The sequence below is a fragment of the Chlamydotis macqueenii genome, chromosome Z, assembly GCF_036417535.1.
Source record: "Chlamydotis macqueenii isolate bChlMac1 chromosome Z, bChlMac1.mat, whole genome shotgun sequence".
Taxonomy (NCBI): Eukaryota; Metazoa; Chordata; class Aves; order Otidiformes; family Otididae; genus Chlamydotis; species Chlamydotis macqueenii.
In genome coordinates, this window is record NC_141593.1 from 65,736,189 (window position 1) to 65,858,084 (window position 121,896).

A 121,896-nucleotide genomic window follows, 5' to 3' on the forward strand; every position below is an offset into this window, starting at 1 on the left:
AATAAGGCTTTTTTCCTTATGGATTTGCTTCCTTTGGCCCTTAATACATCAGTAAGTCCCATTGCTGTTCTCCATCCTTTCTCTTGTAGGGACTCATAGACGATCCTGTGACTAGCAAGCTACCTATCTGTTGGTTGTCCAGTCAGTGCCTTTGTGATGCAGAGCAAATTACACGGTCAGATGGCTGCTCCCAAAGAATCTATATAGTGGTTGTGTTTTGTCCAAGTGTCTTCTGGGACGCTAATTCGAGGCTCTCTCTTCTGCCTTTCTGTTGATGTTTCATAAAACTTGTAGGAACTTTTAACTGAGAATTCTTTCAACTTTGGCTGAAACTGGACAACAGACTTAGATTTTTCAGTATGAATGTCAGTGTGATCCCACAGGACATGTTCGCACAAGAAACCAAAGCATCATCATTTTATTAATTCACTTGCAAGTCACCTTACTGTTGCACTTCCTCAGTCACCTAAAGTGTGTATCAGGGATATCATTGCTTACAAACGAGAAGGATAAGTTTACTCACATTTCTTTAATTTGTACTTTTATATTTCTAACTGTGACATTCATCCTTTTGTTTGGACATTTCTTAAACTATATTCTGAAACCAATGTAGTCACATTTGGTTCATATTCACTTGAAATGCTGTTGGAAAATTCATTTATGTTGCTGGATTTTTTGACACAGGCATGCCTCTTCACCTGTCCTTTTACTAGCCATTTAATCTCTTTATTGAAATGTGAACTGTATCTTTTCTTTTAAAAACCTTCTTCAGTTCTCTCTACCCTGCCAATTTTCTCATTCATTGAAAACTCCTCGTAATATCAACATCTTGTGAAATCTAAAGAGATGTTTATGTCTTTTATATTCCATTCTGCTTGAGAGGAGCTCCCCTCAAACTTTCACAGACCTGCAGTGTTGTCAATCTCCGAATTTGTTTCTTCTTCTCCATGGTGTTTTTGCAAAATTTGATAGCAGCGTGCTACTACAAGGGCAGTCAGGCTTACCAGCTTTACTTCCCTTGTTTCCTTGTGCTGTTCCATGTATTCTATGTCCGTATGCTATCTTCGTCTTTTACTTAATCTGTAAGATACTTGTGTCAGAGACCATCTTTTCTCTTTCTGTGTAACATCTGTCCTGATGATTTCACAGTCTCTGCCAAGGGAACTTGGGTATTGCAGCAAGGTTAATATTTTTGTAAATGAGTGACTATTGGGAAGCTTAAAATGCACATAAACCTACAATATATTGCAGCGAAGCTCTATGAATAAAAGAGCTTTCCATAAGGTTCAATTACGATTTCCTAGAAAATTCCAGTTCACACCTTATCCGGTATTCATTCATTCTGGTCTCTGCTCTGTTGCTTTTGCTAGGATGTATCTTCAACTGGAGTCAGTATTTGTGGGATCAGAAATGTTGCATCAGTTACAACAAAGTGGCAAAACTGGCCTCAGTCTCCACATGTGTACCACAAAACACCTATAAAAAGGTATTTTTTTAAAAAAGTTGCTTTGTTGTGTTGGGTTTTTTTTGGTTTTTTTTGGTTTTTTTTGGTTTTTTTAAATGATTAGCAGTAGCACTGCCTTGACTGTGGCTGGGTGTGTCGTAGTTCAGCCCCGATCGGGACCACACTACGCAGTCTCTGTCTCACTCCCCCCACCCTCCAAGAGAATAGAGGGAGATAATATAAGAAAAAATGGCTTGAGGTTTGAGATAAGGACAGAGAGAAAATCCTTAAAGTTACCGTCAGGGGCAAAACAGGCTCGACTTGGGGAAAAGTATTCATTTATTACTGTCGTGGTTTTGTTAGTGGGGGGGGCCTAAGGTGGTAGCTTCTGTAGGAAACTGCTAGAAGTCGCTCCCCTTTGTTCAGTGGACTCAGCCGGGCCTAGGGCAGACCTGCTGCTGTCAAGACCGAGCCGATTGGTAGCAGAATGTCCCGTGATAACGCCTCTGCAATAACGTATTTAAGAAAAGGAAAACAGAAAAAAAAAGAGAGAGAAGAGAAGATGTGAAGAAGCTGAGCGGGGGCAGAGGTGCAGAGAAGGAGGCGCAGGCCTCATGGGCCTTGCAGGCCTCACCCTCTGGCCTCTCGCCAGGCAGCCGACTGGGCCCGACTCGGCCCGGCCCGGCTGCAAGAACTGGAGAGGAGATGAGAAGTGAATAAGATGTAAAAAAAGATCCTGAGAGACATCTACCAGCCTGTTGTGAGGAGCGGCTGCAGACGCCAAGGTCAGTGAAGAAGGAGGGGGAGGAGTAATGCGGCTCCTGGCCAAGATTCCCCTGCAACCTGTGGTGACGACCATGGTGGAGCAGGTTGTGCCCCTGCAGCCCATGGAGGTCCACGGAGGAGCAGAGATCCACTTGGAGCCCGTGAAGGACCCCACACCGGGGGAGGTGGATGCCTGAAGGCAGCTGTGGCCCATGGAGGGCCCACTGGGACAGCTGTTCTGGAGGGACTGCACCCGTGGAAGAGATGACCCACGCCGGAGCAGTTCCACGAAGGACTGTGGCCTGTGGGAGGGACCCCACGCTGGAGCAGGGGAGGAATGTGAGGAGTTCTTCCCCCCGACCATGAAGCAGCGGCGTGAAACAATGTATGATGAACTGACTGCAACCCCCATTCCCTCTTCCCCCCTGTACCGCTTGGGAGGGAAAGGTAGTAGAGATAATGTTAAGCTTGGGAAGAGGGAGGGGTGGAGGGAGGTTATCTTGTTCTCTGTCTCATTATCCTGCTGTTTGTAGTAATAAACGAATAGTTTTCCCCAAGTCGAGTCTGTTTTGCCCGTGACGGTAACTTTAAGGATTTCTCCCTGTCCTTATCTCAAACCTCGAGCCATTTTTCCTTATATTTTCTCTCCCTGTTCTCTCGGAAGGTGGGGGGAGTCAGAGAGAGACTGCGTAGTCTGGTCCTGATCGGGCCTGAACTACGACAATTACTAAAAACAGCAGGAGTCAGTTCATCACGCGTTGTTTTACGCTGCTGCTTCATGACTGGGGGAAGAACTCCTCACATTCCTCCCCTGCTCCATTGTGGGGTCCCACCCCTACGCCACAGTCCTTCATGAAACTGCTCTGGCATGGGTCATCTCTTCCATGGAGTGCAGTCTCTCCAGAACGGCTGTCCCAGCGGGCCCTCCACGGTCCACAGCCACCTTCAGGCATCCACCTCCCCCAATGTGGGCTCCTTCATGGACTGCAGGTGGATCTCTGCTCCTCTGTGGGCCTCCATGGGCTGCAGGGGGACAACCTGCTCCACCATGGTCGTCACCACAGGTTGCAGGGGAATCTTGGCCAGGAGCTGCATTACTCTTCCTCCTCCTTCTTCACTGACCTTGGCGTCTGCAGCCATTCCTCTCACAAGAAAAGTTCTTCACAACAGGCAGGCAGACACCTTTCAGAATCTCTTCACATCATCCATCTCATCTCCTCTCCACTTCTTGCAGCCGGGCCGGGCCGAGTCGGGCCCAGTCGGCTGCCTGGCGAGAGCCCAGAGGGTGAGGCCTGCAAGGCCCATGAGGCCTGTGCCTCCCCCTCTGCGCCTCTGTCCCCGCTCATCTTCTTCACATCTTCTCTTCTCTCTTTTTTTTTTCTGTTTTCCCCATCTTAAATACATTATCGCAGAGGCATTATCACGGAACATTCTGCTACCAATCGGCTCGGCCTTGGCCAGCAGCAGATCCGCCCTAGGCCCGGCTGAGTCCACTGAACAAAGGGGAGCGACTTCCAGCAGTTTCCTACAGAAGCTACCGCCTTAGGCCCCCCCTCACTAAACAAAACCTCAACAGGGTGTTATGTAGACTAGTTCCTTAAAACTGTTCCAGTTCTCAGCCACCAACGATTGTGCCAGTAAAGCTGGGAAACATAAGAGGCACCACGAGGACACCCAAGTCCGGATTTCCTTTATCCTGGCCCCATACTTACCTGCTTTGGTAGTCTCCCAATAACTGTTATCAGCATAGTGCAAAAGAGTTGCACCAAACTCATGGACCTGGCCTACTGTTAGATGATAGATTTTTTTTGGTAGGAAACAAACAACACTTGTAAGTAAGCAGATTCTTAAGCAGAAACAAGTGACTCCTTTAATTTCTTCCTTCTTAGTATTTTGAGTGCCTAAGGATATCTTTGATTATAAGATACACTTGAAATGTGTATTTCCTTACACGAACCATTGCAAGAGGTAAGATTTGATTGCTTGCTTGTCTCACTTTTTCTTATTCTAAAAATCCGAAGTGTCTGTATGCTATAGTCATAAAATTAGTCTACAGATGCCTAACACATCCCCAGCTATACAAGTTCCTCAGGAAGATCCATTAATAGGAGGGGGTTTGACTGCTACCATAAACTGTGAGAACAAAGCTAGTAAGAGATTGCTCATGTCACTAGACACAAAAATATCTTAATTATTCATATATACTTTGCAGAATTTTATTTCTTATAATACTCTGAAAGCTACTGTAAGCTAAACTGTAGTATAAAGAGATTAGTTTTACTTTAGTTTTCTGAAATTGCTAAATGACCGCACTACTGCTGAAAACTGCAATAACAGGCTTTGACATGAAAAATTAAGTACTGTCATTAACATAAGTCACTAGACCCAGCACTTCACTCTCTACACACATTTAAAGGTTCTGTGAGTTTTATTTAATGCTTCATGTTACAGGATTCTGACTTCATCACAGAGATCCAAATGGCCACAGGCTTCCATGGCTTTTAGATCCACAGGCTTTTAGTTTGCTAGACGTAAATAAAATAGTAGCAGAAGAGCTTGTCAAGCCCTTCAAGAAGCTGAAGTGCATCCTGAAGTGCATAGAGGTGCACACTAAGATTTATCTGTCGTCTATCCCTAAAGTAGCTAAAAATCCTTATGGGACTGTGGACTTGTATTTGCCATATTTGCCTAAAAACAGCCCCCTCAGACACACGTGCTCCCCAAAGATCACTGCAAGACATACAGCATTTCCCAATGTAACCAGACATAACTCTCAACAATTGCTGTTTCATTTAAAATGCACTCGTTCTATGTGTACTCTTTGGATTTTCCCTTTAACTTTGGGCCAGATGGTGCCAGCGGGAGCTCGTAACGTGGAGGTGTTCTCACAAACAAGGAACTTTTGAAGACATTGCCCCTCAGTGAACTGCTGTAATATCAAAGGCTAGTGACACTTTTTTTTTTTTTTTTTTTTTAACAGAGGCAGGGGTGGTATTGCATGGGGTGAGAACACAGATTTCCTCTTTTTTTCCAGGTCTGAACATAAAGATGGTACTGATTATCACCAGCCTCTGCACAGAACGTCACAGCAGCACAAGGCTTATTGTATATGACACAGACCCCCATGAGTATTGACACCATTTCATTTAACTTCTCTCTATTTAAGCTGGGTTTTACCCATTGGAAGCCTCAATGGGTAAAATTGGTAGTACAAAAGCATGTAATTTCAGCAGATAAATGGAATTCAGCTTTTTTTGTCTGCTTTCTTCTATTCTAGCCATTCTGACCTGCATAGTTACACTAGCAAAGGAAGCTGGTATTTGAAACTAGGGAAATGAATGGTTGTTTTCAATAGGTGCAGTAGTTACTGCTTCAGACAAATATCGTAATTAAAGCTATGTTCCAGCATCCTTACACAGTGAACAAAAGCTGCTTCACACACACTGTGGTACATAGTGAGGAAACTAGAACTATGGCAGTTACTCCAAAGGAAGAATTCTCAGTGATCAAATCCAACAAACTTAATAAGTTTCATTTTATCTTAAGTCAATGATACCCTATCTTGTAGAACTGAAAATAAGATTTTAGGTCTGTGAGACATCTGATATTTGGTGTTTTGTTTTCTTTCACAAGGAAAATTGAAGTTGCAAAACTTTCCAGAGAACAAACATTTTCAGGAAAGGTCGGTTCACCAGTGAAGGCGTTTTTCATTTTGAATGAGCTCAGACTTATTTTGCATCCACGTAAGCCAGTATTGTGGCTTACAGGAAAAGCAACACAGCTGTCTCATGCTTTAAAAATTGGACTTCTAAACTGCCAGGGAAATTTACTTTAGCTGGGAGTATTCCTCTGTGGATAAACCTGCTGTGATATATCACAAGAAATACAGTCTAGCCAAGCTGAAGGAGTGTGAAGTACCTATACTGTACTGCTTTAATGGGGCTCTAAAGCTGCTTAGGAAAAAGCAAAATGCATTCAAAGAATCCAGACTGAAATTTGTTGAGGTGGATAAACTTAATTAGAAAAAAAAATAAGTTTCACAACAGAAAGCAATTTCACAATATACTTTCCCAGAGACTTCTTGATTTGCAAAATCTGATTTGTTTATTTTTTTTTTAAAGTCTTTGTTAAATACAGGGAGCTTAATCAAGGTCATATATTAAATAGCGATAAATATGAGCCAGGTCCACTCATGGACCAATTTTCCAATCTTTACTTATGTTCAGTAACTCCCAAATTGCATGCAGTCCTGTTGATCTCACTTGTTTTATGATATAAAGTTACACTTTCCACATGGACGAGCATTGAAGAATTGAGTCCTAATGTATTCTGCAACATAGTTAACATTGAACACAATGCTTAGATACTTAAGATATCCTGTAAAACAATACAAACATTAGCTAAATATTTTACTTAGTTTTGAATGTTTTCAGCTGTATCTACTGGCAGAAAATATTTTCCTTGAAGTACAGCCATTTTCTTCCTTGTGTGTTGCCTCTGTTTCTTAAGACTAGTGGTTATAGAGAAGTAATCTATGGTTATTACTAAAATTTACTCTTTCCTAAATTTCAGGTTCTTTGGAGGCTTCCCACTTCTTTTATTTTCAGTATTTGAAAAGCATGGAGTTTGGGGGAAGCTGGGTAGCAAATAACACAACAGATGTAGAGTATTTGTCTATTCCTTCTGATTTTCCGTGTGTATGTGTTATCAGTGTCTTTTATTAACACCTTTATTGATTTCTGTGTTTAAAATTACCTGTCTTTCCCATGAACTGATGGAATAATTACCAAAGTTCTTTCAATCTTTATGCTTTTCGCTGAATTAAAGAATGAGTAAGGCTTAGAAAGTCCAGGAACATGTCTATTTTAAAATACAATACACCCTCATCTACACAATGAGCCAAAACCTTTTTAAAATTACAATGTTGGAAATCATATTTGTGGTCGGTTTTAATGCATCTGTAGCTCAGAGTGCTATTTAATCTTATCTCAATCCTGACTGCATTTTAATTCAAATTCCTAGAGAGGTAGGAGAATATTACCATTATTGAACAAACAGTGGCAACATTTGGAAGAGGAAGTGATAGTGCAGTGGTCTAACTAGCAAGCTATTCTTTCTCCACATGGTTTTCTCACTTATTTAAAGGCTCAAATTCACCGTGTCTCAGGCCCTATTTCTATGTGGTAACTGAGAATAGATCACAAAACCTAGCTGTATCAGGGCTTGCATTCTTTGGTTACCAAAGTTTATTGCTGTAGAAAATTTTCTTCTTTTTATTAAAACTATAATGGAAGCTGCACATGGATAACTATATTTAGAGACAAGACATAATATTACAAAATATTTCAGATTTAGTGTGGGATGTATAAAATTTTATATTTCCTCTCTCAAGTTCCCACTCAAATCTAGAAAATTTCCCTTGTAGTCTTCCCAGTCTTTTTTCACTTAAGTATTTATTTTGCATTCTGCTTGAGAAAGAACATTAGTATAAACATTAGTATAGTTTTTCTAGTTAATATGCATGAATTTAATTCAAACTGGCTAATAACAAACAATGCCTGAATCTTAGTATGACTGACATTTAATTAAATATATATTTTTTTTCTCTTTAGGAGCTTGAAAATCTCTCTGCTGCTTAGCTAACCAAATTTCTTTTCCACACCTATGTCTCTTAACAAACCGATAAAAAAAAGGAGGAAGGGGTAGGTGGTTTGTGATACCTGTAGCATATTTCTGTTTCATGTCTTTTCTTTGTCTCAAACTTTCGATATATTTTCCCTTATAGTTCTTAATTCTTTCCTGAGGAGACACATAAGAAACTCCTTTAGTGCTGGCCCAGCAGCAGTCTCACACTGTGACAGACACTTCATTCAATCATTGCTGGGTCATTTTGACCAGACCGGTACAGCTGTGGAATAGAACTTTCCAGTTAAGTGTGTAATTATGTTGAAGAAGAATTTGTGATGTCTGGACACAGGCAGAACAATTAATGTATTCCATATAGTTTTGCAATATCGTAACAATCTAAAAATTGATTCATTGGTAAAGAATCTCTTACTGATGAAGTAATTTGTTTTCCTTAAACCAATAAATAATTAAACAAGAACAGTTCCATAAGGTACTTGGAAGTAAATTTATTTTTCTCTTTTGTGCTCACCTTACATACTACTAATTTATATATTTTTGTGCATAATCATTTTAACTGAGTAGTGAGTGCCTCAAAGTATACCCTAGTTTCTCTGATGCATTTTGTTGAATAACATAATAGGTCACACCTATTTTCCATATAACCTCAAACGATACAAACAAATTCCCGACAGCAGCACAGCAATTATTCTGAAAGAATGATTACATTCTTCCTGATTGCTTTTAAGTTCTGGGATATGCGAAAGTTGACTATCAAAAAACCATCAAATTTTGTTACAAATTGCAGGTTCAGTAGAATGTGTCTATAATTTTGAATGTATTAAGAGTACACCACACAATAAAGTGCTAGCAGCAGTAGAAAAAATGTTTTGCGTTGCGTAAGTTTATTAAGATGATGGTCATTTTCACCATGTCTAAATAGCTGGCTTCTGCCATTTAAGATTACTTGTTTTCTTATACCATTTCACGCCTTGTGTACACGTGCATGTGCACAAAATATCATTCCTTTTCACATTATGTCCACTTTGGCAAAGTTGTTAGAAAGAAGAGCCAGACTGAAGCAAGTTTTTGGGTTTTTAAGCATCCTTTCATTCCTAGTTGCTGTTCCTCCTATCCTAGCTTCAAGAAGCTCATTACCATTTTATCTTTTTTTTACATTAAAGCCATGTTCAATAAATAGTTTGGAGAAGTTTCAGATTCTTATTGTGGAATAAGGAAGAAGGAATTATTTACCATTTTAAGGCTGGTTCAGAATGCCATTAAAAAGCAATTGCTAAAGTTCAGTGTTTTAAATCAGTACATCCTTACTAATTTGCATCCTTGAATTTTTTAAAAAGTTAGCCAAGTATCTCCCTGGATTGTTAATTTTAGTTTTAAAAAACTCTTGCAGAAAATTGAGAATTCTAAAGGACTGGAGAAATGCTATTATATCAATAACTTAAAGTAAATGAGATTACCTGGATAATTACTGGCCTGTCATTATGACATTGATCTAGGCAAAATAATGGAATTACTTAGACCGGATTCAGTTAATAAAGAATTACATACGTAATTAATTCCAGTGAACAATGACTATGGAAATTGTGCCTTTCAAGGAATCTTGACATTTCTTTTGTTGGCTTGTATTTAGCTGACTGTTAAAGACAGCAGTACTGTTAGAATGTTCTGTAAAATAAGGTTTTCTTCTTAGCATCATGTTATCTTACATTTTCATCAGCAATGTGGAATAAAATACTATGACTAATCCAGTTTCCAGAAGAAAAGGTATAGAGAAGAGTAAGTAAAGAGTACCTTGTATACAATGACCTGAATTATCTTTTTAAATTACAAGTTGGCCATGTTTCTGCATGAGCAAGAGTAAAGACATCTAAGAGGCAAATCTGTAGATCTTACTTAAAGGATTTTGGTTTGAGATTCTGAAAAAAAACCTTGTGACTCTGGTAGTCTTGAGCTCCTAATGGGTAGCACAGTTGATTGACAATTTGAGAATGCAGAAACAGTAGGGTTTTGAATAATAGGAGTATTATCTATATTAGTTTTGCTATGTCTTTCTACATAAACTATATATTTCTAGAGTAATAGAGAATTCCTTGATGTTTCGACTCAGGAAGGATGTGGAAAAAATGTAAGTGGATTCTGAGTGATGAAAATAATTAAAGGATTGGACAGTATACCTTATGATAGAAGACTCCTTCAGCTGAAACTGAAAGTTACAAGGAAATGGCTTGTTTGTAATCTAGAACATTAATGTTAATGTTGTATAGGAAAGAGGAACTTCAGAACAGAGGCTTTTCAATAAAGCAGACAAGGAGAAAATAGCATTCACTGGCTAAAAGCTAAAGCTAGGCAACATCAGCTCCAAATGGAAAGCACACTTTCAACAGTGGCTCTAAACTGAACTTTCTCATAGCAATAGTGAAATTTCTATCAGTGGAAAATAGAAATGAAGATTGACAGCTTTTCTAAAAGACGACTTCTGCTTCAAAAAGGCGTTAGTTCAGTAGAATCCAGATATGTAGGAGAGCAGGCCAGAAAAGATGGTCACAGTGATCCCATTTAGCTTTATTATCCACACATCTGTTAAGAGCATGCATCTTTAATACTGCTATAAGAATGCCATCTCTACACATGCACATTTCTCTTGTTTCGACTAAAGGAAAAAAAATGGTGGCATCTCTGTTCCTGGATACCAGTAGTTGGAAGCTTTGTGTGTCCTCCTCCCAAACCGAGTATTATACTCCCTATGCACTTTCCCTTTCCTAGTCAAGAACACTCAATTTACCTTAAATTAGATTGATATTCTATATAATACACTGAGAATGATATAATTTATAGGAATGTAGGTTTTCGCCTATGTTACCGTACAATCCTTTGTAAATTAGCTTCCTTAACGCCCCTGTCCTGATTGTCCACTCACTAACTCAATATCTGGAATTTGTCAGTAGAAAACTTGTAGCTTTTTTGCCAGGCTGTTTGTGTGCAGGAATCACTCACTATGAGACATTAAGTTGCCATAGCTACTTAGTTTACTGCTTACTCCTCAGTGTTAGTGCTGAGCGACTTTAACCCATGTAACAGTGTGATCCTTGAAGCATTAATGATGACCAATAGCTCCTTTCAGCAATAACTGTAAGACATTTCCAACGTGAAGGAAGGGTTTAAAATTCCCTGGGTTTAGTAGCAGTAGAGGCGAGTGCTTGAGGCAGCTCCTTGACAGCCTGTGTCTGTCTTTCAGGAAAAGGGAGGAGGGGGAAAGGCCTGATACTGAACAAAGCCATCAGAGCACCTCTGTGAAGACTTGAGAGCTTGGGGGAGCTTAATTAGGGCCGTGATGCATTAGGCAGCACTGTGCTGGGAAGGCTGTACCATGGTGGTTTGTTTGTACTCTAACAGCCCTGGAAGAGGCAAATGTAAGCAAGCTCAGCTGGTGGGTGTAATTTCTTACAGGACTGTCTGTTACAGAAAGCCTGTGGTGTATTTCAGGGCAAATTCCATTATTCCTTACCCCTCCCCGCTGCAATTGATGCCTTGAGTGCCAGCAAGAACCCCGTAAGGAATATGTGGGAGTGCCTGGCTTTTACAGTTGTATCCCAGCAAGCAGAGTACCCGTACAATCAGGCTGAGGAAGCTATGCTGTGGGGAAGCCTTGCCCAGCACGCCTTGAATTTGAGAGCAAATTTTTCTTAGAGCCAGTGGCATTGCCACTCCCTCCTGCTACTCTCTCGCCTGTCCCTCTGCAGCACAGGCAAGGCTCGCAGTTTCTCACTTGCTGTATGGTGTTGCCAGTTTGTGTACTGGCAGTCTGCAGACCACTGCTGTGGAGATGTGTTTTGTGCTGGCACCCACCCACTCCTGTGCTTGATGATAGTTCTTGGACAGTCATATCCTGTTCCAAGACCAGTGAGTAGGTGAGCTTTGTGAGCACGTGCAATGTTTTTCTCATCTTGTTGGCCACAGTGATCTTTAACTAAGCCAAGGACAGCCCTTTTAATATAAGGGAGACTGAGGTATTTCTCCCTCTGTTCAAAGTGGTCCAGGGGGCCTCTGAGCGTTCCTCATAAGGAGGTTCCTTTGCTGATTGTGACCATGTCCACTGTAGTGAAAGGAAAGCAAGAAATATCTTTTCTTATATGGGATGCAGAAGGCATCTGTACTTTTTAACTCCGTCTTTATGGGGTTCATCACAATGGCCATTATGAAGCAAGTGGGAGACCCCTTACCTGGCCTATCTGAAGACAACAGTGTTGTCTCAGCCAGTGGGTTGCCGTTATTTGCTGTGTACACATCAACTGAAAGGTATTTTGTTCATTCCTGGCTTCCAAAGATTCAGGCTGTTGCACACCTAGCCTGTGTTTGACACCTATGCAAGACCTGTGAGGCCTTAGAGAAAGAGAAATAGCATTCCTTCTAGGCATAGCTATTGCCCTTCCTTCAGTGGACAACATGTGGCAATGTTTCCTCTGAGGGCCTGGGACACCTCCCTGGTCTGGGACATACATGTTTGCTGGAGGTGATCAAAGTAATCCAACATGCTGGTCACTCGTGGAAGCTCTGTTAGAGTGTTCTGCTGCAGTGTGACAAGGGCTTTGAGGAGTGTTACCCTTGTTATATGCCCTGATGGGCAGGCGGAGGAAGCAACTGAAGAAAGTCTCAGCTGTAGAGGTGTCTTAATCTTTATAGGGTCACAAAGTAAAACAGCCATTGCTCAGAAATTATTCCTTGGGATTCATTCACTTAACTGAATACACTGAAAGTTAAACTTCAGTCTGACAAGCTCTGCTGAGCCCATGCTGTTCCTGGGAGGGATGACAGTGGTAGGCAACGAAAGCAGTCCAGTGGCCATGGCAGGAGAGTGGGATGATGTGGATCTGGATCCATATAGAAAGCTGCCATTTTTTTAGTGGAGCTCATCTGGAAAAAAAGTTGGAGAGCCTTCCCAAAACGGCACCCTGCATTTGGGCTGGTTAAACTGCCTGACAGCCCAGTTAGTGCTTGAGAGATTTGTTAGGTTAAGGTGTTAGCTTTGCCTGTGCCTGCTATGCAGCGTGAGCCATACTTAACTCAGGTTTAAAAGGATCCTTCATAAGTCCCCCCTATCCAAACAGCTGGCAATTCACGTTTAATGTTATGATCTGTTTTAATTGAGGCAGAAAAGCCATATAAATAGTTACAATTGAATGTGAGTGTAAGAACAGACCAGCAGCATTGAGAAGCCAAACAAATTTATTCATTCAGCAAGTATGGATTTTTAGAGGTGTTCAGTGCTCCTGTGTTGTCCTGAAATGCCTCTCAGCTTTAGAAAGAGGTCATTTTATTTTAAAGGTGGTAATTCCTTCCATTATTTACTTTTGTCCATCCATTCTCAAAACAGAGACAGAAAATCTGTCCTTCCTGCACGCCTAGGCCTTATTTGTTTAAGTATATAAGGCTGATGCTTGTCTGTAACTTCTGTGTGGTACCATACCTCGTATTTTCAGATGCAGTTATCCATTACATTCAAATTTTGTGGCCACTAAGAACATTCTCACTGTATATTCATTATATCGCTACAGGTCTTATAAAGCTCCTGAACAATTAAGCAGTAGTCACCTGCACTCCCTCCAGGATCGTACATTTTCGTGACTGGTGTGGCTTTGCGTCCTCCGCAAAAGAAGGCAGGTTGCAAGACTTTTTCTTGAGAATTAGCAAGCTGAAAAAGCTGTTATTAGAAAAGATGAGATCATTACCCACTCCGGAGACCAATATTTCTTGCCACTTGTCCAGGAAACCTGATGTGGGCCAACAGCTCGCACAGACTTCCACAAGACAGCAAGTATATGGCTCTGAGCCACCTTCAGATAACAGTAGTTTTGAAAGTATCACTGCACAAAAGGAAGTATAGATTTATTGAAACACTTATTATCAAAATTCTTTCTCTTTCTTTCTTTCTGTCTTTTATTGCTATTTATTGAGAAAGTTCATTCTAACAGCTGCTCCTGCTGACTTGGAAAACGCTGAGGCAGAGAGTGTATAGTCATTACACACATTGTGTATGATGGCAAACTGTATCCAAATCTCCTGGACCAGTGCTGACGCTGTGAGAGAAGAGAGAATGTAGAAGATGTAGTGTTAAAAGATCAAGTGCAGCAACTTCCTACCTCATATTCAGATGCGCTTTCATCACCTGAGAATTCATTTTGGACCCAAAGTTGTTTGAAATGAATAAAAACGTTGTGTGATTGTATCTAGTAAATTTATGAGGGAATAATTTCCTTAACTGAGCTAAAATATTAACTAGATTTAATGGTAATAACGGAAGTCTTATGACCCTCAGTTCATGTCCTCTACATATGCTGAGATTTACAACTGTAGTACTCCAATGAACCAGTGTTATTTATTCTTAAATAGAATTAATATAGGCCATCTGATCTCCTTTAATTTTTCAGTTAACCTACCACTTAGTAGGTTCACTAGTTTTTAAGTCCACAAATATTGATATCAGTGAATACCATTTTTATATGAAGGTCTTTTGAAAATTAGAATCATAGAATCTTTTAAGTTGGAAAAGACTTTTATGATCATCAAGTCCAACTATTAAACTAACACTAGTAAGTCCACCGCTAAACCATTATAGTGCAGTATTTCCAGTCCTACAAATATGTTTGCAGTGAACTAACTGATGAGTTATTACTTCATTTCTTGTGGGCTCAGACAAGTATTTTATAGTCGTTCCTATCATGCTGATTAAATGTCCTTTATTTTAAAATACTCGTATATTCATATATTTATTTTCTTGAACTTGCAAAATCAATGTTTTTATAGTGATGTCTTCTCAAATAATAGACTTTTAATAACATATTTTCCAAGTCTATGTCTTTAAAGATACTAAATTAAAGGGCAGTATGTGAATATGCATCTTATTCTAAATGAACTTTCTTTAAATACAAATACAAAGATTGACTGCAATTTCTTTTAAGAAATAAGTGGAGTTTTTAAAATTACTCTACAACAAAATCTATTACAACAGAAATGAATGCTTTACAAAACATTTAAACATCTATAGGATTACTGTAAATATTATGAGGTAATAATCCTGCAGAAGTCTTATATAGCTTCATCTTTATCAGTATAAGCTAACAAGAAGGAGAAAACTACAAAAAAAAGTTAGCAGTCAGTCTGCCTGAGGGACTTATGAGCTGATAAAATGATATCACCAAGTGCATCCAGAATTACTTCATAAAAACCTATCAAAATTCATAAAGACTTCTAAATATTAGCTGATCAGACCAGAGGATTCTTATTTCATGATGCTTAACATATCTCAGATTATAACTAATTACAGTTAAAATAAGCAGCATAGTGGCTCCAGACATTTCTCTAGTAGTTCTACTACTGATCTTTTCACATAGAAGGGCTTGAGTTCAAATTCCTCAGCTTTCAGAAAGCTCAAAAATGCATACAATGCTATCTAGAGTATTGTAGCTCAACCATGATGATTTTGTGAACAGAAACTCAAGTCAGAAGCTAAGATGGATGATAAAGCAAGTCCAGCTTCTCTCCCACTGTAGTAGTATAAGAGTGCCAAAAAGGAAAGTACTAGTTGTCCTATGGAAAAAGTATTGTCTCTTTCATGGTGTTTGCATGTAAGCCCGAACATTTGGAAACATCATTGGTTTACTATTCTGATCCAGATGTGCTTTGGGTGTTCTTCAGAATGTTGGGTAGAAAATTGATATGTAGACCAGAGGAACTGGGACTTTTAGTGAACTGTGGAAAGGGGCTTGCTGAAGGGTATTGTGGTCCAGCCTAAATGACAGTTCTTCTACAATTTCTTATGGAAATACTTATTTATATTTTGATATTAATGAATGGGTCTTTGAAAAGATAAGAGTTGTATAGGATAAGTTATTACAAAATCTGCAATGGGTTTCACATCGTGCAGCCAAATCCTCATGTAACCTGAAACTCCCACAGTTCTGAAAGTCTTCAGATAGATTAGATCTCTAATTAGACAAACCCAAACTTAATTTGCTATTGAGAGCAAACATATAATTTTAAAGAAAGCAGTAAATATTTCATCTGTTTTAAGTTTATGGTGTAACGGCTTACTAATATGTCACTGCATACTGCACGTCTGTAATGCAAAATGGGATATTAAAGGTATGCTCCATTTATAGTAGCTATCTTGGAATGGCATTGGTTAGCCAAAATGAGGAAAAAATGAAGACTGTAAATTAAATATATGATGGAGAAACTATAGCTGTAGTATTTCCAAGGGAAAAGGCAGGAGGTGTTACTCTGAATATAATTACATAATTAAAAATAAATTAATAGGAAAAAAAAAACATTTAGTTCATTGGAAATCTGGAAGTTAAATTTAGGCACTTTATACCAATGCAGCAACATAGTCAAACAGTACAAAATTCAGTCTGTCATGAAAATGTTTGTTTCGATACCTCAAATGTCAAGCTTGTCCAAGCTTGCTACAACCAGATTGACCAAGTAGTATATATCGATGCAGTGTGGGGAAGAACAACTGGTTTGGGAACAGTTAGATAGAATAAAATCCTTTTATTCTATCAGGATTTGTATTTCCATCTGTTGGGAATTGGTTCAAATCTATTTGGCTCTGTAAACATGTAGCTGATAATAGTTCATGCTGGAATCTGAATTTATAGGAAGTACTAAAATTGTTAATTATGAGATGGAGAAATTAAGGCTGCAGCAGAAGCAGGAAGTTTATACTGTTTTCTGGTCTTACCAACAAACACAGAAGCAGACATTTCATTTCAGCAGTTTGGTTATAGAAATCATACAGAGCAAACACTCTTGTTTTATCAGGCAGCACTGTGCTCTTCCTCTGGCTGGCAATAGGATACAGCTTGTGAACAGTAGTTGTGAATGAAATATTTAGTATGGGTAACCAGGAAATGCTATCAGTCAGCTTCCTAACTCTTTGCTAGGAATTGTCTTGTGGAATCTGGAAGCAGAAAGGAACTCTGCCAAGACTTATTTAGCAAAGTTCCTGCATCATCAATGGCTTATTCTGAGCAGTGAGAAATAATTGAGAGACCTGATCAAAAAGCTAGTTCTTGAGTAATCCTTGAGAACTACTTGATTATTGGGCTTCTGCTTCATGATACAGGAGGCTTTGGTAAGTCCTAGAGGAGCTGCCTATACTTTCTTTATCTGGATAGCTATTTTCACAAATTTAACTAGCAAATTTGGGGACTCATAACCTAGGACATCCAGATGGTGAGTAAGTATTTCAGAAGGCAGTTGCTTGAATAATCCTTTCTCTTCAGACTTGGAAAACAAAATCAGTCTCTCAGCTTCATTCTGTTAGTCTAATAACTGTCCTCAAAGAGTTTTAAATTATTACAAAAATCAGACCCAACAAAGCTTTGACTTAATCCCTGAGAACATGCTTGACACCTCTTAGGGATTTTCTGAGGACTCAGCTATTGTTTCTGAGTTTAAAAATTGTGGTAGTCAGACAAGGAAGATAATTAGTCTCTGTTGTTTTTATTTACAGTATACAATGTACTGTTTAGCTGCAGCATAGCTGTGAAGAGGTGAATCAGCTGCAGGACTGCAGACAAGGATAAATCACTATACCATACCATGAGAGCAAATTGTGGTAAAACCACACATGCTTATGCTACCTGACATGTTGATGAATCCAAATTATCCTAAGCAGCCCTGAATAGTATCATGGTCAGTATCACATCCGTCAACTCGGGTGTTGACAGCTTTGGTGCAGTTCAGTGCTGTAGCAAGTAGAACCAGTATGGGAATCATAGAATCATGGAATGGTTAGAGTTGGAAGGGACCTTCAAAGGTCATCTAGTCCAACCCCCCTGCAAGGCGCAGGGACATCCCCAACTAGATCAGGTTACTCAGAGCCTCATCCAGCCTGGCCTTGAACGTTTCCAGGGATGGGGCCTCCACCACCTCTCTGGGCAACCTGTTCCAGTGTTCTATAACTCGCATCGTAAAAAATTTTTTTGTAATATCCAACCTAAATTTACCTCCCTCTATTTCAAAACCATTACCCCTCGTCCTATTGCAACAGGCCCTACTGAATAGCCTTTCCCCATCTTTCTTGTAGGCCCCCTTGAGGTACTGGAAGACCGCTATCAGGTCTCCCCGGAGCCTCCTCTTCTCCAGGCTGAACAGCCCCAACTCTCTCAGCCTGTCTTCATAGGAAAGGTGCTCCAGCCCTCCATCATCTTTGTGGCCCTCCTCTGGACCTTCTCCAACTGGTCCATGTCCTTCTTGTGTTAGGGGCTCCAGAACTGGACACAGTACTCCAGGTGGGGTCTCACCAGGGCAGAGTAGAGGGGGAGAATCACCTCCCTCGACCTGCTGGCCACGCTCCTCTTGATGCAGCCCAGGATGCGGTTGGCCTTCTGGGCTGCAAGGGCACATTGCCAGCTCATGTTGAGCTTCTCATCCACCAGCACTCCCAAGTCCTTCTCCTCAGGGCTGCTCTCGATCCATTCCCCGCCCAGCCTGTATTTGTGTCTGAGGAAGTGAGCCTCACCTTGCTCAAGAGCAAGTCTTCTTAGCTTTCTAAGAGAGAACCTACCTGGGCATTGTGGTAGAAAATATCAGAAAAGGCATGAACAAAAGCAGTGTGAAACATGAAGGTATCTCACTGCACTCCTGAAAAAGGGTAGAAAAGAGGGGCCTTGTAGTCTTGCACGGAGGAAGTTCAATTTCTATTACATCCATCTACATTTGCATTTAATTTCCATTGCTTCAAAAAGAATAAGAGTTTGAAAGTCAGTAGTAGAAAAGGATGACATTCTTTATTAATATTTCAATACACACACACTAGATCTAAAACACTGAAAAGAAAGAACTTGTTAATTAATTTTGTTCAGCAGAAGTGAATTCAGTATTCCAATTGCTTAACCAAACGTAAATCCATATGGAGGTTGATCAAATATTCTTTGTAATGTACATAATTAATATTAATTTAAATTATTTCCTGACAGAGTTTTTTTCTATGAGAGTAAAACGGCATATTTGGGAGTGTTACTATCAAAAAAAAAGCAGGGGAAGGATTATGAATTCAACCTAATGCTTATAGAAGCAATGCTGTATATTTGTAACAGGAATATGATCACTTTGATTTAGTCAAACTATGAACAAACATTTATCTAAATATTCTGTTGCCACAGATGCAACAGAAAGCTAGTACTGACTTGTTTTACAGGCAGATGAAAGGCATCACAGCAGCTACAACAATTTCGGAAAACCTATGTGGCCATGTAATTAAAATCTGACTCGGATGTAAGGTGAGAAAGCATTATGGTAACAAAAAATGTTACATTTCTAAAAAAATCAATCCCTTTATGAGTTTGGAAGGACCAAGTGTGGCTTGTTTCTGCTACTAAATAAATTGTTGTGGCTTTTAAAAATATTAAGGTCCCCTGCTTTTAAGGGAGCCTGAGGCTCTGTCTCTGATTTTGTTCAAGTCTTAGTCAGGCAGATGCCTGTAACTTAGAGAACGATTGAGAAGATGAAAATTAAGAAAAGACTTCAAGATTTTGTCAATTTGATGAGGAATGTCAAACACTGAGAGTGACATTTTTGTGATAGCATTTTCTAAAATACTGGTTATACTCAGGTAAGATCTGATTACAGTAAAGCATTTTTTTAAATACTTCCTGATCAGCTTTACTGGTTTTGTTGGCACAAGCAATTATTGTTTTGTGGAAAGTGCATTCAAAAATTTAGAGAATCTGAAATATTTTGTTATCACAAGGATTTCTTTTTAAATTTAGATAGTTTTAAAATTTTTATTTCCTTTGCCAGCCTAGCTTTTGGATTAAAACTTTGAATGCTTAGACACTGTTCTGGTTTTGTTAGTGAGGGGGGGGCTAAGGGACATTCTGCTACCAATCGGCTCGGCCTTGGCCAGCAGCAGGTCCGCCCTAGGCCCGGCCGAGTCCACTAAACAAAGGGGAGCGACTTCTAGCAGTTTCCTACAGAAGCTACCACCTTAAGTCCCCCCTCACTAACAAAACCAGAACAAACGCTTAAGGCCTTTTATTGATTTTGCCTTAACAGAAGGTTTTAAGTTTCAGATCAAATGAAATGTTGTGTTTGAACCTTTGCCCCTTGGCCTTCCAAAATATTATTTTGCTTTCCAAAGAAACTGGTGTTTTATCGTTTGGATACAACTTATCTTCTCAGTGAAGCAAGAAATTATCATTTACACAGCCCTTTTAGTGTCTTCCTCCTTTAATTTCTCTGATGATAGCCTCCTCTTTCGTGCTGGAGATGATCCGAAATTTTGGCTATACTTAACGTTTTGGACCTGCATTTAAGTTAAATCTGATTCCTACCAAACTGGAAACTTTTTCCAGTGGACTTTGTATCCTTTGGGAATTAACAGATCAAGACACAGCAGTTCTGATTCAAATTCCCTGACAGGTACCCAGGAATCATAGTAGTCAGTTTTGGAAAATAAAACAGTCCGGTCACTTCTAGACACCACTAGGCTTCTAATTACACTAGATAAAAGTTAAATGATATACCAGTCGGAAAACTAAGCATTATTTGTCTATAAATGTCAGTCACCAAACTTGCCCTTTTTTGTAGTGGTAGCAAAAGTTTAATTCCTTCAGAAACTTTGGAAAATGCTGATCAGAATTAACACTGTATTTCTGTATTGCTATGTTTAATCTTGCTATTTCGCTTATTTCATGTACTCTGTAACTTCTCCTCTATTTTTTCTGTTTGGCTGTAAGTGGTAGCAGAGATTTTGCCTCCTAGTTACACTTTTCTTTTCATTATTAGGACCAGTGGTACCCATTGAGACTTCATTCAGACTGTCACTTTCTTTAGCTCTAAATAAACACTGTTCTAGTGACAGACTGTCAATTTAAAAAAAGAAAAATTGAATCCAAAGTTTCAGGTAGTCTAGAATGTTTGGAAACATCCTTTGCGTATCTTTTGTTAATTTATATCATAAAATTCTGCTTAGCAAAAAAGCACACTTAGAACAAAATACTGGAACTACTTGAAATGGTTTAGTTATGGATAATTGTCTAAGCACTTGCTGTATTGCCTAAAGAGTCATCACATTTTATGTGATAGTCAACAATTTCTAAATATTACACACCTGATCTCCTAAAATGCAAAAAAAATTATTTGCCTATAAGTAAGAGAAACATTTGTGGTTTTGTGCCATTTCTTCATTTTTTTACATGTAAGACTTTTACATGCTTTAGCTTAGTATGCATCTATCCCATCATGAAGCATCATTTACTAAATCATACTAATGATATTTGTTGCATCAATGTTTTGGATTTCTTAAAGCATGCTTGCTATCTATACATAATCTATGAATTTCAAATCATATAAATATGGAAAAGAGCATGAAGATATTTTCTATATTTTGCTCCACTTTATGGAAGGAATATTCTCTAACACATTTAGGCAATGCATGGCCACTTGCTACTCTGTTCAAGTATGCACATATACCCAAGTGTATTTCTCTGAGTGATTTAAAAAGCTTTTCTAACATTCAAATATGACAAGGAAAAATTATGCTACATGTTGTCACTCATTTAGATTAACAAACCGATGTTAGTGAGCTATTCTAGAAGTTTAATGCCATCTGATTATCCTTTAGGTTCTGTATAGAAATTCACTGTGACAAAGCAGTCCAAGGCAGGTTTAATTCCTCATTGCCAAATTTCTTTACTAAAATTGTCTGGATTGTTTAGGCATGGAATATTGTGTAATAACCACTGAAATCAGTTTCTCAATATATACGCATGCAGAGTTTCAGCTGAAATCAATAAAACTTCTTTGTCCTAAAGTCTTAAAGTACAAAGACATTTTGCTGAAAACAAAGTTTTTCTCTATAAATAATATTTTGCTTTGTATTGTTTATTCTGCTCTGATGAGACCTCACCTGGAGTATGTGTCCAGCTCTGGAGCCCCCAACATAAGAAGGATGTGCACTTGTTGGAGTGGGTCCAGAGGAGGGCCAGAAAGATGATCGGAGGGCTGGAGCACCTCTCCTGTGAGGACAGGCTGAGAGAGTTGGGGCTGTTCAGCCTGGGGAAGAGAAGGCTCTGGGTGAGACCTTATCGCAGTCTTCCAGTACCTCAAGACGGCCTAGAAGAAAAGCACTTTTGAAAAAGGCATGTAGTGATAGGTCAAGGGGTAATGACCTTAAACTGGAAGAGGGTAGATTTAGATTAGATATAAGGAATAAATTCTTTACTGTGGGGGTGTTGAGGCACTAGAACAAGTTGCCCAGAGAAGCTGTGAATGCCTGTTGTAGTTTAGTCCCGCTCAGGACCAAGCTACACAGTCTCTCACTCACTCCTCCCACCCTCTGAGGGAATAAGGAGAGATACCATAACAAAAAAAAAGCCTTGAGGTTTGAGATAAGGACAGTGATTAACATCACCGTTATGGGTGAAACAGACTTGACTTGGGGAAAACTATTTTTTTTTATTATTACTAATAAAACCAAAGCAGGATGAGAAAGAAAACAAGGTAATTTCTCCCCACCCCTCCATTTTCCTGTGCTTAACTTCATTTTCAAATGAATTTTTTTGAGTAAGCTCAATTCTTGATCCCTTCAGTGCCTCTTTGTTTTGCTTCATTAAGCAGATAAAGTAAAATGAGTAGCTGTATCTACTTCTGGTTTACAATGCTTTGAACACTAGTTCCTTGCAGACGCTGTGCCTTGCCTCTGGGATTTTGGCAGGGTGTAGATGAAGGCAGAGGGCTGCCATTTCTCGACGAGTACCTCGGAGCTCCTCAGCTGCAGTTAGATATCAGGCCTATGGTGTTTTATAGCCAGTGATATGCCTCCTTACCGAGTTGCATTTGCTGACACAGCTCACAAATCCCCCCTGAAAGAGAGGGCCTGTTATTATATGAGACAGTAAAACAGTATTTATCGTCACCACTGCTTGGATAGGCTTGATCCTAGCTTGAGGGTCTCGCTTTAGACTAAAATAAATAATCTGTGCATCACGTTTCCATGGTCTGCTGAACCATCATGTAGAAATAGCAGAATTGCTTTGACGAGAGCTAGTGAATAGCGTCTGTTTAGATAGACTTAGCCTGGTTTTAGCAATTTAAAAATACTACTAACAGTTCAAAGCTGTCTTTAGAAGGTACTTACAGGGGGTTCAGGACAACCCTTGTGGGCATAAATTGGCTTTCTGCATCCTGAAGCTGAGACTGGAGCTGCATCAGCTTGTTTGCAGTACCAGTTCACCATCCAGAGCTGGGCTCTAGCCTCAGGTGCTGGATGACAGGACAGCCCAAACCTAGGAAAGTGTATTTCGGTGTTAAAAGAACCTCATGCACAAATCAATAAGTTGGGCACTGTAATAAAGCCTATTAGGCAGGAGAAAAGATGATTGAAGTTGAGGCTTCTACGTACCAGTGTTATATGCAGTTATTATGTACAGTTTTAATGACATAAAGGCATTGTTCAACATACTTTTTTAACAGATAAGATGAATAAAGTTCAGTACTATTCTCAGAACTATTAATAGGAATTTCTGTTAACAAACGAGAGGAAATAATTTACAAATATTACTTTAATAATGACAAATAATGAAAGATAATAGTATCTGCTGTGGTTAGTCTTCTTTTATTCACCAAGCTCAATCCACAGAATAAAACTGAAGGCAGTGAAATTCCACAAAAGTAATGAGACACCTCAGTATCAGCTGTTCAAATTCTGCCTGGAAGTCATGCTGTTGCTGTTCAGCTTTGGGAAATTATAGCCAAAGTCATTGGAAGGAAACAGATGAACTCCCTCTTGGGATAGAAGCCAAGCTGAATGTTTTTCTGAATAAGTTATTATGTTGTGTCAGGGGAACATTTTCACCCACCCTTCCTTTTTGGTGCATAAGATTACAAACATACAGGGTTTCATCATGTTTCGTTTTTCTGCCTTTCTGGTTGAAAAGCTGAAAAGTTTTGCAAGGATGTCTTAGAAACCAGCATAAGGGCAGGCATCAATTAACGGAGATGGAAGCATGTAAAGTGATTTGAAGCAAAACTAGTGGAAAAAGAAAGCCTATCCTCACTGGAATGTCCCAGTAGTGTGAAAGGCGGTATTGCTGGAACAAGTTTCTTAAAGTTGCAAAGGGACATAAGTATAAGCTCAGACAAAGTTTGTCCTGTAGTTTTGAAGGTCTAACATTTTGTTGACACAGCTATGAAAATCTGTAGCCACCAATGTGTTTAGTGCTTAAAGAAGTTCTTGTGTGGGCATATGTACCATCCAATAAAATACTTTTGTAAATATACTTTAAATCAGTTTGCTTAATGGAGTAAGCTGTAAGTGTAAAGTGTATAAGTGACTATAAGACCAGCTAAAATAGCAACTAAAAGCTGCTTCTCCAGTAGGGTTTTTTGTTATTTTGTTGTTTGTTTGGTTTTTTTTTAATTTAACTCTGTCAGTCTATGTGTATCAGCGAACTGTTTAAAGAACACACTTTTTCTGTGGGTAAGTGTTGTACTGCACAACACCCAGGGAACAGTTGGCGTGGTTCCCTCTACTACAGAAATAGGAGGGCAGAGTATCTGTGCTATTTTCTGTATGCCTCCCACCTAAGTGTTGACTGGAATAAACACTAGGCAAAAAATCCTCACTCTTCTCTGTGTTTATATAATCAACATGAAAAATATGCAGAAGGACAACAAAGATTTTACAGTTCTTGAAGAATGCCATAAGATGACAGAACATAAAACTTTATAGCCTGGAAAAGAGAAGTCTTATGGTGAGGGAAGCCGGGGGATGAGGGACGGTGTGATGATAGCTTATTAAATATCTTCAAAGTAGTTGTACAAATAAAAGAAAATTTCTTAGGCCCAAACAAAGAAGAGCAAGCAATTCAAGTTTGGACTCCAAGTATTCAAGCAAGGCAATTGAGCAACAAAGAGGACTGGCAGAGGGGTGGATGAGGAACTAGAAATTCTAAGGAAAATTATAAGGCTGTTGGGACCTGCTGGTGGTATTGTCATGGAAAATCTAGTGTGATCAAATGGGTGTTTTCTGGCTCTGTTTCCTGTGAAACATACCCTTCTACTTCTTCCGTAGCTACAGTAAAAGCTTGTCTGCTGTGGGAGTGCTGCAATGGTATCGCTGTGGGAAGAGTGTAGGATTCTTTTTATCTATTTATACTTGTTTTACACATGCAGCATTAGTAGAGGTAGTCGGGTAAAGTTCAGTACTTCTGGTTATAAGTAAGTCAAGCACTTAGCTGCATCTTTAGGTACCTTAAAAAATGAGAGAAGAGGAAAGAGAAGTATTTTTGAAGAAGCCTAAATCTGTGCTTTTCTACAACTAACTTGTGAAAGGGACAATGTAGATTTAGTGATTTTTTTGCAGTTTGAAAACTACCAGTTTAACAGGAAAAAGAATGAACATATTTAATTACTCAGTTAGCTCCCATAATAATTCTTATATGTACACGTTTTCGTAAAGTGTTCCAGTAGTTTGGAAGCTATATTTACTATTCCCTAGATTCACTCTGTTCTTTCAGTGGAATTGAAATTATTGTAGGTATGATCTGGTACTAAGTCCAAAATCACCTTATCAGTATCAATGTCTTGACGGAGAACAATTTACAGTATAGTAAGTGATTCCTCACCCACTCTCAGTGTTTATGCCTATAAACACAGCAAAGCTTGCCCATTGTTGAAAATTGGCAGATGTTTCTGGGATGTGAGAAAGTGTGGTGACAGAAATGGGCTGGGCCTCCTAAAGTAGTTTACCTAGAACAAATGTATAGCCATGTGAGGCAGCAGTAGTTTCCAACAGTGGAAACTGTAATGGGAAAAATCTGTCTCCTGTTTCAAAAAAATAAAGCCACACCTCCTCCAGACTTCTTCCAACAACCTTTCCAGAAGCAACCCCTACACTAACTTCAGTACAGTGGATGGTTCTTTTCAAGTGAACCATTTACGGTGTTACCATTTGTTTTCAGGACAGTGAATCATATTTGCATAATGCTTGACTAAGTTACTATCAAAACATTAGCTTGATATGACTCCATACTGTATAAGCGGCTTACTCCTGTATCTGTCTAGTGCAGCAGTATAATGAAAGCACTGATGGGAAGAGTCCTGTCTCACACAGCTTTATGCTAAGCTAATGCAACAGCACAGAAACTTGCTAAGACACTGTAAGGTATTAAAATATGAATATTTAATATTGATATACAGAATATATGCATGTTAATCTTGCCCATTGTACTTCCTAGATACTGCCTTGGGGCATTAGGAAATAGTGTGTTTCTGATTAATCCAAGACTTGCACGCACATAAGCACATATGCGTTGTCCTGATAAGGTTAAAAAGTATGTTTTGCCATGTAAACATATTAACAGTCTAAACTGTTTTGAATTACTCCCAGCTTTGATGTTTTGATACTAACTCATTGACTTTTCTAATTGTGAGGAGAATAATTCTCTCCTTATTGACTCCATTGGAATTTATTAGCAATTTCTAGAACACTTTAATAGTCTGTAAATCTGAGTTGTTAATTGTGGCTTCATAATATTTGTAGACAGAACAGCCTGTGCTTTGTCCTTTACATTAACACAACCAAACAGTACATTCAGGGTATCAGCCTCCCCGTATCATAGGGCTGTTCTGACCTATGATCTTCGTGCATACATAGTCATACGAGAACTAGCAAGAAGTCTGTAAAGATCTGAGGAAAGTAAAACCCATTCTAGATGTCTAGCCTTTTTCAGATAGGTACTACATATCTGCAACATAACTTTTCTTCATAGAACATTCTAACTTTTTCTGAAAGGCTTGAAACAATTCATGGAATATTTGATATTCTGGATGTGGATGGAAAATGTTACATGTGCAAAAAAAAGTTTTCCTGTAGAACTGTTTGCAGATTTGGGACTGAGATTAGCATTGACACTATAGCTGTGTATTAGCCACAGGATTAAAAATTCATCTCTTTCACGTGTTTCCAAGGCAGCTTTTCATAGAGAATCCCAGCACTCAATGTTTTTCTGCACACACTAGCCAGCTGTTCAGAATGTCTAGTTATTTTGGTGAAGAAGCATTCTATGTCAGCTGAGAAATGTTTAAAATTAAGTTAGCCAAATAGTTTGGGCTGTGAAATTGCAGATACCATATGGAAATTATATTCATATTATCACAGAATACATAGTATTAATAATGAAATGCAGATATGTCATGAAATTGGCACATGAATAGATACACAAAACAGGCATATATATGCAGATCTATTTAATACAAAGTGACTTGTGTATGCATATAATTAACATGAACACAAAAAGAACTTGTGTTGCAATTAACATAGATGCTAACTACAGAAGATGTCGCATATATGAAGCTCTTGTTTGTTTAATACTGTGCCAGGCATAAGTGACGCCAAGTCTGATTGACTTCTGGGTACAAGAATGCGAAAAAAACGTTAAATGGTAATAATGATTTACAGACACCTAGAGAATATTCTTGCCTTGATATAGGGCATAGAGAATATTGAGGTGAAATCAGCAAAAGTGAGATCATCAACTGGAGTATTCTGTGTCCAAAAAGACAAACTGAACTTAACCAAGTTCAAAAGAAGATTTAAAGTGACCAACTATGCGAATATGCAAAAGGAGATGCTGAAATTGGCAGCAGAAGAAACATCTTTATCAGTAAATAAGAGCATGCCATGACTTTAAAAGTTAAAAGGAGAGCATGCCATAGTTTTAAAAATTAGAAGGAGTAAATGATAAAGAATATCTGGTAAACCGTAATGGGTATTAACACTGCATTTTTAAGGAATATGAAGGCAATAGCATTGTGATATCATGTTGGTAAAGAGGACTGAACACTAGTAGAGAAGTTTGATTGACTTGGAAGATAATTAATGCATATATAAAAAAAATTTGGCAGGTGACACCGAAAAGAGAGAACCAGCATCAATGATTGGAGAGAGGAAACATCCTTTAGAAAGTGTTAGAACTACTAATGCATTTTTGTTACATACTAAAGGCATTTAAAAGAAAAAAAAAAGTTTTACATATAGTCTTTATTTTTTTTTAAGATTTGTAACTTTAAAAATATTTCATTTCTGTATAACAAAGTTCATGGAGAGGTGTCCTCCAGGGAAGACATGTCACAATAACAAGATTTTAGGAAATCTGGGAAGGAAATCAAGCAAGTAGTTCTTCAGGGATATGTCTCATTTATTCCCAAAATTGCGAAGAGAAACAGATAAATACTACCTCTCAGCCTGATGAGTCACAGGTCATACTCAGTTCCTCTGAAAATACCAATGAGGCCTGAAGTTGTCTTAGCAGAATCCTCTGATGAAGATAGGCATAAATTTAGGATGTATCATTAGATACACCTGTTGGAAAAAGCGATGGTGAAGTTGGGAAAGACATATCCTCCCTCCGACTCAAAGGACATGAGGATGAGATGAAGACACAAAGCAGCAGAAAACATCATAGATGTAATTTTAAAGAACTGGAAGACAAACAAGAAATGTCTGGGGAGTGTGAATACATAAAAACCCAAAATTGTGGGGAAGGGAGAACAGGAGAGAAAAGAAAGGGGTGGAACTGAAGTTTTCTTAGGAGTCTGCTCAGACAACATATGTCTGTGAGGTTGGGACATTGGAGTGACTGTAAACAATAGACATCTGGTCTTCTCTCTTAAGTAAGAGATCCAAACGCTCTAATTGGCTCAAATTGCAACCTGATTTTTAAATGTGATTTAAAATATAATATAGTCATGAAAATTAGAGAACTTCGTAAAGTTTTCTGTGAAATCTTTGTGGAATTATTTAAAAACAAGAAAAGATAGAGTTTGAAGTGCTCTGTTTAAGATTAAAATATTTAGATTTTCCACTGCAAAATCCCTACTTTTTTTCCGAAAGTATGTATAATTCTAGAGGTAAAAGAAAAAGGAGGTGGTAATATCATCAAAACATTGTGTGATATTGCCTGTCAGCTAAGTGACTGGGATTCTGTGCTCATTCTTAACTATCTAACTGGGAGGCAGTGTAGTCTCAGTTAAATTTCAGCAGAAAAGATTTTAAGCCAAGTTGCATTTCATTGCAACCGAGAAAGGCCAAGAATATATTTATGTATTTTGATAAATTAACTAAAAAAATAAATATTTTTCTCAATGTTAATCTCAATTACAAAGGAGTGGCAAATTCTGCGTAGCTCTGAATTTTTGTGATAATTTCTGCTTACTGTATAATCATATGAGGCCTCAGAAGAGACAAACCACTTTTCAGCCATTTACTAGAGCAACAGATGTGTTTATAATTGTTTTGATATATTCAAATGAATAGTTTTTTTATACTCATCCAAAGAAAATACTTTCTCTAATTAGGAGTGGCTGAAGGTCATATGACCCTTTCTGAATTTTTTTTTACCCCTTAACAAAAAGAAAACCTGTATCCAAGAAGAGAAACAGGTTCTCAGAAAGCTTCCTGCTGATGTGGGATAGATGGAAATTTTTCCACACCAGAGAGTGAGTTATTCAGGAGCACCACTGTAACAATCCCACAGTCTTCATAGCCTCCTCCCCAGGTAGATACATGATCACTGTAGAGACTTGCTTGACTTTCTTTTGCCATTTTGAAACTGTGAAATCTGTCCTCCACTCAGGACTATCCAGAACAACACTTTTTAGTATTCTGCTGAAGTGCTAGTTACCAAGGTCTGAGTCTGTTGTAAGTTACTCCAGAGCTGGTCAAACAGGTGAAGACTTGGTTGGGAGGAAAAACAATTTCCTGCCCTTTTAGTCTCTCAAATGGAGATAACCAAATTCATATGTAACTTAAGATCTAGTTCAAAATGTCTAGAAGTACTACCTTTTCACTTTAGGTGGCCAGCTGTAATTCAGAACTCATTAGTCTCTTGATATGCAGCCTCTAATTTTTTTTCAGTAAACTTAGCAATAGTTCTACCCTGCCCTCTGGCTGGTAATTCAATCTTATAGTAATTGTTAAAAATCTCTGCAAAATTCAAGAGGTACTCCCTGTGTTTTTTAATATATATTTCGTAAACATTTCATATGTCTTTTCACAAATTTTTTTTGAGATAGGGAAGGGAAGGTAATCTTTGAAGTAATATTCAGACTCTGAAATAATTAATTAAATAGAATGAAACAACCTTGTAGAAATACACTGAAGCAGCAGTCAATCCCAGCTAAGATAACTGGGAGACAGAGCACAGACTTTCTGCAGCATGCCATTTCTCCAAATCATAGAATTATAGAACAGCTTGGGTTGGAAGGGAACTGAAAAGGTCATCTAGTCCAGCCTTCCCTGAACTAAGGAGAGACGTCTTCAAATAGATCAGGTTGCTCAGAGTCCTGTCCAGCCTGACCTTGAACACTAGGCTGGGTCCACAATCTTAGTCTGTTATTTCCTTTCCAGTTCTGATTTCTTGCATGATCCACTTTTACACTACGAGAAAGCCGTTGGCACAAATGCTGCTATTTTTGCTTGTTACTTACCTGATGACTGTTTCATTGTGAGTAGATCTTGTATGTATAAAAAAGGCCACTTCTGTTATCTGAGTGCTGGATGTTATAAAGAGTGCAATCCAAAATTATTTCTCATATACCTAAAAAGTTATTGTTGTACATTATACCTAAAAGTGTTATCATTACCTTTTACTATTTAACTCACATGAACAGCTGAGTGATGCTATTTCTTTTCCCCTAAGGAAGTATCCTGAGGTTCCTCAGACCTCTGAAAGGAACTGTGCTGCATGCACGCTGATGCAAACTTGTGAAATACTCTCACTTGGTTGGGTTTTGCAGACTTTGACATATTTTTGATTGAAAACTGAAATTTAGTAGAATGGATATAAAGACGTATGAGATGTTTTTCACTCCTGATGCATTTTAGTCTTATTTTGACCCTTCTTTACCCTCCATCTATCTCACTTAGAATGAACTGTTCAGTAGAAGTTATTTTTCCAGGTAAACATCCCTGTATGTTGGGGGTTTTTTTTAGTCTGTTTTTGTTTTTTTTAAAAAGTCAGATGACTTTATCAAGCAGGTGTTCTCACAGGTGTGGCAATTCCAGCATCCCATATTCCCTGTCCCCTTTACTGAACCTTTCTAGATAGAAATAAAGACATTGCATTGCTATTGTACTGACAGTCTAAAGGACAAAAAAAAAAAATCCACACTACTGGTGTTGGTTTTCATCTAGGGAGGTGTGGTGATGGGATATGTGCGTTTGTTCCCTGCTTCGTTCCTTTCACTCCTTAACCCTGACACAGCTTCATGCAGATGTTTCCTATAGGTCTCACTTCTGGGGTAATTGCTCCACACTTTAAATTTACCCTTGCAGATCTGCTGCTATGAAGCTTACTTTGGACTTAGAGATTTTATAGTTATGATTGTTAGTGGCATTTTCTTTAACTTCATAAGGCAACTATTCAACTGGTATCAATTAATATTGTGTCTCTGACTTCAATAGATCTATATCGAGTTGCCACAACCACAGATTTGGCCTATAATTTCTTTGGCTTTGGGATATGTTCCTCTGAGAATTCCTTAATTAACACCAAATTTTCATCAGTCCTTTCTCCTCTCCTCCTGCTAATTGCTACTACTGTTGTGCATGCAGAGAAGGAATGCTGAATCATGTTCTACATCACTGCTAGTGTATGTTTGCCCTTTCATTAGGGACAAGGTATTGCAGGTGAAGAAAGTTGCTCAGTCTTTCACAATGTGTTCAATTTCTCATTGAAACTTGAGTTTCCATGTGGTTTTTATTTTTATTCTTACTTTCACAGTCAGATTATCCACTCCAAGTTAAACATTATAGCATTGTTAAATAAAGACAATAGAAATGGTGGACAATATGAAAGCAATTAAGAGTAACGGAGAAGAGAACTGATCCATTTATTGTACCTCATTACATCTTCATGCTTTAATGTTTTTAACAGTTTTAAATCTGCCAGAAAAGTCATTTTAACCATTCTCTTCTTGACTATTTCCTCTGAGAACACTTAAATAATACCTGCTCAGTCACTAAGTTTTTGTTTGGACATCCAGTTCTGTAGCTTGCAATTTAAGTTTTCTAAGTTTATTAAATAATCATTGAATCATTTCTGTAAGAAATTATTACTTCTGCTTCTACTGATAAAATGTGTATCACTGAAGAGCTAGTATTTTGCACGTTCCCTATGTCTGGCATGAACAAATGCCAAGCTAAATTGCACTAATATGTTTTTTAACATTGTTCTTGGTTCACATGATCTCTTCAGTCATAAAGAGTTTGTTCTGCACTTGTCATGTATAAGTCACTTTCTTACATAAGTTACATTCTTGTTTCTTTTAACAAGATTCATACAGCGCATTGAGATACATCTTTAAAGATGGATGACCATCATCTATGCTAATTAAATTCACTGAGATCTTTGTTGTAGTTCTCCTTTAATTCACTTTTATTTCAAAAGTCCTTAATTGTACACTGAAAAAGAAGATCTTAAGAGGTAAACTGTTTGGGATTTTAAGAGATTGAAGCCATTGTAACACGTAAAACTTGGAAAATCTTAATTAAGCACCCTGGTGGTTTTTGTTTAGACATTACCTGACATTTATGCAGAAATAGTAATTTCTTAGGTGCAGTTCAATGTACTTTTGATCTTTCCTTGTTGATTTGGACTTGTTCATTTAATCTGGCTTTACTGGGGAGATCACCATGTATCCTGCATTTTAGGAAATCCTGCTTCCTGCGGAGATCCTTTGATCACAGCTACTTTCAGGACAATTTGTTTTCATCTTCAGGTAGGAAGCAAGTGTCAGAAATTAGAGATAGAAAAGCCCCAGGGTCATTCCCTTCTTTCCATTTTGCAAGAATGGGATAATTTTCTGCAGTACATAGGAGGGTCTACTTTGCCTTGTGGTGAAACAACCACCACCTCCTGGTACTTTTTGCTGACACAGGAAGGGCAGTGTGTATGAAAAGCCTGTGGGCTTTGTGGAAGTGCAGGCCAGAATTGCAGGTAAGCAGCAAAGTCTGCACTGTAAGAGCAGCCAGAAAACTGCGAGATACTGATAGAGAGGATGCTCAGTGTAAGATATCAGTGAGAAAAAGCATATTCTCCAATGGATCAAAAAGCTGTTTTGTTTTTCTTTCTATAGCCAAAATACTTTTTGACTGAAATTACCTTTACTGGAAGATGCAGATTCAAGTTCGTGGAAAAACTGTGTGCATCTTGGTTTTGCCAAGCTATGTCAGCAAGGGAAGCAAGCCTAAAAAAAAAATAATCTAGGCTTCATTTCAGTCTTCTTGAAACAAAATGGTATCATCTCAGGTGAAAAACAAAACTTATTTTACAATTAATCTGTTTTAAGTAAATTTGAAATAAAAGTTTAAAGAGCAAAAACTTGCAAGAAAATTAAGTTTTCATTTTAACCCAAAACACATTTTCAGATGCTGTTAGTGGAACCATGATAAAGCAGGATGACCAGCTGTTCACATAACTCTGGCAAAAATTCACTTCAGTAGGGGGTGAGATGGCAGAGACAGTGACGCAAGGACTTTCTGCTCCCCAAGACCCACCTGCAATAGAGCTGATTTATTTCACAGAGTTTCGATCCACTTATAGATTGTATATGCCTCACCATAGAGATTTATAACCACCCTTGTCTGTCCTCCAGTAAATCTGTTCATGATACTGACAAAAACACATAAAATGACCAAGCTTTAATGAAAAAAGCTAACACTCTGCCCAAATATGTTCTTCATATTTATCTGATAAATTTTATTTATTCCCTCTATTTACCCAAATCTCTACTGTTCCTCTGCATGTAATATTTTTCAAATATTTGTACTTGAGTATTATGGCCTCTCTAGCTAATCATTGGGCAAGGTAGCCATTTTAATTTTGTTAACCTTTCTGCTTAGGGTAACTCTTCTGTCTTACTCAATTTTTGTTTGTTTGTTTTGTTTGTTTTTCACTTTCTTCTTTGTTTGAATCAGCCTCACACATATCCTAACTGATTTTAAGTTCTTCTGTACCTAATAAGCTTATGTAAGCTTACCATGGCAGTGATGATCATGTAAGATCATCGTGGCTCTGGACATCTCTCTCTGATGAACCTCAGATTCAGGCATAAGAATTGCAGATGAGTACTGTTACTTTTTTCCTCCATCTGCTGAAAACAGAGGGGTGCTGCCAGTTTTTTGGTGGCTAATAAATCAAGCTTCTTGTAAGCTTGTATTTCTAAGGTTGATCCAATGAACTGCTGCACTGAGCTTTGAAATACTTTCTCTCTATTTCTGAAATTCATTTTCTACTCTCCTTTGAGGAGAATCTGGAAATTCTTCTCATCCTTTCCTAGCACAATAGGATATTCCTCTTAGAGATGGACAGGCCATGGTTATCTGTGTGGTTGTTTGGGACCCCAGTACACCCTCCTACCATATGTATCTATAAACATCTCTGAGGATATATACCTAAAGGAGGAAAGAAAGGGTCAAACCAAAATCTGTCAAATGACAAATTTTGAAGGAAGTAAAATGTAAGCGGAATTTTGAAGCTCTGATTTGGATGCAATTCAATGGAGATAATTGTCTTCCTCCCCTGTCTCTAATATTTTTCCTTATCTCTTGAAAAAGCTTTAAAACATTTGTAATAGTTGCTAAAACCTCTGGAGAATGCACTGAAAATTTTTTGAAGATGTGGTAAGTGTTTTCAACCTTGGTGTAAGTCAGAACAATCCTTTACTTTAAAAAAGGAAGAGAGAGGCAAGGGGAGATTTTAATGGGATTTCTGTCGTGAGTGAGCACGGGAAACTTCTGTGGGACTTATACTGTCAATGTATATATTAAAATAGCAGCATATTGCAGCTCAATTTTTACTGCACTTAGCATAGAGAACAGAACCAGTTTTGTTCCTGATGCCAGTCGGTGACCCAGACACAAGGATGTGAATGTTACTTTTCCACTCTGCAAATCCTTTGTTTAAGCAGGTACAGAGGCTCATGCTTCATACACTGCCAAACAGTAGATGTTGCATTACAAAAAAAAAGATTGTGTTTTGAGAAGCAAAAACCGCAAAAGCAAAGCTAAGCTGGAAAGACTTGCAGAGTTGAGGCATTTGATGAAGAAATCAATGACTGGTTAAATCAGGGACATTAATATCTCCCTCTCAACAGTGTTAGGCGCTTACTGCTTTGGCATGTGCAGTGGTTTCAGGAGGGAATACTTGGTGATTAAAGGGACCATATTAACATTGATCATTCCATACGCCAGATTGTCTGGCTGTGACCTATTTAATTTGAAACTGTTGTGTGTGTTATGCCAACCCTTTGAAATAAGAAAAAAAAAAAACAATTGTGATGAGTTGTTGGCTGTTATCTTGAAGCTCTGTCCAATTCTTATTGATCAGTGATCATGATGTATATTGGTGGCTGACAAGAATTCCTAATAACTTACTTGTTGAGGGTTGTCATCTTCCCTTCGGTTGTCCAATCTCATGATACACTGCAGCTGATGCAGCACTGAGCTGTGTTTCTTTCCCATGCAACCTTGACAAGAAGAAAGGGAAAAAAAGAGCACAAGCAATTAAATTTATCTAAGCAGTTGTCAGAAACCTCCCAGCAATGAGACTGGGAACCCAGCCTCTTTCCAGTGACAGCCCCAGCACTGTAAGCTCATGGTTGCCACCCATTTAATGCTTACCAGTTCACTCAGATTGAAGAGACTGGTAGCCCACTCTGCCTAGGACTTTTGGGGAAAAGATTTTGAAACCATTCAAGTTGAGGAGATAACAGGATTCAGATCTTCTGACTAATGCTCTTAAAAGCGAGTGGGGCTTGTATAGAAAGGATAGAATAAATCAGCAGAGAAACTGGCTGCAGGACAAGTATCAGAGAGGCAGCTTTACCTCCATCTACCTATAGCTGCCTCAGAGAAATGCTCTTCAGGTTTTAAAAGAAAAAGAAAGAATTTTTAAAAAGGTCAGGAACTATGCCTCACGAGCAGAGGAACTTCTTCCTTGTCTTTCAATTTAACACACAAATTCCCCATAGGTACGCTATTGAAGGACCAGCCCTTCGGGTGGAAATTCATAGTGCTCACTGCTCAGTACGCTGGTTTGGAGGCAGGTTCTCCTCTCTGGTGTGTAACGCGACCTACACATTGTAAAGGAATCACAGGCATCTGAATGCATAACATCTGCTCCTGAAATGGGTGCAAAGCACCTAAAAGCTAGACGCTCCTGTGTTTTAAGACATGATCCTTTTATGGGTTCAACTTCTTGGAATCCTGAGTATAAAAAAGGAAAAAAAAAATGTTGGGGAACTACTGTTATTTTGTTAATAATTAATTAACTATTCGCAATATGTTGAACTATGAATGGATGTCACTGTGTGATCTCCATGTTGCAGGAGCATGTGCTTTTAGCTGTTGTTCTACCCTGGTTAGAAATTCAGGTACATGCATCACATAGAACACACATGGTGAATCTCATGGCAAGGACAGGTTGTAACTACTTTCTCAATGCTAAATAGATGGTCCATCTACATCCAATTCATTGAGTCATTGCACCTGCATGAGCCCCAACAGGCCTCAGATACCTTGAATTCATCAACTAAGCACATTATCTCATTATTTCTCTGAAATATTTTAATATTGCCACTGCTCATTTTCTGAGAGGCTTCAGGATCTGTAGGGGTCCTTCACAAAAGCAGAGCACCAAGAAAAGGGATATAGAATAATAAAAGAAGCTTCACCATCATCTGATATATCAAAATACAGTGGTTTTGTGAGTTCAAAAAATTGTATCTGTAGCATTTTGCAATGCAAATAATCAAGATAAACACTGTATATGCAATCTCATTGAATGATTGTGTAGTTCCTTATTTTTGCATATGGAACACAGAAGACGTATTCTTAACTATGAATAATGTTTCTAAGATAAATAGTTTCCAGAGACAGCCCATTCCAATATTGCAGACTTCTATGACTGCTAACATCAGAAACATCTTCAGAAGTAGTCAGCCAGCCACAGAGCTAATTGCCATAGCTGAAAGTAAATGTAATTTAAAATGTGACACAGATGTATCCAGACTATAGACACTAGAACATATTTCTGCAATCTGCTGGCAATTTAGCAGTCATGCACTAACATCAGTGTTGGAATTAGTGAAAGAAACTCTTTTCAGCAGGACAAGACCCATGTAGGTTTCCTGAATTTTAGTCACAATTTCTGAAAATCAGAGTGCAGGAAAGCAAAACATTTTAGTTCATTTCCTGCTATGCAGTAATATAGATCTAAGGGAAAACAAGTGTACAGAAGGTATTGTAAACAGCAACCCTCTGTTGGCCTATGAATGTCTCTTGTTTTTCAGCAACAGTAAGAAATTGAAATGAAAGAGAGAAGAGGAATTCAGCAGGTCGTAGAGCTCTCTTCTGTGCTCTGAGGTACGATTAGATACACATGCACATGTTCTTACCTAATCTGTTTTTTAAAACATTAAACATGTGTTTTTGTACAGCTGCCTTAGGTAGTCTTTTGTGGCATTAATTATACTTATAAAGCTTTTTCTAATATCTAGTCTCAATCTTCTTTGCTACCAATTAAGCTGATTACTAGTTGTCCTACCCCCATAATAATACCACTCTAAATATAGCATTAAACATAACCCACTTCAAAATTTCACATGAAGTAATTATTGCAGGCAGAACCATTTTTTCTAATGCATTGCCCAAGCTAATCAGTGATTGAGATAAAAATTATTCAAATGTAATATGTCATAGAATCATAGAATCATAGAATGGTTAGGGTTGGAAGGGACCATCAAAGGTCATCTAGTCCAACCCCCCAGCAAGGAGCAGGGACATCCCCAACTAGATCAGGTTGCTCAGAGCCTCATCCAGCCTGGCCTTGAACGTTTCCAGGGATGGGGCTTCCACCACCTTTCTGGGCAACCTGTTCCAGTGTTCTATAACTCGCATCGTAAAAAATTTTTTCCTAATTTCTAATCTAAATCTACCCCCCTCTATTTTAAAACCATTACCCCTCGTCCTATTGCAACAGACCCTACTAAACAGCCTTTCCCCATCTTTCTTGTAGGCCCCCTTGAGGTACTGGAAGACCGCTATCAGGTCTCCCCGGAGCCTCCTCTTCTCCAGGCTGAACAGCCCCAACTCTGTCAGCCTGTCCTCATAAGAGAGGTGCTCCAGCCCTCCATCATCTTTGTGGCCCTCCTCTGGACCTTCTCCAACTGGTCCATGTCCTTCTTGTGTTGGGGGCTCCAGAACTGGACACAGTACTCCAGGTGGGGTCTCACCAGGGCAGAGTAGAGGGGGAGAATCACCTCCCTCGACCTGCTGGCCACGCTTCTCTTGATGCAGCCCAGGATGCGGTTGGCCTTCTGGGCCGCAAGGGCGCATTGCCTGCTCATGTTAAGCTTCTTATCCACCAGCACTCCCAAGTCCTTCTCCTCAGGGCTGCTCTCAATCCATTCCCCACCCAGCCTGTATTTGTGCCTGGGATTGCCATGACCCAGGTGCAGGACCTCGCACTTGGCCTGGTTGAACTTCATGAGGTTGGCACGGGCCCACCTCTCCAGCCTGTCAAGGTCCCTCTGGATGGCATCCCTCCCTTCCAGCATGTCGACGGCACCACACACCTTGGTGTCATTGGCGAACTTGCTGAGGGTGCACTCTATCCCACTGTCCATGTCACCGACAAAGATGTTGAACAGGGCCGGGCCCAGCACAGACCCCTGAGGGACGCCACTCATGACCGGTCTCCACATGGACACTGAGCCGTTGACCACCACTCTCTGAGTGCGGCCATCCAGCCAACTCCTTATCTACCGAGTGGTCCATCCATCAAACCCATGCCTCTCTAGTTTAGAGAGAAGGATGTCGTGCGGGACAGTGTCAAAAGCCTTGCACAAGTCCAGGTAGATGATGTCAGTTGCTCGTCCCTTGTCCACCGATGCCGTCACCCCATCATAGAAGGCCACCAAATTGGTCAGGCATGATCTGCCCTTGGTGAAACCATGTTGGCTGTCACCAACCACCTCGTTGCTCTCCATGTGCCTTAGCATGGTTTCCAGGAGAATCTGCTTCATGACCTTGCCAGGCACAGAGGTGAGGCTGACATTTGACACAAGAAGATGATTCAAGAAATAAGACTTTGTAATACATTATCTGAGGTTTTTTTCCTCCTACTAGGCAAAAATTTCTCTTAGCTCCCTTTTTCTTAAAGAAATATAATGAACTGCCTTAATGAATATCTGATTTTTGTCCCGTAGTACTTAATTTTTGGATGAAAATAATGTAAAGATCCTGGAGTGCATTTTCATATAACCTTTCAGAATTTTTGGACAGATTGTGTTAAAAATCAACCAGAGAACAAACTAAAAATGAAAACTTAATGTACTCAACACAGAAACAGAATATAGATATTATTGTAGCCAATGTGAGACCAAAACTCAATATTAAAACAATAAAGTATTAAAGAACATTGCATTGGAATATTGGAGTGGCTGTTGAGTAGGTGCAGCCTGTTACACAGGCAGCCAAGTTCACCTTCTTACGGTGTTCTATGATGTCTGAAGATGAATCCTTCTATATAGGAGTTCCCGTCTTGAAACATATAGGCATGGAAGGTTACAGCCCTCCCAAATAAGAAAGGTAAGTATGCTTCAGCACATTGACCTATTTTAGACAAACTTGAGGTGGCATGGCAACTGTTCTGCAGGACACAATGCTTTCATATATGTAACTGTGGCTTTTGGAGTAATATGCTAGTAATGTCTTCTTGGTGAGATTTACTGGGACATGACAGATTTATAGCCAGGAACAGATGTTCCTTGTTCCTTAATAGCTGTAGAAGAGTTATGTGTACTGGTGAAACTGCAAAAGTATCTGCACATAGTGTGGAATTAGATCCATTATTATTAGAAATGTACACTGGTTGTGTGATATTTTTGCTTTTTAAATGCTAGGGCAATTGAAAATCAGTATCAGATTGGAAACTTTCACTTGAAAACACTTTCAGGAGGAAAAAATAACAACCAAAGCTCAAGTTAATTTGCTTTTTTTTTTCTTGCTCTCTATTTGTGTCTTTAATCCATCCTGAAAAAGAGAGAGGTGAAGTAATTCCTGCACCAAAACTCTAATTATTAGTTTTTCTATTTCAGCATGAAAACAAAATGGCATGTAAAATATAAAATATTCTTATTTCACAGAGCACAGCAATGCTTCTCTCAAGCTAAACTTTTCACAAAAGAAACAGAAAGAAACTAAGAATATTTATTTGTAGGCCTAGGGAAAAAAACATGTCAATAAAACACAGTGAATACAGTGAACTTGTCTGCCTGTGTAATAGACTGCACCTACTCAACAGCCACTCCAGTATTCCAATGTTGTTTAATAGTACATTGTTTTGATATCAGGTTTTAGTTTAACATGGGTTACAATATCTATCTTCTGCTTCTATGTTAAGGACATTGAGTTTTCAGTTTGTTTAGTTTGTTCTCTGGTTGGTTTTTAACACAATCTGTCCATAAATTCTGAAAGGTTATATGAAAATGCACTCCAGGATCTTTACATTATTTTCATCAAAAAAATTAAATACAAAGTTTAATACTTTATTTTCTCAAGGAGGAACTGGTAACAGAGAGGAAAGGTATATTTCCTTATGGTGGCTTTTTTCAAGGTGGCACCTCCATTTTGTTTTGTTTAGTCTATGTTTTCTTTTTATTACAGAGAAGAGAAAAACAAAAGCTAAAATCTTTTGTGTAACTGTACATGAATTTTTCTTCTGAGTTGTCTTGTGATAAATTCTGTACTCCAAGATAAAGTAATTGCACAAGAAAAGACACACAAACAAGCCTAAGTAATACCTCTGTGGTCTCCAAAAAAAAGGCACAAATTTAGTGCTACATATAATGTAATGTTTTCTCAAGCTGGTAGGTTTATTCCATGTTTCAGTAAAAAAAAAAATGGTAATGAGATCCAAACTTGTTGCATTCGAGTCAGTACACTTAAATCAATCCAAGATCACTGCTGACTTAAACTTATATTATGGTGCTGAAACAATAGCTAGTTGGTGACCTTGGTGAAATTTTCTTTCACCTCAAAGAAGCATTTATGGGGCAGATTTCTCTGCTGCAAAATTACCCATTAGAGATGGCATCTTGGCACATGACATGAGGGACCCAACACTCATGGGCACTGGAAGCTGGAGCCAAATTTGGCACAGTTTGCATATGTTGTGTAGTGCTGTGCAGAAGCTGGGGTAGATGCTACTCATCTATCCCATGAAAATTTTGTTTGTAGTCTGCAGTCTGTACATACTTGTAACATCAGTGAGATATCTGTGATAAGTGCTATCTTCAGTTCAATATTCAGGCTACCTGGGGTTAGCTTTAACGTCTGAGCACTGTGTGAAGAAAGATAGGAGAATGAAGAACCAGCTTAATGACAGTATTGGTAAGAAACACTTTTAGCAAAGGCAGAATCATAGAATCATAGAATTATAGAATGCTTAGGGTTGGAAGGGACCTTCAAAGGTCATCTAGTCCAACCCCCCAGCAAGGAGCAGGGACATCCCCAACTAGATCAGGTTGCTCAGAGCCTCATCCAGCCTGGCCTTGAACGTTTCCAGGGATGGGGCCTCCACCACCTTTCTGGGCAACCTGTTCCAGTGTTCTATAACTCGCATCGTAAAAAATTTTTTCCTAATTTCTAATCTAAATCTACCCCCCTCTATTTTAAAACCATTACCTCTCGTCCTATTGCAACAGGCCCTACTAAACAGCCTTTCCCCATCTTTCTTGTAGGCCCCCTTGAGGTACTGGAAGACCGCTATCGGGTCTTCCCGGAGCCTCCTCTTCTCCAGGCTGAACAGCCCCAACTCTGTCAGCCTGTCCTCATAAGAGAGGTGCTCCAGCCCTTTTATCATCTTTGTGGCCCTCCTCTGGACCTTCTCCAACTGGTCCATGTCCTTCTTGTGCTGGGGGCTCCAGAACTGGACACAGTACTCCAGGTGGGGTCTCACCAGGGCAGAGTAGAGGGGGAGAATCACCTCCCTCGACCTGCTGGCCACGCTTCTCTTGATGCAGCCCAGGATGCGGTTGGCCTTCTGGGCCGCAAGGGCGCATTGCCTGCTCATGTTAAGCTTCTCATCCACCAGCAAGAAGAGTAGGTAGGTGAGAGTAGTAGGGACTAGTAGATGTTGGGCATAGAAGCTCTTGATCACAGTAGAATAATACTATGAAAAAGTGTGGTATTCCCTCTGCACAAAAGTAGGAGACCAACTTGGTCCTGTCTCCAGCTAGTCTGTCCTGGCCTTTTCAGGGTATATACACAGCAGAGGCGATGCTAGTTTGCCCCTCTATTTTAGCACAGCAGATAAAGTTCATCCCTGAACAGGTAATTATCTGAGGAAGTACCATAAGCTTTATTTCCAGCTCAGTATGGAGATGAATTTAAACTCAGCAGTACTTAGCATGTAGCTATCTTCTGGGTAAGTAAGTGTCCCAAAGAGGTGGTAAGTGCGAATCCTTTCCCCTCTCCTTTATCACTTACAGAATCAACATTTGACAATTAAAGTTTAAATCTTGTCTAAGACTTAAATAGTAAAACAAACCTATCATTCTGCACGGCTAGATAATTTTCAAGATGTTTTAAGAAAACAGCTGAGCTTGGCTAGGACATGAGCACTAGAGCATTATTCATATATTCATTTATTTTTACCCTTAATGTGTGCATTTGGAAAGACACTACATACATGAAAGAGAAACTTTTTTTTTTTCACTGCTTTATGTTCCAGAGTCATTACAAGTGGAAAGTGTTTTGAGATTTTTAAATGTTGCTACTTTGTCTTTTTTATTATTTATTTACTGCCCTATTTATCTGCTTTGTAGGAAGTTTCTCATGGCTCAGTCTTTTATTTTGAGAGACAGTTTTTGTTCTTTTATCCCTGGGATTTTTAATGAGTGCAAGTGACTTAAACTGTTTTGAACAACCCTTTTCCTCTTCCTCCCAGCCTGCAGGAGATAAAAGTATTTTCCATTCTAATAATTGTGCTTGTTAGACTTCCTAGTGGAAGACAATTTGAATCCTCTTTGTACTATGACCCTCAGACTGAGTGACAGGCTGGTTCTGGGCTAAGTCTGTCTACAGAGTCTATTTTTCTAAGCTCAAATCCAAATCTTTCAAGGAAGTGAACACAAACTACCTTCTACTCCCTACTAGCTACACATGCATGCACATGTGCATGCACAGGTACACATACTTATGTATGTATACACATATAGATTTTTCCATTCACAAAGATGTAAATCTGATTTAAGCTCTTTAATACTTCTTTCTTGCCACACTTTCATTCTTGCTATCTCAGGTATTATTTATATCAAATTTCTTCATTTTATTTCTTCATTTATACCAATTCTCAGAAATTCCATCAGGATTATGGAGTTAATAAGTGCCTTGATGATTAGTTTATACTGTTTTCACAAGTATCCATGTGGATCTCTTTATGAGTTAATTATCCAGTCTGTTAGTTTAAGTACATTGTTAGGTACTGCAGGTGTGATTTTTATTCAATCATTTTTTAAACTGAAAAAAAAACCCTCTGTAAACACCAATGCCATATTTTTGTCTACAGAAAAAATTCGGTTTCCCTTTCTGGAAAGAGCAATTTCAACATGTCCAAACAGCGGTTCAACAAGATTACCCTAGAAGTAGAACAAAGCTCACCTGAGAAAGGCACTCAAAATATGAATTACTGGATTAGGTCATTGATACAAAATGGGGACTTCACAAGTCTGCACAGAGAAGACTGTTCCAATTTGTCATGTTTGAGGTTCGCTGATAGTGTGGTCAGCAACATGTCTTCCTGACAGAGAGCAGTAGAAGGTTTTTAAAAACTGTGGACAGCAAAATACCCTGTGTAAATGAAAGAGAGCAGGAGAGGTAGGGCTGCCATCCCTGTCAGTTCAGCCTGTACTTTACAGAGGAGAGTGTTTTGAGACTTTTCTTTTCAACCCACGACTGTCAGCTAATCATCAAACCTAGATCCTATGCACCCTTTTCCACTGAAATGACCATAAGCTATTGGACACTTAGCTGCAGGGTACTCACTGGCCAACTTCCCAGTTGTCTCTGCCATCTGTCTGAAATTAAACCAAATGGAAACAGGAGGCTAGCTAGAAAAGACTTGTGTTTTAAGTTGTTTGTCATATTATTAACCAACAGTTCTGAAAACAAGAGAACTGATCCAAAGGAGAAAAATCCACAGCCAGATCACGCTTTATGTCTAAAATTTTCCAAATTTAACTATGTTCCAATCTGTAGTTTTGATTTGGATCCAGGTGAAATTAACATATGTTTAATAATAACCATGAAGGCTAACTAAAGCTCTATTTGTACTAGTAACAACAACACTTTTACTAGAGCTGTTCAAGCAGCAGAATTCCTCTGTTGTTAGATACAAAATAGTGTGATGTTTTATGTTGTTACATCATTCATTATTCATTAAGTCTTTACGAGCAATTAGGTGTCTATAAATTTCCCAGGCTTTGTGCTCAGGTTAACATTAAGTAGTTACTGATTGATCGAATTTCAAACCAGAAATGACATGTTGCTTTTTAGAATATATCAAATTTGAGAGAGTAAATAGTAACATGTGACCTACATATGTTCAGAAATAAAGCATGATAAGAAGTTATTTTATAAAAAAAAATACTGAATATTTCCAAATGAATGCAATGGTATGATCATAATGGTTGGCTAGGATGTGAGCCACTAACTGTAAAGTGAGTATCCTATATAGCAAATATAAATTCTGCTAAAGATGTTAATGAATTGGTTTTCTGTATTGCTGTCAGATTATGCTACAATCCTTCAGAATAAATTGTTTTACAGTTTCAGATTTTTTTCTTTTCTAACATCCTGAAAAGCAATCTTTATAAGAAATGTTAGAAATTAAGGCTAATTTGTTCATAAAGTAAGTTTTAAAGTCAAAGAAAAGGAGGCAATACATTATCGGTATCACAGCTGGAGATGTGACATCATTGAATCTCTCCGTAAGAGCAAAAGGAGGAAGATATTTTGCAAATACTGACCAGCATCTCTCCTACTCACAATATTTTCCTGCAGCAAGAGGAGGAGAGTAGATACAACTTACTATTTCTTTTGAATTTTGAGCAGAGCCGACAAAGAAAGAAAGGGTAATATTTTACATGATTTACATATAACATCCATAGAATGTATGAGATCATTATGTATATAAAAATAAAAGCAGGTCCAAACTTTTACTAACAATTGAAAGGTTTCAAATCCACTTACACATTTCCTATAAAAAATGAAAGTCGTGCAGCATTGGATTAGAAATGTTTTGAAGAGCAAAGATACCTTCAGTCTTGTTGCAAAAGAGTTGAATAGCGTGATTTTTCAGGTTAGAGAGATTTATCTTTATTTTTCACACCTTCATCTCTGTCACTTAAACACCTCTCCAGTATTTATTTCATAGTGTCTAATTGTCGTATTTTAGCTATACAACTACCATAGATAGGTTGAATAACTTTCTTACTCATCTGGTTTTGCTGCTTTAATATATGCTACCACTATGACTAAAGCTATCACCTTTAGGCTGATGGTGAGGTCCCTGCTGACAGAAAAAAGGGAAACATTGCACCCATTTTTAAAAAGGGTAAAAAGGAGGATCCTGGGAACTACCAACCTGTCAACCTCACCCGTGTGCCTGGGAAGATCATGGAACAGATCCTCCTAGAAGCTGTGCTGAGGCACATGGAGGACGGAGAGGTGGTTTGAAACAGCCAGCATGGCTTCACCAAGGGCAAGTCTTGCCTGATCAACCTAGAGGCCTTCTATGATGCAGCCACTACATCAGTCATCTATTAGGATTTCTGTAAGGCCTTTGACATGGTCCCCCACAACATCCTTCTCTCTAAATTGAAGAGATATGGATTTGATGGGTGGACTCTTCAGTGGATGAGGAATTGGTTGGATGGTCACATCCAGAGGGTAGTGATCAATGTCCAGATGGAGGTCAGTGACAAGTAGTGTCCCTCAAGGGTCAGTACTGGGACCAGCACTGTTTAACATCTTCATCAATGACATGGACAGTGGGATCAAATGCATCCTCAGCAAGTTTGCAGATGACACCAAGCTGAGTGGTGCAGTTGACATTTCTGAGGGACAGGATGCCATCAAGAGGGAGCTGGACAAGCTCAAGAAGTGGGGTCATGCAAACTTCATGAGGTTAAATAAGACCAAGTGCAAGGTCCTGCACCTGGGTGAGGGCAACTCCCAGCATTGACACAGGCTGGAGAATGAAGGGATTGACTGCAGCCCTGCTGAGAAAGACTTGGGGGTACTGGTGGATGAAAAGCTGGACACGAGCCATCAATGAGTGCTTGCAGCCAGCAAGGCTAACCACATCCTGGGCTGAATCAAAAGAAGCGTGGCCAGCAGGTTGAGGGAGGTGATTCTGCCCCTTTACTCCACTATAGTGAGACCCCACCTGGAGTGCTGTGTCCAGCTGTGGAGTCCTCAGCACAGGAAAGACGTAGAGTGGGTCCAGAGGAGGGCTACAAAGATGATCACAGGGCTGGAGTACTTCTCCTATGAAGAATGACTGAGAGAGTTGGGGCTGTTCAGCCTGGAGAAGAGAATGCTCTGGGGAGACCTTAGAGAGGCCTTCCAGTACTTAAAGGGGGCCTACAGGAAAGATGGGAACAGACTTTTTGACAGTCTGTAGTCATAAGACAAGGTATAATGATTTTAAACTAAAAGAGAGTAGATTTAAACTAGACATAAGGAAAAAAAAAATATGAGGGTGGTGGAACACTGGAACAGGTTGCCCAGAGAGGTGGTCCATGCCCCATCCCTGTAAATTCAAGGCCAGGTTGGATGGGGCTCTGAGCAACCTGATCTGGTTGGAGATGTCCCTGCTCTTTGCAGGGAGGTTGGACTAGATGACCTTTAAAGGTCCCTTCCAACCTACACTATTCTATAATTCTATGATTCGTTCTATGTTTTTCTTTTTGTATCTCTCTGAAAATGTTATTCCAGTGGTGTAATCTTCGCAATAATTTTGGCTATATCTATTCCCCTCTCAAAATATTTAATTTGCTTGGCCTCATCTTTCTCTATTTTTTTTTAACTATGCAATATACATATTGCACCAGAGAAGTACACTATTTTGATTGTGAATTCTCTTAGCTGCAGAGATGTAAACATAATGGAGTCACCTCTTTCCACAGTATTTCTCAAACAGTTGATATTTTTGGAGATGGCCATGTGAGCATTAATTTTTTTATGCACATTAGTCCTTGTTTTTCATTAATCTGACAGCTGCAGAAATCAGCCTGGTGTTGTGTAGGTTGGTGTTGCACATGAGAAGCCTTACATAACTTGTTACCTAGTTAGTCTTGAGAAAAGTTGTTTGAAAAACACAGAAGTCTTAGGAAATATAATTGAATAAATAGCTATCTCCTTTAAGTATAAAACAAAAATTGACTTTTCTGAATGAAAGAAAAGAAAAACTATTCTTCTTAATTTCGTATGAAAGTAAAATTTAGAGGAATTTCTATGTTTTCCTTGCTTGAGGTGTACTGGTTGTTGGGCAGACTATTTTGATTAAATGGTACTCTATTTAGTTCTCAGTTTATCTAATTTTAAGTGATGTCTCTCATTCCAGCTATCCTCATCTCTCTGGAGCTTAAAGCACATCATTACTGGGGGCCTGATTCACTGCCAAAAATTACATACATTGGGGAACATGGCTGTAGAGGAAGAAACATAGTTGATTCCACTTCAATTTCTGTGGGAGTACATTGTGTCTGTGTTCTTTTTCCCAGGCTAATCCCCACATCTGTGCTTTTGCAAGTTAGTCAGTATGTTGAGGTAAGAGAACTCCAAAAAGGATGATAAACCAGACAAAGCATTGAAAAGCTAGAAGAGTCCCATAACAATTAGTTAGAAAATCTACTAATAGCAGTTAAAAAATTGGCGTATAAAACATAGAGATCTTTCAAGCAAAGAGGAAGGCAACTAGTGAACGCTCCAACTTCTGCAGAGATGATGGTCATAACGAATATTCTGGTGTGCCAGGATCCTTCACGGGGTCGTTGCAAAAAAAATTACACTGTGATGCTGAGGACAAGTTACCTTCAAACTCAGCTCATGTGCTGCAAGAATTTATTTTCTGTGAAAGAATCACTAAGGATGTTTTGCCCAGGATTGATATCTCTATTTATTGCCATTGAGATACCTGATATTAGGGGTACAGACTTGTTTCACAAAGTAGTCAGAAGCCTCTGAAAGTGTGTGACCTATGTCACCTGTCAGGAGAAATCAGCTCCCACAAAACACCAACAGTATTCCAGCTGCGTATACTGTCACAAGACAGTGCTTTTGTAGACCACTAATAGAAGGTGACTTAGATATTTGGTATCAGAAAGTCTAAAATATATTGCTTCCCATTTTTTAACATACTGAGATGAGAAATGAAGTGGTGAAACACAATTCAAATAAACAAAAACTAAAATAATCTCTAATATTGACTCTTAGCAATCCAATTATCAATTTTATTAAAGCACCTGAAATAATGGAGGGATTACATGCTAAATGCTGGTAGGGTCTAGGAAAGCAATGTAGCTATAGGAGGCAGAAGCACAAAAGTGTGAAACACAGATGTGAATGTAAAGGTGTTTTATACATGTGAAGGACTTTTCCATCTTCACTGGCAGTCTGTTGTAGTTGTGATGGTCTAGGGATAGAAATGAAAACAATTTTATGAGAAGATAATGGCTTTTGTTAACATACACTGAAACAATCTATTGAAAAACTAGATGACTGAAAAATAACTATGTTCTATGTGTATCTTTGCAGTATCTTGAGACAATAAAATGATAATAATACCTTGCCTTGTTTTACTGTATTATGTATTATGTACTTTCTAACCATATTAACCCTCGTGGGTTTGAATGTAGCCATACTTTTTTCTAGACATGCATTGAATTATGAAAAAATAAGTGCAAAATTGATTAGTTAGAATCAAGCAACTTCTAATAAAAAAAGGAAAATCAGAGAAAAATAGGAAGGCTACATCACTACTTCCTGGGCAGTGGTGACGCAGTGTTTGGTAATATGCAGGTTAAAGCATGTATTAGTTTCAGGAAGAGCAAAGTCATGATCTCATGCAGCTCAGAGAGATGTTATGTGATTGAAAAGATCATCCACATTTTATAGATCAAAATATTTTCATGTGAACAGAGTTGCTGGCTAACTAGGTACTTTTTGCTTGTTTATTTGAACTATTAAACATATACCGTTGTTCTCATACCCTTCAGAGCCCAACTCAGATAATAGAAGAAGCAGGGATCTTTTTGTTGAGCTGGGGCATTGGTAGGTGAATATTTAGAACAAGTCAGAAGCAAATATGCTTCCTTTTTCCACCTAGAAATAGCCTGGTTGGCTGAGCTAGCTTGGAACTCCTACCTTTGGGTAAATCACAGTTTCTCAAGTAACCATTAAATAGTTGGAACTTCAGTTGAGTGCAAAGAAACATTCATACATCTATTGTTCTCTCTCTCTGAAGCATTTCCCTATTCTTCAGAAATATTCTTAAAATTCACTTTTTATGTCTTGGTATTCAGAGATTTTCAACATCATATTGTAATACTTACGCATTAACAGCCACAAAATTTTATTTTCACCTGAAATTATCCTATAGATGTTCAGATTTTAAATGTAGGCCTATCTTACTCAGTACTTAAGTTCTTCCCCAAAATGTTCTATCAGTTATATGGGCATACCTGTGTAAATATGTTTCTTTAGACTGAAGCACATTTTCTATTATTTTTATTTATTATATATTTAATCCAGTTATCTTTAGAACTGACAGCCATATAATAATGCTCCAGCTATCTCTGGGTATTTTAACTAAGTATATTGGTATTTCCGGTCTTCTAAAGCCTTGATAGTCATTAAAGGATCACTTCAGTTTTCACACTGACAAGCAGAACATGAGAACGAGCTCAAATAGCAGATCATTAAACTGATGGCAGACAAACTAAAGAATCTGATTTTAGCCGAAACAGCTATAGTGTATTCATATACAGCTATTATTTGGCTGATCGCACGTTAAGTGCATGCCAATTGTACCTTCACAGTCCACCTAGAAATTACAGTTGTCTCTGGATTAATTGTGAAGAGGAAAATTTGATTTTGAAACTGTTTTCTAATAACAATTGGGAAAGGAGATGAATATTTGAACATAACTTCCTAGAGAGAGCTATTGTGTACAAATAAAATCACAGATTGAGCTCGAGTCTCGAAAGTCTGATTCTAATCAAAAGAGACTATCTATCTTCAGTTTTGAAAGGTTGTTCTTCAGTGTAAAGGCTTGAGAATTAATTTGTATCAGAAGCTATGTGCACATGGCACAGTATCAACATTGTATCACTCTCTGATTTTATGAGAAAAAAAACCAAACAGCAATAGTGCCAGGATGTCATAATTAAAAGACTGAGGGAAACAGAAGGTCATCTTTAGAATAAGCAGTATATACCTTACTGGGCCATTTTGTTCAAAGTATCTATTATGGTAGCTAAATATTTCTCTTAAACAGTCACTCCAGTATTGACTTCAGTGTCTGACATACAAAATACCTTAGATTCACAGACATATTGGAAAATATTTCTACCTGGTTTTAGTTATAATTTGTTCTCTTAGTTAAATCTCCTTTTGTATAATTGAAGTTATACGTTACTCTTTATCAAAACTAATGCCACACTTCCAGAAAGATTCTTTTTTTCTCGAAATTCAATTAGCATCACTTTGCAGGTTATAAAATACCCAGGAAAACCTCTGAATTTGGTGAAACTGTGTCTCCTGTTAACTTCCATACTGCACTTTGATTTGTATTGAGTGAGGTCAAAATATCTACTGCGGATTTCAGTGAGGAGGAGCAAATGGCCAAGACTGATTGCCTTGTGTTCAGTCCAAAATTGAATGAGGTGACCAGCAAGTGGACGAAATTACATGGGTGTTGACTTTCCTTTTGTATGAGGGCATTTTTGTTTCTCTGTAAAGCAGAAGAGTAATCTCAAAGCATTCTGGATTTCTTTTGACTCCTTTGGTTGTTCTGTATCCCCAGGTAATTCTAAGACTTGATTCTTTCTTCCAGATCTAACTAGTGAGAATTGTGATTTAATCCTTTCCAGAGCAGACAATTGAAAAAAACTCCACCCATTACTGCTGTAGAGTTGCCTAGAAACTCTTGAGGCTTCAAAGTCAGGGTAGACCAAAGAGAATTTTTTCTTGTGCTGAACTTTCTAGTTGCTGCTAACTCAGTTTTGGATTTAATTCAAATTTCTGATCCACATCCCTACAGCTCTTTCTGGTAATACCTCTCTCTTTCCAGTGAAAAGAGGATTTGGCTTTCAGTTCAGTGGGCTGAATTAGCAGGGACAAGATGCATTTCATTGAGAGAGCCCTTGAATATCGGCTGGAGATCCATCTGGAGATCCATCTGAGCCAGTCTTGACTCCTGTAGGGTAGGATAAAAGGCTCATCGCTTTGTTCTGCCTTTCCCCATCTTGGATTTCAGACTGCTCTTAGCAACACTGTTCTGGACACTGCCTTGTTTTGTTGCATTTTTAAAATGTGCTGCTACACTATAGGAACACATACTGAACCTTACTTCTGTGTTTAATGTGAAAGTGGTGACAGCCATTATAGAAAGGAATAGGAAGAGAAGAAATACTTTACAGGATTTCTGCTTGGTTTTGCTGCATTTGGCCACTTAGGGTCAACTGTATGGCTATACCCCTTCCAGCTGCTCACATCTGCACCTTAGCAAAACCTGGAAAGCTGAAAAAGTCCTTAGTCTCATTAGCAACAACTAATAACATCACTGTATTATCAACATTCTTCACATAATAAAGCCATACTAAATGCAAAACAAAACACAGCAGCTATTGAATGAAAATTATCTCCATCCCAGCCAAAACCAGGACAGAGACTTACTTGTAACATCGGTAAAGGCATAATGCTTACATATATCAGCAATCATTAAGTATTTGTCACGTATGGTTTGTGAATAGACAATACTAAAAAAAACCAGACTAAATTCTTCAGGTGTAAATAAAAATCAGTGTCCTCTTTTTGACAGCTGTCCTGTTGACTGCAGTTGTTAAATGTGTATTTCTAACTCCATCAAGTATGGAGCTTGCAAGGAGATTCAGCTGATCTTTGCAAGATTGTTACAGCAGTATTTTTCCAGTCTATCTGCATATCAGAGAACGATGAAGGTTAGAGTGAAAGCGTGATGGAAAAAGAATTATGTAGAAAGGTGAGACTGAAACAATCTATCAAAGAGAGGATGCAATCAAGGAGAGCAGCATTTAGAAGGAAAGTTAGGGAGTGTTACAGAAAGACATAGATGGAAAGTAGGGAAAAGTAAAAGTTATTAGATTAAGAGGGAAGATGGCATAGATTATACGAAGGACTCTGGCTTTTTCTTGTGTTCATGGGCCCAAAATTCTCTTGCCAGCTTTGATTGTCATCAATAAAACTGCTTCCTCACAATTACCATATGTATCTGGAAGCTAGCCACACTCCTTGTTTAACCACAGTACATGCTTTGGAAATTTCATTTAAATGTCAAAACTGTCTGTTTGAATGGAATTGGATTCTATTTAACTGTTTGCTTTTATCTAAGTCAACTTGCAGCACCAAAATAGTTGCTGATTTTTCTAACATTTAACCTCTTCCTCTCCATTTCTTACTTTCTTCAGTGTCAAAATGCATTTTGGTTTTATTTATGTGACAGTCTCATGTGCATATACATGCACACACTAATAAAAGAGGAGCAAAGTGAGTCTGAAATATTGCAGAGTTCTCCAAATGGGCCTGAACTCTGTTTTTAAACCATACTAATGGCATAGCATTGAACTATCATATATAGCACAACAGTGATCCATAAAATACTCTTTCCAGTCCTCCCTTTGGATCACCTAACTCAGTTGTTCATGATTACCAAGATATTGCAACACTTAGTTAGAACCGCCTCTCACAACTTCTTGTCTTGTACTCTTTTTAGGTTTTCTTAGAGCCTCATGGAGGGTAGACACAAGTGGATTGCTTATATTTTTACAGATCTAACAATAATGTTCATTGGTTTTCTAAAAAAAAAAAACTTATTTAAATGATCTTTTCATACTCATCCAAATACTTTAGAACTACGTCAAATTTTGTATGAGTTTGCTAGCCCTTCTTCAGCAGCCATTAAATCATCTGTATGCATCTTACTGGAAGACTTTTCAGATCCTCATCTATTAATAACTGGAAAAACAGCTGGTGCCAAAGCTACACCATATGGCAAATCCTCATAGTGACACAAGCGCTTATGGTGATATAATAATGAATGAAAAGTGAAAAGATTAATTGATGATATATAGTATAGTAGAGAGGCTTTAAGGGATTGCCATTCGTATGGATCACACAAACAGTTCTGACCTAGCTGTTTAATACAAGGACAAGGTCTTTAATTTACACTTAATATTATGGAGGACTAAACTTTGAAGTAATACTAGTTGAGCAGGCAGCTCTGACTAACTTCTTGTCTCCAGAATAACCTGAATTTTGATGTTCCTCTTTGGTTTTGCATACTACATGGTTTTGAATAACTTAGGAATGCAGAGTAACATAACATATAGCCCTTATTGTGCTGCTTCCATTTTTACTACTTTCCTGCTAAAGATTTCTTGCTTCAAGCCATGCCTTTCCTGTTTTAGCATCTAACCCTCTTTCCTGCTGGTTCCATTATCTTTCATCAACTATACTTTTACTATTTCATCTCTCCCTTGGTGTCCTCTTCAGCTTTTTGTTCCTTTTTTTCAACTCACAGTATAAAATGAACTACAGCTGCTTCAATGTTAAGCATCTTTAAAGTACCCAGAAAACATGGATGCTTTATCTGATTTTCCTTCTCTCCTTGTCTCTAAACTCCTACCATATGTAGTTCTTCCCTTACCTGCTATGTATTCTTTTTCACCATTTTTCTTAACTTAAATCACAGATGATCACAATGTTTTTATCTTCTTTCCTTGACATGTCAAGTATCTGCCAGTCCTGTGCTTTCTTCCTTCTGCCCTTTCCATGTTTGTGTACCTTTCTCAGATAAACTCAATGAGTCTTTTACTGGTCTTCATCATTACTTTCTTCTTCTTCTACAAAAATCTTCACTGCTGCCCTTTAGTTCTCTTTCCTCATCTTACCTGATGCATAAACACAGCCACAATCTCTGTACCAGTCGTCCTCTCTCTCCACTCACAGTCTGCCTTTTTGCCTTCAAATCAAAAGTTCAGGCAGTCTTTTTGATGTTTCCACAACAGTAACTTGCAGTCACCTCAGGCTTAGCACAACATAAACAGATCTCACATTCACTCCTATTGTCTGATTTTTCTTTCTTTGTGCCTCTGTAAAGCAATTTATCACTCAGGGACATTATTCCAAACAATTATTTTCTTCTTAGGAATATCACCAAGTTCTCACTTCCATGGTATATGTGAATGTGAAAATCTCAGGCTCTTTGCAGCCCTGGATCAATTATTTCAGCTTCCTTTTCATTACTCTTGACAAATGCTGTCTTTACCCATAAGTGCCCATCTTGAATGCAGCTACAGGGGATGTTTTCCTGCCCATTATTTTCTGCTTTCCTCTTTGTCCAACATAAGGAGTTTGGTCTTTAGTTTCAAAGCTTTTCATGGGAAATCACCAGTTATCCTTCAATCGTTCTTTTTCATGCTTTCACCAGCAGTCAGTAGTTACACAGAAGCGAGCACCTTTGTGCCTTTTTCCTGTGACAGTTTTCTTAATTATCCTCTGTAAAACTGTCTTTTGATATACTGCTTGCACATCATCTGCTAACTGTTATCAGTGCCAGTCATCTCTGCATTCTGAAATCATGTTATCATGGCATCTCTCTTTCGTTTTTATCTGTCTCATATTATTTAGATGGTATGCACCTGTGAGATCTCCTCTTTTCATATGTCAGCATTATTATTATGTTCTTGCCAAAGCTCTGTGTAAAATTTTGAAACCACTGAGGTCAGGACTCTCCCTCATAATGTAAGAGTTACAGTACTCCATTTACACAGATTTAACCTTCTACTAGCGGAACTTCAGAAGATAGAAAATGGTTCTAAGGGGCTAGTGAAGGAGCCAAGATTACATGACATTGTAATGCTGACAAAAATTTACATAGTTCAGTACTAATCTCAGATACTTTTGGACATCCCAGCATTTTCAGTTTTTTACTCACATCTTGAAGTACCTTTTTTTGGTTTTGTTTTTTTTTTAAACTTTCTCTATGGAGAATTTGGGGTTTGTTTTCAGATAGAATGATCTTCATATGTTGTGCTCAGTTCCATAACTATGAGCTGGTCCTTTACTGCATCTTCCATAAAAACTACTAGTGCTGTTTGAGAGTAGAACTTTTGGGATAGGAATAGACAATTTATTCTGAATTCTCTTTCCTGACATTTTTTAGTCATTCTTTTTGCTTTCTGTCTTAAATATCTTTACTTTTTGCATAAATTTACTTCTGTTTCTTTTGGTATTTCTCATAATTTTTTCCCTTTTTCCCCCTTTTCATTCAAGTTAACATGTCTATATATAGTACTCTGCAATTCTACCATCTAGCTATTCAGTATACTTTAGGGTAAAATGTTTCCCATGTGTTGAGCTTATCTTGATGCATCACAAGATGTACTACTCATTTGAATGTTTTTGTCTAGCTGCCTATAGCCACACAGCATTTTGTCTAAAGATTTTTATCTTACAGACACATGCTTTTGTAAAAAGTCTGTGGTAGTAGTTTTTGTGTTGTTCTCTAAAAGTAATTGTCTCTTAAAATCATCACTAGATATGTCTTTTTTAAGCAGACCTTTATTATTAGCTATGTTTTGCAAAAAAAAAAAAAAAACTACTGAAATTTATACCTTTATGATGTGACTGTATGTTTAAATATTTTATATCAATATTTTGTTATTTGGACAAAAACCAAAGTGTCTTCTTATCACCACCTCAAGCAGGCTCTCAGCAGCCTCTGCGTTAAGAGGCAGAGATAACTCTAGCTGCCTAAATTTTTTCTGTTGAACTTACTTCTCCACCTTTTAGCTTTTTACCCTTCTAAAATAAACAGCACTGAACTGACCACACTTAGGAGATTTGAAAAGGTGGTTAATTCTCTCAGCTATAGAGAAGCAGCAGCTCCCTAGGACACAGCAGAGTGTCCTCGAATCCTTCCATGTCCATCCAACATCCTTTGACAGCTCCCCGTAAGTGAGGAAGAACACTCAGCTAGTAGCTTCCTGCCGTTAAAAGTGATGTGGAAGATTTTGTCCATTTAATCCCCCAATATTACCATAAGACATGCATATCTAGACTTTCTTCGTACCCTGAGTGATAGTCTGAAGCCAGCATTCCCAGTGTGTGTACAATGTGGTCTTTTTTCTCTATGTTTTCCTGACAGGACATACCACTTTATTTTGTTGCTTTTACTCCTTTTCAACTGTGCAGTAAAAGACAGCTGAACTTCAGATATATGATACAAGATACATCCTGAATGCAGTTCATATAATTCAAGAAGTTTTTGTACAGCAACCCTACATCCTTTTTGCAGAACTTCACTAAGACCTCAACAAGAGCAGTTAAAGTAGTTGAGTTCCTGTTTCCTCACACTATATTTGCGTATGTTTTTGTATCTTTATTTTGTCCTAGCAATAACTTCATCTCTGGTTTACTTAGTTTTTCCATTTTCAAAGTTTTTACAATTCAAGGTGGGGGGAAGATTAAGTTATACCAGGAATGAGACTGACTGTTTTTCTTTGCCAGGGACACTGCATTTCAAAATGGACGAAGCTCTTTGGAAACATTCTGCTTCCCAGTTATTTGCAGAGTCATTCAAGTGCCTAAGCAAAACGTAGGCATTTAGTGACAATTTAGATGCCTTCGGTTATTTAAGACATCTGCAGGGTAATACAGTATAACACAGGACTACTGGGAGCCCCCCATCTGTCTAGAGCAGCAGCACAAGTCCAAATGGAGTACACTAGCAATTTTTAAATGGTACCAGAAACCCCATGTAGGCAGCTGAGTTGCTCCTTTTGGATCCACACCAATTTCAACACAAGAAGCCTCTGGCCTATATGCAGTGCTCTCTGTGCCCACCTTACAGAGCTGCACATTTTAGCAAGAATAGATTTTTGACGGCAAACACCGAGAACAGAGATTGACTGGAAGAGTCATGGTTCCTGTAGATCAGGTCAAAGTTGCATGCAGAGCACCAGGGAGGGACATTTCCATCTCCTGGGAGTAAAAAAGCCTTTTGTGAGTCTGTTGCATGGACTGTGAAACGTACAAGTATTCATTGATTCAAACGCAGCCTTCTTTTAAGGGATTTCACCACTATTCTATCTCTAAGGCTGTGAATGTATTTTCTGTAGTTTGTATTTCACTGTCATGAATCTTTACAGTCCACCAAATTCTAGGAGCTGCCACTAACATCTAGAGTAAATTATATATTTGTTTATTTCTTCAAACAAATGAATTGTGACAAATCCACATATATGTACAGTGTGCAAAATTACCACAGAGTAAATGAGTGTGCATGTGTTTGCGAGTTGGTACAGGATCAATGTTATCACTAAAAACAAATTCATCAGAATTACAAGACTGTTTACATGCAGAATAAAATTGAAAAATATTGATGAGATGCCTGATTTATCTCTGATGAAAACCTGGTTATGTACAGAATACTGTGTTGGCTACTCCTTTTGTTATCAGACTACTCTACTATTTCTGAATATTGCATATATGCAAAAACATAAAATGCCTTGTAATTCTCTCCATTGGTATGCTCCACATTGTACTCTCTACTAATGGCCTACGCTTATCAAGATTTCCTTTCTTGTGCATTTGTTCTGTGCCAACATTAAGTCAGAACAGAATTGAAATACACAGTTGGAAGCAGTAGCTGGAAAGCACTTTCAATTTATTGAACCTCATAACTTGGCAGATACAAAGATTAAGAACTGTATGAGACCAATGAATTTGCAATGGTATTTAAAAAAAAAAATAACGCTTTTACGATTTTTCTTTCAATTCTCTTCCAAAAACAGGTGGTTATCTTACAGCCAAATAACTAATGTACATTAGCTGTCTCAATTTAAGATCCTAACAGCAACAAGGCATGAGTAATTTTTTTTGCTGCCACTGTGTAATCAGGTGAGGTTAACATTACAGCCTGACCTCACCTACCTACATCACGGTCAAAAATTTCATTTCCATTAGGATTTGACAGAAAGCTAGCTAATGCATACAGTTATCTCATTGTAAAAAAAAAAAAAAAATGCTTTTTTGACAGTGAAGACATAGCCTAAGTCTACGTAGTAAGACAGATGGGGCTAGTTGTGCGAGCAAACAGGATTTGGTTCCGTATGGCTCTCAATCAGAGAAGCCATAAGCAGAATAGAGCAAAATAGCAGGAGGTAGCTGAAAAATATGAAAGGGACATTTGGAACAGAAAGAATGAGTATCAGTAAAAGAGCAGGTTTATATGCTAATATTAATTTTGGAAAATTTTCTGCCAGCAGATGCATCTTGCTAAAGAACTGTTTTCTTTATTGCAATAACAGATGTATATCATTGTACCCTGAGAAAATGGCACTGGCTAACATCAATCCCATATGCTTTTTGTTTTAAGGTAAAAAAATAAGGTAGTTATGCTTCAACCCTTCTGCCAACGTTAGTTCTTTTACAATGCTGAGCTGTTTCTTTTTGATCTAAAAGTTATAACCTGAAATGTTACCTGATTTAAATTTCAAATTCACAGGTCACTATAAACTTTTATAGTGGTGAACAGATGTTCATGTGATCTTTACTTAGCTGTAGAGTACCTTAAAAGAACAACATGTCAGTGGAATATCAAAATTAAACCTCCATAGGAAGTGCTAGGGGGCTAAGTCTTTCAAAAATATTCAAGTTTGCTATTAGTTTTGCTGTAACCCCTTGTTCTTTGTCCCCCGGCTTTACATGAACCACAGACTACTACTAATTGCTTTAGCAATTTATTCCCTCAGAGGTGAAGTACCATTGCGACACATATATGGCTTTACTTACGCTTATGTGTTTCTGCACATCTGTGTACACAGTGTCTTATTCAAACAAAAAGGCTAGTACACGTCAAGATGTCACTGCTACCGTATTTGTATTTGATTAAATATCTCGTAACAGTTAGCAATGATAATAACAATTCAAAAAAAGAAAGAAGCAAATTGTCAGTATCGCACTTTTCAGGGACTCATACAGCTGTTCCTTAGCTTATCAAATGAGGAGGAAAAATAGGAAAGTGTGAGGGAATGTTTTAAAAGTTAGCTGTAACTTTGCAATTTAAAAACAAAACCATTAACTGCACATATTTGTATCCAAATTCTTCCCTCAACACTGCTGTATTTCTGAGTAACTCTGTACATGACTTAAGGTTTGTAGTGGTGGGCTGCAGGTCAGAATCAGGTCCTCAGAGTTTGGTTCACACAGGTGGCTACAGGTACCACAAACCTCAAAGCTATGAATAATTTACAGCTTAAGCTGAAGTATTACAGAACGACGGTTTGTGTCAAAGCCATTGTATACATTCTAGCAGCTTATAAAAACAGTTTGATCAATATTTTTGTAAGCTGAGAATAACTTGGGGCCTCGGCATTCTTCATTTAAGGAGAAAACTCTGTCCTTGGCACAGTCTTCAGCACGGATTCATGGCTCCCTCCCTCACACCACAGCCTGCTTTAGAGAATAGCAGGCTGATGCTCAAGTCAGCAGTATTATCAGCCCCCTCCTGCCCTTGCCCATTCAAATAGGGCAGGAAAACAGCACAAGGAATTTAGAGGGATTTGTGAAGGAATAGCAGAAGAAATAGAGAGGATTTTTCTCAGGCCCAGCTATGTGCATGCACAGTGCAGAGCTGCCTGAATGTAGCACTCTCACTCCATCTGGAAGGTTTCTGAGAACAAGCTTGGATCTTGTTTGGAACAAGAATATTCCGGCATATGAAGCATCTTTGCAATGCTCTCCTCCTAATGGATAACATTCAAGTATTTCCAAGTGAACACTCCTCTTAAATTCTGCTCAGTCCAAATCAACATGGCCACAGCCAGATGAAGGTCATTGATCACAGAAGGCCTGCTCCTCATTCCTGTTCCAGCGAAAGCAGAGTTCAGGCTCTAACTTAGCAGAACCTATGATGCCAACTCACAGCATCTCCTCTGCCTCAAAACTGTTCCCTGTATATTCTGGGTTAAAATTTGTTATTTCTTATTTTGGCATATTTTATGTGTTTTTATAGGGCTGTAAACTTTCTTATTTTCACATCCAGAAGTCTGCCTAATTTTACTGTTGGAATAAAGATAATACTCTTATTCTTACTAGGAGACACTGCATCATCAACACTTTATCCTTTTGTCCCACTGCAGCTTGCTTTCTTGCATATTGTTTTTCATCCTAGTGAGTCTGCAGGAGAATCAAATTCCAAACGTAATTTGATTCTAGGTATATCAAGCACAGGTACATTGCTCTTTAGACACTGTGAAGGACTGAAAGAAACAGTGTGTAAAGGTGCTAATGATGGGACATGCCTCCAGTTACTCTGCTGGCATCTCAATGTGATCTGTATCATCCGTTAGATCTCATTTACCACCCAACCACACCAAACATTTGTGCCCCTGTGAGAAGAGAACGGTGTGGAGGTAATAACAACCAGTGATGGAAAGGAGGTGGGGTTGGTTCTGTCAGTGACATTGACTAACAGTGTTACATTATGACACCCTGATCCTTTTCATAATATAATTATTATTTAGAATCATCTTTCAGAGTAACTTCACAAGCAAATGAGTTAGTAAAGGTCTGCTGGAAGGATGTGAAAAGACATAGCAATGGCTGTAGCACCACTACTCACTGATGATTTTATTCTGACGTTTCAGGCCTTGATCCCATTGCAAAGCTGCTTTTTCTTCACAAAGACTCAAGGAGGAAAACAAGGCCAAATGATTCGTGTCTGTATATCATACATTCTGAATTCTTACTGTCTCCAGTAATCATTCTATGTGCATAGCTCTTTTAATTCCTGACCACTTGATCTATTTTTCTCCTCCTTCTTCAAGTCTCTCTGGTCTATCACTATTGTTTTCTGAATAAACAATCCTCCAAAATAGTGTACAATATGTATGGTAGAAGTCTTTAGTATTTAAGCATACAATTTTTCTGTTAAGCTGAGGTGAGACCCAGTCATTTGCAATTTTTCATTTAAACTTAAGTGCTGAATAGCCTTTTATAAATTTACTGATAAAAGCACAAACTCAAATCAAGCCAACAAAACAGGTCTTCCTTTAAAAACTAGTGGCCTTGAACTCTATCATCCCATCATCTCTTTATTTCTGCTTCTAGCAAATATTGTAGACAAGATCGTATTTTCAATCAGTTACTGAGAGTGTTTCTTGGCTTTAGGCTGAAGGTCAGAAATTATCCCTCATTTACAACAAAATGCCTTTCATTATTCCAATAGACATCGGTTTTGATGTCACTGGATAATGGGCCACTTAAACTCCAGTTTGTATAGTGCATTACATTTTTCATTAGGGTTGTTAGTCACTCTGATAGGAAAGGCTGCCACAAGACTGTGTATAAAACTAGCTTAGCTGTATATGAACCAGTGAGCTGTGCATGGCCTTCTTAAATATGACTGCTCTGGTCCATCTGCCCAAGGTACCAGCTTAGCTGTATCAGAGCCCTTGAGCATCACAGCATCTCCCTTTTCACAAGACTTTTTGAGGCAGAAGTGTTTTAGCATCTAGCCTTTGTTATCCTTTTTCCTCTTCCCTAAGTACCTTCCCAAAAACTCAGAGCTCCCGTTTTCATTAGGATTAAATGTTCTGGGGAAAATGTCCAGGTGTATTTTCTAGCTGTAAGATAAGTTCATTTAACATTATGCCTCTGACCGGGGTGCCTATGTTTTTCAGGATGCCGGTTCAGGAGGCAGATCAAGTCAAACCATCTGTTGAAATGATGGCTGTCTCCTACCCTGCGAGCCACAGCTTGCCTCCAGCCAGCCTTGTTCTGTGTGTATGTCTCTGGGGCCACATGTCCCACACTTGGACTAGTAGGAGACTCCTCTTCTGCCTTGCTTTCATGCTTCCTGTGCCCACCTCCCAGCTGAGGGAGCATCATTTCATACTACTGAAAGGAGAACACCTCCTGCTATACCTGGTGCAGCACCGCTCGCCCTTCACCACCGCAGCACGGGCAAGGCAAAGTCATTCTGGTGCTACTCCAAAGGGATCTGCAGGCAGTGGTTTTGCAGTTCCCTTACACCCTATCTTTACTGGAGGACTCTCTTAATTAGAGGTAGAGCTTGCAGACTCTTTTTTACACAGTCATCATGGTTTTTTTTCCCTGCAAAAAGACACTGAGCAAAGCAAATATTCCTCTTTTTCCCCAATGTGTTTCTTTTAGAATTGTAGAGCAGCTAATAACAGCTAACATGTTAGTATGAGGCTGAAACTAAATTCTCTACTCATAAAAAGCCTTAATCAATATGTCAGATGTGTCAGACTTGAGTCTGTGTAGAATTCTTTCTATAATCCTTCTCCGTGTAAGGAGCAGTCCTTCGTCATGCAAATAGCCCCCAAAGCCTGTTCGGTATCCTGCATGAGTACTGCCATGAAGGACGGGCCCCACTTCCTCTCATAGAAATCATGGCTCCTATGCCCAGACAAACTTTTATCATTTTAATAAGCATAAGGCAAACTTTTCGAAATATCCTATACCAGTTCTGCAAACAATTCAGCTACAAGGAAGGATGTAACTATACACACTAATTGACAGCTATTAATCACAGGCTGCCTTCTGCAAAAAATAAACCAAAACTAAACTCGATCAAGTGCAAAACTGTTTATACACGAGCATGGAGTTTTGAAAATTGGTTAAAGCTAGAAAAATAATCTTACTTCACTGAAGCACATGGGATTGATTATAAATCAGTCATAAATTGTGAAAAAGAACCTGCAAATGTACAGAAAGGTAAATTCCGGCCATTCGCTGTGCAGTAAAACAGACTGTTAGCCAAATAATGGAATCACAATACACTGACTGTATTTTTCTAGACATTTCCAGGAAAGGAAATGTAAAACCATGTGCTGGTTTTGGCTGGGGTGGAGTTAATTTTCTTCATAGTAGCTAGTATGGGGCTGTGTTTTGGATTTGTGCTGGAAACAGTGTTGATAACACTGGGATGTTTCAGTTACTGCTGAGTAGTTCTTACACAAAGTCAAGGCCTTTTCTGCGTCTCACCCCATCCCACCAGCAAGTAGGCTGGAGATGCACAAGAAGTTGGGAGGGGACACAACTGGGACACTGACTCCAACTGAACAACATACCATATCATGTCATGCTTAGCAGTAAAAGCTGAAGGAAGAAAAAGGAAGAGAGGGGAAGTTCAATTATATCTGTCTTCCCAGTTGTGTGGTTGCCGGCTGAGGTTAAACTACAATAAACCATTTTGGATTTATAACCAGATTTTCAAGTTTTATATTTTTAATAGTTTCTTTTTCAGCCAGTTGGCAAAAAGAGCTTTAGGGAAAAAAAATGAATTGTGCCTTTTTTCCCCATGCAAGTTTTCTCAGCAATTCAGACAGAAGGACTGATGCTAGCTGGGTAAGATGTAGAACAATTAGCACAAGCTCCCAGGGTCAGGCCCATAGAGATCATTGGGTTCAAGAGAAAAAGGGCTATTTTTTAATCAAATAGTGCAGCATTCACTCCTGATCATATTGAAGATGCAGAGTGTTTGCAAGCAACTTCAACAGTACTTGTATTTTATTCAAAATTTACTGTCTTTGAAATAAACCTTTGAACAGAATTTAGTCTAGCAACTAAGTGATTATTTACTTTATTTAAGATACCAACATAACTAAACTACCAACTCAGTAACTAAAAATAATAAGTGCATGGTTTACTGAAGCACTAACTTGAAGAAACTGTCTTCCAACTCATGTAAGTCAGCTCACCATTCTGCTACAGAAGTGTAATGTCACATCTTTGCACTACAGCCTGCGTGCCTGGCTCACTGAAGCAATGGACATTAAGGTTGTGTGTTTAAGGGGTACTGGACTAATTTCAGTCATTCATGACTGAAATACACTCTCTTATTGCGTCTTATGGTGCTTTCCGGATATTGCACCTCAAACCTATGTGTGGGTATTTTTAGCCCGCTTATGAATTAATTGCATGCAGACACATGCACCAACTCACCTATTTAGCAAGTAGCAGCTTAGAGTGAGGATCATTTGTTTTAGTGCAATCTGTGTTAATCTGCAGTGGTATTAGCTGGGAGAGGGAATATAAGCAAGGACACTTTGCTTATTATCTATTACTTTTTAAAAAAAAATACAGAATTTAAAACATCCATTTAAAAGTCACTAGAAAAAAAGAAGATGCAGTATTTTGCCCAAGGGATGTATCTCAGATATCTGACATCATCTTTAGATAAAATGCAAGAAATGTACAAAACTCTAGTCAGGAATAATTAAATTTTTGATCTAATGAGTTCACCTTGTGTGTTACCTAAGCTTTTAACTTTTCTGCTGTTCCCAAACACACATCCACAAAATTTCTCAGGGATCAATTATTTCTCTAGGTTTTTGTTGTTGTTCTTTTTTGTTTTCAGGCTAATATATATTAATGATGTTTTTCAGACATTAGAAGACAAGCTATTTATTTAGTATTTTCTAAAATAGAATGCAGGGAAAACTTCAAATGTTGTAGTTCACGATAATAATTTGGGAGGGAGAATTTAACTCTTTTGTAGTGTCACAGGTTTAGGTGTCGATTTTTTTTTTTGAGATCCAGAATCTCACCTATTGAAGGGTCATTACATTCTAGTGCTAAAACAGCAATTTGTAATTCAGCTTATCTCATTTTAATCATTTCTGAAGTTTACAGTGAAAAACTATAGTCCTGTAGAACAAACCATTGCTCAGCAGTAAGAGTCAGGGACTAGAAGAATTACTCTATGCTATAGATCATTTTTTCAATATCAAGCCTCACTTCTTCACATGAATTTTATTTTCCTTTTATTACACCATATAAAAATAATCTTAGTGCTCGAGTTCCCTTTACAACCTGCTGACAGCTTTCTGAAGAAGACTGTAACAATTTGGCCACCTGAGGCCACAGAATCTTTTAGGATCCAATTTGAAATTCACTGCACTGAATGGCAAGACTTCCTTGGCTTGAGTTAGTCAAAGTATGGAGCTGCAAGAGATGCAGTATGTGATTGAGACTGATCCTTGCTGCACCCGAGACTTTTTTCTGTGTAAGTCACTGCGAAAAGCACCTTTGATTCAATCACTCACGTAGGGGAGTGCGCAAGATATAGAGCGAAGAACAGTGAGAATATCGGGATGCTTGGAAGTCAGTCAAGCCTCTGATTTTTATATCACTCAGCACTGCAAACAAACAGATCCTGACAGTCACCTCCTGTCTGCTCCTTGCTGTGTTTGCTTCAGGAATTGTTCAGCTCATGCACACAGAAGGAGCAAGAGGAGGAGAATAGCACAGAGCAAAATATTCTTGCTCTATCATTTCTAGTGGAATAATGAGAAAATTTAGCTGAGGAGTGGCAGAACACACTTTCAGTAGATTTGGTGAAGAAAGCTAGCAAGACAACAGGAAAACTGCTGACTAGAAAACATATTCCATTCCGAGTTTAGGAAAGGTAAAAGAAAGTGTAGAAGACAATTGCTGAAATGCCTGCTTTGGCACTGTGAAACTTAAAGGGCATTTGTTATTGATTTTACAGAAGAAAAAAGTGCTGAGGATCACATCTTGTTCACATTTATTCTAGGAATATTCCAACGACTTTTGGAGGAATAAAATCAGCTCTTTTCCAGGGAAATGTTCCATGATTTTATAACAACTGAGTTATAAGTAAGTATGGTTTCAGTTCAGTAGGTTTTAGAGCAGATACATGAGTTTTTAAAGAATCTTATTTTTAATATTTGCTATAAGATGATCAAAACCCAGTGAGAAACCATTATATACATAAGCACAGACAGGACCTAATCTTGTGTTTTGATTCTAATTAGTATTTTAAAACCCACCTGTATGACTTTTAAAGAGCAGAAAAATGCATACATACTTTCAAAACATTAAAACATGCCCTAGACATGAAAATTTGCCAACTCTGTTCTTGTAAGATTCCCTCAACCCCCATTGAAATCAAAGGGGCACGTGCTTAAACACTTTCCAGGAGAGACACGTTTTCCTGAATTAGTCATAATGAAAATGAATTAATTTTGGTCTACTTCCCAGTCTTCGCCTAGAGTCACAGTTTTACTTTTCTTCCCAGCTGTAGTCTGGTTGAGATTTTGTGCCTGGAGTTTTTGAGCTGTAAGGTTTTGTAGTCAGTAAAACCTACTCTGCTTGGCATAACCTGCTACTGTGCCAGATAAACTACAGAGACATTATGAGTCAGGATTAAAGGAAGGGCAGGGATAGGTGACATGATAGTGGGGATTTGCCACCTAACCAGGAAGACTGAGTGGATGAGGCCCTCTATAGACAGACAGGAGCAACCTGGTGATCACAAGCACTGTCATCATAGGGGACTTCAACCACCCCAATATCTGTTGGAGGGACAGCACAGCAAGGCATAAGCAATCCAAGAGATTCCTGGAATGTGTGGATGATAACTTCCTTCTCAAGGTGACAGGGGAGCCAATGAGGAGAGGTGCTATGCTGGACCTTGTTCTCACCAACAAGGAAGAGCCAGTGAGGAATGTGGAGCTCAAGGGCAGTCTCGGCTGCAGTGATCATGAAATGGAGGAGTCCAAGATCCTTAGGGCAGTGAGGAGGGTGCACAGCAAGCTCATTGTGCTGGACATCAGGAAAGCAGACCTTGGCCTCTTCAGGGATCTGATTGGCAGAGTACCATGGGATAAAGCTTTGGAGGGCTGGTTAATATTCAAGGATTACCTTGTCCAAGCTCAGGAGCAATGCATCACAACAAAGAGGAAGTCAGGCAAAAACACCAGAAGGTCTGCATGCATGAACAGGGAGCTCCTGGACAAACTTAAACACAAAAACGGGTGGAAGCAAGGACAGGTGGCCTGGGAGGAATACAGAGAAACTGTCCAAGTGGCCAGGGATCAAGTAAGGAAAGATAAAGCCCTGATAGAATTAAATATGGCCAGGGACATCAAGGGCAAAAAGAAAGGCTTGTATAGGTACATCGAGGTTAAAATGAAGACTAGGGAAAACGTCAACCCTCTCTGGAAGGAATTGGGAGAAGGCTGAGGTACTCAACGAGTTTTTTGCTTCAATATTCACTGGCAAGTTCTCTAGCCAAGTCACCCAAGTCGCAGAAGGCAAATGAAGGGACTGGGAGAATGAAGAACTACCCAGTGTAGGAAAAGAGCAGGTTCAAGACCATCTAAGGAACCTGAAGGTGTACAAGTCCGTGAGATCTGATGAGGTGTATCCATAGGTCCTGAGGGAACTGGCAAATGAACTTATTAAGCAACTATCCATTATGTTTGAAAAGTTGTGGCAACCCAGTGAGGTTGCCTCTGACTGGAAAAGGGGAAACATAACCCTTATTTTTAAAAAAAGAAATGAGGAAGACCCAGGGCACTACAAGTCAGTCAGTCTCACCTCTGTGCCTGGCAAGATCATGGAGCAGATCCTCCTGGAAACTATGCTAAGGCACATGGAAAATAAGGAGATGACTGGTGACAGTCAACATGCCTTCACTAAGGGCAAATCACGCCTGACATATCTGGTGACTTTCTACAACAGCGTTATAGCATTGGTGGATAAGGGAAGAGCAACTCACATCATCTATCTGGACTTGTGCAAAACGTTTGACACTGTCCCACACAACATCCTTATCTCTAGACTGGAGAGACATGGATTTGATAGATGGATGACGTGGTGGATAAGGAATTAGCTGGATGGCCACACTCAAAGAGCTGCTGTCAACAGCTCAATGTCCAAGTGGAGACCAGTGATGAGTGGTGTTTCTCAGGGGTTAGTAGAGTTTAACATCAGTACAATTGGCGCTCTTTAATATCTTTGTCAGCAACAGGGACAGTGGGATTGAGTACACCCCCAGCAAGTTTTCCAATGACACCAAGCTGTGTGGTGCAGTTGATATGCTGGAGGGGAGGTATGCCATCCAGAGGGACCTTGACAGGCTGGAGAGGTGGGCCTATGCGAATTTCATGAAGTTCAACCAGGCCAAGTGCAAGGTCCTGCACCTGGGTCATGGCAATCCCAGGCACAAATACAGGCTGGGCGGAGAATGGATTGAGAGCAGCCCTGGGGAGAGGGACTTGGGAGTGCTGGTGGATGAGAAGCTCAACATGAGCCAGCAATGCGCCCGTGTGGCCCAGAAGGCCAACTGCATCCTGAGCTGCATCAAAAGAAGTATGGCCAGCAGGTCGAGGGAGGTGATTCTGCCTCTCTACCCTACTCTCATGAGACCCCACCTAGAGTACTACGTCCAGCTCTGGAGCCCCCGACTGAAGAAGGACATGGAACAGTTGGAATGAGTCCAGAGGACGGCCACAAAGATGATCAGAGGGCTGGAGCACCTCTCCTATGGCGAAAGGCTAAGAGTTGCAGTTGTTCAGCCTGGAGAAGAGAAAGCTCTAGGAAGATCTTATTGCAGCCTTTGAATAATTAAAGGCGGCTTACAAGAAAGATGAGAACAAACTTTTTACTAGGGCCTGTTGCGATAGGACAAGAAGTAATGGTTTTAAAACATGAGAAAGATTTAAATTAGACATAAGGAAGACATTTTTTATTATGAGGGTGGTGAAAGCACTGGAACAGGTTGCCCAGAGAGGTGGTAGATGCCCCATCTCTGGAAACATTCAAGGCCAGGTTGGGCAGAGCTCTGAGCAACCTGATCTAGTTGAAGATGTCCCTGCTCCTTGCAGGGCACTTGGACTAGATGACCTTTATAGGTCCCTCCCAACTTAAACTATTCTATAATTCTCTGATTCTGTGATTCTATGATTGGTCCTAAGGAAGGAAAAAAGGAACTCTGCCACAACATGAAAAATAATGTTTTCAAGAGACTATGTGTATGTATGCATGAATCACCCTGAAAGAAAGCAGCTGATGTCTCTAAGTAAAGTTTTTTCACCTCTGTGTACCAGCTATAAGGCGGTAAATCTAATTCATTAACAAATACACAGTGTTCCTAAAAGGAATGATACAGGAACAGTACTGCCACCTTGCTGGTGGAACAAAATAATGTGATCTGTGTTTCTCCATATTGTTTGGATAGCCTAGAATTATCAGAATTAAGTATGGTGATAACAGGTAATTAACAGTAATTTCTTTTATCACTGTGGAAATGGCATTACAGAAGCAGCACTGACCTATAATTTTTTTCACGAGTTCTGCAGTTATTGTCACTATATTTCTAATTACCCCTACAGTCACCCAAACTATTTAAGAGCAGTTACTGAGATGATGCCAAAGCACCATGGATCATATGATTTTCTTGATCAACTGATTAAAAGGTCAGAACTGTCAAAAAAAGTTAACCATAATGTGACAAGAATGGCACACTGAAGAGGTAATTAGAACTATCATCTGCCACTTCATAACTTTTGGGAATATAAATGTATGTAAATAGGCAGAATTTTTAAAAATTAATAAAGGTTTTTATCTCTTTAGATTGCTTATCTGTGATCAAAACTATGATTAAAAAACATAATAAAACATAAAGATGTCGAACAAAATGCAAAGCAACTACATTTGTTCCTTGATTTGTCTATTAATTTCTATTACCATGCATGTTTTATGTGCTTCTTCCACATCAGAAGGGAGAATAAAGTCTTAGAGGTTCAGCGAGTAGCTGATGGCAGTTTTAGTTTGATCCTGGATTTCTCATTCCTTCCATGCCTGTGTAGCACATAAATGTCATTTCACACAGCTGCTTACAGAGCAGTCATCCAAGAGCATGTTTGTTGGAGCAGACATCAGAGGCTGGACCAGAAGGCTGGCTCTGTCCTTCCCACTGGAGGTGCAGAGGGGCAGGCACATCAGGAGCTGAAGGACCACACACCTCCATGTGGTCCTGGGGAACTATAAGAAACAGGTTAAAGTTAATGTATCCCAAAATCCAGAAAAGATAAAAATGTTCAGTTGGCTAAAATTGCCTTTGCTTCTCCCCTGCCTATTTTTTTCTGCCAATGACAGCTAAGCAAGGACAGGTCTTCTGATTGCAGCAGCAACTAAAGAATGAATAAACAGCTTCTCTGAGGGTGGCTCACAGCAGCACTGTCAAGGACTCATGGCTGTTGTGACCTAGACAGCCTACTCTTTTTAAACTTTTTTCAGTGTTTGGATGATGATCACCTTCTGTAGGACTCTTTTAATAGTTTAGAAAAATGTAATAAAATACTAAGTGATTGTACTCTCCTAGAAATGGATCTTCCTGCCAGCCCTTTGGAGAGGAAGTGGTGCCTAAAAAGTAGCTGATGGCGACATCAGAAAATACCATAAAGTGTTCCATCAGCTAATCTGCACAAGTGGAATTAAATACTTAGTACAGACATTTATGGTGTAAAGTGTGTCCGGAGAAAATAGTAGCAAGAAGAACAGAAAAGCAGACAAACAAAAGGTCTGAGTCGTGCTTCTTTTGTTTTTAAAAGGTTCCAGTTCCATCGCTTTGTCAGCTCCTTGCTTTTGCACTTTTCCACTCCAGTCTCTCCCTCTTCCCACTCACTTCCTCTGTTCACCCCTCCATTTCTCCTTGCTGTGCTTTTTCGTCTGGAAATCCACATGCGGCTCAGTTGGCACTTGCCTGTGAATCGCTTGGTAGGACCCCAATTTGTCTCCAGCCCTATGGCCTGAAGGATTCTAGTTTACATGTGCTCAGCAGTTAGCTCTGGAGATCAGATGGCTCCAAGGGACCCCCCGAGTACCGGTGCCAGTGAATATTAACATTTCATATGATGTGTATGTCATAGGAGTACATTACGCCTATAAAATCTATACCAGGATGTTTGTTGTTTCAGCTGCCATGTTTTAGATAACAAGATGAAGGGGCTAAGTACTTGTAAAGTCAAAGTGACTGTGTACTATCTGGACTTAGCAGTGCCATGTCTGTGGTTTTGCTATGCATGCATGGACTGACTTCATGCAGCTTCTTTCAAGCACTTTTGCAACCTGTGCTGCTTCATTCAAACTCCTTAAAAGTTGCTATGACCACCTTAAATACCAGCAGTTGCTAAAAAACCTGTAACACATGGCTAGCTTCACAGCTGTCACTTCCCAAGGCAGTTCCAGTTTATGAAATGCAGGCCTGTAGCGTTCGTATTTGGACTTTTCAGACTCTTTTAAGATACAGACCATCTTTTAACACATGTTGTCTTGCCAACACTTCTCCTCCCCCACATGGCCAGATAGACCAGACTTTCCGTTTAGAAATGGCAAAATGTTTTTTTAAGAGCTATTTTTTTAAAAAGACAAAATTACTTATTAAAAAACTGCTGGTTTTCATTAAAACGAGAAAGATCTGGTAGTTTTTAATCTTCCATATCTCACCAAGCCCTGGACATTGCTCTGTAAATCACACCGAGCATCTCTTACTTAATTTTATCAACAGTGGCAGTTGGTTTTCAATGGGAAATTCCTTCCAAGAAAGAAAAGGTTAAGCATTTTGGCCTCAGTTCTTATCTACAATGATGAAGCCTTAGGTTGCCCTGTGTCTCCAAAGCCAGTGACACAAGCGAGGAGTTACCCATGAGTGGGAGACATTAACCAGGGAGCTCTAAATCACCCAAGTAGTAGCTTCCACCTCCTGGTCCTGAGCCATTTCTGGAAAAAAAAAAGCTGTTTCTGGCAATCTTGGTGTGTTGTACAGGCCCAGCAAGGCTGATTGCTGATGTCATAAATTAGAACAGCCATTACAGTACCCTAATTCACGCTAGTTTTCCAGCAGCCCCTGGATCAAGTGGTCACAGCACTAACTGGACTGAGTCCTTCTTTTTCCTCTGAGTGTCTCTTTGCATTTGCTGAACAGACTACACTGGATGTGTGCTTTGTCTCATCCCAGTTAGGCATACCTCCAGGGAAGCAAAAAAAAATTACACCAGTGAGACATGAACCAGGATATTTGCATTTTGCGTGTGAACTTGTTTCATTTGCTGCATAAGCAGTTAAGATTATCGCACAAACATGCCTAAAGATGACTCGTCTATTTACTTTTCTTTCTAGCAGTTTTAGTATTCTAAATGATTATACTAACAGCTATGAGAAAAATGTCACAGAGTTAGTATCTCTCTACAAGGAGAATTTATGTAACCTATGACTTGTTGAGGTTTTTTTAAATATACTAAATATTTTGCAGCTTAATCATTCATGCATAATGTGACAAAATATGAGGGTCACTCTCTAAGAATGCAAATGCACATTGCTACATAACAAATGAGTTTAGAGAGCTCAAGTGGGGTTTTCGCCAAACTTCAGATGCAGGATTATCTGACTTCTTTTATCTATGACACCTTATACCTTTCCTTTCATAGATTTTTTCATATTTCCGTTCCCACTAAGCTATGGGTTCCGCCCCTGATTTTCCTTTGTGGAATTGAAAACATGAATCCGGTAAAAAAAATCTTGTTGTTGGACAAGGTGATAATGAATCTCAATATTGCAGTATCCCATTGAGTGTATTGATTACTACTACTGCCCATTCACTGTAGAATGCCACACAATGGCTATTACAGTTTTCACAGCTCTCAGTCTAATTATACGGTTTTTTATTTTTCAAATACAACAGAATTTTAGTGGCAGTTGCCCTATTATAATAGCCCTTTTTATTTGCTTCAGGATTTAAATTATGTACTTCTTAATCAAAGGACACTTTCTATTGTATTTCAGAAAACAGTGGGTTATGTAGGAGGCAGTTCTTATTCCTGAAAACAATCTTTATTTGCAGAAATATAAATTTTTTATGAAGTCTCTGATGTCACAGCCTTGTGTGAATTTTACTTAGTTTAGGCAATTAATTTCAGAGGAGAAGTTAAATGAAAACAGGCATGATCAAATAGTTGAAATGTTAAGCTTAGCTTACAGTTCTTACATTTATTATATGGACCCCATATTTGTGATCTGTAAATGAGTTATGACATGTATATGTGCCTCAGTTTTTGAATCTGTAGTGAAAAAGTCAAAGATAAGAATTTCTATGTTTCGTAAGAGTGTTGAAGGGCCTATGTTTACAGAAGCTCAAACCAGTATTTCCAAAATCAGCCCGATCTTGCGTTTTGTTCAGTGTGGGTTCAAAGTTGTGGAAAAAAAAATATCTGATTCGGTACCTACAGTACATTGAAATGAGTTTCAAGTTGACCAGAAACTAATCCAAGAATTGGACACATGCTTATTTAAAATTTGATGAAGCTTTCAGGACGTAGAATGCAGAAGAGTAACAGACATTTGAAAAAAAAAAAAAAGTTTCAAACCTCATAATTTTATGTTCACTATGTTTACCATGAAAATACAAAAAACATTTGTAAGTGGAAAGCTGTACTCTAAATAGTAGGTCACTTTGTGTGCTTCTTCAGCATATGTCATATGCCTTTGAATCTCAGGAAGTAAAAAACAAAAGTAACTGGTTAGTCTTGGAAATCATTAATTTCATATAATTATTTTGATTGGACTCATCGCAACTATGAGTTCATGTATGTATTTCAGTAACACAGCCTAATATATAATGGTAAGTTATGTATCGCAATAGAACACTGACTGACTGGAGAGAAATCCTTACCTAATTCAAATCCCCATTGACCCAAGCAGGGCTATGCTTCAACTTTAGTTCTTTCATGTCTCTTTTCACTCTTGGGTGTCAAAATGCATTGGAAAATACAGCACAAGACATGCTCTCAACACTTCCAGGTGAAATGACTCATTATACATTATGTAGAGAGCCATCCATTACTTACACACAAGTCTATATATTTACCTTAACCTCATAAAGCAATTAATTTCTGCAGCTTAGTAAATAGAAGGTAAAGAGTTAAACTCCTGTTATCCTTAGCCAGAACATCTGCAGCTGCTACCTGAAATCCCACATTTGTGTTTAATAGTTATTTGGAGACTCTTTCAGAATATGGGCTTATCAGATTTATTCCAGGTGCCTGATTCCTTGGAAGAGAGGTAAAATAAGGAAAGTGGCAGGTGGAAGGGAAACAGTGAGTTTCTTTTATACAGACTTGAAGTCTTAGAAGATTTGTTGCCTGTGTTTAAGTTTTATGCTGCCAGAAGTTCACTTATTTTTGGGAATCCTCATTTTCTGCTAGAGTGTTGGTTCTGGTCCCATATGCAGTACCTATCTACTGCAAAGTAGCACCTAGATAACACCTAGAAGCACCCAGGCTTGACCATGAAAGTTTGGGCATCAGAGGAGTTATTGCAAGAAATCAGGGCCCTGCAGAAACAGGTGGCTTGTCAGAATTTTCTCCTCACCAATTGTAACAGGAGCATCAGAACTGCTGTTCTGAAGTGGGTATTCCTTTCATGTATATTGCAGAATTGAAGTAATAGATAATTTTAAGAAACGGGTTGGCTCCTGGTAGCGTTCTAGCAGCACACATTCCTAGTCTGTGCCCTGGTATAGATGAGGCACAAAAAAACCATAACAAGGGATCCTGTTTCATCAGAACATGTTGAACTTTACAAACTTCAGCCTGACTTAGTGGTATGCAAGAAGCAAGTGAAACTAGAATTTCACCCATTACAGTTAACCAGAAGTTTGAGGGCATGGTTGAAAGAAAGAGTTGGAATGAGGATGACACTAACAGAAACAGCTAGGTGTATGTTTTATACAGTGTAAGTGAGGATTTTCTGAATATTTTTTACTCAGTTTGAATTTTCATTAGAAGACTACACATTGTTCGTTTATAAGTTCATTTTTTTTTAAAAAAAAAAAAGAGGAGAAATCAAAAATGTGCAATAAATTCTTACTCTCTCTTGTGTAGATGCTGGACCCCTCACACTCTACTGCATATCCTGGAGGTGTTTCAACCTTGAGAAAATTTAAGACTGCTTCAGAGAAGTGCTGAGAGAGCATCCTGCTCCTAACCGTCTTGCAAGCTACGGCAAGTTCTTCAGGTTTTCAGAGATCTGTGTCAATTCATGTGCTCTCATCTTTCCTGAGAATTACCCAAAGTCATTGAAAAGGTAGAGAATTCCACTTTTACTAAAGGAAGGCTCCAGTAGCCAGGTCACTATAAGGATGTAACCACTAAGTGAAGATATTCCATATGTAAACATGTGACTTCATTTTTTATGAAGTTATTGAAATTGTATTCTTTGTGCTAGAAGGACAGACTCTGATGTCTATCAATCCTTAGAGAGAATAGGCATTGTTAGAGAAACAGAAATATATCTTCAGTGCAGTCAAAGGCATCCTCAAGAATTTACATGTTTGCAATGCCAGAAATTTATTTGGCATCAATTTCAAAACACACAAAAAAATATTTCTCCAGCTGTTGCCACATCTGTTATGAGGACCTGCCACCATGCCAGTGAATGCATTTAGGCAATTGTTATAAGAAGCAACCTTTGGGTCTTTGTGCTTAGAGGAAAGAGAGATCCATTGGAGGCTGTAAGACATTAATGTTTTGATGCAGAATATCAAAAGTGGATTTAAATCTTAACAGAAGATAGGATACTAGGATATCAAAAAAAAGACTGGAGAAAAAAAATATTGCAGTACTAAAATAATGTGCAAGTGAATGGATATAGAAACTTAAACACATTATTAGGAAAATTTGTGTAAAGTCACTTTGAGAAGTAGAGTGACAGACCTACAGCTAAGAACAAAAAGACTCATATGTGTAAATTGGTATCTGTCACTAATTTAAATTTACACATTTTTACTCTAGCTGACCAAGAATTATCAAAGCTTTTGTACAATATTTTAGTGTTTTTTGACATATATACCTTTCTCACAAATTCTTTCTTGGAGGACTATGTGAAATGAGAAGTAAGGAAGTTCTCTGAAAATATAAATAACTTGATAACTGCCTATGCAGGTATGAAGTTCACGTTATAAAAGTGTAAAATTTTGTCAGAGAAACAACTAGTTTAATATATTTAAAAAAAAAAAACTTTAAAAATAGTTACATTTTAAAAGAAAAATTCCATTACAGTTTTGTAAACAACTTGTAAAGAGCAGCAGAGATATGCAGTATATTGCAAACTTTCTATACAAGTCTGGAACAGGCTGGGTAGCTTTCATGCCTGTGATGGTTACAGAGTCTTTCGAACTGCTCCATCAGTAAAGGATACCAATACAAAAAACTCTGTTTGATTATTTTCTTTTCAGATGGATTCTTTCGTCATGAATTTGCCTTTTGGCATCTTTTGTACTGTATGTTCAGTGCACTAGTCAAACAAATGTAGTGTCACAGCCATCATAAAAAGTCACAAAGCATTCCAAGCTGAACAAATTGGTTTGTACCTGCCAAATACTGAGCAACTGTGATTTTGATACATTGTGCATTAAAGCAAAATGCAACAATAGAATAGTTCAAGAGGAAATAAAAAGTCTTATCTTCTGGGGAGGCCTAAAAGACCAGCTGTAGTGGTGGTGAAATTTCTGTGCCATGATTTAATTTAAAAAGAACATTGTCTTATCCTTTCACTACTAGATTTTAAGTCAGATAGTCTTCTGAAGCGATAGAGGGAGTATTCCGGATAATAAAACTGCTATTGCAGCTCTTCTTCCCATGCGGCTATTTCTGCACCTTAGGACTTTATCTGGGGATGGAGGCCCTCCTTTTGGTGTGTTCTCTCCATATATCCGATAAACTGATAGTCCTGGTTCCAAGAAGATGGTTGCTATCTGTGAAGAGCAGGAAGCACAGGAGTATAAAGAAACTTTATCAAAAGGCTTACATTTAACAGACTTTTCCCTTTCCTCTTCCCTGGACTGTGTCTTCTTCACTGAGGTACTGTTGTCTACTCTATTTTTACTCACTTCCCTCTTAAAGTCCCAAATCCTAATCATCATCTTTCCTTTTGAAAAAGAGAGTTGAGTGCAATTTCCACTGGAGATTGTAAATTCATCTTTGCTGCAGAATTGATACAACACGTTTCTATCTTCCAGAAACACCTGCTGCTCTATTTTAGAGTTTTTAATCTGACATTCAAAAAGTAACAGGTCCTAAGGTTTTTCTAAACACGTACACACGTACATGTACATACAATATAGCCGTACGCTTAGCTGGACACTTCTTTGATGTGCACGCAATGTGGACTTAATCCACTTAATCCAACATTTGGTTGCTGTTCGTGGGTTTACAGCAGCTTTGGTGCATGACTACAACAGAAGTAGCAGCTTCACCAGTAAGAATTTTCCATTCCTTTTCAGTAAAATGAGAATCCTTACTTTTCAGAAGGTGAGGGATTTGTGTTTCAGTACTTACTAGTGTGCTGGTGTTTCAGATGGGAGGCTGCATGTCCAGAAATCCTAAACCAATGGTCCAGAAAATGGTAGGGCACGTAAAACTACAAATGGCAAGTTCTCCTGCTGCAGATGTAAAATGTCTAGGTCAGTTCATAAAAGCTCTTACTGCACAGTGAACTCTTTGGAGCATGGAATACAGTAAGTAATTCTGGCTTCCCTCAGCAAAGCTCCAATCTGGAATGAGGCTCTTGGGTACTATGGCTATACAAGGTGCAAGACGTAAATAACGTGAGTTTTGCCTTCCTTTGTAATGAAAAGGGAAAACTCACCATACTAGCAAACGGAAGATGCCTGCTTTGCCATACATTAGTTTGTCTCCAGTTATCAGTAGAGTTAAAAACATAAAAACTGATAGGGAATCAATATTAGACTTTCTTCAGAAATCTGTTGTCCTAGGCTGTTTTGAACCAGTGCAAAACTGCGAAGTACATACTGTCTGGCTATAGCAGTTTTCAGTTATATTTTTAAAATCATCAAAGGTAACATGTCTTGTATTTCTCCTTCGGACCTGGAAATTGAAATAATAACAATGAGATATGTTTCTTTTAACTTTCTGCATGGCTGAGCTCACTTATTTTGGAAGCCTAATTTTGATGAATAGGTTAAGCACAGCTGAAAATTAGCCGTTTCTCCCCAAGAGCTTATTTGACTCAAGACATTTCTCAGATTTTTAAAGGTAAACTGATTTTCTTCAGCACTTGAGCAAACAATCACAGGTACTTACGCATAAGTCAGTGCAAACATACAAATTTGCCATTTCACTTCACTCATTTGCTTTTCTCTCTTGCATCTTGGCAAAATGTACCACTCTGGTTTTCTATAACAGCAGCCTCAGAAGTGCTCCTGCGTATTGTGCCAAATTCTTCATGGTTGGTATATCTCTATATGAGAGAAACACAGTATAATAATTCTATTTTTAAATAGAACAGATTTTTGCAGTGTTACAAACAACACAATAGCACTAGATCTGTGCTTGGTTGTGTTAATTATATGAATATTTCTAAACCAAATTACAATTCTTACATAAAATATGCATGTGCCTGTGTCTTATTTAACCCCTGTTTATTGCCTCTTTCTTGCCTTGCTGTTGACTGCTACTAAAGACCTTTCTCTAGGACTTATATTGAGAACTTTAGTTGGCCACAGAAGCAGTCCTACTATGATGAAGTTGGCTATGAAACCAGAGACTAAATGTTTTGCCGTTACAGTATATTCATTTTTCACTTGCCTATCCTAGAAGTATCCCTAGCAGTTTGATATAAGTCATTCTTTAAACACCTAGTTTTTATATACAGAGGGAAATCATTTCCCCAGGAACTCAGTGCAAACAGTACCATCCATAGGTAGCTCCTGCCTTCTGTATCTGTGGTGCAAAGGGAAGTTGTACGTTTTCTTCAAACTTAGAGGGGCACAGGAGAAAAGGGAAAAAAAAAAGACGCAGTCTTTGAGCCCTATCCAAGATCAGCATTTCTGCTGAAACAGTTTCCTTTTGTGTTTTATTGCCAGACACAGATACAGGAGTCGCATGGAAAGCGCCATGGTTAATCCAGCTAATTTCTCTGCCAAGGAGCAAGAAGGAGAAATGTAGGAGTTGGTGTGGAGGAACAAGGCTTCTTTGTAGCCTGAGACTCAAGTGCATCCTGTAATACCAGTGGTAAGTTCAAGGTCCTAAGAGAGGCAAGCTCACTATTTCTAATACAAACAGGAATGGTGACCATCTCTGCATCACTCATGGCACAATTGAAGGGCTCAGTTTCTATGTGGCGCTTATTTTCAGAAGAAATTGTCTTCATTTTATTATAAGCACAATCCATTTCTGTATTCATAATGTGAACACTCAATAGAGAGAGATACATTTTGATTGCAAGCAGCTGTTGCCATCTGATCAGGGGATGTATTGCAAATGTTTTAGCAAATGTTTCTCCTCCTCTTTCCTCCTAAGACTCTGACAAAGTTGATGCGTGACTCAGAAATCTATTCATATGTGAAGAAATTCCCTATGTTGACCCCCACACAGCAGGCAGTATGATTTCACAAGCACATACATCAAATGGCACCTATTAGAGTTTAAACTTTGTTCTCTAAAACCTTGACTAGCTAGAGTGGCAAGAGAGGTGTGTGCTTTAGACTGCAAAGCCTGGAGGTGACGAGGGAGTTCGAACTCTTTGACTGAACCTGAAACGAAAAGCTCACCATAAGGGCGAAGCTAGACCTTCACAATGCCTTTCCCTAGGTCTTCCACCGAGAACAGCAGTATTTAAATCAGTGAGACGTGATACTGCCAAAAAACAGGCTCTTTCAAAGTATTCATATGAGTGCCAGAAAATATTTTCTGCTGTAGGCCAAGGAGAGGGAGAAAGTCTTAATCTCTTCAGGAGATAAGTTGTTTAAACAAAGTCCTTGATGCAAATCTATAGGGAAGAGAGCAATCTACAGTGGCAGAGCTCCTAATTTCTGGTTTTAATTTGATTAATCACTTTCTTAACTATGACTGTGAAACCACTGGGGCAAAACCTGATTGTTTTGCTTTGTGCTGTTACCCTTCAATATGAATAAGATGAACAAGACATGAACATTGCCATTATACTGGGCAATAGACATCATTTGTGTATATAATATTTAAATTCAGACCCAAATTCTGCCTTGTACATGCTAAGGTTCTCATTCAAAGTTGTAAATCTACTCCACAATTGTTTAGTTACTACATACTCCAAATGGGAAGTAAATCAGAAAACTTTGCTGCGCAGATGGAGTGTGGTTCTTTATTTGGTGTATACAGCAGAATGTAGCAAGGCATGCAGTATTTCCAAGCCAGGTCTGCAGTCTATCAGCTCCCAGGAAGTCCAGGAGAGATGACACGTGGTGATCTCTTCCTGGAAAATACTGTGCATCATCCAGAATACTGAGTGAATGGAAAAGGCAAGCATCCAGTGGCTCACTTGATGTCCCTAGGCAGTTTCCTGCAAGATTAATTTCAAGTTTTAATGAAAATAAGCAGTAATAATCTAATGGGGTTTAATTAGAAAATGTACAGCTCTTCAGCACATTCCACTCGAGTCCTGGGTGACTGAAAAGCAAATCAGAACAATCACCAGTTGATACAGAGATACTCACTCTGATTATTCCAAGAAATTGTAGAGCTTCATACCGCATACCATAAACACTGTATCACAATTTTTCTTGCTATTTGTGGCCAAATACTGTAAATACATACAGGATATGTATAGCAATGCTATAATCATTACACTTACATCTGATGTCACTTGTTATTAACATCAGAAAATAGTCCATTAAAAAACTATATGTGTGTGTACAATCTTGTGCTTCTGCTGATATGACTGATCGTGGGTACAGGCTGCATCCTGATTCCTTTATCTCTGTATGTAACTTCTGTTTACTTCAGCGCTCGGGAGCTGATTTCTATAGTAGATTCCCCTGAACATAAGGTGTTATACCCACTTACTTTAGAAGTAAAAGCCACCCTTGCTCTCATGTGCTCCTTCTCAAGATGCTCTCTCACACTTTCTCAGCTTGAATGATTCACGTTAGAAATATTGCCCTTACGGTTTCTTCTTCATGCTATGGATTTCTTTTGCTGCTGTTATGCTGTTCAGAGGATACAAAGAGGTTAAGAATGCTTGTGCTTACTATATTTAAAAGTATAGAACAATATTGCTTGCTAATAAAGATCCCAGACAACACTGAAGTGTAAGATTATTTCTGAGATTTACTGTTAAAAACCCCAATGCCTTTCTCTCTGGTATCTCTGTGCTAACTCAAAGTTCCACAATAAGTATTTTCAAGTTTTTTTAAATTTTAGAGGCTGCTTAACTCTCTGATAGATTCTTATCACCTTGGATATACTAGAAAGTTTGTTTTCATGAGATAAAGAGATATTGAACATGTTTAATGGTGTTCCACAACAAACAAAATAAGAAATTCAGTAATAAAATACAAAACAAAGGACAGAAGAAGCAATATGAAAAGCAAAACAAGTTTCTAGGACACCATTTTAAAACTTTTAGGAAAAAAAAAATGCTTCTAATCTCTTCTTTCTAAAGGCAACGTTTTTATTAAAGACTGAAAAATAAATATGCAGCTAAATAACATACCTCACAAAAGTTATTTTCATGGCTGTGCAGACAGCAGAGATCAATGTACAGAGTATAGACAGTTACAGTGTCTAAGTAACCTTCTCTAAAACAAAGTTCAAAGCAATACAAAAGAGATAGCTCACTCTCAAGAACAATAAGGAGAAAGTGGTATATGATGTTGCATGGTTTGAAATATGCCTACCTGTAAGTGAAACCTTTAACCAGGAAGCTTTCATGCAAAAAAAAGCCTCTACAGTTACAGTTTGTGTGCAATCTGAGCTCTAACTTTTTTTCCTTTTTACTGGGAAATATTTTTTATCTGCTGTTTTATATAGACAGCACAATTAATATTTAATGCAGCATGAACCCTTTAATGATGATAGACTTCATCTTGTGCAATTGGACCCTTGTGCTGCAAAAGATTCCCTTTTATTTTCTCTGCATGAAAGTGTTCCAGAAAAATAAGTGAGAATCTCCACTTTTCTTGAAAGAGCAGTTTTAGTTGACTTCACTGTCAAAGCGGGGCATGAAAATGTAAGCCAGTACACAGTAGGCTATTTCTGTTACTGCATTTTTCTTACAGATGGCTGGAGAGCAGGGGAATAGGCCAATAAATGGCTTATGTGCAAATATGTACAAATGAATGCACACAAGCTCTTTAGCCAGAAACCAGTCACACTGCAGTTAACCTAAAGTAATCTTCCTGGTTACTTCTCCAAATCTGTAGCCTGGATCTTTGCTCTGTGGACAAGAATAGGTTACATTTTTGTGGGGGAGGATGGACATGTTTTTCAGGCTCAGACAGGCCCTGAATACTAACTCATGGGTGCAACCTATATATACATTTTGCAAAACTATCTTTTTCTATCCATTTGTGTGCAAAACTGTGTTTGTTCCTTACTCATCATGGCACAGTCTGCAGTGTTTCTGAAGACTTGGATTCGATATTTTGTTCATGTGGAGATAATATTGCTATGGGGGACTCGTAAATCTTTAGAAAAAGGACAGTCATATCAGAATATTTCTATTTAGGCTGATGATGAGGGAAGTATCTTAACCCTCGTAGAATGTTGTGTCATTAATGCTACCTAAACAGTATGTTTTAAATTTCTGAATTTAAAAATGTATCATGCCTAAATAGCATAAATTGAAGCTACTCATGATGTCTTAATCCTTTTCTGTGCTACTTTATGGATTTTGTAAGGTCTGAAATGATTATGTTTATTTATTGTATATATATTTATATTACATATATCAGCACTTCTCTTAACTAGGTATCAGTAATGTGGAAGTAATTCCCATGCCGTCAACACCAATGCAAAGCCATCAAAACAAAGTCATGGTCTGTAAACAAGTACTTCAGTTCTTTCCATTTGGGAATGGTATAAGGGCTTTCCTGGACCAGAGCTTCTCAGTAAATTATTTCGCTCTTCTGCATCCTCCTGTATTTCCCAGCTTCATGGCTTTCTTCACAGCCCTTCTCAAGGCCCAATGCTCCTCGCCATGTTACATCCCTGTATCCCCAGGGCTACTTACCGAGCCCATCAGACGCTGTAACATTTCTTTTGCTGCTGCTGGCAAGCCCAAAACGTGCCTATGTGTGAAGGTTATTTTTCATGTTTAATGAGGTGCTGTGATTATACTGGAATTTCTAGTGTTTGCCATGATGTTAAAGAGTCACCTTGTCTGACATTGTAAATGAACTGTATTTGTAAAGTAAGTATTTGTTTAAAGGTTTCAGTTCCCAAAGAGCAAATTTGAAGCTGCCTGGTGTTCAGACGTACTTGAATGTAATTTATATGATTGCTCACTGAACCATGTGCACCATTCTGCAACATCTGTCAAACTGAGAGCCAGAATTTTAGCTTCTGCCATGTGTCTTAACTAAACCACATAATTGCAGTCACCTAGGTGACACTTGATAATTATGACATTTGTCTCATTACTTAGTAATGGTGACTATAAACATTGCATTCTGTGCTTGTACCAGTCAGTCCACATTCAAGAGGTCTCTGAAGTTGGCCACTTGGTAAAAAGAGCATGATGGAGGTGAGAGCGTTGGACTGGCTTATATGAGAACTACATCCAAATCCTGAGTGCTGATTAGCCTTGGGACAGGAGGGTACAGCTGGCTACTGTTCAGGGAGCCCACACAAAGGGTGCATGTCGAGGGTGGTGGCCCATGCAAAGAGGTGAACTTTATCCAAGTCATCTCATTTCTCCACCTGTCAAATAAGGAAAAATAACAGCTTTGCTCACAGTGACATTATGAAATTAAGACATTAATTCCTTATAAGGTACTTGGAAATCCTCTGATTGAAGGTACTTTGGAAGTGCAAATTATTTATTATGTCTGCAAATTATACGTACCTGTGGCCTTGGCCTGCACAGAATACGTGATATGTTACTAGCACAGACCAATTAACCAGTTTTAAAGGTGGAAAACAGACAAGGCAAGCTGCCTTTAATGAATGCTAAAACAATTTAGTTTCAACTTGATTTTGCTCTCTGCTTTCCAATGGATGGGTGACATGACCCTGTAATCTTTTATTCCTCTAAGGTATCTGTCTTGTTAACTTTTTTTTCTTAAAGTATTTAGGGTTGGAAACTATCTTTATTTGAGAGGCAATTTGTTCTCTCATTCTATTACTTTATTTATGAAAAACACTTGATTATAAAAATTGTAAGAGATTTATTGTATTAGTACATTATTTTTTCCTTATTAAAATCTGATTAAAAGTACTTGGTTCTATGTTTTTGTAACTTTGGCCTTTGCCCTGAAAATTCACTGATTTACCATTGAATCTATTGTGTAATTACCAAGCTTGTTAAAACAAGAAAGACCAATTTTCTTCAGAAAACACTAATTCAATAAAACTTTTAAAACAGTGGCAATGAAGTATAACCACTCTTTTCACTTTGTCAAGCCTGTCTACAGATGACCAGTATAAATGCATTCCCATCCCAGGTGGCAAAATGACCTTTGGTAGTTACTCAGTTATGCACCTGAAGAAAGCCTTCTCAATACCCCTCTGGAAGCACAGGCAGCTCTTAAATTCCTTTGGGCAAATGTCAACAGGTACATCTTCGAGCACTCAAATTTGCCATACATGGTACAGATTACTTTGATGTGATGGTAAACTAATCAACATGGGGAAAGAGACTTTCTGTTAACTCACTTCCACCTGATTTTAAACACTTTTTCATACAAGGCCTTTTAAAGAAATCTTCCTTCCTGTGTAGGTAAAAGGAAGTCCTGTAATCTGAGTAAGTTTAGTTGTAGAAGAAGGGATAGGAGTTCCTGTTTGCCAAATGAGTTTCTTGCAGACTTTTCTTAGAAACATGCTGTGCCAAATTAAGATAAATTGTGACCTGCCACTTTTCATGTAAGACACAGTAACACATCCCTCCTTGCATTAAGACTGTAGAGATGCCTGGAGCATGGCTTCTTCCAGGGTCTCATTACTCTGGGGGAACAAGCAAACTGTCATAAAATAAGTAGCCGTAACAGCCAGTAAAGGAGAAATGTATATATTGCTGAGCACAGTGAAAACAGGGGCACCCAAGCGACAGATGCTCAGAGTGTGAATGGGACCAGGAAGGAAGGTGGTAGGCACCTTTGAATGGTAGCTGCCACACCACTGTCTCTGTAAACTGCTCTCTTAATAGACAACTTGGGAATGGTTAGTTTTACTTTTGTAAATACGGAGTCCTCTCTTGTCACTGCTTAGTATGTGACACAACTGCAAACTAAAGGAAAAAAAAAATAGCATATTATAATTAATCAGAAGACTTTTCTTAAGCAGAGTACTTCCACTTACCAGCTTTGGCACAGAGCTTAAGTACATATTTCGTATCATGACCCCATACATGAAATATTGACAGAAATTGAGATTCTATTTAAAGATCGTATCAGCATTCCTTGGGTAGGCTCTAAATCTTAAAAAGCAAATCAGCATGTTGTTTGCCGAATTATGCTGTCCATGTGCTTCAACACAAAGCAGACATGGAAAACCCAAACTGTTTATTGGTAAGGTATTTTGGGCTTTTACATGCTTCACAGAAAGACTAACCTAGACAGGATATACTCTTTTGTATGTTCAAATTTTAATACTATTAAATTACTTTTGAAGGGAATAGAGAAGAACCAGAGGCCCCAGGATTTTTAAGCCTCTGATACCCTTTACTAAGTACTACCAGCACTGCCTTTCTTTCGTACTTATATCTAGTTAACTCCTGAAATCAAAGAGAATGAAAAAAGAAAAGAGGAGAGGAGGATGCCTGCAGTTGTGAAACATTGTATGTTTCTCCTTCAAGAGACCATTCCTTCCTTCCTTCCTTCCTTCACACAGCTATCATTTTCAGAGCGCTACCAAGGAAACTGTAGTTCAGTTTTCGGCATGCAGCAGAAGGCAGTGGACAGAGAGACACTGGAGGAGTGTCAGGATATATAAGACCACATTGCCACGGTTGTAGATCTTGTCTGCCTTCCTGCTTCTGGCAGATGTGCAACTCCATCTCTCTGTCCAAGTTTTGCTGTCAGCTTGAGGATTCAGCAGTTCCTGGGCATTTCGGTTGCCATGAAGTTATGAAAGGGCTGACTATAACAGACTTGTCTTCACTAACGTGCAACAAGATGGAGTCTAACAAAGTTCATATCTCCATTCCTCCATATAGAACTGTGTCCAGTGGCTCTACTAGATACTGTTACACAGACCTCCAGAGTCTTTTTTTTTTTTTTTTTTCTTCAGTTGTTTCCCAGTAGACTACAGCCTTTTGTAGCTTTCTTCTGGGAAATCTGTCTTAGTGCTTTTTCTGGCTCCAGGATCGGGGCACATGGGATTTCTTCTCACTATGTGATTTGTGCAAGTTAAGAGCTAGCCCTGGCACCAACATGTCTAAACAGTCTTTAGTTCCCTTGACTTTTCTCATCATTTAGATTATGCAAATTCAGGTTCCACAGACTTTCTTTAGAGCCACAAATTTATGCAAATATTTTTCTCTTTCTGGGAGTTAGTTGTTTGGTTTTAGTGTCCATCTTTCTCAGATTTTCCATTCATCTTTTGCAATTCATTGTGAGAACTTCTTGGGGCTGCCTTGTAACCATCAAATGTATTGCTATAGCCACTAGAGAAATACCACTACAAGCAAAAGCAAATGCAAATGCTAATCCAGTGTGCAACCTTAGGATGTTAGTGCTGGTTTTTAAGAGTAGCTCAGCACTTCAGAGATGTAGTGAAACTTTTGGGAGATTTGGGTTTTGTTTGTTTAGGTGGGTTTTTTTTAAGAAGGGCTCCCACATATTATTCCTGTGGGATAAGAGTGGAACATTTGAGCATTTGACAGTATAAAAAAAGCTCCTGCCTCATTGCGGAGAAAGCAGGCAGCGGCACTTATGAAGCGCAGACAATAATAACCTTTTCTGCATAGCTCTTATTTTGCTGTAGAAAAGTTGACTCTGTGATTTCACTATTTAGGATGCCAACTTAGGAACCCCTAAGAAGTGGCTCTAAATACTTTTCCCTGTTTGTGTTTTATGCTCCACCAAGACTGTATTAGGCTAAGGAACCTGTTATCTGTTCAGAGACAACATGACAATATCTATTATACTGCAGAAGGAGCAAACCACAAGTGGAGGCTTTAATGAGCATCGTTCTTGCTTCACTGGAGGTAAGAAAATCCCTGCAGAAGTTTCTGGAATTGGGTGTTTTCTTATTCATGTATGTGTCTGCACTACTGAATAGCAGAAATGTCTTTTAATTATGGAATTTTGCTGATGGTTTTTACTTCTTCCTATGGTAATACATTAGGACATTTTCAAGGGTACTTGTGGAAATTCTACACTGAAACTTCTGTTAACATTTCCTAAGTGGATATGACCAGCAGGGACAGACCCCTCATTTATCTCCTAGTGGACACGTTATTTCAGTGGAGGGAGGAACAAAGAGAGAGAAAGAACTAGATCATCCACATTTGCCATGAAATGGCTAAATCTCACCTTCTTCAAAGACTCTCTAGAGAAATTCAGCCACAGATGCCATAGTGACCCCCTGCTATCAACTACAGGATAACTTGCAGAGGTGGTGAGTACTTGCAGATATTTTTGCCACCAGGAACTAAGGAAATGTTGAGCACTTTTCCCTGCTAGGAAAATCAATGAGATCTGTGTTGTGCACCTTGCAAGATGCTCTAGCAAAGTTAATCCTTTTAAGAAAGTCAGCTCCTCCCTCATTTAAAATGGACACCTACAATTAATGCATTCTTCTGAACACTTTGATTTCACCGTGACCTATCTCTCCCCATCTAAGACAAGGGAAATAACAAAACTTCATCTAATGGAGATTATAAGGATAAAGGCAGTACTTACAAAGCTCTCAGATAATGTAGTGAGGAGAATTATAGAAAAATCACTGAGGAAAATAATGATTCTACACTGAGCACAAGGATTGGCAGGCATGTAATAAAAAGCAAGGTTGGTGACTATGAATTCAGAAATTGCAGTCCAGTCTGTGAACTGAAGAGCATCAGAGAACGTAAACAAGGTGGGAAACGATAGTATTATGTCGTCAAGAACTACGTAAAGGCAGAGGGATTTTTATCCTGTTGAAATCTTACTGTGATCAGCAAGAAAGAGTGCTTCAGATCTCAAGAAGCTCTGGCTTCGGGCTGGGAGGGTCAAGCAGGGGATCCCAAATGACCTTATCTAAGTGAGATGGAAACACATGGTGTCCCTGGAGGGCCCAGGCACTGCTGTTTCACTGTGTGAAAAACAGTGCAGAAACTTTGACCTCACAGGCAAATTTCAAACCTCTTTCTTTGTCTGTTGGTGGAGGTGTCTGGAGAGGATGTGTATGTAAACATGATCACTGCAAATGGACCAAGACATTGACATTTATTTGCGAAATTTGGGGAGTCTTTGGGATTTATTCAACCATTCTGTGTTTCACTCAGTAAATCAAGGGAAAGACTATGTCAAAAGACAGGAGAAGGTAAAAATAGCCCTTCCTGCTTATAGGATTCATCCTTAAATGCCAGTATAGTTTAGAAATGAAAGCACATATAAATTGTTTGTTTATATGTAACTTACAACAAGTAAAGCTTTTAAAACAGCAGTAAGGGGAGGCAAAGAAGACAGAGGGCCCTGCCTGCATCATCTCTTCCTCCTGACATCAGCAGAGGTCAACAAAGTTGCCTTTCTGAGTATCAGCAGCAAATAAAGTCAAGCCACAATTTTGTTAGGGTAGGTGGAAAAAGTAATTTACAGTCTTTAGCAATGCATATTTTATCACATGCTGGGGAGAAGCTGCAGTAGCCCCATAGCACTGTGATGCATAAAAATATTCATTTAATAAGTCCCAAAAATAAAATAGAGCTAATTAAAACTCTGGTATAAACGTCATGCTGCAAATTTTAGTTTGAATGAAGGATCAAGTAAAAGTTTTAAATAGAAGTTAAATATTCCAAAAATATATTTGATGGTAATGAGGAGTCAGGTGTATTTCATACGTAGTGGAAATAATATGTGTGGTGGGTTGACCCTGACTGGATGGCAGGTGCCCAGCAAGCCGCTCTATCATCCCCCCTCCTTAGCTGGACAGGGGAGAGAAAATACAATGAAAGGCTCATGGGCCCAGATAGGGACAAGGAGATCACTCAGCAATTACCGTCATGGGCAAAACAGACTCAGCTTGGGCAAATTAGTTTAATTTATTACCAATCAAATCAGAGCAGGGTAATGATAAATAAAACCAAATCTTAAAAACAACTTCCTCCCATCCCTCCCTTCTTCCCAGGCTCAACCTCACTCCCGATTTCTCTACATCCTCTCTCCGAGCGGTGCAGGGGGACAGGGAACAGCGGTTGTGTTCAGTCCATCACATGTTGTCTCTGACACTCCTTCCTCCTCACACTCTTCCCCTGCTCCAGCATGGGGTCCCTCCCACAGGAGACCGTCCTCCACAAACTTCTCCAACGTGGGTCCCTTCCCACAGGCTGCAGTTCTTCACAAACTGCCCCAGCACAGGCTCTCCACGGGCCACAGCCTCCTTCAGACATCTTCTTGCCCTGGTGTGGGGTCCTCCCCGGGCTGCAGGGGGATCTCTGCTCCTCCGTGGGCCTCCATGGGCTGCAGGGGCACAGCCGGCCTCACCATGGGCTGCACCACGGGCCGCAGGGGAATCTCTACTCCAGTGCCTGGAGCACCTCCTCCCCTCCTTCATCTCTGAGCTTGGTGTCTGCAGGGCTGTTCCTCTCACATATTCTCACTCTCTCCAGCTACAGTTGCTGTTGTGCGGGTTTTTTCCCTTCTTCTTAACTATGTCATCAGAGAAGTACTACCACCATTGCTGATGGGTTGGGCCTTGGCCAGCAGTGGTTCCATCTTGGAGCCGGCTGGCATTGGCTCCATTGGCCATGGGGGAAGCTTCTGGCAGCTTCTCACAGAAGGCACCTCTGCAATCCCCAGCTACCAAAACCTTGTCATGCAAACCAAATATAGCATGGTGTTTGGAGAGGGCATAGATTTATTGAGCTCAGGGCAGAGGAGCAGGCTGTGTTTCATCCTCAGGGTACTGAACTTGCATTAGAATAGGGCTTCCTGGTCACCATCTTCCACAGGGACATCCACAAAGGCTTTTTGTTGTCCCTTCCTGAGTTCATAAACTACCTGCCTGGTCTTTCACAGGAACATGTGCAGGGAGCAACTCCCCTGGAATTCTCTGGTTGTATTCCAGACTGTGGTGCCTCCCAAACAGGAAGAGATGTTAGCATACCACTTTTCCTGGGAAGAAAGTAGGGGCAGAACACTAGCAGTGATTGCAGGAGATAGAGTGTAATTCATTTTTCAAGGGTCATGCTACCAATACTGCCATTTACCTCACCAAGTCATGATGCCACAAGCCTTGCAGATTTCCGAATCTATTATTTCAAAGACTGTAACTGCTCATGTTTTTCTGAGGCTGAGATTTGTCCTTTGGAGGAGTACTGTAACATATAATTCCTTTGAAACACACATACAATGCCTACTTGAAGTAAAAGGAGAAAAAAAACAGGAAAGATCGAAGTGTGACGGCGTCCACGTTCACCTTCTGTATGTGCAAAAGTATCCATGTGGGACAAACTGATATACTCAAATGGAAATCTGCTAAATAAAACTAAGGAGAATTAGGAGGAAGAAAGGGAAGGGAAGGTGCAGGAAGATGCGGGAAGGTGTGGGAAGGTGTGGGAAGGTGTGGGAAGGGAAGGTGTGGGAAGGTGTGGAAAGGTGTGGGAAGGTGTGGGAAGGGAAGGTGTGGGAAGGTGTGGGAAGGTGTGGAAAGGTGTGGGAAGGTGTGGGAAGGGAAGGTGTGGGAAGGTGTGGGAAGGGAAGGTGTGGGAAGGTGTGGGAAGGTGTGGAAAGGTGTGGGAAGGGAAGGTGTGGGAAGGTGTGGGAAGGTGTGGGAAGGTGTGGGAAGGGAAGGTGTGGGAAGGTGTGGGAAGGTGTGGGAAGGTGTGGGAAGGTGTGGGAAGGTGTGGGAAGGTGTGGGAAGGGAAGATGTGGGAAGGGAAGGTGTGGGAAGGTGTGGGAAGGTGTGGGAAGGTGTGGGAAGGTGTGGGAAGGGAAGGGAAGGGAAGGGAAGGGAAGGGAAGGTGTGGGAAGGTGTGGGAAGGTGTGGGAAGGGAAGGGAAGGGAAGGGAAGGGAAGGGAAGGGAAGGGAAGGGAAGGGAAGGGAAGGGAAGGGAAGGGAAGGGAAGGGAAGGGAAGGGAAGGGAAGGGAAGGGAAGGGAAGGGAAGGGAAGGGAAGGGAAGGGAGAGGGAGGGGGAGAGGGAGAGGGAGGGAGGGGGAGAGGGAGGGGGAGGGGGAGGGGGAGGGAGGGGGAGAGGGAGAGGGAGGGGGAGGGGGAGGGAAGGGAAGGGAAGGGAGAGGGAGGGGGAGAGGGAGAGGGAGGGGGAGGGGGAGGGAAGGGAAGGGAAGGGAGAGGGAGGGGGAGAGGGAGAGGGAGGGGGAGGGGGAGGGAAGGGAAGGGAGAGGGAGGGGGAGAGGGAGAGGGAGGGGGAGGGGGAGGGAAGGGAAGGGAGAGGGAGGGGGAGAGGGAGAGGGAGGGGGAGGGGGAGGGGGAGGGAAGGGAAGGGAAGGGAGAGGGAGGGGGAGAGGGAGAGGGAGGGGGAGGGGGAGGGAAGGGAAGGGAGAGGGAGGGGGAGAGGGAGAGGGAGGGGGAGGGGGAGGGAAGGGAAGGGAGAGGGAGGGGGAGAGGGAGAGGGAGGGGGAGGGGGAGGGGGATGAAGAGGGGGAGGGGGAGGAAGAGGGGGAGGGGGAGGGGGAGGGGGAGAGGGAGAGGGAGGGGGAGGGGGAGGGGGAGGAAGAGGGGGAGGGGGAGGGGGAGGGGAAAGGAAAACTGGCCCATACACTCAGAAGAAAAATTTGGTTTTGACCTCAAATTTGGCAATCACTTCAGCTCTATGTGTTCTAGCAAGTATCACTGTCATTAAGACATAAACTGGAAAGGGCATATGGTTCATCACTTATGTCGAAGTAATGCTGCTGAGAGCTTCACAAATATACAGAGGAGACAACGGACCCCAAGGTTTTAGTATATGGATGAAATACTCTTTCATGAATTGAATTTCAGTCAGTCTGGCCTATTTTTGAAGCATTTAAAGTAAATTTTATGGTTTCAAGTACTTCTGCTTAGAGAACTCAAAACCAGCTGCAATTTTTTTTTTAATTACATTTGTAGTCAATTGTTCCCAAATGGAAATGAATTAGTTTTCCCCATTTGGAAAATATATAAAACTAGATCAGGTTCCTTCATTTGTAAAAGCAGGCATCATTCATGCTTTTAATTTTACTTCTTTTTTTTTATATTAGGTATGGAACTACTGAAGGTTCCTTGAACTGAGTCATAGCCTTTTAACAGGTCATTTCTGACACAATTTATCCTAATGAATTCATAAAAATCAGTGCATTTTACTGTTATTAATGCTTTAAAATGATCCTGGCAATATTCTTCCTCCTAAATGCTTCATTAGTACTGGTGTATCTTCATGTGCCAGTGGTCATCAGACATTATCCCTGGGCCTTGAGACATAAGAAATGCTTAGGGAGAGAATTCAGAGTTTGTAATAAGATATCTTAAATAAATTTAAGGTATTAATTAGTGAAATTCATCACCTCTCATTTAGCATTGCATGGATTTTTTTTTATCGAGGCTCTTTTTTTGTCACTTTTCTGCCATGACTTAACACAGGTTTAAAATGCATTTCTTGTCTTGCTTGTAATCAAAATGTTTATATCTATTTGGAATCTTTTAGAAATACTAATCTCCATATGAAAGATCAAAACAGCATTAATGGAATATGCCAAAAGGGTTTCTTTCATGAGTTTCCTCTAGATTACTCCTCCAGAGACTGGCACCTTCATCGGTACCAAAGGAAGAGGGAATTGGTTCCTTTGCATAATATTTACATAGAAGCCCTGTGTTCATACCTGACTTCAAAAGGTGCCTTTACCACCTCTCTCTCAAAGGCTTTTTTGGGATACATATGGGGATGAAACCTCTCCTTCAGGGAAACAGTTACTCCAGAAAGGAGAAAGCACAACTAGCTCCTTCCCCACAGTAAATGACTGGACACTGAGAGCTCGTGCCCTGCCCAGCCACCCAGAAACAGACATTCAGAGCAACTTTACTCTTCAGGGATGCTGGAAAGGAAAAGTTCTTCATGCCTGTTCATTTTGACTAACATTTTTTGTCTTGAGCCTATTATACAGTACGTACAGAGTATGAGGAAGACACTCTCCACCTGGGTCCAAGCGTTGTTCTAGGGTACTCTCACTGAACTTGGTGTAAATGAATTAAGAAGACAGAAGGTCCATCTGATATTGTGTTGGTTTATAATACAGGAAATGAAAATGTTACATTTTCAACTTTATAAACATTTTAGAGAAACATCTATCAAGTGCAAGCTGGTAAATTGGCTCAGCATGCAAGGGCAATGAGTTTATCGCAGCATCGATGATTGAATTGGTGGTTTAGGACTGATTAATCTGAGCAATCCGTTTTCAAATTTGAACAAAATAAGTGATTTGTGACTTCAGGTGAGGGGGTAACATCAATAATGCAATTCCCTACAGCAAAAAACAAGTTAACACAGAAGCAGTGAACTTATTCTAGACTTGCTTTAACAGCGTATACAATGGCAGAAAAAAAAAAAAACACACTAATAAAGCCTAGGTATCTCCTGTATTTAAAAACAAACTCCAAAATAGCTATTAAGGCATATGACATCACATTTAAGTGGCGTTTCTTACTCAAGCAGAGATAATACACAAGTCCCTCTTACATCCCAGTCAACAAATCTTGTGTTTGGAGTGTGGCAAATCTCACTTTCCTGAGCTGTTAATGAATGAGAACATCCTTGACACTGGGATTAAAATATGAAAAAGGCAGTGATAAGAAAGAAAACATGTTAATTAATGGTATGTGTTCCTCAGAATATACTGCTTTTCTGCATCAGCATTATAAATAATTGACTAACCTCTTGAGGCAATCATCCAGAGACTGTTTGTAAAAGCAGTAACTTAAAAAAAAAAAGAATAAATGGCTATAGTAAATGGAGTTGGAATATGCAATTGTAAGCCAAAGGTCAGTAAAGCTTAATACAATGCAGAGTTCAGTCATTCTGTTGTACTTTACCAAAATTCATACCATTATTCTGGAGTGATTGTTTCTTCTAGGAGATTAAAGTACAATTGACGCCCTCCCCCTTCCAACATTCAATTTTAGATTTAAAATGCCAAAATGCAGTTGGCTGTTAGAAAAAATTACACTGTAGAGAGTATTAGTTGAGTCAAAGCTCACTTCCATGGCTTGCACGTTAGTTGTTTCATTCATAGTAACATATTGTATGTAACTTTTTCCGTCCAGATGTTAAAGGGTTAATTTATGCTTCTACATAGAATGTCATCTCTGATACTGAGGTAGCAGGGACTCTGACTTTGAATTACAGAAGAGGGTGCTATGCAGCAAGGCCAAAAATAACCCTTGGGAGGTCAAATGATTTTGGAGATGTTTAGGTAAGTGAGTGTGCGTGTCTCTGTGTGTGTCTGTTTGTTTCATCTGAAAAAAAAAGAAAGCCCATGTGACTGATTTGCTTCTCATCATCCCCACTATTCACAACAACATTCCTTTGGTCAGAATTTGACAGACAGAAGAGGTCGTAAGAAAATGAAGTTCCCATATATTTAATACTTTCAACAGCTAAGCAAAGAATCGTAACCCTAATACTCACACCACCAGTTTTAGGAAGAAAAGTAGGGAAAGTAGCCATATCCATTTTGTCTGGCAGCTGCCTGCCGGACAGGATGACTACTTGTAGTAGGATCTAGCCACCACCAGTGCTGCCCCTCACTGAATTGAGATATTAAGGAGTAGAAAGAAAGTGCCATGTGAAGGGATGTCTATGTGCTATGATGGGCATTAAGGATGCCCAAATTACAGCAGTGAATGTCTCATGTGAGCCATGGAAGAGCCGAGATGGGAGTCAGTACAAGGGGTACAGGGACATTATGATCTCTGTCCTGCAAACACTTCTTTATCCCTTCTTTTTTAATACAATATCAATTTTACTCTGCCACATTTTTCCTTCACAAACTGTAACCATGGAGAAAGTGAAGATATTTCCACATGAGGAAAAAATCCATTAAATTCATGGGTTAAGAAGACAGAGAACAAAAAACAGACAGGAGGGTATCAGAAATGGCTTTCTAGGTGTTGCAGGCAGAAAACTCTTAAGTGTACAGCCACTTCCACAAGAAGGAAGGATGGAGCATCTTGGCACAGCAGTCCAGAATATTAACCAGCTCCCTTACTGGTGCCAGAATAACAGAAAAGAGGCACATGAGGGCAGAGCAGGTGAGAAGGCAAAGGCAGTAGCTTATGCCACATAGTAGGAAAAAAAAACTTTGGATGCTGTTGAATAGAAGCTGCAGTGGAAACTTCCCTCTCTTGAGTAGGTCTCAGATCACTTCCACTGAAACATAACGGAGTGATTCGACTGCAAGAACGGTTGTAGGAAATCTGGTAATCCTATTGCAGATAAACCTCAACTGCTGTTACTGCTATTTCCACTCACATTTGGGAACCATCCAGCAAAATGACACATGCTGAAAAAAAAATCAGCAGCAGTTGTTTGCCAGCCTAAGAAGGTGAAGAGACTCTTGAGTATTATAAAGGGTTTGTTTTGCTTTTCTTTGCCATCTCCTGGAGAAACAATAATTTGAAAAGACCAAGACTTGTTTCAGTACCCTGAAGAGCTAAGGTGCTGCCTGTGACTTCAGTGCAGCAGCTGCAGGTGTCACCTACACAGCCAACATGGCTTCACCAAGGGCAGATCGTGCCTGACCAATTTGGTGGCCTTCTATGACGGGGTGACGGCATCAGTGGACAAGGGATGAGCAACAGATATCATCTACCTGGACTTGTGCAAAGCTTTTGACACTGTCCCGCACGACATCCTTCTCTCTAAACTAGAGAGGCATGGGTTTGATGGATGGACCACTCGGTGGATAAGGAGTTGGCTGGATGGCCGCACTCAGAGAGTGGTGGTCAACGGCTCAATGTCCATGTGGAGACCGGTCATGAGTGGCGTCCCTCAGGGGTCCGTGCTGGGCCCGGCCCTGTTCAACATCTTTGTCAGCGACATGGACAGTGGGATAGGGTGCACCCTCAGCAAGTTCGCCGACGACACCAAGTTGTGTGGTGCTGTCGACACGCTGGAAGGGAGGGATACCATCCAGAGGGACCTTGACAGGCTGGAGAGTTGGGCCCGTGCCAACCTCATGAACTTCAACCAGGCCAAGTGCAAGGTCCTGCACCTGGGTCGTGGCAATCCCAGGCATAAACACAGGCTGGGCGGGGAATGGATTGAGAGCAGTCCTGAGGAGAAGGACTTGGGAGTGCTGGTGGATTAGAAGCTCAACATGAGCAGGCAATGCACCCTTGCGGCCCAGAAGGCCAACCGCATCCTGGGCTGCATCAAGAGGAGCGTGGCCAGCAGGTCGAGGGAGGTGATTCTCCCCCTCTACTCTGCCCTGGTGAGACCCCACCTGGAGTACTGTGTCCAGTTCTGGAGCCCCCAACACAAGAAGGACATGGACCAGTTGGAGAAGGTCCAGAGGAGGGCCACGAAGATGATCAAAGGGCTGGAGCACCTCTCTTATGAGGACAGGCTGAGAGAGTTGGGGCTGTTCAGCCTGGAGAAGAGGAGGCTCCGGGGAGGCCTGATAGCGGTCTTCCAGTACCTCAAGGGGGCCTACAAGAAAGATGGGGTAAGGCTGTTTGGTAGGGCCTGTTGCGATAGGACGAGAGGTAATGGTTTTAAAATAGAGGGGGGTAGATTTAGATTAGAAATTAGGAAAAAAAATTTTATGATGTGAGTTATAGAACACTGGCACAGGTTGCCCAGAAAGGTGGTGGAGGCCCCATCTCTGGAAACATTCAAGGCCAGGCTGGATGAGGCTCTGAGCAACCTGACCTAGTCAGGGATGTCCCTGCTCCTTGCAGGGGGGTTGAACTAGGTGACCTTTGAAGGTCCCTTCCAACCCTAACCATTCTATGATTCTATGATTCTAAGACTGCTGTGCCAACAGTGCAGGTGGTTTAAGCAGAGGCCTCACAGGAGAGCAAAAAGGGAAAAACAGATAAGTGGCAACTTGGTTCACCCAAGTACAAAAGCATGAGCTTGACTTCAGACACTCAGTTTCAGCATTGCTTAATTTACTGGAATGATTCACCTTCTTAAAGATAAGCATATGCTTGTGTGCTTTGCCGCATGAGGTGTGTTTAAGCAACGCATTGCATTCTCAGTTACCTCATTTACACTGATTAAAATGATAGACAATTTCAGTGAGACACGGCTTTAGCAAACGGAAGAATAAACTGGAACACAGCAAGAGTAAAAGCTTGCGAAGTTGATTTGTATAGCAGTCAGCCAGTTTGCTCAGTATCTCTTGGAATACCCCATGGCAAACCATTACAAAACTCAAATCATTGCAGGACATCCGGCTGCTGAAGCACTTTGTCTGTCAAATGTTTCTGCAATACAGCTCCCCATGTCTCAGGTGTCGCTTTGTTTTGGGGACATGTAAAGAAAAGTTAATGAAGAGTTAAGGAATGCTTGTCTTCTGTTTAGTCTGTTTTTCTTTGTGTTTTATTTCTTTCCAGTGTTTCTAGGGAGTTGTTTTTTTTTTTTTTTGTTACTGTCTGCTGTGGTAGGATTCCTGAGTGCTAGCTCTTTTCAGCCACTTGGTTCAACTCCAGGAAGTCATGCTGAGTGAATTACTTTAACATGTGAAAATAGTGCGACAAGTATATTTTACACTCCCCTTGAATCAGATGGGTGAGTGCAAATTAAATTTTGCACTAACTTGCTCAAAACCATTAGCACAGAATTGGTATCTGAATGTTTAGGCTGATTGCAACATGAAAAAAAAATACAGAAAATTCATCTATTTGAGCAATGCACAAATATAGTAAAAGTACTTTTCACCATTATGAAAAATCAGGGACTTTCAGCCACTCCTCAAGAATGATGTGAAGTTGAGCCTTCGAAGAATGCTACATAATACATGTCACATTATACAGTTTTCAAAACCAGTCAGGGCCTATTACCAGGTGGGCAGGAAGCAGAGATTTCCAAGGCATTTATTACTTCACTGGATACAAGGCACTCTGATCCAGCAGTCTGAACATAAGGAATGGGGAATTTACTTCTATTTCATCACTGATTACTTATATGCACTGAAATAGCTTTTACTGATTTTTTTTTTTGCCTCAGTTTCCCTTACAATGTTGGGCAACCATCATCTCCTGTCAATCTGTCAGTTGATAAAAACTGCAGGCTGCTGTTGTTATTTTCCTGTCCTGTGTTAACACTGCTTATTAGCCGTCCACCCAGTCTCGGAATCTTGCAATATGTTTTTCCGGCACTCTGAAAGCTATTGTTTCTGAAGGCAACAACCCAAATTATATAGTTGATAATCTAGACGCAACCATTCATCCAGGTGTGGCCTTCCCAGTAGGGCAAGAGCTGTTTCATCTACTGGCAGTCTTCACCACCACATGGCAGAAACGACCACGGAAAAGTTAGCATGGAAAAACTGGCAACAGCATCACCACCTCCTTCCCCCAAGGTCTTCTTAAGTGATCGTCAGGTATGCCCAGAGATCCCTATGTGCAGAAACACTGTTTCATCCTGCTTTTTGGACTCCTCTTTAACTAGCCAGTTGTACCTGAATTCAGTTTTCCATCCTTCTGGTACCCTCATGCATTGAGGGATGGCACGAAGGTAGACCATCTCAGGGTCCACTTTGAACACTCCTGACTAGTCACACCACTAACCTGGGGCTTCTGCATTTCAGTGGAGCAGGGAATGCAGGCTGTGGGAATCTGCAGTATCAGACAGTTTCTCTTCAGGACAAACCTGTTAGGCAGCATTCTTTTTTTTATCAGCATGCAACAGGGAGCAGCTTCAGGGCTGAGACGTGCCCTGGGACAGTGTGGAAGATTGCTTTAGCTAGAGCTGTGGCATCATATGTGGGAGAATGGAGACATTTGTAAAAACCTTGCTAAAATTCCTCTCTCTGAAAAGCAGGAAAATTCACACTATATAGAAAAACTTCTAAATTTGACTCTCTTTCCCAAAACAGCAAGAGTGAAAAAGCAGCTGGAGTGAAAAGTGATTGGTTGTAGCAGCAACTTCTAGATTTACCTTTACTCCGTCATACTGAGGAGACAACTGCAGCACAGTGCAGGGTTCATACACGTCAATGCACCCTCTATTTCAAATGTCATGTTTGAACGCCTCAGGCCTAATTGTTGGTTCAGTTGTCATAAACCATGGGGAAAGTTGACTGAAGGTCTCATGGCAAAGGAGGATAAGGCATTGTGTTTTAGGTTGCCTAGGGCATACGGGACAAAGGCTTCCTTGTTAACTCTAAGGCAGAGTAAACTCATCAAGTCCACATTGTTTCAAGTTGGGTTTTGCCCTGGGTTCAGAAATGGTTAGAATGAGTGAAAGCACAAAAAGGCAAGTTATTTATAAGCCAGTGGGGGAAAATTACACTAAATGCAATAAATTGAGAAACAAAACATCTTTCTCTGATTATTTTTCTTCCATACTTATCTATATGTGGTGACTGTTGTCATCATTGCTTTGTAAAAAGAGTCTGAAATTTACAACTGTGTAGTTAGGGTTTAGGTTTTGATTTTTGGGTGGAAGAGTTTGTTCTTGGGTTTTCTGGGTTTTTTGCTTTGTGAAAAGAAGAAATCAAAGCTGAAGGAATAGCATAACATGACTGCTTGAATATTTATCTTTTTTTTTTTTAATCAAGGAATAAAAAGGCTCAAAAAAACTCTGAATCCTGTAATGGAAAATGGAAAGTGTTTCACATTGTTCATTCATGACTCTTTCTGCTGTAATTAAGCAGCTAATGCTCCAGATGGCTTAGTTTTCAAAATTAATAAATTTCAGCTCTGCTGAACACTTTATTTCAAAACGTGCAAAATACTAACCAGGAGCTCTTAGTAACTTCAATTGTAAATGTCCCCAAACACTGGAGGCTTTGTGACATTTGGCACGTGGGGCAGGGATGTAGTGTCCCAAACTTTGCACTCTGTGTAGCACTGTGTCACTTGGCTTATGCAGTTCCCAGAATCCAGTCCCTGCCTAGCAGCCCCTCTGGTGCCGATTCAGCATTTCTTTCAGTTAGACATTCACTGTCCTCTTTGCATGAGTTTTCAGCGAAGGATTGAGATTTTGGCAAAGGATATTTGAGGGGAGACATCTGGCCTTAACACTCCAGTCAAAATGAGAGTCCTGCTTGTTGCTTGGGACAAGTATGTGCAATACCACCAGCATCAGCATTAAAGCGATTTGCCACAGTTGCTTGTGGAGGTCAACTGAACTGAGTTGCCATTTGTTCTCCGTCTGTGGCAACCATCTGCTTGCTTTGGGAGGGATTCTGCAGATACATGGCACGTTCTTATCCTGCTCACTCCGGCCTGAGGTGCAGCTAGCCTATAGGACTTCCCAGAGTGGTTTTTTTGCTGTCTTGCATGCTTCTCTAGTCCAAGTCCAATCCAGCTTTTAAGTGTGAATTTCTTTTTCAGCAACTTAATGCGAGTCCAGAAAAGAAAATATTCCTCTGACTTTTCTATGCACCTTTTCCTTACGATGGCATGCACATGTGAAAGTACTGCTTAATGGGCAATATGCTGTGTTGTATTTTCTTGCCATTGTTCTTGAGGATGAACTAATTCTACAAAAGACATTGCATTAAAATTGTAGAAGTCTTCAGGCATTATGAACCCTCTTTTCATCTTCTGCACTGCCTCTTTTTGCTGGATCATTTGTTGGCAACCTCTATCATGTAGCTTCAAATTTAAAATATCTCAGAAGTTCGAGCCTACTAATAGACTCATAGAATCATAGAATGGTTAAGGTTGAAAGGGACCTTCAAAGGTCATTTAGTCCAACCCCCCTGCAAGAAGCAGGGACATCTTTGACTAGATCAGGTTGTTCAGAGCCTCATCCAGCCTGGCCTTGAACTTTCCCTCCCTCTATTTTAAAACCATTACCCTTAGTCCTATCACAACAGGCCCTACTGAACAGCCTCTCCCCATCTTTCTTGTAGGCCCCCTTAAGGTACTGGAAGACTGCTATAAGGTCTCCCCGGAGCCTCCTCTTCTCCAGGCTGAACAGCCCCAACTCTCTCAGCCTGTCCTCATAGGAGAGGTGCTCCAGCCCTTTTATCATCTTCGTGGCCCTCCTCTGGACCCTCTCCAACTGGTCCATGTCCTTCTTGTGTTGGGGGCTCCAGAACTGGACACAGTACTCCAGGTGGGGTCTCACCAGGGCAGAGCAGAGGGGAAGAATCACCTCCCTCAACCTGCTGGCCATGCTCCTCTTGATGCAGCCCAGGATGCGGTTGGCCTTCTGGGCCACACGGGCACATTGCTGGCTCATGTTGAGCTTCTCATCCACCATCACTCCCAAGTCCCTCTCCTCAGGGCTGGTCTTGATCCATTCTCTGTCCAGCCTATATTGTGCCTGGGATTGCCACGACCAGGGTGCAGGGCCTTCCACTTGGCCTAGCTGAACTTCATGAAGTTGGCACGATCCCACCTCTCCAGCCTGCACACTGCTTATGTGTTCCAACATCTTTACTAAAGGCAGGGCAATTAGCACTAAATCCAGTGCAAAACCAAGCACTGCTTCTTCTGCAGAGTTAACGGTGTGAAAGGAAAGGCCCTTCAGGAGCATGCAGGAAAGACCTGGAGAGCAAGCACTAGCCCATTATATAGCTTTGGAAAGGTTTCATGAATTTTTTAAGGCTATCAAAGATGCAAGTGAAGTCCTCAGCAATGTGATGGATCTGGCATCTCATATAGATACTCAGCACTGAACAAGGTCTGCTCCCTTTTCTGTGTCACAGAAGATACGGAGCGTTATCATTGATGCTGGTTTCTTAGAGGTAACTCTTCCATAGTGCTGGGACACAGCTAGTTGTCTGTATTCTCACATTCCTGCGTTGATAGTACCTGATGTTTGCAAATATCTTGAACTGAAGAGAGTAATTCTCTCTGTGGAATTGATTCTGGGCAGAGTCCAGCGTGTGCTCATCTTCCCTCAACAGTGTCACCCTCTGGCTGCTCGCACACAGCCCTGAGCAGAGCGGAGAAGATGCACAGCATCTCTGCTTTGTGTCAGCTCCCAGAGGCCTTCAAAGGCCACCAAAGCAATCCATATTTGTCTTTTCTTCAATTCTTCCAGCAGCTGAAAGAAAGATGTGCTGTGAGGTGGTGTGTGAGGCCAGCATCACCTGAGGATTTGATTTTGCAGACAGAGCTTTCTGGGTTTGGATTTATCATTCCCACATGCTGGTCTGTGAGCATGAAGCTGCTGCAACACAGCCAATATTCTGGGTCACAGTTTGTGGCTTTTTGTACTTTTTTGCACCTTTTCAAATGAAGAATGTGCTCGCTATCAGACCGAGCTGATTACAAGCCAGCTTGGGCTGCACTTTCTGTTTTTATCTTATATTTTCATGTGCAGGTCAGTCATAGCCCTTTTACCATATTCCTCTGAAGTTCAATTCATAAAAGAGCTTTGAGTTTTACCCACCACCACCCCCAACCACCTGTTTCTGCCTCTGAAAACAGGCTTATTGTAAATAATTCAAACCACAAATGAGAGCACAGGGAAAGGGATCGTTTGATTTACTGTAAGACCACAATGAGATTTCTTTCAAGCTCTGATAAATAGGCTTCTCAAAGATCTTAAAAAGTATCTCCAGAGCCAGGACCTCTGTTTACCCATTAGACTCTTAACTCACTTATGAAAGGCTGCACTTAAACAAAAACAATTCCTTTCTAAGGTCACGGCCTTTCGTGGTGGGCTTCACATCCTGCACAAGGAATGGCCTGTGTGGTCAGTGCTCAGAGCTACGGGACACCAGGCCGTTGTAGAAACTGCGAGACTACAGGAGCAGCGTAGGAGCAACTTGCAGATTTACTTCTAGTAATTTCTAGTGCTTCCAGATGTTGGAAGCACTGACAGCTGAGAGTGGGAGCAGAGAATGAAAAAGGCAGTTCCCTAAAGGATTGCCTTCTAAAGATGTCATCGGCAAGGGCTATCAGAAGAAGAGTATCAGGGGCGTAAAGGCTTGTCAGTAACAGCAGCAAGCGATAACAGGAGGCCCTGATGGTAGGCTGGGAGTTTCAGTTGTGTAGTTCCTTCCAGTTGCTGCAGAAGTTGTAGGAACTTAAATGCAGAAGGGACACTGTGTCCGCATACTGGCAAGACTGCACCAAGGCAGCTCAGGAGGCTTTGGCTCCCAGACCCACATCTCACCCACTGGCCTTTGCTGTACCTCACCATGTTTATCACTATTGCTTGTGAGATTGGGAGCAGGACCTGCCAGTGGGAGCAGCTGGTGGGAGAGGAGGATTGGGAGTACTTCTGCACCCAGCCCACCCCTTTGGGCTGTGTTGTGGTACAGTACACTCAGTGAATACCATGATCACCCTCACATACTCTGTCTGCTTCACAGCATTTTCATCCTCAGTGGCCCTTCTGTTGACTGTTTCTAAAATCCTGCACCTCCTGGGTGGCTTCAAACTGTCCTGCTTCTGCCAATTTAAAAATAAAAAAATAAAAAAAAAAAACCAAGAAAGCAATTTCCTCCTTCCAGACAAATTAGGAACAGTCAGAGTCAATCCTAGACATAGTGAACTGTTAAACTGTTGTGATATAATGTAAAACATTCTAGATAGAAACTTCTATTTAATTATTCCATTGGGGAGCTGAGACTCCAAGTTTAGGAAGATTAGTTTCTAGTTCAGGTCCAGCACAAAATAGTTTATTTTAAAGTACATGATTCTTTTCATTAGCTTTTCTATTTGAGAATATTCCTAGAATGACCTTCTACATCTTTTTCTCTCTTCTACAGTTGATTTACACCACTGAATTACCAATGAAGGATTAAAATCTCATATATTTACTGAAACTAAATTCAAAATAACAAAAATGTGATAATATGCAATGGAATTAAGCAATGATGCACAGCACTTACTTTTATGGCTATTTCACAATGTCAGGTTTTGTGAGCAATGCCACCACATTGAATTCATTCTATTGAATGCTCCTTTACGTATCTTGCCATCAACAGAGTTGCTCAGAAAGCACCTTAATAATTTCAGATCTCTTGTGAGTCACTCACGTCTCTAAATCTATCACAGTTCACCCATCACCAATTAAAAGATAACCTAATGAACCCTGAGGTAGCTCAACAAACTCTGATTTAGCAACGATGAGCTGAAGTGTCTTCCAACATTTCAGTCCAGCTCAGGACTCAGAAAAATCTGAAGATCTGCTGCCTGGAATGGAGAATTAAGTGTTTCTTAATGACTGAATGACTGACAGATTCAGTGATTTGTGTATTATTCTCTAGTTTGGTGGTTCTCAAAACAGGAAGTACACTTTAAAAAAAAAAATTACACCACAATCCTGTGTGTGAACACCCACTTCTTTCTCAGCCTTAATCTAGTGTACATTCAAAGGATTATGGTAAAAATATTCTTTTTTCTGAGTTATAAAAGGGAAACCCACAAGTGCTGTGCTGGATGATTCGTATTACTTTTTAAAAAATCTATTTTATATTTCCAGGGGATTTCACCACACTTACGGCTTTGATTTATCATCCATCTATATCAACATTATACACTTATCATTATAACATGAGGCTAAGAAGAAATGTTTAATATTCACAATAATGACATCTTTGGGACAAGTTATTCAGGCAAGTCTAATATTATTTTTTGTATGTTCCGCCTTCACGGGCAACGCATAGCCCTCTGGCAGGTCTAGTGATCGCCTGGCTCATCTCAGGTGAGCCTTGGGAAGGACCACACCTGAAGGAGAGGCAGAATTCTCCTTTGATCTTCTGAGCAGTGAGGAAGCGACTCATGCTCAACTCTAGTTGAAGAATAAAGTAGTGCCCTCACTATGTGCTCAAGTGCTTTCAGTTGAGAGTTTTGATGACTCAGACCCACTTCAAGGTCACCTAAGATCTAGAGAAGCATGACTAAACCTTGCTGCTGAGCTGGGTACTTTTTCTGTGCCTTGTATCAACTGGGCAGTTGATAAGCAGCAGGGTACAATCTGGATATATTTACAAAATACAAGACAGCACGTGTCTAAGACCAGCCACTAAATCACACAGAAGAACTTGTTAGAAAGTGAACTTCCACCTAACCTTTTTTTTTTTTTTTTTCAATTCTTAATACAGACTGGGAAGAAAAAGTTCACATTCAGAAATGATCCATGAGGTTCTTTTGGGAGGAAAAACGTTTTGGTAAAAAAAAGCTGTGGTCACATTCCAATCCTCAAAATATTTGTGTAAACATTGCAATATTTTAACATTACTGAAAGCCTTTTAAAAGAAAAAAATAAATAAAATGGTGCAATATGCCATTTTGATGTTTTTAAAACAATTCTGTTTCTAAAACAAATGCTGATCTATGAAACGCTGTTTGAAAAATGTCATCTTTACTGAAACGTCTGTTTCCGGGGCAACCCTGTTTGATTTACACTTTCTAACCAGTTTTTCTCTACAGAACTTTCATGCTATTACCCTCTATTGCACTCTACCATCACAGACTCTTCAGTACCTATTAGTCTCTTACCCTTCCTAAAGTGCTCTCTAGTAAGTAAATGGGTAGAGAGAAATGGCTTTTAATATTTTACTGAGTAAATCTGGTTATAACCAGCCTCCTGTCACGCAGCCTTGGTTCTTAAAGTGTGTTTCATTAATTCTTCAGTATGTCCTGTGATATCCTTTCTGATCATCATAGGATAAAGTTCATTTCCTTCACACTTCTTTTGGAGCTCTTTGAGGTGGTCTTCATTTTTGTTTCCAGATGTACCACCAGTTTTGTGCTTCTAAGCCAAATGTGGTTTACATTTCCTTTCCATTCAGGAAATGAACAAAATAATCCATGGCTATGCTCATGTAAAGCACATCATTTGTCTCCCAAGCACTTGCAATAGACTCAGGAAAAGCAACTGAGCATTGGCTGTCCTTAATAACAAAACTTTCTAATTTCCAGTCTAAGACCTATTACAGGGCTGGAGTCCATTCTCCAAAGCAACTTCAAAACATTTTATGTGTCATTGTGTCAGCCACATCAGTTTATTAAGTTAAAAGACAACAGGGATATCTGAGGGAGGTGGAAACTGCTTTAGTGCTTCCTGCCCCTCACAAACCTTTGGTCCTGAAGAACAAAAGCAAATGTGATTTCATCTTGAAGATGTGCCTGGTCCCAAGCCGTGCCAGCATAGTTCTGCCCTCTCAGGGCCACTGGTGGGGCACTCAGCTCCTACCAAGTCTGTGGTAAGGAAGTGCCAGGAGAAATATCCTTGGCTGGTCTGGGAGCTGCAGGATGTGAGAGCCCCACCGCCCGCAGGCCCCCAGCGTGAATCATCCTGCAGCTGCTGCAGCTTCTCTAGCAGCAGACACTTGATGAGTTGCTTTCTAACCCAGTAACCCAGCAAACACTGTGTAACCTTTGTGAAACCCAGACAGTCTGGATCAGACCTGAACATCAGGCAAATCCTTTTAATCTTTTCTTTTTTTTTTTTCTTTCACATATGTATATGAGCACTTCATTCATAACTGGTTATTGTTTAGCTGGGTAGGGGGAACCTTAATGTTCCTAAAGCATGAACAAGCTGGTATCTCAGAGGAATATTTTCAAAGTTAGGTTTAGAGTTATTCCCTGTGTGAGTCACTAAGTTCTGTAGAAAATGCAGATGCCTATATGTGCTGTCAAGTAAATTTTATTATTGTTCCCGTCATCCCATGCATGCACACATATGCTTACTGTCCAGCATAGTTATCTGTCACTGTTTCGGGTTTGTATGCTGGAAAAAGAGGTAGGAGATTTTTGTTTAAATAAAGAAGCAAACAATAAATCCTTGGCTTTTGGTCCAGTGGTCTGAAGCCAAAACCACTACAAATATATTACTCCACATGTTTCAGATTAACATGAGAGCCCACACATAGAGAAAAAAAAATGTCCCTTCGAAGTCCTTTGCCTTTTTTCTAGCATTAAAACCTAAACTACTGTGATAGTTAGGGCCAGTGCTGGTAATTTTTATTCTCATGGTTTGTGCCATGACTTAGCATAGCCCATTGTCTTTGGACTTATGGGTGTCCTGAACAAGTGGACAAACTATGCTGAACTGCCTCCAGACCTGGCCAGTATCTCTTCCAGCATGCATGGGCTGCACCTGCCACACACGTTTGGCACATTATTAATACGAGAGCCTGACTCGGGAAACGGGTGAGAACTCCACTTCTTGTTGAGAAGGAGCATCAAGACCTTCAAAAGCAATGAATAAAGAGGGTAGTAACAAAAATAAAACACCACAGGATGCAGCATCTGGGGTAGAATTTGCTGCTGCATTTTGAAATGCCCTTCTCTTCATGGCTGCCTGGGATAGGTGTGCCTAGAGAAGGTCTCTGAAGCAGCTGAGGTCTCTACTATACAAAACAGTTAAAAATATCTGTTCTTAATTTAATTCTGGAAAAAGTAAAGAATAGGTAGGAGTTCAGGAAGTAATCTCTAACAGCCAAAATTACTTTAAAAGCAAGCAAAAATTCAAACAGGTGGGATGTTCTTTTTCTGACTTTAATAGGCATCAGACAAACAGCCAAAATTAAACTTCTTGTAAGGATAATATTTTATGATCCAAGAAATAGAGATAATTATCTAATAAAAATTTTGAGATTCTTATGATATACAAATTACTACGTTGTATCTGGTGAGAAGAGAAGAGTCTTTCTTGTAAATCACTCTATGGCTTGTTGGCCATATCCCATTCCTCTAGCTTATCACCTGTTCCTGGTCCTCACCTTACTTAAACACAAAGTCAAGTGGGCAAGGAGGACTGGTGCTCATACACTGATCAGATGGCCAGCATGCACCCAGTGCCTCCTACACATGCAAGACCTACTGAGCATTTGGTAGCCCTCCTTCCTACATTTTTTCTCAGAAGGTCAGGCCTCATCCTGCTCCCTGCTTTTGGAGCAAGCCATGTAACCAGCTTGTCTTAAAATGAACAGGCACTGTTGATTTAAATCATTATAGCTCTCACACCTAAGTAATGGACAGACCTTCACAATGCATAGCTACACCTTGCTACAGCATATTTCAGAGCATGTGGCTCTGGACGATAAATGGTAAATTCAGATTATTCCATGTTATTAAAATACCTCGTATCCTAATGAGTGACTTAGCCAGCCAGGTCAGAGAAAATAAATCTTAGCTTCCTTCTGAAAATTTTCATTACTGCAATAATATAGAAAGAAACAAAACTATGACTAATTCCTTCTAACCTATTCCAAAATATTTAGTGATTACAATATTTTAGCTTTGGACATAATTTTATAATGTGTGAAAAAGGAACTGGTATTAAGCCTCTCACATGTAAAAAAATCTTTGAGGTAGCTGCTGACATATGCATCACTAAAATAAAGTACTGTATTCAAGCTGATAAGGTAAATATAAACAGTAAGACTTGGCTGCTTCTTAAAGGAGATATATTTTAAAACATCACTACTTCCAAAACTTAAAAAAAAACAATCAAGGGTTTTAAAAACATACAGGCTTACATGGCATATAGATTACAATGAAAGCAATCATAATCCAACATACTCACAGGTACTGGTTTAATTAATTTTCAGTCTCATAAATCTCCCTTAAAAATATCAACAAAATGGCCTTGATCTTCAGAAAGATGGGGAATTGGCTGTGCAAACCCTAGCCAAGTCTCCTTAAAACTTCAGTTGCATGCTGTGGGCTTTAGACCAATCAATGGTTTAAGTTTCTTATTTTTAACTTTGCATATTTGATGTCACCATTTAACTAGGCACCCTTTTAAAGAGAGCTCGTTAGATGGTCAGATTGATTGACTGATCATTTCAATCTTTTTTGCACATAAGTTCTGGGTCAGATTGTTTTCTTTTAATTAGAGAAATTGTAGGTATACTAGGCAGACTCTGTATGAATGCTAATGTGGGTTAATTGTACTCCGTATCAGTCGTCATTTTCTCAGTGAAGTGGGTAATATCCATCCACTTCACCCCCAGTCTGCATAGAGACACATCGCTTTCCTGGGCAGTTGCAAATACACTGCAAGTTTATCATTTTTGACAGGCTGTTTTCTCCACTGAGAGCACGTCTCAGACCACAGAAAACATCTGTCTGTTGACGAATACTCTGAAAGGAGGTATGTGTGTAATTTCTGGTCTGTGTTGATACAGAGCATGCTGTTCTGTGTAAAATTTCTTTCTCTAATCTTTAGTTGTAAAATGAAGTCTGTTCTCTTGGACCATAGAAATAAATTGGTGAAATCCAGCAGTTTTTTGTTTTTTTTTTCCACAAGTAATTGATTCTGTTGTCCACCCATACTGCTAAAATAAAACACAGGTAGGAAATACGTTAAACTACACTACTTTTTTGTCCTACACACCATTATTTCAGGTAAGAGCAAGTGAATAGCTTGAAAAGTTGACCTGAATTTTGGATATCCCTGACAAAATACATAGAAGTTGCACATATCTGCAGGTCTGACTGTGTTTGGCACCCCTCTTACTCATCACTATTATCCCTACTGGAACAAGTTAACCATAGGACCCAATAGTACTGTTTGCTGTCATCTGCCATAGACCTAGCCCTTTCCCAAAGACTGTAAGATGCACAGAATTTCAGCTATCCAACTCTAACTAAATGTAGTCATTTTTCCAATGTCCCATAAAACACAAGTCATTTGAAACTGCTGTCAAAGATGCTGTGCACTAGAAATTCCCGATTACTCTGCCTACCAATGATGGCGCTCTCAGAAATTCCAATCTTTAGTATCACAGAGCTTGCAGGTAGATATGGATTAATTATTTCTTTGCATATCACATCACTTTCAGCATTCCTGGACCATAGATGCTTTAGATCAGTATAGGAAAGCAGAAATACAGAGCCCATGTTGAGATTCTTCATTTCTAATAAATACACAGTTTGGAACCAGAAAGTTGCCCAGTTTTTGTTAAACATTTGTGTAGTTTCGTACTTCAATAAAGACATGTCTGTGCTAACTGTTCCTGATCTTTTTCTGTTCTGTGTGATGCAGAAAGGAATGGAGTCCATCTAACTGTAAATGTAAATAGCTGGTTTCTTAACCACGGTTGACTTTTAATATGTCATAGCTTATAGAGAAGCAAATAGAAAGTTTAATTAAAACAGAGCTCAGTCAGGTTGAACCTGCAACCTTTGAAATAAGAAGTAGGGTTGTTATCCACTTGGCTACCTGGTCTCCATGGGAGTGTGTATATATATGGGAGCTTACTAGCTGCACTTTTGTTCCCTGAGAATAATAGACATCTGGAGAGACTAAAACATTAAAAATCATTTAAAAAATCAAATAGAAGTAGTATTCAGTTCAAACAAAACCTATTCCCCAATTCATACAAAGATCTAAGCACGTAGAAAATTTAATGAAGGTTAGATTTGCAGTAATAGTCTGTTATTTTGCTTGAACCAGAGATATTTGAATAGTTTTAAGGGCCAGATACTAGCACTATTCAGTACACCAGCTACTGATTTCAAAGGAATCAAGGTTTGGCCCCTGATGCCCCATTTTGGCATTCTAATTAATTTATTGTTTGACTGCTTCAAAAAGTCTCTTGGCAGAAAGCTGATGCAAATATAATGGTCACATAATGTAGGGCCATTTTTTTCCTCTCTGTGCTGTACTGGCTGTGCTTTCAGCTATTGTGGAATAGAAATATTCAGCAAAAGAACTATATTAAAATTATGGAGGGAAGTTAATTAAAAGTCAGTTGCTGACTGCAAACTAAACTGACTCCTTACTTCATAACTCTATATGTAAACAAAATGTAATAAAAAGTGAAGCTAATCTACTGTTTTATTCTATCAGAAAAAAACTGCTCTGAAAATTAGTTAAATACTTCTTTAATACTTAATCCATAAATACATTCAAAAAGATGGCACTAATAAGGTGACTTTGGGATATGTTCTGTGTTCTACCATTTAGAAGTTTGGTATTAAGGTTCACATTTGAATATAAATTATCCCTGGGATGTCAGACAATATTTAGGGCCTAGAAAAGGGTATACATCCATATATATTCTGGCTTGTTTATGTAAGTTCTCTAAGACAAACATTTTTCCTCTGTGAGTTGTTTTGTTGCAGGTGGAGGGGTTCTTATATGGATAATGTTCTATTTCACTTTCTTAAGTTTAGTCTTGAAGATAAAAGGATTTCTGCTCCTGACATACTGTGTGTTGATATATGTCTCTATTCTGTGTGTATCTCATTTGTACATACATCTTCAGAATATACGTACAATCTGAATTACTTACATCAGCTATTCTCTAGATCTGACATTCCTGGCACAGGTAACTGAAGTCATCCAATGGTTCAAGGTGAACTTACATTAATAAAAAAATGCCACGGGCTTTCTTAATATTCGGCTTTTTAATGGTTATCTGTGATGTCCCTCCCAACCACAAAAAAAAAAAAAAAAAAGTTTCGTACTAAATGAAATCTGCCTGGAAAAAATTAAAGTGCTATGGATGGCCACAGCAATGCTGGTTTGGACTACAAAGCCATGCCCTCCAGTCAGCAGAATACTAGCTCCTTCATCAAGTATCATCTTGCCTATGTCATATTCATGAAACTCTCTATTTAGCTGAAATCAATCATAACCATGAAGAGACAGATAGGTGCTAGGGTTCAATGTATGCTGGTGACTACTAATGTCAAGCAGACTCTCTGACATTGCATTGTACAGCCACATGTTTAACCAGAGAATTTGACTTTCACAGCAGGATCATCTACAGCAGCAACGTGTGAACGGTTAAACAATTCATCCTGTGCAAACTGTGTGGCAAATAAGTAATACACACTCCCTGCCTCACTCTGCTAACTCCTTGAAGGAGAGAGTGATAAGATGCTACCGTTGCTATGCAAGTTTGTTCCAGGTGTTCTAGGAGAACATCTGTCCTAAGTCATCCATGTTTGCTGACTGACTGAGCAAGCTTAATGAAATGCTTTGTGTGTATGAGAGCACTCTGCAATGCATGTAGAAAAAGGAAAGAGAGACTCAGCGGAAGAGCCAAACAAAGCCAGAACAGTTGCTGAGCTTTGCAGTGCATCAGGGATAGCTGGTAGTGCTTCTCATTTACAAATAGCATGAAGAAATTAGGCCATGGTGGACAGGTCTTGAAACATAAGCAGAAAAGCCACAGAACTTATATTAATGTGGTTTCAGGGTTTAACAGCCCATGTCTCTGCAATAGCTCCATTGCAGCAGCTGGACTATTCTCACTCTCCTTTTCTAAGAGGGGGGTTTTATCTGCCCCAGTCTTCTCCCCTCAGTTGTTTGAAATCCAGCTAACTTGTCAGGACATTGATCAGCTAAGCTTCAGGCAGGATGACAATGCCATCACTTGCAGCTGAAATGGTGGTTTTATTTTAACTCATGCTTTGTTAGTAGCATTGTTGCTGGCAGCACTAGGACAGTTAGCAACAGAATTCCTCTCTCTGCAGCTCCTCTGCAGGGCACTCAGCGGCAGAGCACAAATGTAGACACTTTCTGTATTTTAAGTATACAGACAAGTAGGTACGTCCCTGACACACAGCATTATATTTCAAATAGGGGACTTAAATAGCGGAAGAGCTCTTTTTTAGTACTTCTTGAATGACAACACCCAAAGGATAAAGACTTAAAGTTATATATTCAACCTTTGCTGTCTAAAAGTAGGAATATACTGCAAAAAAAAGTAGTGGATTGTTCTTGGAAGCAAATACTCCACAGCCCCAGGACTGCAAAAGCAGGCCTGTCAGCAGTTAGACCATTTGTACCTACTCTTTCCATTTTCTGCTATTATTCTTCTGTAACTCTGTCTCTCACTGAAATGGTCTTGGAGAATTTGTGGGAGCTTACAGATTTTACATAAAGAAAAACATAAAGTGAGAAAAATGCTGTGACCTTTGACTCCTGAAAGAGTGTGCTTCTGCTATCAAATCTTAGCATATGAGCCACCTGCAAATATACCCCTTTTAAGGGGAGGGGAAAAAAAAAAAAAAAAAGGAAAGAAAAAGCACATGACCTTAGGCAGAAGGAGTTAGAATTAGAATTACAAAAGTGCAACTTGCTATAAGATGCTATGTTGAGCTTTTCAAGGAATGTTTGTGCAACGGGCCAGCAATGTACTGCAGATTCCTGGTACTATTGCGTGGAAACAAGAGATAAAGCACCTTAGTAAGCATATACCTTAATGATGCTTACAAAGGCCTGCTAAACATTTGTGCAAGGTACTCCTATAATTTTTAATACAGACAAAAGGACTAAGAAAAACACCATGGGAAAAAAAAGAAGCAGCGTGCAGAAGACTCCTGATTAGCTGAATCCTGAGGTAAATTACACATGTTTATGCATGTTTATGCAGGTCAGTCACTTCTGTAGCAGAGAGAACCTAAATATCTGGCTAGTCAAGCATAACAATTGTACCCTGAACACTTGGCAATAGATGCAATTCACCACTTGATAAAACTGTTTACTCTAATTCACTCAGTAGGAATAGCCAATGGTTAAGTGAGGCTATATCTCACAAGACTATAATCTATGGAAATGTATGTAGCATCCCATGAATACCAAACAAATTCATTATGATCAGCAGTATTTCCAATGAATCTGTAATGATGGAACCTTTAAATTAAATTGTCTCTCTTGATTTTTCAGTGTAATCAAGTTCATCAGCCCATTCCTTTTTTTTTTCCCTTATTTAAGGCATCAAACTCATGAGCTCGTCAACACATGAAAGCATGTTTGAGCAGCTCAGCCCAAGAACAAAACAGAGAGAAAGACAAGGAAGTCATTCTTTACATCATGGAGCACCAAATTCTTTATTGTAAAAAGCACAGTGAAAAAAAGACAGGGATTAAGAAATACAGAACAAAATACTCATGCTAGAGAAACTGCAAGGGCTTAATTTCCTAATCTCTATTCTACAGAGGTATTGTAATGCCTAAGAGGGATAAGATAGCCCCTGACATTCGGATCAGTCAGAAGGATTTCTGAAAGACAATTGTTATGAAGCTTAAGCCAGTTTCTTCCTATTGAGACAAACTCCCAAACCATATGGTGACAGAAAACAAAAAAAAAAACCACATTTTTTCTACCTGTCCCTCAAATTCTTACAGGAGCATCTCAGTGGTGCCATCAGTAGACTGCTTGCACATGCACTGGTCAGAGAAGTATTTCCCCAGGTTGACAGCAAAGTGTCTTTTTTCTTTGGGTGAACTATCTGCCAGGACATCAGGTATCCAAGTGGGACACAAATTCTTTCATTTCTTTAATATTATATGTATATGAACACCTCAAGCTTTAGCGTCTTACATCTTTTTTAAACAGCACAGCCATCTGGAAGCCAAAACTTCTTTTGTACCTGGTAGAATTCTTGAAAAAGAGCCTTTACTGGCAGTAACTGGCAGCATTTATCATTTATCAATTAAATTGTTTCCGTAAATCTATATAATTTCAATATTTACCCCACTGAATACCTTCTCAGCTTCTTTATTTTTTCTGTCAGACATTAGCTTGACTCCTCTATAAAAAGTGTGGTTTTATTCTCTCTATCCAGTACATAAGCATAGTTTAAAATACAGCATCTTATTTTAGTGTATGTGAATTAGAATCATCTAGAATTAGAATTAGTCAAAGAATCAGACAAATTTGATGTCACAGTTGATGATAAATGGTCTTGATAATTTTTAACCGGTCACAAATGAATTACAGCATTCTCTATTTATCCAGTAGGTCAAAGTGCATGCACTTTGCTGTGTCAGCACTTGAAACAGCTCTGTGAGCAGTCTTCCTGCATTAAATTTTTAATCTATGAAGAGACAGAGATGATACTTAACTTTTTTTTTCTTGAGTCAATATACTTAGATATGTGTGTAAAATATACAAAACTATACACATGGTTGAGTTACACTCCTTTGAAAATGTGAAGGACTCTTTAAAGAAGAGTTGTCCTGTTTTGCAATATTCATTTAGCTCTCTTATAGACAGGGAAGTTTCTTCCTTTTTTCCACCTATCTAATTTCCTGTTCAGTATAGACAGACAGAAGGACACCATTTATCGTACTAAATCAGCCCTGAGATGCATCTAACAGTGTGTGTCTCCTGTTGGTGGTAATAAATGTCAGATGCTCCAGAGAAAGTTTTAGGCCAAAGCTAAATAAACTGTCCCTTGATCTCTGCTAATAGAGACTGACTAAAATCTTGAGGAGCAAAGATAATATTCCCTTCAAAATTTTGTCACCGCTTTGAAGTTCAGTGGGTGACTCTACTGTTCAAATAATTCATCACCTCTTCAAAGTAAAGCAATACAAAATACTGAAAAACTGTCCGTATTTCACGCTACAGGGAGATGTCAAGTTAATTGCACAAACAAAAGGTTTCTAATGTGCCTGCCATATCACGGTAACCAACACCTGCTCTCTCCAAAGTTCACTGAACACCCTTCAAACACTCATGCTCCTGTATCTTTGATTTGCTTTACTCTGTTGCATCTCCATAGCAGAACTAATAGGATAAAAAATGTTGCGTGCATTGTGTGACCTTTTTCACTGTAGAGCGACTGCAGTAAACACATATTTACAAGAAGTAGGTAATGCAGCAGCGGAGCAGAAATATGTTACTGCAAATAGAAGTGGCCTCATAAAATTACTACTCACTTTCCATTGCCCTGTGAAACACTGTTTCAACACAGTTAGATTCCTGCTCATCGGCATTTCACTGGTGTGGGTGTGTCTTCATTTTTGCATGCTTCATCCATTTGGGCAGATGTATGTTTTTGACGATGCTTTATTCATATATTGAAATCCCTAAACATGTGGCAGCATAGCCGTATCTCAGCCGCTTGTGCCTAACTCTACATATAAGCCTGGATTTATACTGCTGGCAGAGAAAATTTCCTTTTGATCACATAAAGAAAGCAAAGCAAATCTGAACAGACTTAGCTTCTATTAGCATTTATTAAAGGTCTCATCCAATACCCGTACAAATCAACAGCAATTTTTCCTTCTCTGGATATCGATAAGCATTTGGGTTAGTTTCTATCATAGTTGTTCATATTTTCTCAAAAGTGTTAATTAATACGTCACAGAGAATTGAAAGCACTTGGTGACGTTGTTTACCGTGTTACACTATTAATATCTACAGCAGTGCCACAGTGTACCTGACATGGCTCAAATCTAATGGATAATACAGAATATGTTCATCAAGCCTTATATTATATCCTGTTACACAACAAATATTCTTTTTTTTCTTTTCTTTTTTTTTTTTAAAAAAAAGCTGCATCAGCCTTATTCAAGGTTATTTACCATCTAGAGCCACTCACACAGTCATTGTTTGAATTATTGATATGACTATTTGTAGCAGATTCAAAGAAGCTGAATCTTTAAAATAGGTATATACACAAATCAGTCACAATAAGAAAAGTATTACGGAAATTTTACTCCACAGAAGATGGAAAAGATGTGTTCAACCAGTGGCAATTAATCAACATTTTTAAAATAGTATCAAATGTCTGTTCAGATGAGTTTTGCCATCAGTGATGCCAAAAAAATGTAGTGTGAACAAAAATACTAAAAATTAACTGAAAGCAAATTATATCATCTGTTTAGAAAATTTTGTGTTTGAGAGTTTCTTTGGCTTTGAGACTTCCCTCCTTGAAAAGATCTACTGCTAGAATATAAGAACTTTCCACAGGCACTTCTGTCAGACTGGAAATAGCCTTTTTTTTTTAATCAAAAATTCAGTGAACACTTTAGGAAGAAATATTAATAAAAATGAGATCAGTTGTAAAAACCTGTCAAAGTAATCAAAATTTTTTCAGGATCAGTTGGTGAACCGATGACAGTCTGGGTACTTTGAAGGGATCCTCAAAGCTAGGCAGTGAGGCACAATTGGGGAAAATGTGCCCTGAGTCTTGCTTTTCTCCTGCCCTTCTGAAATGCTGTAGAACTGCCCCATTTTTAAAGAACCCTACAAACACCAAGTATTTATGGACCCACAACTATCTCACAAAAGTTCTTGTTTGTTGTTTTCTGAATATTTCTGGAGGCAAAGTACTTGTCTGACCTCTGATATTTTCTCTTAATAACCACAATTTCAGAAGTCAAGGAAAGAACATACCTATTGCAAAAGTGAGGCATTAACCAAGAAGCTTCTGAGTTTGTTAAGAGAAAAATGTCTTTGAACTACTGAGAATCCGTAATACTTGCTCAGCTGAAAGCAAGTTGACACTTGCTTATATAAAAAGCAAAATAAAAGGACATCGTTACAGCTTAATGTCAGTTTCTGTAGTGCTTCCCTGAAATGAGTAAGAACAATGACTGGATGCAAAGTCCATTCAAAGAAGATGACAGCTATCTCGCCAGTGTAACAGCTAAGGTAGCACCATGGCAGATCAGCCAGTGATAGCGGACTGATGCTTGAACGGAACTCAGAACTTCCTGTCCAGCTAAAAACAACAACAACAAAAAAAGCATTAGTGTGATATAGCAGCTACTACCAGGATCATCTTGAAGCCTTTTCTCTTGATGAATATTGATGTTCAGCCTTAGCAATAATGAAGATGAAATCTCAAGATAAACTAGATGGAGGACAAGTATTGCTACTGAAACAGTGAAATGGTCATCGTTTGTTCACATTATACCATAAACCCATCTCAGCTGAGTAAAACTCCCTAAACAAAATTACAATTGCATGTAATGTTGCCTTGAGTTATTTTATGCACAGTGCTTTTAACTGTTTTTATTGTCAGAATGCTTAAAAGTGCTACACAGCAGAACATGTACACAAAATTTCAAAAGGGGCTTAAATGCCTCTGTTGAAAATATCAGCCATTCCTCAAAGACTACCAAGTGCTTCCACTTACATTAAGTATTGCCCAATCAAAAATATCCAGCTGTTTTACACAGGAAGCCAAAAAGAGTAACAGTCTTAACTGATTTTATTTTGAGCAAACGCAACTGTAGGAACAGCTAAACCAGGCAGGAATTGGATTCTGTAATACTGTATTCTCAAGAATTTTCAATCAAACAAACACTTGAACAAAACACTTGAACAAACATTTGAACAACAACAATCTCCCAAGCACAGAGCAAGCTAATGTAACTTAGAAGCTGGTCCTACTTTGAGGAGGAACTGGACCTCCAGAGGCCCCTCCCAATCCAAGCTGGTCTATGACATTGCATATATGTTGCTTTGAGCAATGGATCTCAGCTATGAAAGACATCTCATTTCTAAACCCTTGAAGAGTCGTTGTTTTACTATACAGGTTTGTAATCTATGCCAGTAACAACTAGAAGAGCTGACAACTGTATATCAAAGCTCTGTTTTCTCAGTCAAAGATATTAGGAGTCTGAAAAACTTTAATAAGGCTATCTTGACTCTACCTGGTTTAGAACATCTCATTTCAGGAGATGCCAAATGCAAAAGAAGCCTTCAAGTGACAGTCCACCCACATTTAACTTGGTAAACAAGCCATTTAAATGAAACATCTTCTCTGGGTTAAGTCCTTTATGAGTACAGACATTTAACCTGAGGCTTTGCACATTTCCCCAAATGCCTGTCTTCCAAGCATGTGAGTAGTCCTATTTACTTCAATAAGAGACTGCTGGCTGTAAGAGGTTAAGCAAATGAGTAAATATTTGTAGAACTGAATTATTGGCAAAATGCCAGATACAAATAACTATGCACTACTTTTTAATTGCAAGCATTCAATGTCTAGAAAATAAAATCTATTCAAATCGAGATTTTTCTTAGCTTTTTTTTTTTTTTTAAACAAAGGAAGAAGGAAAGAGAACACAGAGGAGGAATTTCATTTCAACTGCAATTGGATGCGATATTGGAAGAATTTTTTATAATCTGCCCTATACAAGAATAGAATGCCCTTTTTCTCTTTTTTCAGCACACAGTCTTAACGCTGATTGGAATGACTACACTGTAATAAAACCCAATAATATAGCATGTTATTAAATACTGGTTGCAAACGGCTTTAGTCTGTGGCCTTCACAGATCTCTAGCACTGTAAAAACCTCCACTCCCTTTCCCTCTCTGGCTCCTGTAGCTTTTTCCAAATTACACTGTACTGGTCAGTTCTTCTGTATAATTTGATATATTTTATGGCAACCTTAATAATATTATTTTTGTAATTTTTGTTTTGGCCAATAAAACTCAAAGGAAACATGGCTGATGTCTTTCTCCAGATACACTTTCACTGTTATGTTATAGTTTGTTTTAGCTGCAGTTAATGTAAGTATCCAGGAACTCGAGCTTTCGACTAATTTCTCATTAGATTAAAGTGGTCCTAGTCAATTTCCAATGCATACATCAAACACTACAACATTTCTAAGCATCTTTTATTTAGTGGTCTCTGCTACTGTCCCCTGGGTAAAATTCATCCTTTTTCCTAAGTCTTATTGCTGATGAGAGAAATGGCAAGAGAAGAACAGCCGGTGCCAGTGTCAGCCTTGGGTGTTGCTCAGGGGAGCAGATTGCTCCAGCAAGAGGCATTTAATCCCTGCACAGCCACATCTTCCATCTTTCCCCTACTAGTTTAGGGACAAGAGTTAGGAAAGCAGCTTGAGAGGAGCAAGGCACCCTGCAGGGAGCAGAGCACTGCTGGGATGCCTCCCCATGAGCAAGGAGAAGAGGGCTTCTGACTGCAGGTGCTGCAGGCTGCAGCTCTCCGGGGCTAACGCTCCCACAGGAGAAAGGCTTACACTGCTGAGGGTCCGGGGATTCGCCTTGTCCCAGCATGGCACTAATGACAGTGGACAGTCAAGTTCGAAATAAATAAGAGGGGAATAAAGTGACATCTGGACCAGGAAATCTATTTTATCCTTTCTCCAGAGCAGCAGAATGTAACTTCTGCCCACACTGCTGAGAAGCCGTAACCAGTACTTCTTCTCCTCTGTGCTAGCAGAGGTATTCTCTGTACTGGTTTAAGTAGTACCAGACAGCAGCATCTGAAATAAGATTACATAGGATTACGCTCCAGAAAAGTTTTTGAGGAGCTATTTGCTCTCCCAGTTCTTAATATATGCTCAGAACATTCTGATTATTGTCTGTGTGAGCAAGAACAAGTGTCACTACCCGTGAAGAGAAAAAAAAAATACGCTTTCTAACAAAAGGAAAATCTTTAGCTTAAATGGCTCTTGTGGGGATGGATCTGGGTAGTTGAGATCCACATTTGGTTGTACTTTATCCTTCTGCACTGGGAATGTGAGCAGAGCAACTACCCAGATGCTGCTTGCCTCTGCCGTAGTGATTACTGTTCCTACTTCCAGGACAGAGGGTGGTCTAACTTTTCATGTTGCAGGAAACAGTAGCAAGAAGTTTCTTAGACATTTCTGCATGGGAGAGCTGCTCCTATATGAACTCTTTTATGTTCAAAGATCTGATTTAAGTTAAACTGTGCAGACCCTGCTATTTTAGGTGGCATAAAGCTAGCTTAAAATGAAGAGCTTAAATGTTTCTTGTTTTTCAGCTGCCATTTTTCTGAGGCATGGAGAAGATTGGCTGTGGTCTCACCAAAAAAATAGAAAGGAGGAACGGAGGGGCCAGAAAGTATTGTGGAACACCAAAGTCATTGTAACGGATGGGGCTTGATTTTGTAAGGCAATATCCTCTTGGAAGGTTTGTGCCCCTCCAACTCTCCCTGTTTGCAGGACTAAGTATAAAGTTTCCTATCCTGGCTGTTCACCAGTATTAGGACTTGTAACACTTAATTAACACTAATTAATAATTAATTAAGATGTCAGATTATTCCATTCAGTGGAATGAGATTTCTTTCATCCAGAAAAACTGCATAGTGTCCTATAGAGGAAAATGTTAACAGATTTTAAATTCTAACTCTCTAGCGACAATTTAAAGTCTATTTTCCTTCTTCCAACTACTGGGTTGGGTTGTGGGATTTTTTCTTTAATTCTCTGTCTCATATACTTATTATACCCTCCCTCTCTTCTTCTGAAAACTCTGGTTGCTTTCAGCTATTTGTTATTATTTAGTTTTCTATATTACTTTTGTATCTCCTATGGATTTCTCCCTCTTCCTCTCTCTTTTCTCTCTGAGACAGATTTGATTTTCTTCTCCGTGTTTTCCTTTCCCATAACTGCTCCTATCTTTTTCCCTCCATTTCCTTCCATTATACATTCTTTCCCCACCATATGTTTGCTTTACTAGCACAGAGGAAAGTAATAAGGGACATTTACAGTTGCCACATCTTCTTCAGCTGGGTTAAGAGGGTCTAGGGTGGATTCAGGAGTTACTGCTGTCATAGAAGCTGCTGCTCCATCTCCTTCCTGCACACAGCCTAGATACAGGATCTTTTCTCCATACCCTGGGGTCATCACAGAGAATCTCTGCAGAATGTCCTTGCACAAAGGACAAACGCCGCGGACATACAGCATGTTGGCCATATATCTCTTGGAACTCCCCTACTTGATTTAAAGGTATTTGGAGTAATACATGATGTAACTTTTGCATTCTCTTTCCGTAATATAAAAAACCTGTGCAATCTACAAGCGTAAATAGATGGCATAGAAATCAGTAACAGCTCGAATGCTGAAAGTCCTGGCTTCAATCAGACCCTTCCTACTCCTTGTTTAAAATATCCTGCAGAGGGGGTTTGGGAGGGAA

The 121,896-nt window shown here is 39.4% G+C and overlaps 1 pseudogene; it reads right to left on the bottom strand.

Annotated features, from left to right (window-relative positions):
* Positions 1 to 45,903: 45,903 nt before the first annotated feature.
* Positions 45,904 to 121,667, bottom strand: LOC147596377 (uncharacterized; annotated as a pseudogene).
* Between the last annotated feature and the right edge of the window lie 229 nt (positions 121,668 to 121,896).